The following is a 117168-nucleotide window of genomic DNA, read 5'->3' as shown; positions in this document are numbered from 1 at the left end:
CTAACAGTGCGCGGTGGATATGAGAATGTAATGGTCTACTCATAAACCCCCATAGGGTAGATGAGCGTATAGACCTTGTTAGGCATGATTCTGATGTAGCCAGGATCAAAATCCGTTGAGTCTATGAATACCAAGCAAGGAATAGATCCAGGTAGCTTCAAATTGCTAACCTGGGATTTGGCTGAATTTGGCTTACCTATGATTAAATTCTTGCATAAGTGCACTCAGGATCATCTGCTGTATTATGTGCATACATATTTTTGCTGTGTTGAGAATTGATTTTTTTCAAGGAATAATGATCAGACTCTAAATCCATTGAAACTAATATTGAATGTGTATTGGAAGTCTATTTTTATTGAAATGGACGAATTATATCTTGAAGTAACTAGTACTGTATATCTCATCATGCTGGCTTGTGGGCACTTTGCTTGATTTACATGCACCTTGATTTGCCTTTTTAATTTCGTGTTGCATTATACATTTCTTTTCCTGGCAGGTTTTTATTCGAATTCAAATCCATTTTTGTTCAAGAGAAATCTGTAAAGAGAAAAAGAGAGCTGAACATTATCAGAATATTATAGTCAACAATGTTCCAGGTACAGAAATGTAAAGTATTGAAATGCAGAAAAGCGTCTCAAGTGATTTAACGAATTGTCAACTTGTCAACTTGTTTTGCAGGGAACCGTTATTTGCCCTCCGGTCCAATTTATTATTTGCTCAAACCTGTGAAGTCAAATATACTTATGAATGCATTGTGGTGGAAAATATTTGCCAAATACTTAACTGTCATAACTGACGGGCTGACGTTACCATGACAATGCCAATGGAAATATGATATGGATGGGTTCAATAATGCATGTAACTGCTTTCCTTTGTAGTTTATTTAAAATAAAAAAAAAGACAATCGTATATTTGTGTAATTGCCTTATATAGATTTGTGACGTCTTTGATTACCAATGTACTTTTTTTGCAGAATTATTTGAAATTTAAGTTATTTGCTTTGATTCTGTTCTCTGCCAACGAGCCATTGTTTGAGGTTTACAGACCTTGTCGTCGTTTTTTGCTTGCTATTTAATGCTGTTTTGAGCTGTTCTGAAAAAAAATTATCACGGAACTGAAATGTTAAAAAAAGAACTCGTACAAAATATCCGGCAAATCAGTGTTTATGTATCGAAGGATAAACTTTGAAAGATTTAAGTATAATTACATTATCATATACACTGCACGTCATTTTGCTCCTGCTGTTTTAAAGTAACAGTATTGTCCTTCATTTAACCATCCTGCAGAAGTGCAATAACTGGCAGTTTTTATTTCAAATCAGCTTGGTTTGAAATACATCTGGAAACTGCTCTTTAACCTCGTTTATTCACGGCAAATCTTACCCCAACAATAATCTTAACTTGTTTACTGGCAGCTTTCGTGTAAATGCTTCCGCAGAGGTTCACTGTAAATACATACACAACCTAACTGTTGGTATATAATTGGAGCGGTCATGCTTTTCATTGTATATAAAATAAATTTCGGGGAAAAAATGGTTTCTTTTTCAAATTTGTTTTCGTTTTGTGTTTCATCATTCTGTGAATAACGATCGGTTGGGTCGCCACTTCATATAGCACACAGGGGGGAAATATTTTCTTTTCCACGGTCACATTTTGTTTTGCAAGGGAGCCTGCAGCTAACTTCGCGTTGTGTTCTAATTTAATACATGATCATCACAAATCAAATCAGATCAAATTTCTGCAGGGGTAATTTTAAAAATTCCCCTTGCTACCCACTTCGTGTTTTTGTAGCATGTGAAAGTATTCTGACGTCTAATGGAAGAGTATTATAGGCCATAGGGGAAACATCAGTCTTGCACACACACACACAAAAATAGACACTCGTTTGTAATGGTAGAAAATGGATTTGTCTCTGCCGCTTATAAGCCGTTAGGAGCATTGTTTTCGAGGAGCAAGACCTATATAGGAATATTTATGAGTACATTTCAGTATCAATAATTATCTTGTTATTGCCTAACTGCTCAGTCTACGTCAGTGGTTCGCAACTTGATACATGTTTGTCTGCTGAGGGACCCAAAGCGTGTTTTCTTTCCTGAGATCGAGTTTCCTTCGGTTGCTCTTGGCACAACGTGAAGTGGAAAACAAACTGTCAGAATCATTAACGAAAGCGTCAAGTTGTTTATAGTCCTTACATTTTTTGTCTATGCTGTGCAGTCAAATTTAATAAATCCGATGTGAAATATGTTGTAATACATTGAAGGGGCATGCAGATTTTGTGATGGGCATGTCGTTGACCCACGGTTCGATGATGTCTTCAATATTAAGTCAAGAAATTTAAATCAAAGTGCAGCTCAGGTTAGACCACCTTTGGAAATCGAAAACGATGTGGGGGCTATTTGACTCTAGGGGGCGCTGTTCAATTGCATGCATGCACGGCTCTGATATTATGTACGCATTTTTAAAAGGCCGGTGTGGCAGGTAATTCTCCCCCCTGGTAAATGTGTCCCCCCGGACAGATCTACCGGGTCGTGACCCGGTAAATCTGTCCGGGGGGACACTTTTACCTAGGTAAACCTGTCCCCCTCTAGGTAAATCTGTCCCCCTGCACGACGTTAAATGTGTCCCCCCTGGTAAATGTGTCCCCGTGCAACGTCACAAGTCTAGCACCCAGACTGTATATTAGTGAAGTTATTAACTGTTTTTGCGCGGCGCCTTGCTAAATTTGGGAATGGTGCTTACGTCAAAGCACAACTCCCGTTTTGATGACGACTTCGGGAGCGAACGATTTGCATGGTGGGCGTGCGCGTGATACCGCACCTACGGGCCGCGCCAGGGCCGCGGCCGGGGACGGGGACAACATTGCACCAGCAGCAGGCCTGCGGCGCGGTGACCCGTACCCGTCCGTGTCGCGTATAATTTTGCCAATTCTCCTCATTGAAGTCCGCCATGACAGTCACACGCGTATCGGCGGCTGATGCGCGTGCGCGCTAGCGATAGGTTGAGTATATTACTACGCGTGCCTTCTTGCAGAAACATAGATCGGTTGATTAACATCGAAATGTTAATTTCATTTTGATAATTATTGATGAAGGGTGGAAAAATCTAAAAATGTATACCTGTGCGCTGAATTTATTATAATAACATCAATATAACAACTTATGCGTGCAAAACCAGGGGGGACAGAATTAACTGGAGGGGACAGAATTACCTGGAGGGGGACACAATTAACGGGACAGGGGGGACACTTTTACCTAGGTAATTCTGTCCCCCCGGACACTTTTACCGGGGGACAGAATTACCGTCCACACCGGATCATTTGCATTTATCCAAAAGTAACCCTAACGAATTATTATCCAAAAAAGAACTTAATTGGATTAAAGATCGTATCGTTGCTACTTAAACAGCCCTTGAAATCGTTCCGTCTGGCTTGTTGTCATTGAAGACACCAAGAAACGGTGATTTCCAGCGATCAGTCGGTTGACTGATTTTTTGGAATAATCTATTGACGAAATAGCGTTTCGTGACTACCAAGGGTGTGCATGGTATTACACCATTTGGGAAAAACTCGGCGCAAATTAGGCTCACTCTTTCTAAATATAACGTTATGCGCACTTCGATAAATTATTTGGGATGGGTAGTTGATGACATCAATCAGACAAATTTGCTTTTGGCTGTTAAAAAGAAAACCAAGTTTGACTTTGTATGCAGCGCTGACCATAAAAGTGCAAGGCTGAAAAGGGGGGGGGGGTGGCTGTTCAGGTAGATGCCTATAACTGCAAATGAATATACTTGAAATTCAACAACCAACACGCGACTTGCTGTTTATTGAGGGTCCGGGTGTGGACACCGCCAAAATGGGGGCGCTGTAATGCAACAAGGGCACTTGCAAACAATGAGGGCGTGATCTTGTTTCCGTGTATTGTCAACGATACTACAGCCATAGAGCAAGGACCTCGTCTTGTTTGGACAGCCTCCCACACGCAATGTATTATTCACAACCGAATAGAATAATGAAATCGTATAGTTTTGTTGACAAACGAAGACAAACGAACTCGTACTCCTTTTCCTTTATCACTGAGCTGAGCTCTGCAATTCAAACACGTTCTTGCAGTCAACTCTTACAGGGCTAAAAATAAACACCGTCTATTTGTTCAGGAAAGCTGTCTTGCCTTGTGAAAACTATCCATTAAATTAAAGAGCAACTTCTATCAATCGATCGTCTGCGCAAGGAGACAACAAATCTTAAGTTACATTTGCACCTTGCGTTTGACTCGAGCAAACCTTTGTTGACCAATTCGGGACGACAGTTTGTTGAGTCCAACTTGCTCTTTCGATTTATTGCAGTCTGTTTAATAATGTAATGTAAACAATGGTAAAAGACCCAAGGCTGTAAACCAACTTACCAACCGTATTTGATACCACCATGGGTTTACAACTCACTATTGGGAATGGAGGCAAGAAACAATGAACCAGTAAACTTTTTGAGGATGAATAAATGTCGTGACTGGAAAGTCTGGCCGGGGTTTTCCCAAGGACACGCGAATCGTGATGTCCTCTTTAAATACTGCAAGCAAATAAAAAAAAATCCCTGAAACACGACAATAATAGATCTCCGTGTATGGATTAATGAACTTGTAAAATTAGCGGTGGATAACGAAAGAAATTCCGCGACTCGTGAACAATAAATGTATACGGAGAGCAAAGAGAGGTTAATTACAGGCGGCATCATTTCAAGTGAACCACTAAAATATTTAAAATGTATAACTTTGTTTTTAATTAAAGACGTTTGACGTTACCGCAGCCACGCTGCACTCACGACGAGCGTCTACTATACAAAGTATTCAGCTATATATCATTATGTAATTACAAGTTTCGTGTCGGAAATTTTGGAAATTTCATGTACAATAAAGACAATCATGAAGCAGAGGATTATCATCGGAATTACATTTATTTACAAGTTGGAAAACCAGAAAATAACAGTAAAGATGTCTAATGAATGTGACGGTACGTTCAAATAATATTGAACATGATGAACAATTAAAAAAAGAAATCACGTTCGTTTGTTCGTATGGCTGAATTCGGACTACTGGAAAGTCTACTAATGATCTGTTGTGCTTCAGTAAAAGGGTTTATCAGGCAGCAAACTGCAGGTCTGGTTTCAAAAGAACAAAAACACCGTCATAGGCTACATAAACATTAACTTGATATCAAAGTTCAACTGAAACACAGATTGTCCAAATGTTTAGATAATTAATCAATATCGGGTCTTCATTTTCTTTGGAAGATATCGTGATAAAGTCACAGTGGGGGATATTCCATCCGTCAGAAAATTGGGAGACTTTGCTCAGAGTAAGATATTTCTTCCAGAATTATTAATTTGAAGGTGAAACTTACAGTTGGTTCTTAAATAAATATAGCACAACAGAGTTTGTTATGGTATAACTTTGATAATAATTCTGTGTCGTTACTTCACGTGTGTGTGTCCATCTAAATGGTCACATTATGAATTGTATATTGTACGAAATCAAAGCAGTATCTCCGTATTGATTGTCAAATATAGAGTGTAACAAAAAACTGAAAACGCAAAATGCTGCAGTCTACTTTGTGAGTATTTACAAATTATATATGTTGAAGGTGAAATTAACCTAAACAAAATGTCCGTTCTTTCTTTAGTGTATATCTGTTGAAAAGAGTGTACTAAAAATTTGTAAAAGCAAAATTAATGCTGTAGTTTACTTGGCAGTAATTGCAAAATATACCAATAGGGTTTTAACAATGAAAATTAGCCAAACAACACAAACAAAATGATTTTATGCGTGCAAGGTTTGTTGTTCGCTGTTTACTTGATATCTCCACGTGACCAAATTTGTAAGTAAAAAGTGCTGTAGTTTATATTTTGTGAATATTTACATATAATATGAGTGTTTTAACAGTGAAAATAAACCAAATTAAACCCCAAAAATGTGATTTTTTAATGCAATGTTATTTGGTGTTCTCCGTTTACTTGACGTAGTATCTCCACTTGACCAGGTCTGCTGACGGAATGCCGTGCCGTCGTTTCTTGTGGTCCGTACCCCGAGAGAAGAACCAGCCACAGGTGGGCTTGGCCAGGGTGGCGAACGGGGCCACCGAATTGGACTTGATCCCCCCTTGAACGAAGAGGCAGTTGGACCGTGCGATGGGGGCTTCATATGGAACCTGGTATGGAAGTATAGAATTTGAAACAAATGGAGGATGAAAACCCTGTAACTGTCCAGAAAATTTGGTGTGTTTTTTCAAACAGGACTTGTGATGACTATTGGTTATCTGACGCGGACGTCAAGGCAAGCCTTGGAAAGGTGGTCTTACTATAATGCACACAATAATTCTATTTGATTGAATCAGAATGGCTCTTCAATGAAAATGTTTCCGTGCACCTGGTCTAAACAATGGGCCGGATTTAGGTCAATCATTGGCGTGACGTGGTACCCCTATACGATAGCACTCCCGGCTCACAAATGACAGTCGGTGAGTGAGTCAGTTAGGAAGTCAGTCAATCAGTCAGGTATACATAAGACTGACTATAATTATATAGGCTGGCACTCTGGTACCAGCAAAAACACTAACTCGAATGCTTAATCCAGTAAAAATGTACCTCTGAACTCAGCGACCCCTTCATGCTGGAGTGAAGTTCGCCACCAACTGGCGACGCCGGAAGCCCAACCCCCGACAGCGGGTCACTCAAGTTGAGGTGACGGGAGTACTTGTTGCGTGAACCGCCACCGTGACGCGCAGATGGCCCGCTGCCCCCGATGTACGCGTGCCAGAAAGCCGGGCACGGCAAGTTGGTCTGCCCGTACTTCTCCCCCGGAGGGAAGACGTCCGCCTTGTTCTCGCCGTAGAAGTGCTGGTTGATGAGGCCCTGGTAGCCGGAGTTAGGCATGGTTGATGGTCGGTTTGTTGTTTTTGCTGAATGCAAAAGATGCCTCAAAGCGATGTACGGTACGGTACGGCACGGCTGTAGGTTTTTCCACCTCACTGCACACGCACGCAGGTCTGCACACACATACAGCCTTACCAAATCTGGCAATGAAGTCAACCAGGGTGGATTGAGTCTGAAAAGTCAACTTTTTCAGGAACTTGGTTGAAGTCTTGTGTGCTAGTCCCGTCCTGCCCTCATTTCCGGTGGAAGATGTCAGATTTGACCGGCAAAAACCGTCCAGTGCGGCAGCGAAGGTGGTGTAACTTCGCTCTCCACACGTAGTCCTCTACCGTTTCGTTGACAGTAAGGGGGGTCTAGTTGCTAGCCGTGATGTAATGACAAGACAACTTATTGTACAAATATTGATCCCCAATAAAAACTCGCGGGAGGCCGACCTTGTACAGTGTACATCAAGTTGTTTTGTGAAGAACCAACAAGCGAAACGCATTGAATAAACCAACGCTGGCCGATTGTTGTCCGGTCTCTGCGCGTCCTCATTACGCATGCAAGCGTGGTAACCGCTGGCAACGTTTCAGAAAGTTCAGAAGTTTCTAGTGTGCAGTGTGCTGCGCTCGTTCAAACATACTGAGGTTGGATATCTCAATTTTATTTCACGCCTAAACGATCGAGACAATAAAATTAAGGGCTGTTAATTGGATTAGCTTTATCATACAATTGTTTTCTTATTATTAATTTAAACAATACTAGAATAAAATTTTGTTTACGTCACTAATATTTTTTTTATAAGTCGTTCACATTAATTGTTACGCACGTAATGCGTAAAACAATAGAATGCAAATGAAATGTGACGTCATAATCATTCCAGAGAACACACGCACGCAGAAATTCTCGAGACAACAGAAACGGTTTTGACCATGAACGCAGTGCACGTGTATGCAGTGTGCGCTGGATTCTTGAGGCGTGCGCACGTGAATTCTTGAAGCTTTTCAGTGTAGCTTCCTTGTACGAAAGAATTGGAATTTTTGAATTGCAAAATCGGAACCTTTGGGGTTCTGATGGGGGGTTGGGCAAGATGGGCCCAGTCAGCGAGGATAACATTCCATCCTCAACCCAGACTATAAATGTCTCACGAACCGTGCAGTCAACCGATCTGTTCACTCCATACAGAGAGCCAAGAGTTACATTGCCAACTATTGGGTTTGTACAAGAACACATACGCCACTCTCCCCCACAAATAGATAAGATAAATATTCGAAATTTTTAATACTTGTTGTTTGCTAACGTAACTGACGCCATATTAAAAATGTTGTTGTATTTTTTAGCAAGCTCAAGTTTATTGTAGACTACATCAAATGAACGGCCTTCATGTTGTGCAAGTTTAATTAGGCGTGAATTGTTAAGTCTGAGAATTCGTTTTACATGCACCCGCTATTGAAACTTTTGGGAAAGGAAATTTGAATTTGTATTCTATAAATTACTGTCAGTTTAAATTCTCATTGTAAGGACAAAATATAGGTCTCATTGGTCTGAAGACGTAGACCAAGGCTATACCATGGAGCCATAGTGGCAACTTTTGAGATTTAGGATTTCAGTAACTTTCTCATAAACGTCTTCGGTTCAGTTATACCTCTCGATCATGGTTCGCTCTGTGAATTATCGCCCCTTGCCTGTATTCAGGACATTCCAGCAAGACGCGCTACCGTTTGGCGGGAAGTACTGGGGCGGACCCTTGACGGAGTATGGCGGGATCGGAGACTTGGCTTTCATTGGTCGGCAGCGAGTGAGAGATTTGGAAGTTACCAGAAGTCATAGACATTACCGGAGTGGATTCAGCAAATAGTACGTGAGAACGTTTGTTTAATTTATGAAAATCTTATAAAAAATATATTTTTATCATTTTGATTCTTGTGCCGATTGTGCATTATGGACATTGTTTGCTAAACTTTAGGTAATTGCTTTTAATTATGAAGTTAATATAGACATTTGAAATTAGAGTCAAAATGAAGCTCTCAGATAGAGGCCATAATACGAGGGCTTTATTTTTTTCACTCCTCGTCACAAGAGGGAGAACTAAGGACCTCTGTGTCGATGTTAATTTGAAATAGTCTGTTGGGGGTTCCGGTTACGGTTTAAATCTTCCCCTTACCTCCCCCTCCCTACCCTCGGTCTGCCTGAGATATTCAGTGTTCCGTAGCCGAAATTTGTTTCTCCGGAGCAGTTTATCGTCAGTTTTGTTTCGAGAAAAAAAGTTTGATTAAATTAAAACCAATTTCACTGTCCGATCCATAATTTTATACTTTTCTCTTCAGTTTGGCCGAAATTCAACCGTATCGACTGACACAACTTCACCTCAGCGAGTGCCGAATCAATGATCAGATGTAAGCATATGCGGAGAAAATACGAAGTTTTCGTTAGCACATTTTATAAACATTGTGCATGTATCACCAACCAATTCTAAGAAATTTCGATTTGTACTTATTTTGCTAGACTGCCTTTAACATTCTTTTAGGCCGGTCCATCCCAACCAAATTCAACGCCCTTGCAATTGTGAATAAGTCTATCAGTTGCTGCAACAGATAATGTGTGAAACATGAAAGTCGTCAGTCTAACATTTCTTTCAGTTCGTTTTTTTTCTGTTCTTTTTATCCATAGACTTCCACCTCCACTTCAAACAGACATCAGCGGGTAAGTACTTACGCCATCATTGAAAACATCTTGAAGTGAACAATTTGTCTCATGAACCTTTATTATATCAAGTGTATTGAACATAAAATTGGTTAAACATTCTTAATTTACCCAGGACTTTTTGGTTGTAAATGTTGGGTTGTTGTTTCCTCCAAGGCTTAATTGGCAGCGAGAGGACCCCTGGCCCAACAGCCAAGCTTACGGGACTCACCGCTCAATATTCGAGGTCTTCCCTTCTATCAAACCAGAACCATCGCAGCAAGACCGAGGTACATTCTTATATACCCCTTTAATTAACCAAGGTCCTGCAATTTATTTTTTTTCTTTTAATTTCACCACTATACCAATCCAGCCAAGTTGGCTGACTTACGAATTAGTTGGCTTTGCACTGTGGTACTTTGCTCGCCTTCCTTGCACCTCCTCAATACAGATTGAATCTCTCTCAGGCCGACAAAGTTTTCAGTCCTTGTGAGATTTCGTAAACTTTATTAAACTTTATATATCCTATATACCGACCTTTAAAACTGAACACGTTCTTCATCATCGTCCGTCTATGGGCTTCTTAAGCCTTCTGAGCTGGAGTCCCTTTGTATTTCACGAGGAACCCTTGGTGACGATACAAGAATGATTTAAAAGAATTTAAATACACAAAAGAAATTGAACCAGCGAAAAAAAATGTCCAAACCCGCTACCATCCTCTTTATATCTTTCCACTTACTTTACTAGCCCTTCGTAACCGAAAGCCGAAGTCGTACGGGGCATTGAGAGGAGACTTCACAGTGCATTGCTGATGACGAAAATAATCATGAAGCCTTTTGAAATTGGATTTCACTGGGTCGTTGTTCAATTGTCATAAAGAGTAATGTCTTATACGCGGAAATCAAAACGTGGCGCCTGGCCAACTGGATTTTTATGAGTCGAATCCCATCATGCTCTTTGTATGGAAAATTTAAGCATACTTATTTCAGCTGCATGCTTTAATATCAGAGGCGGCTAGGACACTGTTTCTTTACTCTTTATGAAGACTAGGCTACTATATTTTGTATAATTCATCCTTCTTTTTTTGCAGAGTCAGCGTGTAATTTCAGGAGCTTCAAAGCACAGGTGAGCGTGTTGTACATAACTTCTCAAAACTTTATAAAAGAAAGTTGGCTGACGTCCATTGCAGCCGGACGTTCCTGTGTTGTGCCGAACGAAAAGTACCGGGCGACTCGGATCTTTTGGGGTTCAGACATGTGAACTATTATTAACTATACGCTAGAACCTTTCGGAACAACTCTAGTAACAGTCGGTCTTTTGACGACTTGCGCGGCTAAAGCCGCTCCATTTTTTTCGGTTTATAAGTTGAACTTAATTCAAATCTTGGGAATTATTTGTCATATTGGCTCGGCCCGAGAACGCCAGTCTGAAACGGGTGTTAGCAGCAAAAAAAAAATTCGCAAGGAAATACGTGTATGACATCGTTCTTCAACCATCACAGTATTTCAATATTATTAATAGATACAAATGAGGTGTTTCATGTTCTATCTTGGATTTCTCTTCCTATTCATTTATAAAGCCGCTTGGAAAGGCGACCCAGAAGGCACTTCTTGATCTCAACAAGAAACTCTATCAGACGACACGTTACGTGGATTCATACCGCAACTACTGTTCCTGCCAAAAACTCGACCAGCCGATGCCAGACGTGCCTGATTCAGAAGACGGCACTGATGCAGGACAGACAAATGACGCAGATGATGAAGACGATACTGAGGACAGTGAAGATGAGGAGAAAGAAAACGAAGAAGTATCAGATGAAGAAACAAGGGATGGTGTCAAAGATGCTCCTGACAAGTCAGAATCTAATTCGAGTCTCCTCAAGAAAACTTCCACCAAGAGCGTTACCTTCAATGACGCCCCACAGATCATGGACGAAACTTTTCATCAAATGAAGGTCATACCGAATAAACCAATGGCAGGCGTCGGTCCACGCTGGCCTCCTGGTGACAGTTACGTCATCGATAGCATCAATGGTTGTCAGTTGGTCGAACGAGCCGATATTACCCAATCACAGCCTGCGTACTATGGCGTTACGGGACCAACCGCAGAAACGAAACCACCGCGACTTCTGTCTGCCAGAGCTAGACTTGCCAAACAATTCAAGGGCAACCTTGCTCATGGTCAGGGCAGAGGGCGCGCTCCTACCTTAGTTGCCTCCCTGAAATCACAAGATGCGTTTTTGAAAGAGAGAATGCCAAAGTTACATCATGCAGACGGGCAGCATTATTCAACCAATCAGAGACAAGATGGCACTGCGTCGGCCAATGGGATTGCATCTTGTTGCCGAGCAACTGACGTAGTGAAGAATTCAGGCATCAAACTTCCCGTGGTTCGGACCAATCAGACCATTGACCAACCCTTTCTTATACCACCGAGCTTCCGTAAACCATCGCTGGTACTGCCACCAGCTCCATTGGCTGATTGCCTACCAACCACTGGTTCCCGTACTCCACATAAACTTGGCCTCCGATACAAGTCAGAAGCACACAAACGGTATTTCTTCTTTCTTTTTTTTTTTTTTTAACTGAAGTAAACTTTAAAGGAAAATCTTCATCTAAAATTTAAAAAAAAAGTGTAATGTTTTTGTTTTCAATTAATTTTTGGATAAGTTAAATTTCTCCAAGATGTCCTCCGACACAACACTGATTTCTAAACTTTTTCATTTCTCTTGCAGGTACCATTTAATGTATCCCGACAACATACCTGACCTCAGAACCAACCGAAAAGAAGGGAAGAAGTATTTTTTCTGTAACTTTCACTCCTCAGTTTTTAGAGGATAATTTTCATCAATGCGCGCTCTGGAACATAAAAAACAGTTATGAGTCCTTAATACAAACAGTTAATTTTGGTAAGAATCTATAATTATTATTGATAAATCAAAACCAAGAGCGCTGGGCGTTATTCAAAGCATCCCCATCCTTTTAAAACGGCATCGGATAGAGGGCGCCATACTGAACAACCACAACATTTAAGAAGACTTATCAAACAACAGAGGGCGCAATTCCTAATGCAAAAAATCGCTCTCTGCAAGAGTAGAGGGCGCCATACTGAACGACCACAAATTTTAAGAAGAATTATCAATCAACAGAGGGCGCCATTAATATTGTAAAAATAATACGCTCTGGCTCTGCTATACAAGTCTAATTAAACTAGTTTAAAAATATATATAATAAATTGCAGTTTCAAAGAGCCCTGTGATATTGTTCATAATTGAGTACTTTTTACTTTTTGCGGTTTTTGTAATCTTGGTATGGTGTATATTGAGAGAACATTTAAATTTGATACAGTATAAAATATACCAGCTTCATCCCAAAACTTATCACGCACTTTGGGCAATTTTATTTATTTATTTTGAACAATATTATGTCCCTAAGTACATTCTGCTTCTTTTAGGACCAGACCTTTGAAACACAATTACCGTCATCATTTGAAAAACAGCATCTTCAAAATTTAGGATTAAATCAAGATGAATTATTTTTTAAAGTTTTAATCAATTTATATAGTCTTTTTATGTGTACAGATACTTATTGTTCGATCTACTTGTCAATTGTCTTATCTGTTGCCATGAATGTAGGCATTGTAAATTTGATATTCCAGTCATGCATTGCCTTGGTCTTAATAATGGGGGTGGTTTGTTTGGTTTTCTAAGAGCAATATTTTTTTCGATGGGATTGGGTATTTTCTTTATGAACATGCATATGTTTCTGTTTTCTTTGTACTTGATTGCATTTTAGGGAGAGCCCCCAGAAAGTGATTAAGTTCGCTTTTGGCAATCCTTCAGGGATGTTATCAATATTTTTATTAATTTTTTTTTGTTCTTTGTATTTTTGTTACACTGGCTTGTTACCTTAAATGTTTGTATTGTATTCTGTGTTTACGTGTGTGTTCTTACCTGAGAAATAATAAATGAAATGAATGAAAATCTCACGGGGCCAAAAATACGGGTAGATGTAACAACGGTACAGAGGGGCAATAAAACTTTTAGTTTTGGAAGGGATCCGGATCCTCTAAATTGTTTTCATGCAAGTTAATATTTTCCGTCCCATCAGGCCATCACGAGTACCGTACCTATATGCATATCAAGACCAGCAGCTGAGCGCTGATCCCTAAATTTCCTGACCACCTGTAGATCGATAATGTTGGTTGCCCCACTGGCAAAGTAACAGCCATCTAAATCCAAAATGTACACAATCGTTTACGTTACCCATGCACGTAGTGCAGTGCCTTAGGCCTGCGTGCAAGGCCTTTTTTCATATTGAGCGATTTAACGTCAACGCAATGATGCGTGACGAGCTTTGTTGCACGCTTTGTGCGGTTTGACCCTTTTCAAAAACATGTCACATTTTTCGTCGGCCTGTACGGTAAATTCGTCGGTCAGAACTCTCTTCTGAGGTGGTTTAAACTTGAGGAAATTAGCGAATTCTACAAAATCAAAGGTAAGTCAGTGTTTAATCGGTGTAATCGAAATGTGAACTGTGTAGTGACTGTGTACGTGAACGCGGCATCCATGGTGTGTGGTGGTTGAAGAATTTTTTGGCAAGGAGTAGGCCTATATTGTACAAAACTTAGTGCAATTTTACAAGTTGAAAAGAAACAAACGTAAGGTTTTAATGCCAGCTCTAGGTTGGTTCATATAATACGAATGATAATTTATTTACATGTAGGCCCTACTGTATGTAATTTATCATCATACATTGTTGTATTACATGTATTACTTGGTACGTAGCCTACTACAGAGACGAAGAAAAATTACCATGATTACAGTAGAACCTTATAGTTTAATACTATTACTAGTTATAAAAATCTGGACAAATTAGTTTGAGTATACTATAAACTCCAGCTGTCAATGTGACATGCTCGTCAGAAATTCACATGTAACTTCCTGATGAGCATTGGAGCTGGAGTTAAAGCTACGGACAGATCACCTTTGTATTGTAAACATTTGATCCTGAGGTCTACAATAGAAAGGCTATTGTGCAGTGTAGGGCCCCTGTTTTGTTACGATCAAATTAGAATCAAGATTTTTTTATTAGGTAGTGGATATTTTGCCGGAGGTAATGACGGCAAACTAACGATTACAAAAGGTTTGCCGGCGGTAATCCATATCAACAGAGGGCGCTGTACTCTTTAAAATAGGGCTGAATTATAATATGTATTAAATTCCCACCAAAAGTGTGTAGCACGTATGGTGTAGTGGTTAAGCAAAGGCTCTAGTAAACGGAATGACTCGCGTTCGATTCCGACCGCACCACATTTTTAAGTTTCTTTTTTCTCATCCCCAAATAAATAAGAATATTCTTCTTTTATTATTTTAACATGTCTCAAACATTTTTGCAGAGTATTACATTTTCTTTTTCAAATTTGTGGCTCTGGAGGATTTTTTTTAAAAGGGAAATAAAGTCCGAAATTATAAAATGGTCTGAATCCCATCTTGTGAATACGAGGTAACAACGATAATTTTGGCATGGAGCCAGACTAAAACTTGTCACCGGAAAATGTTGTAAGTACAAAAAAACAGTAACTGCGCATGTTCAGTGCACATCCGGCAAACTAACGTTTACTAAAGGTTTGCCGTCTCCGGCAAAATATACACTGCCTTTTTATTACTAAAAAAATTACATTGCCAACCTAAAGCAGACTTCTCTCAATGTAATGACACCTTTTTGGTAATTTTTGAACAGTTTCTTGGGGTAGAAATCACGATTTTCCTATACGGTTTTCGGGTCGGTTGGCATGGTTGGTGCCCTGCAGCACGACTTGCGCGTTTAGGGTACATCGCGCGGTGTCATCGCAACCTTTTATATTTTCGTGAATTGCGTTTTGTTGTCATCGTCATTTTACTCCCAAATTTCCCTAAAAAAATCAAAACCCTGCCCTTAAATTCATGGTTCCTCTCCTTCCCAATTTATTAAAAAAGATGCCATGTCATTGTCAGTGTTGGAGGCATTTGCTTGAAATCTTAATTCTGATTGGCCAATATTTATAGAATACATTCATATTTAAATGAAGAAGAGATTCACCAAATCGTTCTTCATTCCGATAAGCTTTATCCGGTAAGAGTCACATTTCTGATGTAAAATAGAAATTGAAATAGTTTGACACACACAAAGCGGCCTTGAATGACCTCCACAGTTCTTTCACACACACAAAAATGTTTTTGTGTGAGGAGAACGTGGGAAAAAAGCATTCCTCGCTGATTTCCTTAGAAAAATTCAGTGGTCTGTGACGAGTATGCGTAGGCATTGTCCGATGCGTTGGCACTGTAGGCCTACGTCAGACTGTCGAAACCCTTGAATAATGGCCTGTTTTGTACTGGAGAGTGTGGGCAAGCAAATGAAATTTTTACCCTTCAAGGAATATTACTGAATATCTAGTTAATTCTCTCCATGAGGTTAGCTTGTCATTCATTTGTGAACTCAAAGCAAAAATACTGGAAAATGTATGAAAGAAAAGACATGTATGTATTTAGCCATACACTACATGTGAACACATTAATTAACACACTAAATAAAAAAGGATGATGTTTTGTATATCATGTACATTTTTTAACCCTCCTCCTGTTTTAAAAGTTTCCTTCCATTTCCCCTGATATACTTTTAACAAACCAGTGGGTCAGGTCACTTGGCCAATATTGACGCAAGTACCGGTAACTAGACTAACAGCGTGGCTCAGAATGCAAGTTTCCATAGGAGGGTTTTTCTGTCATGACAGAAATTTTGAAAGTACTTATTAAAATAAATGTGTGTAATTTACGCATACATGCTAACATTTTGAACATTCTTAGTCTGTGTAGAGTGATACGTGTCTAGTTTGTCATTTCAAATCTTGGCATGTGCCGGTACATTGTGTCATTGTGTGTGTGAGTTTAATCATTTTATCATTAAAGTGTACAAAGAGGCCTCTATTCTATGGGACAATTTGTTTTACATGTTTACTTACCACTGTATGGAGGCGTTAACAGTTTGTTTACAGTGAATTTGATTTGAAGACACTTGCATTGTATTCTGCCAATGATGACTCACACTGCAGGTCAATTGTACATTGTACGGTAGTTGTTGAAAACACCCCAATTGTAAATCACACAGCCTGCCCGTTTGAGAAATATCTGGACCTTGGCATGTTTCTTCCAACTTTGATTTGTCATATCTGCCTCAATCAGGTCAGTCGTTTATCGCTGAATTGTTTGAAGTGCAACAATTGTGACTTCAGAAGGAGGTTTATCTTTATTGTAGGTGATTTATGGTTGGATTATGACCCTTATATAGTGCAGTGAAGGTTAAAAAACAATTGTCTAAAAGTACGAAGTTCCAATGTTATCAACCCTAGGCGAGAAATCCCCGAAAATTTTAAGTCTTGGATTGGTTACTTATATCCTATTTCAAAGGTCTGGTTAAAAGAAAACTAACCCACATACCGGTACATGTAATGCATACCATTCCCATGAAAAAAATATAAAACAAAACCTCGTTTTTTTTACATTAGACGCGGCGGACATTTTGTGGTATACACATACCTACAATTGTATTTCCAGCCACCTAAGTGTGTATTTGCCTGCAATCGGGGACCTCCTATTGTCCCTCTTTTGTTTGTACACTAAATTTTTAGGAAGACTTCCCATATGTTTTGTACACGAATCCAAATTGGGGACCTCTCGGGAATTGGGGACTCTGTTAAATGCAGAGACAAACTCATCAATGTATGCTACACATTTTGAGTTTGTCTTACATACGCAGTGTGGACTTCCGAACAAAAGACGTCCACATAATGTAGGTAGCACCGACGTTGTGTGGACTTACCCCACGTCCACACAGTGTTTCCCCATTTCTGGAAAACAGGTTTAGAGGCATTTTTGGGTTAGGTTTATCTGTAGCAGAATGAAGAGAAACACTAAAGGGAATCATAGAAAAAAAATTGGGTTGAAAGAGTTTTCACAGTTTGAGAAAAATGAGTTTTTTCACTGGTTTTTCTTAACTACACGAAAGCAATGGAAAGTCCACACTAGTCATGTGAAACAAGTATGGGTGTGTGTGTGTGTGTGTCACATAATACACACGGGACGTCTTTATAGTCCGAAATCCCATTGGTCCGAAGTCCCATTGGTCCGAAGTCCCTTTCGTCCGACATCCCATTAGTCCGATGTCCCATTGGTCCGAAGGCCCATTGCTCGTTCCATTGGTAGTATTAACGTCCCATTGGTCTGACGTCCCAATGGTCCGAAGTACCATTGAACCGAAGTTCCATTGGTCCAAAGTCCCATTAGTCCAAAGTAATTGGTCCTAAATGGTCCGACGCCCCATAGGATTAGTGTTAGGGTAAGGGTTAGGGTTAGGGTCAGTCAACCTGAACAAGTGGCAATAGTATAATGTTTCGGACCAATGGGACTGCGGACCAATGGGACGTCGGACCATTGGGCCGTCGGACCAATGGGCCGTCGGACCAATGGGACGTCGGAACAATGGGACGTCGGACCAATGGGACGTCGGACCAATGGGACGTCGGACCAATGGGACGTCGGACCAATGGGACGTCGGACCAATGGGACGTCGGACCAATGGGACGTCGGACCAATGGGACGTCGGACCAATGGGACTTCGGACCAATGGGACTTCGGACCAATGGTACTTCGGACTATCGAGACGTAACCAATACACACAGCACTATCACACAAATAATGTTTCTCACACGTCCGCAGAATGCAATGCACTGGTATGTGGCAGAATTTACAACTAGTACTCAACAGCTCAATTTTTTTTTTGACCCCCGAAATTCATTCTCACATGGTTCTCGCAAGAATAACACAAAAACACCCAGATTTTAAAGGATGGCTGTGTGGACGTTTAAATGCTCTTTTTTTTCCCCGAATAATATTGTTTCGTTTAAAACTGTCATATCTGTGCCATGATAAGTTTGTAGCGTGTATGACAGTTTTGTAATGGATTTCTCCCTGTCAAAATTATTGAAGACAACTACATGTATGTTGCATTATATCGGAGCAGGTAGACACACAAAAAATCATGTGCTCTAAGATGTTACAATATGTACATGTATGACTACAATAATGTATGCTCTCATCATAATAGCCCTTTTCAAAGGGTTGAAAACATGCATCGGTTCACACTTGAAGAATTTCAACCCTGCGTCAACCCCAAGATTGATTTCGCCCGGGGTTGAGCTCAACCCTGCTCCAGACCAGGGTTGAGATTTTCAACCCAGGCTGAAAATCTTGCCAGGGTCCAAAACAGTAGTAACTGAGCATGATAAGCTTGATTTGCATGAAACAAGTGTGAAACGATGCAGGGTTGAAAAATAAAAAACTCAACTCGGGCGGCACTGGGTTCACCCAGGGTTGAGTTCAACCCGGGTTGAGAGGCTCTAGTGTGAAAAGGGCTATAGAGCAAGGCTCTATGCTTTCATAATCCCACTATTCCCATTAGCCCTCAAAGTGCCTACAACTATCCTGCCATGTTTTATGGTGGAGTAAATACAATGTAATTTCATACAAGTGCTAAAGGGTAAACCCCATCAGTTCCTTGTATTTAGCACCCAAAACCACCTGGTGCACTCAATGGTTTTATGGTTTCATCTGGAAATAAATACAGTGTACAACACAAAATGTAGTACATGTGTTATTTGGGTACTACATTGTACATGCATACTGGTCAGTACCAGTCACTCTGTGTGGGTTAATTGTGTTTGATGGCTTGTTGGAAAGCAGATAACCTCGGCTCTGCAAGAGCATAATTAGCAATTCACTTTTTTGATTGCCACACCCAAAATATAACCTGGACAGTATAGTATACGGTTGATGTACAGAGACCTATTCATAGCAAACCATTTCCTATTGTGTACCTATACGGGTACATGTGCAGTACGTACAATATATGTTTTCACATTGTACGCCTCCCAATGAATTACATGTACCGTATATTGTTTTAATAAAACCTAGAAGTGTCTTTTTCTTCAAACAAGTTTGTCCTTCAAGCACTTGTCGCTTTTTGTCAATGGTTTCCTAACCATCATGACCGTTTGCATTGGCATCAACACTAAAAATTGATTTTGGGGCTTGCCATTGTCTGACACATGTAGTCTATGGCATAATCCCCTTGCCCAGCAAGGGTCTATGATGTGAGCAGATTCTGCGATTAATTATGCAAAACCTGCGTCTTGACCTTGAGATTCTAACCATTCAGTGGGCGCCTTCTATTGGGCCTTTCATAACCCGTTGTATTTACATGTAAAACATGGCAGCCAAGTTAAAGGGAATATAATTACATCATTTGCTTTTGCTGTAATTTTCAGAAATGGATGGAATTGGGGGGTTGGAAATATATAGCAAATATAGTTACACTGACTTTTTTGAGGTTTTGGTTTCGAAAATGCTATAAAAACCAAGAAAAACAATCAGTTTCCTGTAGTCTGGTTCCCTGACTCAATATAAGAAGAAACAGAGCAGTTTACATACATTGGGGAATTGTAAGGTCAGGGAACCAGTCTAGCTGGCTTGTACCTGTTCATAGGTGTGTAATCGATTGCAAACAAGTGCGATGGTCAATTGGGGCCAGTATTTGAAAAAAAGCCAGTTTTTTCCAATGCTGGTCGGCCGACCAGCGTTGGAAATTGATACAAAAATACCACTTTTCTTGAAAATGACAGTATACCAGGTGCCATGATTTTACAGGATGCTTTACACTGTCATTCACTAACAGTCCAGCAAGGTATTTCAAAATGATTTGGTAGTTTTATTTTTTGATGTTTGCAAATGTTGTATTTTCCCTTTAACCAATCAACAGCTTAGTCCACATTTCTGATCGAAATGATGTCACAAGTTCTAAAGTCGGCTCCGAATGGCTGGTGCGCAGGGTTGCATAAAATTTGCATTGCAGAGGGCTCCGTTGGGTGATCCTCAGACTACCGGTACTGGTATACATGTCTGATAGGTTAACTGTTTGAAACATTATGTATACGGTACGTACACAGTATTGCATGTTGTAAATAAGGAATGTAGTATCAGACATTTCTTTGAGTCTTAACAAAAGATGGTACAAATGTGTTTGTAATGGTAGTCTCTTACTCCCTGTAGTCCATAATGATCAATACACGTTTGATTTTGTGAATGGATTCACTGCATCATTGTCCTTGAGGAAAGAACCATTCCTCAACCATTTGAGAATGCCATAACATTAAGCAACTGACAAAATCGCAAAGACCACAATGCACCTTTTGGAAAGTGTTTTGCAAACAAAAAGTACATTCAGTGTGCGTACATTTACACATTGTCCTGCCAGAAAATTTGTTGGCACCCTTTTTTCGTGAAGAATTTCTAACCCCACCCTCCAAAAAAATCTGGCTACATGAGAACGAGATACATTGTACGTACAGTGTACATTGACATACAAAAATGCACATTCCAGGCATGCATCCAGAAATCATTTGCACGAAGGGGGTTGTACTTCTAAATGAAATGTGCCGGGGGGGGGGGGGGGGGGGTTATGGTACCTTACATCTTGTTCAACAAATACGCTTCCCCCCCCAAAAAAAAAAAAAAAATCAACAACCACCATATAAACCCTGTAGAACCACTATTTAATATAGTGTGAATTTATTACAGATACATGCATAAGAATGTAAATGAATAATTTCAAGGTCTACCGTCTTTAATATCAGGACTCATTCCAAGATCCATGACCGACTTATGCAAGAATTTAACCTGTTGCAATTCCTCTGATGTTGACAGTCCCACATCTCGGTGTTTACTCAGCTTGAAGAGTGATGCATTCTTGCTAGAGTCAAGAGTGTTTACTTGACACATAACTCTATCACCATGATCACTGAAGAGCCTGTCATGCCGTTGGTGTCAGTGCAGACACTGTTTAATCTGCTTTCGATTTGTTTATTTTGTAAATCAAAGGCCAATTTACAATGTTATCAGAATGTATGGCCTGTCATATCACAAGTTCTGTGCAGTTTGTATTGTCCGCAGTGGCACATGTACCCACATTTTGCAAAGTGGTTACTGATCAAGTTCCAAGGTTTGACCGAGTTCTGCTCGAGCTAAAAATATATTTTGGGGAAAATGATAACCGATAAAAGCAAAGTACACGATAATTTTATTGATGGTTTAAAAACCTTTTGGAAAAGTTCTTGATAACTGTTGTGTTTACAAAGTGAAATCTTGATCTCGTAAATAATTATTTTCTCGAGAGTAATGTTTGTTTTATGGTGCACATATTAATGGGGAACACAGGTATTTAGGTCTTTCCACTTCCCATTAATTAAAAGTCTGATCATAGTGTGGTTGGAAATAATTTTTAAAAAAGATTGGGGTTGGGGGTGGATCATTAAAAAAATTATGTACAAATATGTATGTTAGGTATAGTGATGTAGCATTTACATGTACCTGTATGGTAATTTCTAGTGTAAAATGTGTTAAAAAAGCTTGGCTTGGCTGTGTTCTCTGTTGAAGTTATGGTTGAATGGTGAACATCACACTTTTTAATTTTTTTTCACAGGGGATTAACCCTCCTGTGGAAAAATACATTCTATGCCAAGTTGTCCTTTCAGCCAACATTAATCAAGCGACTGTTTTCAACAGTTAAGAGAGCCCCCAGCCTACATACATGTACATAAAGCAGGCTTGACTGGCTGTGACTGTTTATGCTTTGACTGTAGGTGATTGATATACAGTATGTAAGCCAGCTGTGCCTACCACTTGTCTGCTTTTGTCTGTTGACTGAATTTGACTAGTGACAATGCTTGCTTGAAATATGATCTGACTGTTGCTATTAGTTTCTAGCATGTGTAAAAAGCATGTCAGGGCAAGAGGATTGATTTTTTGACTGTCTGTGACTGTTCAGATAGCAGGAGGGTTAATGAAGAAAATCTGACTTCATTACAAAGACACAATACTAAGTTACAATTTACACACAGTATAAAAAAAACTGATGCAGTTGATTGCTTTCTGTAATCAGTTCTCAGCATCAGCTTTCAACTTGGCACTTACGATTATTCAGCGGTTATCAATACTTTATCAGTTTGCCCTCGCGAAGTCGTTGCTAGCATGCGTCCACATGGCAACCACACTTTGGAGAGGGTTCTACAGGAAGCGATATGTGACAGCGTTACCGTAGCAACAGACAGTTCTTCTGTGAGTGGGCGGTTTCAGACGTTGGTTTCTTCTTGATTTGGGAAGGAAAGGTTTTAATAAGGTGATGTTGATGCCCCCATCGACTGGCCTTGTTTCCTGGGAGGAAGGAAGTTAGTAAAAGGCTTTGGTGGGCTGTCTGGAAAGAAAACGTGACAAGTGGAAAATGTGAGCAAGTATTAAGGTGACTGACTGCAGTGGCGCACCCAAGGGGGGCTTGGGGGCTTGAGCCCCCCCCCCCCAAGAGGTTGTCAATTTTTTTTTTTTTTAGTCCCACGATTTGGCCTTGGTGATATGAATGTGGCCTGTTTTCGAGTAGTATAATAGAGGTGTAAGTGGCGCCACCAACGTCAAAATAGGCCGCCCCTCAAAAAAAAAACCATATTTTTTTCTGCGGCCAAAAATTTAGGGCAAAATTTTTTGAACAAAAATCAACTTTTAACAAATTTGTAAAAAAAATGTTTTGAGCCCCCCCCCCCCCCAAAAAAACAAATCCTGGGTGCGCCACTGACTGACTGGGAGTTTGTTGCACTATGGCACAGCTGTGGTAGACTGTGGTTATTCTGTAGTGTGGTTTCAGTTGGACTTGGCGTATGCTATTAACCCTACCCTTCCAAAATCCTCTTTGCAAATTGGAGGCTTTTGCAGGATTGAGGCTACATACATGTATGGCAAGAATGTGTGGCAGATTTTGGAGGATGCACTGTGTCAAGGTCTTTGGCCGGCCCTTGTGTTGTTTATGATCAGCTGGCATAAATTTAGGCATAGATTATGCATGTACTTGAAATCCTCCGCACTAGCTGCTCCAGAACACCACTGGCTGTGCCTACTACGCAACACATTGACGATGACTGCCAGAGAATCTTGAAGGATTGAGGCAGTGGTCACCCCCTCCAAGGACCATGTTAAGAAATAATGGAGGGTATTGCAGAATTGAGGCTGTATGCAATTTTTACATGGAGGCAATTTGAGGATTTTACAGGATTTATCATTGAGGTTTCATCATAGCCAAAATGCCTCTAGGGAGTTAGAGTTAATTTGGAGGGAGTCTTCGGTCAACTCTGTGCTGTTGTTCTATTAAGTCAGGAATGTACCATAGGTTGGATTTTTCTTACAGAAGATCCTTAGAAGCTAAGTAGCCAAACTACGAAAAAGGGGCCAATAAAGTAAACTTCTTTTTTTAATCGCTTTAACATATTAATTTATCAGTAACTCATTGCAATAATAATAACGAGCCGGATGGGAATTGTCCCGTTTTTTTCTCCCAAAAGGGTTTTCACAAGTTTTTCGCCCCTCCCATAATCAGCGAATGTATCGAAATACACTGCATATTTTACTGATGTCTCAAGAATTTCCAAATTCCTCGTGTAAACTTAAATCACCTAATAGCAATGTCGTTTCAAACTGTATTATATTTCTTTGTAATGTTGTATACTATTTATAATAGTTGCTTTACGATCATAATATGAACGTTTCTCTCTGCTTTAAAGCAAAAACTCACAAGAACACTTATATTTTGCATGTAGAAACAAGGTGCCAAAAGGACGACCTCAAATCAATAAGCTTAGCCCAAAAAAACCCCAGTGTCTTGACAACAACTTAGCTCAGTACCCACAAATGTTACATTAATTAATTACAAAGCTCTTGTTCAGCAGATTCCAGAAATAAAAATATCTCAGTTCTTGAAAAGTCTGACTCTATGCTCATTTTGTGGTAAGTAACGGGTCACATACATACATGTACTAAGTGCAAAATAACAAGGCCAAAGGCGTTACCATTATTTTTCCAATTTAAAGCACCGGTTAAGCCTTCTATTTATTCATGCGTGATTGGGCCAAGGCTATCCCGTTGATTGTCATTTAAAATACATGGCCAGTGATGCTTAATTAAGTCCTGTGTAAAGTCCTGTATAAATGAAACCTGTTGCTACATCGTGTTGGTTCTATTCTGATCTCAAGGGCAGTTCATTGTACGTGGACATGTGAACTATAGCGTTAATAGGAACAATGAAAGTTTGAAAAATGAAAAATGAAAGCCACAGTATTGTAATGCAAGTGAAAATGAATGAAATGACCATTGAAATTTTGAACTTGAAGGGATTTGCACTTTGAACTACGGTATTTCCATACACAGTACTTTAAACTTAGCCAAGTTTACATGTATATTCAGGACATATTTGACATAGTTTCTGTTTTGAATAATAATTAATAATAATTTAAAAAATTTGTAATGCGCCTCTAGCATAACTGATCAAAGCTCATTACAGAATCGACATTTAATGTATAAACAAACACAGTATGTAAAGTCATGTCAACGTGCCCAAACCACAGTATGGGAATATGTAAGAGATACGTGACAGAGAAAGAGATATCACAATCTAAATCAAATGAATTGTTCATGTTCTTTGTTTTACATTGACAGCCCCCAGTTTTTATTCTCATTTAAACATACATTGTACATGAAGTAGAAATTCATTCACATGTAAGTTGAAACGTTTCTCTGTACAGGTGTACGAGTACTGTGATCCGCCCACCAAAATTATAAGCCTGCTGTCCATTTGAAGTGCGCCCTCTATTGGGTTCCAAGCCAACTAATACAAAATTGCCATTTAACCCACTGGATTTAGAAGAGCAAATAACTTCATGAAACTTTTTGGTTTGCTGCCAAAATAATTGCACATGTAGTGTACTGACCTTTCATGCAGGAGACTTGCATTGATATTGACTGTTTTCAATGGATGGGATACTGTGCAAGATCGATTTTATAAAAAGGTCAAATATTTACTTCAGAGTCAAAATATTGAAAAAGCAATTTCAAGCTGAAACTTCAACAAGTTACACGTAGGTTTTCAACATTCTTCTTTGGATTTTGAGTGACCGGTGTTATTATTGGAAACAATCGAACGTAATGCATGAAAGGCAAATTGTGCTATTTTTTTGAGCAATTTGGACGGGTTGGGAAAAATAAAGTGGAACATCTGACATGCATGCTGCATCAATACATACATTTGCCAGTTTTTTATTACATGTAAAATGTTCGTATAATTTTCAGCATTTTCCTAGTATTGTTTACATACCGTACATTGTGACATGCATTTTGTTAATCTACATCTATCATACATCCTAGTCACAATGAAAATGAAACTAGTACATTGTACTTACATGTGTACATGTAAGTATACGGAAATATCCGACTTTGTTTATGTTCGGTATTATTTTTATCAGGTATAAAATGTTTTAATGACCCTTTTATCTAAACAAACTGGAATAAGGAAATGAAACCTTAAATTGCAAAGATTGTTTTACATAACTGGTTTATATGGTTCTAAAGCTAGATCTGAAAGGATGACACCTCAATTTTTCTCACGGTATTTTGAATTCCAGAGAGAAGCGCTGAACATGAATTGGGATAGACAGTATTAGACTCTGATAGTCTTGGCAGATTCTACACAAAAGATAAAAAGGTAAGACTTTTAAGCATTTCCTCTGAATATTGTCAAGTAAATATCTGTAGAGTAATTGGAGAATTTTTTTTTCAGGTTCCCAAGTTGGAGCATAATGACATACAGTTTCATTCTTTGCAGGGGTGTGAAATCTCAGCTTTAAAGCTGATTTTAGCTTTTTTTTGTTTTGGATTTCAGCTTTTTTCCCTCGCTTGCTGTGTACAAAAGCATAGGAGATTTCCAAATTTCAGCTTTTTTGCACCTTTTCCAGCTGTTTTCAGCTATTTATATCAGTGGTCACTCACACCCCTGTTCTTTGGGTGAAGTTGTGTTTGGAATATTGCTTGTCCTTTATCCTTTTAAACACAAGACAGGACTTGCCTGCTTGAGATATTAGACGCAAGAGTCTCAGTGACTCAGAGGACAATATGCTGAAAAACCCCCAAACATTCAAGAAACCCAAGTGGTACTGTTTAAGGTAGAGTAGATCATTTGCAGCTACCCAAAAAGTATCTTGACCAAATTATTACTTGGTTTAAGCATGGAGGAATGAAACCCGTCTGGTTTAAAGGTAGTAATGACACTAAACTCCCTGTGAAATTATTCCTTAGCTGGCAAGCTGTAACAGAAGGTCCTTTCCAAAGACGCATCTAGTGACACATTTTTGGAAATTTCCGTTAGTAGTTGGTTTGTAATCCACCTATTGCCATTTGCGAGTTAGCCACGCCCCTTAGACAACCCTCTGGAGTTGTGTACGTTAAGTTTTGTTTGTCTCAGATTCTGCTTGTTTCGCGTCCATTTGTCTATCATGTAATTGGACAATATTTCACAAGCTGCGTTGACGCAATTCTGCCGCGATGGGTTAATTCAGTGAATCCGTAAATGGGTGTGCGCAAGCGTTGACAGGATGCACATGTGCGCACTGTTGCTGTTATTCCTCGGTTCAGTGCGCGACATAGCATAGCTGCAATTGGCTGAATGAGAACGTGTTGAGGAATCTGGATGTTGATTTCGGGCGTAATTCAAAATATGACTCGGCCACGTTTGAATTGAAATCAAAATCCTAGAATATGTTTTCTCGGAATATACAGCAGTCGAGTCACAGAGCTAAAAATTCATCAGGTTAGTTGTTAAGCACCCGTCTTTAGATTTTGAGAACTTTTGTTTCTTCAGATGAAACTACCGTAATGCACAAATGACTAAAGATCTACTCCATCTTTAACTTGTAAATGTCCATGCACTTGTTTTCATATTGACGACACTCTTCCTTCGCCACACGATGAAAAGAGAGTTCATCCCGATCCTAGTTGAGGACAACATGTTTGCAATTTGCATAACTCTCAGACATTCCAGTATGGGTCACCTATTCAGTCAATGAAGAGGAGTCTCCCAGATGTTTTCTCCCAAGTGAGAGGATTAGTAACAATGCAGGAATCCTACTGAATGGACTTTGGTGGGCTTGAAAGTCAACCAACCATAGTCATGAAATCTGGTTAAATGTTCAGCCAGCCATAGATTAGAGATACTGGTAGGCCCCCTTTTGTTGAGTGAATTCATTTGAAAGCAATGTCAGCCATGTGTAGCAGTATGCGGAGCCATATATCCTCCATGATCCACCCTTTATAACAATGGCTGTCCTGTCTGGCCCCACTTCATGGCTATTTTACAGAATTATGCACTTTTGATTGTGATTCTGTGCTTAAAATACAAGTTAGAGCGCTACATGTACACACTGTAGTCATTTGTAGTCGTCATACATGTAACAGGACCTCTGTGTACATGTTTGCGTGCATACATGTACATGTAAGACAAAATTCCTTTCCAACCCATGAAATATACTTTTAAACTAGTTCAGAATTTCCTGCAGAAGTCATGAAACAACTCATGCTTTGATGTAAGGAGAACCATGGACGCTGTTGTCATGGAATTCTCACAAAAATCATGAATAAATACTGATAAACGCCGAGTTCATACATGTACATGTACATGTACGTGTACACCGATTGTATGTTTATTGTTCCCTTTCAGTCATACACATAACCTGAAGCTTCTACATTTTCTCAAGTTTATTTTTTTCACCAAGTAAAACCACAGAAACCCAAGCTTGTACATATGTAACTGGTGCTTTCTATATTTTTGTGCACAGCATTGTCCCAAGTGTTTCGGCTTGTCAGTGCCTGTAACATGTCTTCATGTGAATAAGCCTGACAATGTTAGACCATTATAGAGTGCAGTGAATTAATTCAAGTGAGAATATCTACGCGAGCTGATTAGCGTAAAAAGTAACCCCACAGTTTCTCTTGAAAACGGAGACCGTTTGGCTTTAAAAACGGTGGAATTGTGTAAATGTAGCCAAGGATCAACTCTTATAAGATTGAATTTTTGCGTCGGGGTGATATAAATCAAAGGATCAACTCCCTGGTTTTTGGGCTTCCATCTGAGGGCAGGCTTGATAAAATTACGGTTGAAAAATGGGTCCTATTTGCCTGAGAAAGTGGAAGGATGCCACTTGTAAAGCGGCTACCGGTACATGCAGGCTTGGGAACTATCACTTTTCGGGAGGTGATTTTGTTTTGGTGTGAACATTTAAAAATGTAATCGGCTAGTCTACCCAAAATTGAAAAAAGAAATGAAAAGATGAAGTACAAGACAATAATTTAATTTTTGTTTGAGAAACCCCAGTGATGTCGGCTTGCATGTTATTTGGCCCTGAACATAGTTGATTTTACACTGTTTTCAATGGGGCTTGAATTGGTTCAGTGCACCCTATAGAGCAAGCTATCGGTAGCACCCACCTACATCTGTACATGTAACGAGTCAGTGCTTGTTAAGCACAATCCGGAAACAATTTGTGGTTTGAATGCAGCATTTCTGCATGACTTATAAAGTAAATGTGTCCTTGGTTAGGGTCTGCATTTGAATAGGGACATGTTTTTACATGAATGAACGTGTATAATAGGATGCTCCTGTGCCAGACTTTTCCTTGAATGTTTGTGATTTAGAGATAAAAATAGTTTATAGCGGTAGTTTACGTGTACATGTACATGACGCACAGGTAGCTCTTGTATTTTGTAATCTTACTTGGGTAAATTTGGCTGATGGTTTTCTTTACTCCCCCCTCCCCCCCAAAAAAATGTCAAATGAATTTGGTTTACAGTCATAATGGTTAACCACAGCATTTTAGATATGTACTTAAGTTTACGTGTGCATTGTGTTTTCAACCGAACTTCCTTTTTTCTTTGAAAGTCAACAAACGTATCTATAGGTCTGAAGGTTATAAAACTGCTATAGAACATGAGAACAACTAGTTTTTAATAGTTCTTTTAACTAATGCAACGATCCAAGTCTGTGTAGCTTCTGGCTAGCCATGCTCTGAGAGTTATAAAAGGCCCGGTATCCCTACCGCAAACAGCCCCAACAATTGGCAGGCACTGCCCCATTCTCATGCGTGATGACACAAGTGGTTGGGAGCGCTGCTTGCAGAGTGCATTGCTTTTATGGGGGCCCCCAATCAGTGAGGGCGGATTTATGACAAAAGAACCTACGCAGAGATCTCCAATGAAGCATAACTTAAGAGTGCGCTGGTGCACAGTATGAAAGAGTGTCACATGTAGGAAGTATGGTATACCACGCACATTCCTTGGACCTTTGAAAATCAGAATTTGAACCAACGAGTTGGGTTTGGATTACGTACAGTAGTGGACTGGTCAATAGTACTGGCCAGCGGTCATTCTTTGGACTTTATTCGCAAGTTTTTCAACTTTGTAGAACCTGATCCGATCACCATACATACACATTTGTACCATATGTTGGCCAGTGGTTTGATGATTTATGAGTGTTTGGTACAGTTGTTGCTTCACAAACCAATTCAAACAAGACAGTGTAAACTCAAGGACGTCTTGTTTTTACTTCTTGGTGACTTGGTGGTCTGCGGAGTAGTTTGTCATTGTTGGTGATGAACTGAAATACATCCATAACACCATTTATCCTGCTTCATTGAGTTGCCATTTGTCACTGCAATATCATCCTTCTTTTCGGAGTGATAACTGTGTCCATAAATCACAGAGAGTCACTTGGGAGCACCTACTGACAGACTCGTCAAGAGACCAGATAATAGGTAAGTTAAGATTTGATAATTATAAGATGAAATTTGTTGAGATGGAAAGATGGAAAGATTTGACTTCAAGGGAATACAACATTTGCAAACATCGAAAAACAAAACTACATGCACCAAATTATTATGAAATACCTTCGTTACTGGACTGTTACTGTTAGTGAGTGACAGTCTAAAGCATCCTGTAAAATCGTGGCACCTGTTGCGCTGTCATTTTCAAGAAAAGTGGTATTTTTGTATCAATTTCCAACGCTGGTCAGCAGACCAGCATTGATAAAAACTGGTTTTTTTTCCTTCAAAAACTGCCCCCAATTTACCGTATTTAGTTAGTCTGCATTTTGTTTTCGGTCAATTACACCTACCTGTTCGAACAGGTACAAGACAGCTAGACTGATTCTTTGACCATACAATTCCCCGACGTCTAAATGGTTCTGTTTCATGTTAAGTGGGGCCAGGGAACCAGACTTCAGGAACATGATTGTTTTTCTTGGTTTTTCTAGCATCCATATATACACAACATTTCAAACAAGTCAAGTGTAACAATATTTGCTATCAAATACTAACGCCCCAAATCCACCCATTTCTGAAAATTACAGAAAAAGCAAATGTTGTATGTTCCCTTTCAGTATCTTTGAATATTTAAGGGGTGTAGCAGTCCTTCTGATTTGAAAATCACAGACGTGTGGAAAAAGGTACACAAATTTTTTTCTAGGCGTGTGATGGTGTGGTCCAAGCGGGGAATGACCATTCTGGTATATTTTTTTAAAATAATGTTCATCTTGGTTTACAGTAAAGCCATTTTCTCTTCACTGATGTACTTTTTTTCACAAACTACATGTATGTATTTAATTAAGTACATATTATGGCATGATGAGGTGTGCGGTACACAGGGATTCAGGCGTGCGATTATTAGCACTTCTCAGGAAGCTTATAGTCATGTGATGGCGTCCCCAAGGATGCAATCGCATGCCTCAATTCAGAAGGACTAGTGCAGGCTAATAATGTAACATTGTAAAGTAAAATGTAAACTGGAAAAATACACGTTCATACCGGTATTAAACTTGCTAAATCCAGCACTACAACAACAGGATTTCTTTTGATTTCTGTTGATTTACAACATGTAAGCTATTTCTTAGAATACAATGTATGTACATGTACATGTACTGGGTAGTTGATTTCAATTTGAGCAAATTATAGCAAATATGAAGACAAAACATGAACGAATTTGATCTGACATTTACATGCTCAAACTTGTCCCTTCAATTTTTATGCAGCAGTTTTAGTGGAGTAGGCCTACATGTAAGTGATCAAGGGTAATGTGATTTCTATACTCTGTGTGTCTTTGCCAATTACGTGTAAATGTCCTACAATGTTGAACACCAAACTTTGCTCGGTTAGGTACCGGTACGGTACACCAACATGTACATTTAGATTGAATCTGCTGTCAGAAAAAGGAACAATTTTCTCTGGATGAAAACAGTGAACTCTGGCATTAAAACGAAAATCGAAAATCTTGGAAAGTGACCTTCAGTCAACTATTACGCATTTAGAGAAGGACAAAGGACATGTCACCAATGCAGGCACAATTTACAATGTACATTGTACATGTACCATGCATTCGTCAAACAATAAGGGAAGTTCCTCAGGAATGCCAACTATTTTGAAGCCCTTAAGGGTCCCCAAAAACTGTTTTGTCCAGTTTAGCCTTTCATACAAACTGTCCAAGCCACAAGCCATACACTAGGCATCCAAACAAAATAATCTGACAAAAGGCCGAATGGGTAGGGCTATTTGAATTTGAGCCCCTCAGGGATATGTACAAACCAAATGTCTAATCAACAGTCATTGAAATTCTGTTATTAGTCAAAATACAGTATCTTCTGTGAGAGATATGTGCTTTTCGCATTTATTTCTTTGTAAATATGTTATATTGGTGTTATGCTTACTGATAAGGGACACACAGAGTTTTTGAAAACAGTTTGAGTTGATTAATCTTGTAGTTGTACAAGTATGCAAGTTCTGCACTTATATTTGAATGTATGTCATTTTATATGTAATTTAAATCCAGTAATTACAATGATTTTGTTGTACCGTTATCCTCTGTCAATGATGTTTTGTGTTTTCTTTCCTTCAGGCTGTGATGTGATAAGGCAAGATCAAATCTCAAAAGAAGTTGGAGCACTTCATCTGATCAGCAGAAGCATGTGACTTCACAAGACTGCACTGAGAAATTATTTGTTAAAAAGCCAACAAAGTTGGTCTCAACGATGAAACACGCGAACAAGATTTCAGCAATCGAGTGGAAATAAAATCCACAGTGAGGAACCGTAACAAAATAAATCCACCAAAATAAACCCAAAAACCCCTCAAAAATGCACACTTGTTTTTTAGATTTCAAAGAAAACAAGGAAATGTTACAGAATACGTCCACTGACAGCTGTGGCAATTGATTGTATCAGCTCAGAGCATCGTCTGAGCCTGCGGCAAGTCGCCTTTGGCTAGGATCAATTAGACGAAGCCCATCACTTGGAACATCTCCAGGAAATATCAAGCTGAAGCAGCTGAGCTTTTCAACATTGTCATTCCTTTGGGGATATTCAGCGCTCAAAAACAAGGAAGTTTCATCAGTGTGTGCATGACTTCCAATATAATTTACAAGTGGTTGTGATCCTTGAATGATGTCAAATTTAACTTTATGCTATTGTACCAAGGACTTGTTAAATTTTGATAATTTTTTTCCGCAAATTGTCGTGAGACATTCCAGTAATTTTTACCCCACTTTTTGATTGAAGAAAAAAGTGTGCGTGTCTCTGAACAAAACTACTGACTAGTTGTCGGGAAAAAAGAACAAGAAACTTTGGGGTCAAAAGGTCTTGAACTTAAGTCTGAAGTTCAAGACAAATCCAAGACATCCCGTCTGTCTCTTGTGTGTTTCATGCTGATGACAAAAGGAACCAACGGAGCCAGCAAATTGAATCCCTGCTGAGAATCAGAAAACTTCTCCAAAAAGCTCCAGATTTATTCAAGATGGATAAAAGCCCCAGGAACCTGGCCATTAATCAGCATCAACGCAGGTTGTCAGCAGACATCCAGCATTGTTAGCTGAAAAAAAGGAAGAGTTTATTTTTAGACTCCAACCACAATTAAAGTCATCCCATCAGATTGGCCTTTGCGGTTCAGTTAATTCCCCCCAACAGTAAGGATTTGACTACTGATTGTGTTGCTGTGCCAGACTTTGTTGGTTTAGACACATCCATTCTAAACTCTGCAAGTGCCAGTCTTCAGAGCAGTGTGCAATCAGTTGAAGAAGGGGAACAAATGCTGCTGTAAAACTTCAACCAAGAATACCTTTAAAGAAATCAGAAGCTCAGCCGATTCCCTTGGAAGTTTTTTTTTTTCAAAATTGGAACAGACATTAGGGAGTAGCCTTCATTTTTGCATCCCTGATAAGATGAGAATCAGCCATTTGTTAAGGGGACCTCTTACTTCTTCAAGTCCTGCTTGACTCAGTTCCAATGAGGAAGGAATAAGTTTTTTTGTTGGTATTTATTTTGAAAGAGTGCTGAATTCTCATTTCTGGTCAGCAGTCATTCCTGTACAGTTCAATATTCGTCCCCAAGACCAGACAAAAATCATCTTCAACTGGTAGAAAACCGCCTAAGAAAATGGAAGGACAAAACAAGGAAAGCACTCCCTCATGTGCTGGCAGTGCTCCAACTCCCGAAAATTCAAAAACAAGTTCTACAACTTTGACAGGAAATTCAATCTCACCCCTTGAAAGCCAAGAAACAAGTTCAAAAACTGTAGCAAGAAATTCACCTTCTATCCTTGAAAGTTCAGAAACAAGTTCTACAACTCTGACGAAAAGTTTACCTTCAAACGCAGAGCCCAAACAGAGCAACACACGTGTAAAAGCGTCCCTTCAAAATTATTACAAGAACAAGCTGCGGTCGGCTGTTTTCTTCCGCAATCAACGCGATCCAAGCCACATTCAGCTGCTGGGATTGGTGAACGTTCTCAGTCACCGATTAGCTTACTTGGAGGACAAATTAAACTGTCGCGATGAAATGCCAACTATGGTTCTCTTTCCCGAGGAAATTGGAGTCTCTTCGACGGACGAGTTTGACTTACCCATTTATGCGGGTATACCGCACCTCAAGGAAAATGTAAGTGTTCCGAATTTCTTAATTTAAAAATAGACATTGCTGAGAGATGTGAATGCCAAAAGTGAAAATGATTTACTATTTTGTGGAATTTCGATATATTTTCAAAATTGAAACAAAAAGCAGGATGGGATGAATACAATCATCAATCTGAACATTTAATACAATATTTTGTATAAATTTTGTAATTTTGGGGGGGACCACGTTGTAATAGAAAATTTTGAACTTGAAGTAAATTGTACAATGTTCATGTACCCGGTACATGTACATATTTATTCCAAGTTTACATACATGATCCACTTCTAGAGGGGAAGAATAATTTTGGAAAATGTAAACATTCTGCCTAACCCCCCCCCCCCCAATTCACAAATATTCCTTTACAAAAATTGAATTGAGATTGCCTGTATTAGCTAGATTGTTGATTTTCATCTTTTGCCCCCACGTTTTTAAAAAATGTGGCCCTGCCTCCAGAAGAGGCAAATTCTTGAACAGTTGTTTGCTCATGATGTACATGTAGCAAATGGATGATCTGTTGAAATGCAAAGTCAAGAAGTAGAATCGAATAATCGATATATGTATTTTTTTCACGCTATGACACCCCCCCCCCAACTTTTTAAATCATGGCCTCGCCCTTCAGGCAAAAGAAAAGAAAAGAAGTTAAGTGTCCCCACCCGCTTCCTTTTTGGAGGCCGCTTCTTTTTTTTCCCCCGAAAAAATGATACACTTTCAACAGTGACATCATTTTGGCATATTTGTCTGTCCTGATCCTGAGTCCAGTGGCGGCCATTTGGAAAAAAAAAATGGCGGCCATTTTTAAAAATAGCCAGGTCGGGCGGCCATTTTGGAGGGGGAACAAAAAGCCTGCTTCCTTTTTTTTTCAAAAAGGCAGGATGCTAAACACGTTTTTTTTTATGTGGCCTGATTGGGGGGGGGGGGGGGGGGAAATGGCATTAAGTGGTTGCACTTGTTCAGGATAGGCAAAAAGTGCATATAGGCCCCCACAAAACCCACTGACTACATGGGCCATCCGCATACCACAGAGCTTTGTCTGGGTTTCCTCCTAGGTGTATGTTTGAACTTTGTGCCAACTATATGATAAATAACACTGTTAATTCTCCCTTGTGTGTAGTTGCTGACAGTTTTTATGTACAGTCATTCATTATTAGCCTCACCTTCCATTGCCCCTGGAGAACCACTTAATGACCCCATCAACTGCCTTCCATGAAACCTTTAATAGTTTGGAGCACCTTTGAAAAAAAGTTTCAAACAACCCAGAATTTTTACAATACCTGTAATTTCTTCAGACTCATAAATCAGTCTGACTTTTGACAGTGTTGGCTTGTCTAGGTTCAATACTTGATGAATAGCAAATTGACTGGTGACTTTGGATAATGTTCATGTATTGGTAAAGTTTCAGTGAATCTGGTCACTTGCTATTCTCTACACAGGCTAAACACGAAAACTCCTCAATGAAATTGGAAAGGTTGCAACAAAATTGTGTGTAAGCATGTGTGTACACTTTCCATCTATCATCGTGGCCAAGAATATAAACTTCGGTAACAAACGCCCCTATCCACAGTCCAGCTAAACAGACCCGCGGTGCATTCTGCTGAGAAAAAGTTGCGTGCACTCTGCTGTTATAAGTGGTCACACAGCGCCCTCTACCTTTTATGCTCAGAGTCCATTAGAATTAACAGCTGGTTATCTTGAGACCTTGTAAAACACATTGCGTGCAGAACCTGTTAAGTGATATCTATGGTGATATTATTGGCAGGAAGAAGGAAATTACTAAAACATTTGTCTGACAAGTTTTTATCTCAGGCCAAACAAAAATATTATGTGTTTACGGTAACCAGACCTACCTAGAATTTTTGTGGCCAAATTGTCGACCTCAAACTTTTTATTGTCATTTTCCAAAAAAAATAGTACACATACATATATACATGGTTAATGAGTTTCAAACAATGCAAAAGAACATGCAAATGCATGAACTGGGATGGGAAAAAAAACACCACAAAATAATTTTGTTTTAATAAGATTTTTTTTTTTCAGGCTGTTACTGTAAACACACTATTTAGTTTGTTTGGCCTCAAGTACAGGATGTGATGATATGAAAACAATGTTGCATAAAATAAAAGAACCCAAAGGGTAATTTTTGAAATAATACAGATCTTGCTTTGGATACAGTAGGGACTATTTCCTTAGTAACAGACCTCTGAGTAGCAATGGTCATGGCCAACAACAATTGATTCATATCAGTAACCGATGGTGATTGAATCAGTTTTCTCACATAGGATTTAATCTTAACAGTATATCACAGATTGTTTCGAAATAAGATTAAGAAAGAGAAAAATAGACAGGTGTATATAAGGAATTCGTTATGGATAAGCAGTATGATTTCTTGTATGTTTTCTGAATTTTTATGGCAGGCAGGCCATGTCAAGGAAAGTCAGACTTTTGCTGAGTAAGTGAGATTACTTCTAAGGCTGAGCTCAAGATCAAGAGGTCTTCGAGTTTATTTATTATTATTTGCATAAAACAAGTCAGACACCAGCTGTGCTGATGTGCAGTTTACCATTGGGCAATGATCCACGGACCAAACCACAAGACTTTCCTCACATGACCTTTGGCACTGGTTGGGTGACCTTGCTTGCTGTTACCATGGTAATGTGATACCTCTGCGGGAGAGCAAGAGGGTGGATACCGGGCACCCACACAAGCTGGTATAGTCAGTGTGTGGTTACCTGTTGTGTGGAGTGTGAGAAAAAGTGCCACCCTTCATTACTTGGATCTTGCTGTTATTCTCTGCTGCGTCTATCAATTTAAATCTCAGTAAGTGGTGCATCTTCCCTGTGTCGCCATGCTGATCATTAGACTATCTTGACAAGTGCAAGGTCATTACATGTATAACTTGCCCCAAGGTACCGAGATTGATTTCCCAGCGCAACGCGCCTGATGAGCTGTATCTTATCTGCATGGACCGGGAAGGCATATTATTGTCAACACTTCTCTGAAACTTTCAACCCTGTTGTACTTGTTACTTGGAATCATCTGGAAAACTGATATTTGTCTGTTGGTATTAGGTAACTGCGGAGCTGACTGTGCAATGCCTTGATACGCTGTGGGGAATCACTGCCCATTTATAGGTCATGGACAGCGGTGATCAGCAGTGATCAGCAGGAATGGGTTGGTAGTGGTGGTACTGGTATGTGGAGGTTGAATTCGTCTGGAGGTTTTCTCATAACCATACAGCATGTACTGGTAGTAGTGCAGTGGGACATCTCAGATTGGTCCTGTGATGTAGACACAGTTTATGATAACTGTGGCTGGATATGCTTGGTAGCAGTCTGGAGTCGATTGGAACTGGTAGACGTCAGGACATAAAGTTCATGAGGAATATGGAGCACTGAAGCCGAGCATAGATTATTGAATAGTTTTGAGCAGGATTGGTCATGTACACATACAATGAACATGTACCCTTATCTTTGTATTGTCTTCAGTCACTGAACTGTAATTACCATCAAGGGTAGTAGTTGGAGTGGCGCTACAATATTCATACTGATTGCTTTGCAAGGGAAGATTCATTCTGTGAATATTTTTCTAGCAGTTGTTCGAGAAGTTCGAGGCAGTATTTATCATCATTGAGATACTGATGTGCCTGTCTCTCCACCATACATAGACGGAGATAATCAAACTCAACTTTTTCTTTGTTTTTGTATTGAACCTGCTGACATCCATCCGAGGAATCTGCAGCATTTGCCTGGACTCAAAATAGCTCCGGCATGCAACTCAAGGAATGAGCATTGGGATTGGTGCACGGCTTGCGTAATTTGTAAAGCTGCGGGAAGCATTTGGCCGAGACATTCAGTTGCTAGGCCAGACTTGGAAAGAGAAGGTTCATAAGACTGGAGGCTGTGATTCTTGAGTCTACACCTGCCTTTTGCAAAAAATTGAAATCCGTCTTCAACCCTGCAAACATCAAATTTCTTCATCTACTCACTGAATTTGTCTGGCAAGGCCATAAAATTGTTGCTTTTTAAATTGTGGAATCATTCAGCTGATTAATTTTTATTCATCCGTCCTGCAAGTAATACTGAACGTTCGCATGTACCAGTACATCTGAAACTCTCGCATGGTAATCATATTGAATTAGCATATTGTTTTTTTTTGGAAAACCTAAAGCAACAAGCTGACTAGTTTTTTGGAAAACATCTGCAACTGTCAAAGGAGCTAAACATTGACACCAAACTTGAAGTGACCAGGAATGCCTGCCTGAGACTCGTTCAAGCTAAAGCTGTCAAAATCCATTCTTGCTAAAACCGGACGGCTTTTCAAGTTGGCGCCGTAATCATAATGACGACTCATCCGTGGAGTTACACAAAGGACATGACCGAGAGAGAGCTTTACAAAGTGGTTCTGGTAGGTCAAAATTTCCCCCATTTTTTTTGGTGTTTCCTCCGCTTGTTGTCCTTCATTTTGTGATTTTGTGAGGAGTTTCAAATTTTTTTTGCATGGTTTGAGGTTATTGCTACAATTGTAGGTAGTTGTTGGCGTAACAACCATTGTGTCTGAAAGAATGTAAGCCGGCACAGTGGGTAAGAATCGCCATTTGAATTTAGGGCCCTTGGGCACTGGGATCCTGCCTACTGACCTGCTTTCAAAGGGGTCGAGCTAGTGGAATGCTTTATACAAGTTTTGGTTTAAGAACTGTTTTCACTGCTTTTGTCCGGCAGCCATTTTCTAGCCTCACTCATGTAAACCCTTGTTGGTGTACAGTACATGTACACTTGAACATGAAAACTTGGCATTGACTGGTTTATTTCTACTGGTAGTGGTACGATAGAAAGCACTACATGTACATTTATATTGTACACTTAGATGAAATGTACATGTATACGTACATGTATTAAACAGCCTTGAAATTATTTGACCATGGACTAGGGGAGCCATTAAACTTGATGGCATGCAAATTAGGTCTGTATATATCAAGGCTATATGAACACGCTGCACTGCAGTCCTGTTGAATTTGCATGTACAAATTTTCACAAGGAAGATATGTACCGTATTTGTGTACATATGTTTACAAATATAATTTTAGTGCAGGCTACTTACGGTACAAATGTATCACTTGTAAAATGTCATACAGTTTACATGTAATGGGCAATTATAACGCTGGTCAGGTCGGCCAACCAGCATTGGAAAAAAATGGCTTTTTTTTCTTCAAATATTGCCCCCAATAATTTAGTCAGTCCGCATTTTGTTTGCAATCGATTACACACGGTAACACACCTATGAGTGGGTACAAGCCAGCTAGACCGGGTCCCTGACCTTACAATTTCCCGAAGTTTATAAATTTTTTAGGTGGGGTCAGGGAACCAGACTACAGGAACATGATTGTTTTTCTTGGTTTTTCCAGCATCTACGAATACAAAACTTCAAACAATTCAGTGTAACGATATTTGCTATAAAATACTAACCCAACCCCATATTCATCCATTTCAGAAAATTACAGTGCAAGCAAATGTTGAAAAAGTGGTATATATAATCCCTTTAAAGGGCCCATGTAAAGAATTTTTTTAAGGCAATCCTTGAAAATGCACCTTTGTATCCAATTTAGCCTTACTTTCAATTTTTGTTTTGCCATTTTCAAAGGTATTTTGGTGCCTTCTCTGTTTTTGTGCTAATGAAAATGTCCATGTTCTATGATGTCATTCTGGGCAGAAACCTCAATGTTACAGCTATTTTAGCACCAAAAGTTGCTAGAATTTTGGATGTTTACCGGTAACTGTCGTAACTTTTCTTTTCTTTGGTGATTTATTTTTGTGTCAGTACATAGCAGTAAGCCAGTGAGCAAAACTTTTCTCACAAATGTTTTCAGTGAGCAAATTTTGGGTTCACAGTTTGAACAGAAAACCCCCTGCTGAACCAGTGTCGTCCTGAAATCACACCACAGCAACAGCGCCCTCTGTTGTCCGGAAAAGCATGGACAACTTTTAAACGTTTAAACTTAAAGAAGTGCACTTTTCAATAAAATGAACCAAAAAAGGGGTGTCAAATAGTTTTTAGACATTGAAGAGGAGTAGAAAGTTGCACAAAATGTGTTCCTAGTATCCTACATGTAAGAACAATTCATTGCACGGACCCTTTCAACCATGTTTCTGGGAAGTTTGGCTACGACCAGCATTAACATGTCTGTCTATGAGAAGTACCGGTAGCTGCTGCTGATTCCATGTGTGTATGTGTGTTATTGCAAACCATCTTTAGGCAGTAAAGTCATTGGACGTGGCGTCACTGCTCAACTGTACATGTACTGGTACATTGTACTTGAACTTTTAAAACAAAGATCAAGTAGCTGTTTATTGGAATAATTCATTTTTTACAGGTAGGCCTGTATGAAGGACTGTTTACTTTTTGTTTATCAAGGAATTTGTGTACTGGAAGTAACCCACACTGGAATTAAATTGACTGAAAAAAGTTTTGTAAACTTCGACATCCTAAACTGCAGTAGGTTTGTTGACATACCGGTTTCACAATTTGTCATCATATTTTGGTCTTTCCATCATTTTTTTTCTAGATTGTGTATAAACCAAAGTAAAAATATAAATGATGTGTTTGTTTAATGTCTGGTTGAATTCCAATTCGTTTAGATCACTTTACCACATTTCACCATAGATGACACACATTTGCTATACAATTTGTATTTTTCTACGTGATGCAGCCCCAACTTAGTAAAACCACATACATAAAAGTAGAGCATGACTCACACACCAGAACAGTTGGTGTCTGTGTTCAAACCACTGTTAAGTTTTATTCGGCTTGCTTTGTGATCGGAATAGATCGTTGAACTTTCAGACCACTCACATGGGGAAGTTTTCAATAATAATCTGGACTGAGTCATTGGGACTTTGGAGTGACCCGTCAATGTTTGATCCCACAAAACTCACATGTATGTAAACAACTGGTTTGTGGTTACTATTATGTTTGATCAATTTTTTCACGTCGGGGCAATGTACATTTAATTTCGGGTTTTACCCTTCACCAAGGTATTTTCATCAATACTTTATACTCATTGTTGTCTTAGGGATCTACGCCCAAATGATACACAATGCATTATTTTTACCTGATTTTTTTGCATCTAAAGAATGGTGATGATGAATAATGTGTACTAAAGCAAAATCATGTCTCTAACCTCAAGAGTATAAATTGTAGCCCATTTATATCTGAAATTACGTTATTTCACATTATGTTTATGCAAAAATTTACCTATAAACCAGTCCTGCAGGTCGGTAACAAGGCTAATCAAGTGCAAACTTCCATGTTTGTATTTAAACTCCCTTGGAGGATTATATTTGTTTGAATGGGTGTTCCCTCGATGCGCGGTTAAAGTCCACTGTTCCATTCAATGAACTGTCGTTAATATTCATCAAACTGCTGTTGGCATAGTATTGCCTGCCTGTTTCATAAAAGAATGTCATACATATTCAGTCCTCACGTTGAATATTCATGATTTGAGTCTAATGAATATTCATCGCTTTGGCGTGGCACCCTTCTGTGTTTGACTAATGAAGTGAGTCATTGGGAATCTATGTGGGATGCCCCACTGCAACATGTGTTGATGCTGGTACTACTGCCATTGCTTTGTGCACATGCTGCGGTCAGCCACTGGTTTATTGTTGTAATGCTCCTTTATAATATCCATTCCTTGTCTCATGGAAAGAGGTTGCCAGTGTGTGTGCGCCAGACTGCTGTGGTACAGGCACTTGATAGATTCACATATTGGACCGGTGTACATTGTACACAGCTTTATTTTTGACAAGTTGAACATAATTTGCAGTCTGCTAAAATCATCAACTCACCATTAGAACTAGGTGCATGACATAAATTTGCTGCCATGGCAGCGTAAACGTGATTGAACTCACAATTACAAATGTACTGTACTTCTCAGAAAATTACCTTTACAAATGCATCAATGGCTCCCAATTCTCTGAGGATCGTAGCTGATTTGTAATTTGTGGGTGGAGACTAATTGCAGTATTTTGCATGCGCATGTACATGTACGTACGCTGGATGTGCGAGTGTGTAGGCCGAAACTGTATCGAAAACCTTGAAGACTACATGTGAATTATTAACCTCGACCGTGGGATAAATTAAATTAATGGTTTTATCCACGTAGTGATCCTTGTCTTGCTGCATGTACAGCTATACTTCGTTTAATTATCAAGATGCTCGCATGGGATTCTATTGATGTTGTTTTCAAGGTTCCGGTAAGTAAGCATTTTAAGGTGGAAATTCTGTGAAATGTGAATTCATTCGCTGAATGAAAGTGCTCGTATCGAACATTCACCGTGTCCGTTGATTTTTTTACTGAAGAAGTGATTGCAAGTGTAAAGTGGGACCGAAATGGAATTATCCTGGTGTCTAGTACAGGGTGGCTGCGTTTTACATTCTATTTTTCATGTAGTGCTTAACTCTTTATTTTTAGGCGAGTGAAACATCATGTGTGACCTTCACATTGACCTCCGTATCTAATCAAAAGTTTCCTTTTCTCGGACCCAGGGGCCATTTTTAAAGAGCTGCTGAACACCGACATTTTTGGGGAGAATGCATAATCCTGACACCATTTTTTCTACCGTATAGGGCGGCACGGCATTACGTAAGCCCATGAAGACATCTTTCCATCGGCCGATGAAGCTTGAAGACATCTTTCCATCAGCACGCGTGTTTTCATCGATTGCTATGTGTTTGTACATTCAGCACTCAAGAACCAAAATGGGTCTTGGAACAAGTTAACATTTCAGAAGTTTCTGGATGTCCGCACCAACCAAACATGTCTCGCCTCAATGATAGTCGGTCGTTGCACGTCCGAAACTACTCAGATTTTGTCACGATGCCCCATAGACTTTGTACACAACTATCAAAGTGCTGTCAGGGTACAGAAAATTGCAAAGCTCAAATTTTACCTTCAGCAAAAAACGTGCTACCACTACCAAACCTTTTTTTACTGCACATTTGCTCGGCAGTATTTCTGCTCTATAAAATTGGGCCTTGGTCATGAAATCTTATTATTTTCTGTATTTTATTTCTTTCTTGCAGGTCAGGGCAGCACAGACAACTGCCCAGTCTGTCAACATGGATCTTCCATTTTCCAACGGCAGTGTCGGGTCGGCCGAATCTCTCCACTCCGGCGGGTCGACAGACTCTGGCGGAGATTTCTTCCACATCCGCGTCAGGATACCAGAAATAGAAATGCAGGTACGTCAACTATGTGATGTGTAATTAACGGCTAGCTTTTGTGTTTATATGTTTAGATTTGGGAAAAGTGAAATATTTCCTAATTAATTTGTAGTTGCGTGTTTGAATGTTTAGTGCATTGCTAATGATCCATGTTGTCGTGTTGTAATTCGCTGTTGGGAAGTTGTGTTATGTTTAGTTTTTAGGCCAGGGAATTTTTTTAAAATGTTGTAGGAGTTGTGTTGGCATGTTGTAAGTCTGAGTATTTTTGGATTTGTTTTTGTCTGAGTTACATGCGTACGTGTATGGTACATTTATATTATGTTTATTTATAAGTTGAATGTTTAATCCAGAATCAGTCAGACATTTTCTATTACGTCAAATGTGCCAGCTCACATGTAATATAGTGCATGGTTACATACTATGTGAGGCATTTTGCAATTTTACCTTAATTAAAAGTAAATGATCCAAAAGAATTCATTCCGGCACCTAATTAAGATTTAGTGGCAAGATATGTGTACATGTCCTTACACATGTAGCTATTGAAGAGGTATGTATCCTCTTCAACATGTTGAAGAGGATACATGTACATTTACATGAAGAGGATACATGTACATGTACATGTACAATGTACATGCATACATGTGACCTGTTCTGTCAAAATCAGACTTTTCTGGGCATAAGGTCAAAAATGAGATTTTTGCATATTGTTAAAATATGTACGTTTTCCTTTAAAAAGGTGGTTAAATTTTTGAAACCAGTTATTCCTGGGCAAAGTTATGCTATTTTGAATTTCATCGTGTCGAAAAGTACAAAACGTGGAAAATGGCTATCAAATCATCAAAAATACTATATTTAGAGTTCAAATTACGGTTTCAAACTTTTATAGTATATTTTAGACATGTTCAGGATTACAAATATGCAAAAATTAGAATATCGGAAAAAAATCACCCCCACAGCATTTTTTGGCCCTTTCTCAATATCAACCTCTGCCCAGAAGCGTCTGCTTTTGACAGAACAGGTCACACATGGTAGATGTACGCGAAAGAAAAGACTTAAGCTTTAATTGTCAAGAAATCTCCTGTATCATACACGTGTGCATACATGTACTGATGTACAATGGACATACAAATATGCAATATGTTCCACCAGACATCTGCAGTCACATGCAAAATATTACTGCAAGCGATCCATTCAATCTTCCCTAATTGGAGAGGAGATGTGTAATCTTTTAGCATGAGGCACATTGATCAGGATTTTGTCTGACTTTGTCAGTTTTTTGTAGTGGATTTCTACCCTCACATTGTAGAGCTGTGAGTCATAGTTTTGTCCAGGGTTTCAGATGAGTGTATGAGTGCAGTTTGGATGGGTGGGGTTGCAACTGTGCATCAGTGATAATTACTTATTAACATGTGCATACACATGTGTGTATGAAGATATACATGTAAATGCACTTTTTGGTCAATGATTTGATGAAATACAGTCGAGTCTCGTTAATACAAACTTGTTCGAACCTAGCCAAATTGTTTGTTATATCAGAATTTTGTATTAAGAGGAACATCAGTCCCATTTATTGTGCACATAAATGCACAGTCGGGACTAAGGTTTTATGTTTGTTATAACCAGAATTTTGTATTAACAGAGTTTGTACTAACGAGTTACGACTGTACATGTACAACAAACATGTAGGTTGGAGTACTTTGTTTGAACATTTTCTACATTGTATAACATTTCCAAAATGAAAGGTGTCATACAAACTCCAAGCCCCTACAACAATACATTTGTTTTGTCAAAGCGTCTGCATTATAAGTCTGGTTCATGTTGATTATTCATCATTTTGAATCTTTGCTGAAATTCTTGTGGGATGACAATTTTATTTTCACCATGAATCATTAACCTTTCCACAGACAGATGCTGTGTAGACTAGAATTAATAGTATTGACACCCACTTCGTCATCTATATGATGTTAAGCAAATCACAGTGTAATACTGTACACGTAGTTGATGATTTCATCTGTTAAAATGAATACTTTCTTCAGGGGCATTGACACCCTCATCGCCATCTGCATAAAAATATTAAGCTGATCATGGTGTACTTTACATGTAGTTGGTGACTGTTTGTTTCCAGTGAATTCATAATTCAGGAATACCGACACCCCACGTCCACCTGCATGATAATAAACTGATCACAGTTAATACTGTACATGTAGTTGGTGACGGCATCAGTTTCCTATGGTAACTAACAACAGGTGTCGGCAGTCAATAGTCGTGAATGGGTGTGTGCATTCACACCTCGTAGCCTAGCAAAGGGGAAAACATCATCGATTTTAGTTACAGTTTCATGGCAGTGATTGTCACCTGACGCAAATCTGTTCTGTTCCCAATTGTGGAAGACACTGTTTGTTTTATATTTGAATACATGTACCTGATGTCAGTGTTCTTTCTTGTGATAAATTGGAATGAAAGTGAAACAGTGCTCAATAAAATAATTATTTATGTTTGGTTTTTATTTATATCTCTTGAAACTCTGACATGTATTTTGGCTTGACATGACTCAGTTTCGTCGATCATGTGATTTGTGTGTGCATTATATTGCATTATTGTTAAAGCAGTTGGTTCAGTTTTTTATCAAACTGATTGAATTTTGTGTAACTTAATTGAACTTTTAATGTGAACCCCATCCCAATTCATCCTATGAGAACCAGTATCAGGAAATCGATCTTGATAAAAAAGGTTGTTCATATGAAACTTTTATCAGGTGGATGTGTAGGTTTAGTCTTTGTAATCCGATATCATTGTCTATCTGATAAGAAAAGCTGTTGACAGGTCACTCACATCCTCAATTATCTGAACCACAGAAAACATTCGTCTGGAGATAACACAATCACTCTTAATAAGTCTGTATAGTAACAAGCTAGTACAATGTATTCTTTTTTAGCAGTTAAATCATGCCACGGGCTCGGCACATGCGAACAAGATAGGGTGCCTTTTAATACCACTTTCGAGAGCGTAGTTGGCGGGACGCACCACGTGCACTAACAGGTTCACGAGCGTAAAGCACGAAGTATGCACAACTTGTTTTATACTGAATGTGCACAAAGCCAGAGTGTCCCTGCATGAGCGTCAGGTGGCATCGGCAATGCGGTCCTACATGTACATCACCCAGTGGTCTCCCTCAACTCTCCCTTTCTTACCAATGAGGGGGTACTGTACTTGGGGTCTACCCGATGTTCCCCAGTACCGATGTTCCCCACTAGTTACCAATGTTCCCCGAAATCCTTAGGGTTAGGGTTAGGGCTAGGGTTAGGGTTAGGGTTAGGGTTATAGGGTAGGGATTTCGGGGAACATCGGTATTGGGGAACATAGGTATGCACCCCCGTACTTGGGCACGGTGCCCATAGTGAAGTAGTGAACCAAGAACAACATCATTCAATACTTGTAACCACAGAGATGAGATCATTGTGGTTTGGTTGCAAGCAAATCTATTGCATGATTTACTGTGCAAGTTGCTTTGGTTTGGGTGGAGTCCTCAACCAGAACAAGTTACATGGTATTTATATTACAAGAAGTGTGAACACTGAGTATATTGCAAATGCGTATTTTTTGCATAATACTAGACAATGTTCAACATGTACAGTACTCTTGGGATACGCCTACATACCGGTAGAGGCTCAGTTATAATGATACATTGTATATTGCCAAGACACATTTATATTTTAAGGACATCTGTAGCTTACATTTACACAACATGTAAATTGTAATCATAGATCGTTTGTGGCAGTTAAACCCAAGTCAGTCTTTCGTCAGTATTGCTTGATTTCTTAGAGTCGCCCACATTTTTTTATTGATTTCTTAGAGTCGCCCACATTTCTTTCTCTGTGGGTTGCCGAGGAATGAATAAACAAAACCTCAGTAATTGACCACATGTAAGATCACACATGGGTTGGGTTTCAACCACATGTGAGGAGCAAATAAATATGGCCGTCCTTGCCCTGGTATTGGGAAAAAAGTGAAATGCAAATAAATCATCTCCATCAGGGAAATATTGATCAGTTAGCACCACACTAGAGTGTGCCTGCCAATGACAAAGGTACCGGTACGTCAGTACAGTAGTATATTAGTTTTTTTAGTACAAACATTTGATGAAAAATTGTACGCTAAATATTTGAACGCAAGGGAACTATTCAAAAGTACAATTATATCTGTTTAAGCCATTAACTAGGAGAAAGTACCAAGGTACTGAACATTTTCTTCGCAAAGTGATCTTGAACCCTGTGAATATATACTTTTGTGTGAAATGATCTTTTACTCCAGTGCTTGTCAAAAGCTTAAAAACTCTTTTAGTTTCAGTATGATCTCAGCACAAGTTCTGCAAACCTTCCATTCTTTGTTCATGTCCACCATGCAAACCTACGGTATGATGTACGCTTGTACAAATGTAAGCTTGTACCTGCACACAAATTAAATTTACATGTACATGGTGAGTTACAAACAAAAAAGCGAAACCCAAATTTCGGGACTCTGAAGTTCTGCATGTAACACTTTCAAAATCTAGTACATGTATATGAAAGCCCAATTTATAAGCTTTCTAATAGAGACAAGAATCATTCAAATCACTCGTACTTTTCAAGTTACGGAATTTTAAACACAACCACTGTTTTAAGGTTCTGTTCACGGATCACAGAAAAGGTGTGCATTCTTTCAATTCACACACATCCCTATGTGATTTGTTTTCGTTTTGCTGAAAAGTGAAAGAACACTTCCCTTGTTGTTATCCGTGGACAGAACCTTAAAACGGTGGTTGTGTTTAAAGTTACGTAACTTGAAAAGTACGGTACATTTGAATGATTCTTGTACTAAAAGAAAGCTTATGAAATGGGCTTTCATCCTAGATTTCGAAAGTGCTACAGAACTTCCCTAAAACAGTGGTCTCAACATTTTTTTTTTTTTTTTTTTTGACTCGCCCTGTACACGTAAGTAAGTAAAAGCTTCCCAGGAAGGATGTATGTACCGTAGATTGATAATTTCATTAATTAATTAAGTGATTAAAGAAGAGATTTGCCTGATGGCTGAGGGGATTTGACTGACAAGTCTAATCAGGTAGTGGCAGTAGTTGCAGGTGGTTCATGCACCTGATAACGATGCTGCAAGACGCTCACGTCCATAATTGGATCTGCCATTGCTTTGACCTGTCCATGAGGTCAAGCACCCCTGGCAGACATTACTGACATTCCTTACTTTATTAGCATAGCAAATATGCCTCATTAACACAGCAGACATAACATTGCCCTTGGGCGTCTAGCCTAGTCTTGGAAAAATGAAGTTGTTCAAAGATGTTGAGTAGGCACATATGATGGTAAAATTTACATGTAAGTGTTTAAAAGTAAACAGTACCAGTAATTAGTTCAAATATTTCAGTGCTTTGTTATGGTAATTGAAGGAATACATACATGTACCAAGAATGTCAATAAATACAGTCAGTGTACATGTACTGTACTGCATGTCACCTTTCCTTTTTTTTTTTCTTGATGTATTGTCTTAATGTGTTCGCTATGCACTGTTGTTAATTACAAAGAGTTCCCAGTAGAGTTTAAAAACCACTACTCACTTGGTTTCCATTTTGAAACCCCGGCTTTCTCAAGATTGATTCATGGTTTCTGTTACTTGCTCATAGTGTCTGTTTTGCTTCTCGCCGGGGGTCACATGACCCTCTTGCGTGTTCCTCAGCAGGTTGCCACATGTACCTCCGGGCCTGCCGCTAAATATAATTTTGTACAAAATACGTACATGTACATGTACAAATCTACATGCACATGTACAAACATGTACCTTGGGGTGTGTTCAGAAGAAAAAAAATGACCGCATAGTTTCAGAATGTCGTCATCCAGTAAATTGGAAAAGTGATCCAATGTCAGTCTTCTTTACTTTAAATGTAAGAATTGAAATACACGCACAAGGGGGAGCAGAAAAACAAGGTTTGGCCTTGAGACCCCTGGCCTGGTGGCCAATAATATGTTGGTTTTTGTTTTGATGACGTCAAAAATCACGTCATCATGTTGAGAGTATATAAGATGTGTATCTATTCTGGAGTGATCAGAGTGTTTTAGGCAGTGAGAGAGATTAGTGACTATTTCAGTCCTTTGTAGATGTACCGGTATATTTGTACATTTGTGTAATTCTCATCAAGTCTCCAAACGAATAAGTGATCCATATGAAACAACATTGAAAGATTTCCCGTGTTTCTCTCCCTTGCAGAATCACTTGTGTTTCAAACGAGATAAGACAGTATGGTTCGCCAAAATGCAACTGCTGAAAAGCCTCAGCAAGGTAAGCACTCATATGTCCTGTTGTCTTCATTGAAGCATCCTCATGATGTTCTGCCTTTTATCCTATTAGACACACACTGTCAATCTTATCCTTGGCGAACATTGGGTGTGTCTGTTGATCCATCTGTACACACTGTCACACAGTGCTTCTTATTATTTATCAAGACATACAAATCTCATCTGTGTCAAGTATTGGGTGTGCCTGTGTTGATCTGTCCAACCATATCATCTCGCATTGGTTCTTATTAGTGAGCCGTAAATCTTATCTTTGCTAGATATTGGGTGTGCCTGTTGATCCATAAGTCCACACCATCTCATGTTTCTTTTTATTATTGAGACTTATTTTATCTTTGTTTCGATCCATATTTCCACACATCTTGCACTGTGTCCTGTAATTGACATGTGCATGCATGTATGTACAGTCGAGTCTCGTTAATACAAACTCGTTCGGACCTAGCGAAATTGTTTGTTAGAGGAACATCAGTCCCATTCATTGTGCACATACATGCACAGTCGGGACCAAGGCTTTATGTTTGTCATAACCAGAATTTGTATTAACAGAGTTTGTACTAAACGAGAGTCGACTGTACCGGTACTTCATAAATCAAAAAGCCAGTTCATGCTTAGCCCAAAAAGCAAAAGGGAACTCAAATTTGTGATTTGGTGGCAGTTATCTGTGATAAATTGGCGAAGTTGAACACCTGTCAACACTGCGAATGTTACCGTGACGTCAAACTCATTTTATAGGGTTTTGTGTCAAGTATGAGCCGGATTTAGCAGATATTTTATGTGTGTGTTGATCATGATTCATCCATCCACACCCCTTCAGTCTCACAGCTTCTTATTATGAGTTCATACAAATTGAAGCACGCAGCACTGATTGCATTCCTCTCTGAGTTTGGGCGTTGTCCAGTCTTGACCCATTTACATTATACATGCAGATGCAAGGCTGTTATCGCCCTCATGTACATGTGGGCAGTTCTCCATGGGAGAGCAAAAAATGTCAAAAATAAATATTTACATATTAAACCTTTTTTGTACTTTTTCCAGACCTCAATTAAATGGGGAATTCAGTTCAAAAAACGAAATTGAAAAAAAATACATATTTCTGGTAAAAACAGTGATTTTTGCAATTTATGATTAAAAACGTTCAGATTTGGTAAAAAAATACAATTTTGTGTATGTATTACTTTCTGAATTATAGGGAAAAGATTTGATTTATTTTATGATGTTACAAGTTACTAACATTACTCAGGGTCATTAAAAAATTTTAAAAATATAAATATATATTTATATATATAGTGTAGGCCTTCATTTAAAAATGTCAAAATTAGCACGTAATTCCGTTACCGAAAAAATGGCAAAAGTTACTTATTTCACAAATTTTCTTGTTTTTTTTCTTCAAATCATGTATGTTGAGAAAAGACCCTACTACAAACATAAATGAAAAATAAAAACTTTAAAATAGTAATTTCTTGGCATTTTTCCAAGTGGTAACGGAATTACGAAACGGTAACGGAATTACGGTAACGGAATTACGCATGCACAAAGTATGCACATTTCCTCCAGATTATGTACATGTACATGACATATTAAATAGGAGATTTGCATGTAACCGTGGACAATAATTTTAAATACTAAATTACTTGTTAAATCATTTCCCTCTTTAAAGGGAATATACATCATTTGCTTTTGCTGTAATTTTCAGAAATGGATGGAATTGGGGGGTTGGAAATATATAGCAAATATAGTTACACTGACTTTTTTGAGGTTTTGGGTTCGAAAATGCTATAAAAACCAAGAAAAACAATCATTTTCCTGTAGTCTGGTTCCCTGACTCCATATAAGAAGAAACAGAGCAGTTTACATACATTGGGGAATTGTAAGGCCAGGGAACCAGTCTAGCTGGCTTGTACCCGTTCATAGGTGTGTAATCGATTGCAAACAAGTGCGATGGTCAATTGGAGCCAGTATTTGAAAAAAAGCCAGTGTTTTCCAACGCTGGTCGGCCGACCAGCGTTGGAAATTGATACAAAAATACCACTTTTCTTGAAAATGACAGTATACCAGGTGCCATGATTTTACAGGATGCTTTACACTGTCATTCACTAACAGTCCAGCAAGGTATTTCAAAATGATTTGGTAGTTTTATTTTTTGATGTTTGCAAATGTTGTATTTTCCCTTTAATTAATTTGCTATTATACAATTAAAAATAATCAGGTGTTCCATTGATATTTTTTACTTTTACTTTTTCTTTTTTACTATTTAAAAAATCTTAATAGTTGTTTGGATGCTTAAAGGGAATATACATCATTTGCAAACATCAGAAAATAAAACTACTAAGTTTTTACGAAATACCTTACTAGGATGTTGGTAAATGACAGTCTTAAGCATCCTGTAAGATTATGGCACCTGGTATGAAGTAATTTTCAAGAAATTGATATTTTTGTATACATTTCCAACGGTGGTCGGCCGACCACTGTTGGAAAAACCTCACTATTTTTCAACTACTGCTCCAACTTTACAATTTTGTTTGCTACCGGGTATTTGTTATTTTGTTACATGTTCATGAACGGGTGCAGGCCAGCTAGTCTGGTTCCCATACCCTCCAATTTTCAGGCATTTATAAATTGACCAATTTTACCTTTAGTGGAGTCAAGGAACCAGACTACTTGAACAGTTTTGTTTTTCTTGATTTTTCCAGCATTTTCGAACACAAAACTTCAAACATGTCAGTGTAACAATATTTGATCTATTATACTCACCCCTCAAATAGTTCACTTCTGAAAATTACAGCAAAAGCCAATGATGTACATTCCCTTTAAATATGTGTTGCCAAAGCCATTGTCTGGTACCCACTGAAAATATATCCGACAACAAGTATATGAAAGTTGAGTACCAGACTGTACTTGTACTTCTACATGTTCTACTTGGCATAACTTAACATCTTCCCTTGCTCAGAGATGCCAACCAGTGCAGTTTTATTGTATTTTCCACGATAAACTAGTGAAATACGATAATACAAATGTTCATAGTAAAATTTGATTTTTGGTAAAAAAAAAAATACATTGCTAACAGGCAATGCAGCCATCACCAGACCGCTTTCATTTAACCTTGACCTTTGACCTAAAAAATGAAGCCCAGACATGTTTAGGCCTACATTTACATTTTGATCTGCTAATTTTCACTTAACTTTCCCCTTGTGGCATTTTATAAACTTCTAAAATTTGTATTGTGATGAGTTATGTTGAATTCAGTGTTAATGTATTGCATTTACCTATTACATGTAAACCTATGGCGTAATTCCGTTACCGCCCAGGCGTAATTCCGTTACCGTGATTAAAATGCAAATTATGAAAAGAGTGATTATTTTTTTCAACTTTGTTCTGCATTGTAGTTAACAACACCCCTGAACTCTACAAATAACAGGTAGTGTCCAATTTTAAAATTTCCAAACTTCAGAGAGTTTTATTAATTTATGCGAGAACTCAAATATGCTTGTCCTCTGTCCGTAATTCCGTTACCGATATTAAGCTCCGCCCCTTAAAGGGAAATCTTGTGGGATTTTTTTTTTTTTAGCGGTCAATCAATTCTACTGGGTCTTGGCTCCCTTTCCATGTTTAGATTAGTTGCCTAGCATAGAACATATTTTCTTGGGAAAGAATAATCCTTGACAAAGTGACAAAATTCCGTAATTCCGTTACCAAAGAATTGCCCACGTACAGTGTACAAGATATGAAAGATGAAGAATTCTACTAGATGCACACATGTACATCAACATTGGCATTTAGTGTGGATTAAAAATAGGTGCGATTTTATGGGCATCACTGGTCTTTTTCTTTTACGGATTAGTACTGAGACACCTATTGCCCTCTTATAACCAAAGGACGGGTAGGCTAAATATATCTGGTAACAGAAAAAAATTCAATATTTCAATTTTTCAGAAAAATGTGTGTTCTTACACTAGAAGCTAAAGTATCATTTTATAAAAAAAAATCGTAAACGGGTGTATTAATTAATTTGTTTAAATTACATGTACATATCAACCATGCACCTTTTTTTTTTTTACTGGTATCAATATTTTAACAATGTGAAGGAAACATTTGTTTTTAAATTGATTCATTATTTCTTCAGTTACAAATTAATTCCATGCTTGACTGAATTTACAAGGGGAGCAAATTCTGTTTATAAAAATGCAATTACATGTTTAGTTCCAGGTATTTCAGTTGTCTCTAGGGAAAACCTCTTAAATCAACCACTACCAGTGTCTTGTCTTGCCTGTGCATTGGAGCTTGAAGTGATGTTATTACATGTGTCATTGGCAGACCATGTAATAAGTGCCTGTCATTATGGTTGGACCATCTGTCGTCAGTTGAAATTGAATTTTCCCAGCATTTTCACTGCACAATGATTGTGGTTAATTAAGTTGACAGTTTGGTTGATTGTAACAGTATGCAAGTAACATTTGTACCATGAATGAATAATAAATTTATGAATTAAAGGGGAAAAAATTGCTCATTGACATCCTGTACAGTGTACATGTGCCTGCTTTATGTCCACTGTACTCTCAACAACAAGAATCCTTTGACCAGATTAACCCTAAACCTCCTCAATCCTCCAAAGTCCTCTGGGCAGTTTTGGAGGATCGAGGATGACTGAGGCTGAATGCAGCATACCATTTGGGATGATTGTGGCAGTTTGAGGGCACATGGTCATTCAATACCAGGTTGATTTTGGAGGCTTGAGGATGAATGCATGTTGAGAGGCAGGACTGTTGGAGGATTTTGAAAGATTGAGGCAGTGGGTATCCTTCATTTGAACATGAGTGCAAAATTTTGGAGGATTTTGGAGGATTGAGGATGGTTCCTAGCAGAAAGGGCCATGGGGTTTAGGCTTACACATGTACATGTAATTATTTGCAAATTCACACATAAAGAGATAGACACATGATATTGTTGTAAGAAAAAAAACTTGGTAATGTTGAACTGAGATGGGTGCAAAATACCAGTACCTCTCTGTATTGACATGTAGATAAAGATCACTTGCGGTATGCGATACTGCAATGTTCCGTCCCATTTTGACATTTCTCTGGCACTTTTTCAAGCCAGACAATTTCCTGTTATCAAGATTGTGAATCTATTCTCAGTCCATGTTGTTAATGTACACGTACCCCTGGAGCATCACTTACAAAAGTCCTGCAATTTAGTTTCTTCAGATGTTTATACATGTAGCCACTTGTACATGTATGTGATTTCCTAAGTTAGAAATTGTCTTCATTTTGGTTTTTATTTGGTGTATTAATGAAATTTAAGAGAATTGAGACATTTCGTGTGTAAAAAAAGTGGTGGAATTTGATCTCGGAAGTCTTTTGTTTTTATTGAAATTTTTCTGACTTTTCTGATTTTTTTTGACAGCCACTGACTGACAACTTAAACTTTGGACTGTACCTGCCACCGGCCCACGGCAAAGCCGGTAAATTCCTGGACGAAGAGAGACTATTTAGTGACTATCCCACCGATCCTGCAAGCATGCCGTTCTTAGAGGTAAGGCTTAAACCTTGAAAAGAATTGTGAAATTCATTGAACATGTAGGACGTATATGCATGTATTTACTGGGTTTTTATTAACACACTCCCGAATCCTTCAACATCCACCTGCCCTTGGCAGTTCTAAGAAAACCTTTCTAGTTGGAAGTGAATATTCAGAGCAATATGTAAAACCCTTTAAAGGGAAGATACAACATTTGCAAACATCAAAAAAACAAAATTATCAAATTATAACGAAATATCTTACTGGACTGTTAGTGAATGACAGTCTAAAGCATCCTGTAAAATCGTGGTTCCTGGTGTGCTTACGATTTCAAGAAAACTTGTATTGTTCCAACGCTGGTCGGCCGACCATCGTTGGAGAAAACTGTTTGTTTTTCTTCAAAAATTGCTCCTAATTGTTCATATTAAGTCATTCCGCATTTTCTTTGCAATTGATGACACATCTGTGAAGGGGTACAAGCCTGCTAGACTGATTCTCTTACCTTATAATCCCCAAAGTTTATAAATTACAACGTCTCATCTTAAGTTGAGTCAGGGAACCAGACTACAAGAACATGGTTGGTTTTCTTAGATTTTCCAGCATCTCTGAACCCAAAACGTGAAACAAGCTCGTTTAACAATATTTTCTAAAGCACACTTATCCTCCAAATCCATTTATTTCTGAAAATTGCAGCAAAAGCAAATGTTGTATATTCCCTTTGAAACCCTACAGGTCAGTTTCAGGTGAAGGGATAAAATGTAATGTGTCTTACACAGAGAGTCACTGCACCAAAAAGCAGCACTGTGAGAGCAGTCATGCATGACCGAATAAGCCTGATTACCCTGAGCTCAACCACACACAAGAATTGTGCAGGGATTTGAAGATTACCTCAAAGAAATTTGAACTCTGGTTGCTAACTCTGTGGGCAAAAGTGGTTTTGCAAAACTGGAAGTGTTCTAAAATGCAGAAGGCTAGGAGGGTTGGGCAACTCAAACCATGCTGAAAAAACACAGCAGTAGACAATTTCTGTTGAATTTTCAACCTGAATATTAACTAAAGATCTTTGGTTTTCCCTGTTTATTTCTGGTGGATTTACACTTTTTTAGTGTTTTAATTAGTTTGATTCAGTACGGTGCCTTAAGAAAACGTGTAAGGAAAACATTTTAGGAACACATCTTTCCAAGTTACCGGAAATTCCATTTCTCATTTTTCATGTTTATTTTTTTTAAATCCATTCTGTTCAGTTCAAATACAAGAGGCGTGTGTACAAGCAGATGAAGCTGGACATCAAGGAGGTCAAGAAGTATCACAACAAAACCAACATCAAGGCCTTCTTTGAGAGCGTACGGAGTAAAAACGTCGACAAGATTACCAAGATGACTGGGAAATGCATGGATCCTAATATCCAGGAAGAAAGCACAGGGGGTTGGTATTATTACAATAATCCATCTTTGCAAAACTAGCAGTGTGTTACCCTAACAGTCCACCCATTTTAAGGCTGGTTCTAATTCGGCAGAAATTTGAGAATCTGTGATGTCACAAGTATTGTTACCAAACACATGATTACACATCCCCTTCTCCCTACATATCTCAAAAGAATTTTGGAGATTCCAGTAACACAGTGACCAACACAAAAGGGGGGTCCCCCCCCCCCCCGCCCCAAGATCTCAGCTGTTCTCAGACGGCTTGTATTGCAAATCAGTATGCATTTCCTTACTTTTGCCACGTTACATTGACAAATTTGACACTTTATGAGGAACAATGTATGTCCAAATTTTGTAAAATTGGTATCAAGGCATGCGTAAAACAAACAAAAAAATCTCGAAGGTTTGGTGCAAAAGAACAAGTAGATGATTGATTTCAAGGAGATGATTTGAAACAAAGGGCGTTTTTTGTTCTCCAGAAACTCCCTTGACCATCGCTGCATCTTTGAAGGGTGCTGCAGCTGGTGTACTCATTCAGGCCCTGGTGGGCGGTGGAGCACATCTTGACTACAGAGCAAAGGACGGGAAAACGGTCCTTCACAAAGCTGTCAATGCAGGCAACCAGTCTGCCATAGAGGTAGGAGTGGACCAATTTTTCTGTCAATCGATCTGATTCAATTTAGGAGTCAAAATTGCTTTTTTGATCCAGCAAAAAGGTTGTGAGAAAATAGTCTGCATAATATCACGAATGAATCGAAGTGTTTAATTACTAACGCAAGGTACATGTCCCTCTCTTAAAAATGAGCATTTACTGTATAATTTAATTTTTTTAAGTGTCTGGGAATTTTTTTTCTTGGGAATTTTGTATTGGTACTCTGGGAATTGATTCCTCCTAAACGTGAGACCAAGATTTCAATTGGAGATTTGAGATCCGTTCTACTTCATTCTGAGCCTGAGGCACCCAAACCTACTTTGGAAAAAAAGTTGATGGATGATGATTAATTCCTATTATTTTTGCAAACTATCATAAAAAAAACTTCAAAAATCCAAAAATATTAAATGTGCAGTTTATCATACTTGTACTTGATCAGTACCGTTAACACCCTAATTTTTATCATTTTTTTCATTTTCACTTGAACCATTAAGTGAAATAAACCCTGTATTACCACTTCTTTAAATTATTGCATATTTCCGTTTTGACATTTTAATAAACATTGTTAATAAATCACCAGTAGAGGGCGCTCTTGCTAAAGTCTGACCACTAACATCTATTTTAATACATATTTCTCTATTTGACAGTTACTACTGAGTCTAGGAGCCTCCCCCAATTACAAGGATTCCAGAGGGCTCACTCCACTCTACTACAATGTGCAGAACGGCGGTGAGCCAATGATAGCCGAGCTTCTGCTGAAGGACCGAGCAGCTGTCAACATAGCTGATGAGCAGGGATGGACAGAAATTCATCATGTAAGCACATTTTTTGGGTTTTGGGGATGCATTTTTTTTTAAAGGTAGTTATTTGTCATTTGTGTAGTTTTTCGTTTGAAGCAACAGATGTACTCAAAATCAGAAGACGAGTGCTTGACAACTAACCTGACGAAGTTTTAGCTAAGTGATTGCTGTATAGTAAGAGAAAACAATATTCTAGGATCTCAATTTCAATTCAAAAGTTCCAGAGTCATGTTTTGAATTAGCCCGAAGTAAGCGTTCGGGACACGTTTGCAGCTACACAATGTCATGCACTGAACTGATGAATATTAGCAACCACGTGTGCATCGCGTTTACGCTTGCGCACGCGCACCCATGTACGGATTCGCCAACTATTAACGGAAATTTCCTAAAATGCGTCACTTGACACATCTTTGGAAATGTCCGCCTTTTATTGTTTTCTTCAAAATGACAGCATGCCAGAAACAATAATTTCACAGGTACTTTAGTGCCATTACTATCTTCAAACCAAGTAAGCTCTTCAACAATAAATTTGTCAGTTTCCTTTTTCGATAGCTGCAAATGATCTACTCTACTTTTAAGAGATGGTACCGGTGAATATTATTTATAAATGTTAATATAAATTTTCCAGAAGTCGTTATCAAGTGAATCATGTCCATGAAATGACATCCATTTAATGTCATTGACCATAGTATGCTTTGTGATTATATTCAAAGTTTGTGGTTGTGAAAGTTGTGATTGAGTTGTTTCACATATGTCACCTCGTATGTTTGTTGTAAACCATGGTCACACTGTCAAACAGTGCTTGACATCGATCATCTGGTGTTTTGACACTTTCGGGGTTGCTATTGACAGTCACAATGATTTCAAAAGGGAAACTGAACTTAGCGAGATATTAACCCCAAACCCCTGCTGGATGCAGCACTGTGCAACAGGTGTAACAGTCTGTTGGACCTTGCTGCATTGAGCCATCAAAGTGCCAGTGCATAAACTTGCAATGGGAGACTTTTGAGATTGATGGCAGCATACATAACGGTCCTTTTGTATTGTTTGCATCATGTTTAAACTATTTGCGCGCATGTTTAAACTATTTGCGCGCATGTTTAAACTATTTGCGCGCATGTTTAAACTATTTGCGCGCATGTTTAAACTATTTGCGCGCATGTTTAAACTATTTGCGCGCATGTTTATACTATTTGCGCGCATGTTTAGAAGTGACGCAAGTATGGAAAAGGAACCGGTGTGTTTGCTTTCACCAAGCATCCATAAAGTCTCCCCTTTTGAGGCAAATTGAGCTAGTTCCGTTGAGCAAGGCCACTTTTTGTCATCTGCAGTCTCTGGTCCACTGATCTGTTGGATTTTGTAACATTGCCAGGCATGCTTTCTAGCCCCCCCCCCCCCCCCAATAAACCCTGGAGAATTAGGGTCTGAGCTAAAAACTCAATTTTTTTTGTAATCATTAAATAACTTCCCATCTATCCTCAGGCTTGTCGTTACGGCCGAGCCCAACATCTACAGCTTCTTATTTACTACGGAGCAGACATCAACTGCCAGAACGAAGCCGGCAACACTCCCCTACACATCTGCGCTGCGTATGATCAGGAGACAGCCGCACGATTGGTGCTGTTCCGCGGAGGGGACAGAGCGTTAAAGAACAAGTCAAGCCAAACACCTTTCCAGGTGAGAATTGGACATAATCTTTACCTTAAATCCTAACATTCTCAGATCCTACAAAGTGCATTAGGATCTTTGAGAGGGTTTTGTAGGATTGAGGAAGGAACACCCAAGGTATAAATGACTGTGCAAGTATAGCCGTTGTTGCCCTACATGCAACTTGATGTGTAAATTTTGTTCAAAGTGCAAAGGGTGGGCCATGGGATTACAGCACATCAATTGCGAGATCAAGGTTTCTACAGCCTCGACTCCATGGGCGTTCCATCACTAACCCCTGGCCATGAGGAATATGTAAATGATGCTGACCAGCTATTCAGAGAGTACTGCGAGCATATTTTGAAGAATGCACAAATATATTCGCTTGCACGTTATCTCCTACACGTCATGTCATGTACAATTTTTTTTTTAAGACTGCGCGATGCCTGTATGATATGGATTCGGGAAGCCTTGTTTTTCAACCCCCCCCCCCTTAAAAACGTGTATTTTGTGTTGTAAAGGGACGACAGAGGTACAAAAAATGTACGGACATTTAATATAAATGCTAAATAACGCAACATCAAAATCTTACATGTATGTTTGAAAGGATTGTTTCTACAACAACAAAATTCAACGTTTTAAACACTGCGTCGCGCGTTAAACACATCGACTGCAATCCTTAAGTAAATGTGCCACTATTTGGCACATTTAAATTACACAATTCCAGGGGTTAAGATCGGGCAAAGCATGATGGGAAACAACATGGCGCAGCTAGATCGTATCCATGGAAACAAGGTTGAGGTTACCAAGCAGAGCACTGTGCCCAAGGACATCAAGTCATGTCTAAACCAAATTCAGAAACATTCTTTATGTGTCATGTAGAAATAAAACTGGAACTACGGTACATGTAATAGAAGGAACAATCATTTATTTGTATTATACAACCTGTGAAATAATATTTATGACAGGATGGACGAGAGCTATGATCATTGTATCGTGGTATTCATATTACACTTCCTTATTTAATTGAAATGACAGTGCACAATTTTACCTAGCTTTTTAGATTTTTTAAAGTTTTGTTCCTGCTAGTTTGGTTTATCTTTGGTGTTGTGATTCACCCATTCTTTTGGATTTTTGTCATCAGGTCGCTATTGTCTCCAATAACTTCAGCTTAGGGGAAACCATCAGGAATTACTCTGATGAAGATGTGGGTGAGTAAAAACATAAAACATTTATACATTTGCTTGGTAAAGTTCCCAGATCCTGTTTTCCTTTTTTTCTCTTTTTTTTGGGGGTCATTTTTGCTTCAGTCTTGTAAACTGATAAACTATACACTATCTATACCGCCCTTTCCTCAAATAATTGTGCAGCTCACATTCAGAATAACTTTATTATTGCTCTGGTTACGCGTTTTTAAAATTTGTTTTCTTGTAAAATCCAGTGAATAAAAAAGTTAAACTGTGGGATATACATGTACTGTGTTGCATGTCATGATATTATCACTGCTAAAACCAATTACTCACTGCAATTACCAAAACAAAAACAAACCAAAACAAACGAACAAATTCTAGAAATTGAGGTAATGTTATTTTAGCCCGTCACCAGTTATAACAGGCTGATGATGACATTTGTTGAAGTGGTTCCGCTGGTTGGGACCAGTTGGAAGCATGTAATGGGGACAGGATATACAGTCATATCCTAAGTTGGTGGTCCCTGAATGTTAAAGGGCTTGGTGGCAGTCAAAGTGTAGTAGTTGGGATTGCAATTTCACACTTCATCGATTTTGCATTTGGTACTTGTGTGTTTGCTTTCTTAGAGTTAACGGCACTCTCCTGAAGACGGTTAGAGCATACTGACCGGAACGTCGAGTTTATACCTCTGGTTCTTTTCAGAACCATTCTCTTAGTTTGAGAAATTATTCCCACATGGTGCTTCCACAAAGCTTTCATTCATTAGTATCTCCATCATGCAAACCCTCATATCTTAATTGGTTGGCATTAATTTTGTTGTGTCAGTTCTGGTGAGGGGTCGGGGGGGGGGGGGGGGGGGAGGAAAGGGGGGGGGGGATGTGGGCCCTACTGTGCTTCTTTCCCCTGATTCATCTAGTCTGTCCCATTGTCATGTTTGTTACTCGCCTTCGATCCACTCGACATTGCTAGTGTGTGCATGTACCGGGTACATCTAGCCTAAAATTTTATCAAAAGCAGTCAAATAATATGCATGGATATTAAGTGAGCAGTTTGTATTGAAAATGGTGTTTGAATAGGTTGAGTCTGCCAAGTACTTGCGTAAAAAATTGTTTCATTGGTAAATTGAGAACATAAAAATTTCATAAAATTGAACAATTGTTCCTAAAGATAAAGCACTTGTCTTGGACAAATGGAAATTTTAATGGAGCATTGTAGTTAATGTGTGCGAGATCAACACTGAAGCAGTGGATTGTGTTTCCCCTTTATAGCCAACTCCTCTTTCTTGTTGAGAGGTGCAGTTTGTTGAGTTAGGTTACCTTACTGTGCCTTAAATATGCGTCCAGCAAAGCTACAATTACATATACCAAGAAGACATGTGATTGTGGGTATGTTCATATTGGATTTCATTCTCATTCCTGCCACACCTTTAGTGCATGTATCCTGCTTAGGGTGAAGTATTTTCTATTGTCTTTTCATGGGATGGTGTTATTTGGTCATGAGAAACCGCATTCCTCCGAGTTCACAGAACTGGGAGTTCCAGCGTGTCATTGAAGTTGATTCATGCAGACGTGTATTGAACGTTATCACGCTTTATACAAGGGGAAGTGATCTGTATTACATCCTGTAAAATGAAACTATCAAAGCCAACTCAACAATGAGGGTTTCCTGTCCGTTTTTTTAAGGTATGATAGTTTCTAGTTGGGTGTTCACTTCCAGTTTAGAAACCTTGACTTGAGAGACACGATTTAGTCTTCAGAAAAGCTCAGAATTGAATCAATTGTTGGAACACATCATTGAGGAATTAGTTTCGATTGCGAAAAGCACTTTTGATCGCGTTGTGATATTGTTTCTCGTCAGTGATTCAACAAGAAGCGCCCTCGTACAACAAGCGTCGGCGATGCCCTTCGTTGTCGGTCAGCGGACCGGGTGTTTTGAGTCGGACAACCAGTGAACCATATCTCCCTGGAAATTTTGTGGGTCTAAACCGAGCTGGAAACAGAATGTCTGTGGCATCGGCGTCGAGCTTTACGGACGATGACTCCATTCCTGAAGGTATTGGAACATGTGGAAAATGTAGTAATGTATTAGGGTCATTCCATAAATTTGGGGTCCATAAGTGAGACAGTTGTTGTGTTGTGTGTAATTTGCCATGCAAGTATCGTTAAAATTGACTTCAAAATATTGGCTGGTACTCTTGGAGATAAAGTCATTATTAAAAGAATGTGTAGTGAATTTACAAAATCTTACGTCAGATGTACAATGTAACAGGGACACACACAAAAATTGAACCCCAGATTTATGGAATGACCTTTTAATGTTATCATGTTCTGCATCATTCCTTTCTTTACTGTTGTCATACTTTTACTATAATTAAGTGTTAAATAGGATGTACAATTTTCTATTGTATGCAGGCCCCTAATGGAAACCAGTTGTTATCTGTTGAGGCATACTTAGGCATAAGATTTTTCAGACTTCTGTCTGAAATCAGACTTTTTGAATCTGAGAGAAAGATATGATCACTATAGAAAGAAATGCATCTTTCAGACCATTCATCCAATTTTCAGACTTTTTTGGAAATTGACAATGTCATCCCTGGGCATACTTTAAACCCTGGATAAGTAAATACATCCCTGACATTTTGTAACTGTTGTTATTTCCCACTACGTTGAACAGAGCCCGGCACACCCCAGAGGTCTGGTTCTGTGGGTTCCATGGGCCGGTCTGCAGCTGTCGCACGCATGGTCCATCGGAAAATCAAGGATGCCAAGTCTAGCAAACAGTACATCTGTTTCAAGCCCTATACAGCGCAGGAGTTTGGAGAATTGACGCTTATGAAAGGGGATTATGTCAAAGGTAAGTTGACCGTAACAGTGAATGGACTCCTTGTGTAAGACGCCCTCAACGGTAAAACAGACAGAGTTGAAGGACACTTGAGGGGCAATACTGCCATACCCCCAAATTGTTCCAACAATACAAATTACAGGCATATTGGATCATTTGCATTAGTCCCAACAGTAACCCACCAGATTATTATCAAAAAGCTAATTTGGATTAAAGATCATACTGGTACTAAACACCCCGTGAAATTATTCTGTCTTGTTTGCTGTCATTAGAAGAAATCAAGCAATGTAGGTGATTTCCAGCGATTAGTCAGTTGACTGATTTTTGGAAATAAAGAGTGCTATAGATGAAATCGTTTTTTGTGATCAAAATTTTGTGCATGGTTTTTCATTGTTTTTTCGTAATGCTGTGCTGAGCTGAAACTTCAACAGGTTAGGTTTTGAACATTCTTATTTGGATTTTAGGTGGTGTTATTATTAAAAATGAACAAAATGTATGAAGCGTAAATGATTCTAGATGCCAATAATTACATGTAAAGTTTGATGTTTGAAACAGCTAGGACGTACTACATACATGTAGAAAGATCCACTGTTGGGGTCGTTTGGAATGACTCAAGTCTAGGCAATGGAAAAATTAATACATGAAGTTCCCCTGTCCGAAATCAAAATGTACAAAAATCTATTTGGTTCGACCCGAGTTGCTCCAATACTATTTGGTTTGAAGCCACTCTAGTACGGCTGTCTGAAGTAAGTGTTAAATCTAAAATCACACGTTTGCCAAAATTTAAATAACACGCCAAAAAGCGTTCTCAAAAAGTTCACTGATTTTAAAGTTGAGTTATATGCAAAATGATTCCTGTATTTGAAATTATTTTAAAAAAAAACCCAACTGTATACCCTTACTGTCTTAACAACACTTTGTTATTTTATCGTTTCAGTTCATGGCATCGGCGAGTTCAACTTCTGGGAGGGTGAAGTGGGTAACTCCAGGGGTTGGTTTCCCTCCAACTGCATCCGGGAGGTCACCGGCAAGGAGAGAGCTCAGACAATGAGGGAGAGAAAAGCCAACTATCCGGAGAGGTATGGTATAATTCTACATCTCAAAGGCCCCGTCAAATGTCCCTTTAATGATGATGTTTTGACCATTGTTTGACTAGAGACCTTCTCACATTGCTATTAGTGCGCAGGTGTAAGTTTCTAGTTGAACAGTAGTCCCGGTGTGCACTTGATGTAGTGCAAATGTCGTTTAGATTGGAAATGACTTTTAAAGTAAATGACACTGAGCAAATGAACAAAGAAAACCTCTTTTTTTTCATGAACAAAGAAAACCACTTGAACCTATGGTGATTTATTGATCTTGCAGGTGTCAGTATGTGTGATTATAATCATTATTCACAAGTCACAATTATTATTGGTCTTCAATGATTCGGATTGGTATTCACATTGTATTTTTTGTTGTATTTTGCATTCTAGTTCAACAGCAAAGTCAGAGGAAGCAGAACCAAGAGTTGTGTTTGTGGAGAGAAAGAAAAAAGGATTCGGCTTCATCCTACGGGGCGCAAAGAGTAAGTTGGGTTTTGAAATTAGAAACGTTCTCTCTTTTTGAAGGATGTAAACTGAAACAATAGACAGACAACAAGGGACACCAGTTCAAAGGCTTGTCACATAATGTGAGCCTTCCGTCACAAAATAAGAGTAAATTGTAGCAAGTGTCAAACTACTTTGAAACACAGATTTCTCTGGGAGAGAAATTCGGAAAGAATTATCTTCTATGAGTGATAACATGATCGCCTGGCAGTAAGGCCACATCAGAAATGCTAATCCACAGTAGACTGTCAAGTAAAAGCCTGGTTTTCTGCCATTCTCCACCATTCAAGTAAAAAAATCCAATTAAAGTAAAAAATTCAGTATTTCTTGGCTAGGTCTGGCAATTCCACGGCTATGGAAGCAGCTGAATCATCTGTGAAACTGCCTGCTGCATCCGAGTAATTGAGACGATATCTAAGGCAGACCTGCGTATACATGTAACTGGGAGCATAGATCTCCATTGCAATGTCCATGTACTCTGTAGAGTCTAAAACCTCTCAGTGCTAATAAAAAAGACCATAAGATGATGAGCAGATTTTTTTATGGAATAATAGTCTAGTGAGTTACATGTCCGTCACAAGTCTAGTCACAAGTAAATCACAAGTCCAGTCGCAAGTATCAGGGGATGAACAATAACTAAGGAATGATTTTGTCACATTTCATCTGAAATACTTGTGAATTGACTTGGATTAGTGGTCATTGGCTTGTGAGGACCTGTAATGCACTCAATGAAGGAACAAACGCATAAAAATTTTCATAGAAATTGATTATCGATGATTGTGATGTTTAATTCTCAGGTCCGCAAGGTGCTACGTCGGCTTTCAAACCAACCAAGGAGTTCCCAGCTCTTCAGTACCTAGAACATGTCGACAAGGGAAGCCCTGCCGATAAAGCTGGTCTCAAGAAAGGAGACTTTGTCTTGGAGGTACGGACTTTTATGTTTTCAAGAATTAATCAATTAATCAGAATCATTGGGTGATTTTATCTTAGTAAAAGCCTGATAATACTCCGCGTGAAGGTGAATTTGATGTCGCAAAACATTTGCATCAAATTGCACCCGATATGAACAATATTCAACTTCACAGTGTAGAAACTTGCAGAAAGTTACGTTCACTTTGGTGCCAAGAAAGAACCAACCTTAAGTCATGTTTTATCAGCATGTAAATCAGCTGAGTTAATATTGTTTGTGGAATGACATCTGATTTCATAGGAGACAGAAAATTAATGTCCAATTCAGTTATAACTTACAACCAAAACAGTCCAGAATCCTCTTATACTACTATGAATTTTCACACATCCCAGGGTGTTAGGGGCAGGGTTAAACAAACTTGCACTCATTGAAAAAACCAACAGGAAAACCTTAGAGAAAAAAAGACTCAGAAAAAATCTTTCTTGATAACCTTCTTATATTTTACCATTTAATTTCATTTTTGATGATGTCATTTCCTTCCTCAGATAAATAGCCAAAATGTAACAACTGCCCCTCACCAATACGTAGTCAGCCTGGTCATCAATTCACCAGATACTATCGTCATGAAGGTGGTCACGATGCCCAATTCCAAAGCTCTGGTGTGGCTCAACGAGGCCAAGAGTAATTCTCTCCGAAGAAAACGTGAGTATAAAAACTCCTACACTGAGGGATTAATTTCATGTCCGATATTTTCAACCAGACAAGGCATCCCTAGAAAAGATAGTCCCAGAACCTGCATGGCAATATTCACTGGAGGTCTTTCCATGTAACTGCATACACAATGGGCAGTATTTAGCCCCATCATAGGCATTACAGGGTAATCCTATTAGATAGCACTGCCCGGCTCACACTTAACCACTTTATATCGCACTGGCGCACCACTCAAATCAAAGGTCGTCTTGTCCCCTTTAATTTGATACCTCATTTGAGGTTATGATGCTGGTAGTTTTGAAGATTTTATACATTTTCCAGAATGGTCCATTGCAAATAATTCTACTGAAATACATGTATCTTGAGTTTGAGAGATTTTGTGTTTTTTTAAGAATTTGTTACTGAGTCAAAAATTGTTCATTGAAAATAACTGTTAAATTTTTATATTATTTTTGTAGCACCGACATCTCATGCATCCTTGACCAAAACGAAAGCAGAGAAGGTTCAGCAAGAGCTGCAAGCAATCAGTAAGGAGTCACTTTTCTTATCTTGCTCTTCCTTTTATCTCCCTTCCCCCTGGTCGTCTCCTTAATTGAATCTTCCTTTTTCAGCAACCCTTTTTTTGTGTATTGTAATCCTAACGGCCAAAGTGGGATTCGAATCTGCTTTGCAGAGATGGAAGCCAGGGAAAGTATGAATTAACCTAGCCCCAACTTAACTCCCTGTTCTTGTTTGGATTTCAGATGTATTAGATGAGGCCATTGCAAAAGCAGAGACACCAACTGAAGACCAGACGGAATCTCCATTTGCCTCCATCCGCAAGAGACCAGTCTCCCAGAAAATCAGCCCGGAGCATCTGAGTGGCGTCTTCCAGAGACAAGCAAGCGCTCCTACCACCAGCACTCCGGAGGAACATCGAACCAGCCTCAAGAAACCCGTCATTCCCCTGGCGCCCTCCGCATTCCGATTCAACACCGTCGCCAGGATGTCCTCGGTCAAAACCAATTTCCCCTCAGCGGCCTTGGCTGTGTCGCCAATGGATACGACCACCATGGAAACGCAGACGCAGTTTGATGATGACATGTACGAGAAGCAGAAGCGGAGGAATTCAGCCGGGTCGGATTCCGCTGTGTCATCGTTACGGTCTTCCCCGGCATCATCTTATTCCTACACGACAACGGTGTCCAACGATAGTGGAATATACACGAGGGCTGATCATACCTATTCAGACGTCACTTCCCCAATGGACCCTAATTTACTACCACCGGCACCAGATTACCCGGCCCCATCCATTCCACCTGCTCCCAATTATCCTGCGCCCCAGCATCCTAATATTAATCTCAGAGCTCGGTCCCAATCCCTGCACAATCTTAAAACTGAATTGTCCCTGAGTGAGAGACGGATGAGCACAGGTCAGAATCGACCCAACAAGCCCCCTCCGCCTGTCCCACGCAGAGATTCCTCAATCAGCGATGGAAACCTGTCGAGATCAAATTCATCCGAAGCGTCAAGACCCTCTTCCCTTGACATCTCACAATCTCTGCAGTTTCAAGCGTCCCCTGGTCCCGATACAGCAGATAATTCCCAGTTCACAAATGCCATTGCTGAAGCAGCTGCCAAAAGGGAGAAATTGAGAAAAGCCAACAGCTTTGATTCCTTGGAAGCTAAGTCACCACTGCAGCTTGCACTGGCAGCACGAGATCAGAGTCTAAGTGGAGAGAATCAGAACAGAAATCAGAATGCGGAAACCACGGCATCACAGGGCTCACCCCAGTTAGCACTGAATGAAGCTATAGCAAGACGCAAGGCACATCTGGATGCCACTAAAGGGCCTGGTGAGAACATTGAGAGTAAAATCCGCAAGTACAAGCAGGCGGATTCTGCCAAGGGAAGTTCTGCCAACCAAGCTCTCTTGACGGCCATCGCAAAGAGACGGTCAACCATTGAGAAGCAGATGTCGGAGGACAGTGACTCTCAGTCAACGAGCTCCGAGGGAAGTACTAAAATTGAATCTGAAAAGAAAGACTCTGTAGAACACAAAGTCCAATCGAGCATCAATGGAGCCGACATAGCTCAAGCAGCTGCTGTGATGCAGTATCGCTTGGCAAGCAAACCCCCGGTCAAAGAACAAGTAAATTCCTTCGCTGGTCACAAAAATGCCATCAAGATTGTTCCTCGCGGAGACAGCAGCAAACCAAGCAGTCCTGCTTCCCAGTCTCCCAGAGAGAAGGTTGCTGAGAGCACACCGGCAGCACAGGATACTGACATTTCCGTTCAAGCTCTCAAGCACAGCTTTGACAAGAACCCAAAACCAGATGTCTACAAGCACCCGTTGTCGCCGGTCAAAGAGAATGAAGGAGACTTCACCGACATCACAGCAGGGCTCCCAAACTCCGACAGTCATCAAGCAAATGGCCACGCTGATTCCGACTCCTCTCCACAATTACCTCCTCTTGGAGACCACCGCCGAGAGAGATCCTTCGACACAGCCAGCGTGGTCTCCTCCATGTCTTCCATGTCTACCATGTCCAGCTACAGCACCATGTCAACAGAGCCAAGCAGCGACATCTTTGAACAAGACGAGGACGACGCCAGGACCAACACCATGAAATCCACCTCATCATCCTCTTCCAACTCCACCTTGACCTTCAAAAACACCAAGCCATCCCCTAAAGTCTTGCCAAAACCGAAGAGAAAGCCTCAACCGTTGGAAGATGACACCTCACCCCCGTCTAGTGAGACCCTGGACAATGTAGGAAGCTTGATGATAAACAGCGCTCCGTCTTCAGAGGTTGATAACAAGCAGAGTATGCTGAGTGCGTGGACTGAACAAGGTAAGGAAAAAAAATAGTGTCTTTAAGAATGTGGTCCCGAAAATTGGCCGTCACTGCTGTATCAACTGCAGAAACATAATTGATGCTATTTTTGTTAAATATCCTACGTAACTAACACGAATCCTGTGAATCCTGCGAGAAAATGCCTGAGTCAATTGTAAATAAATTCCTTCAACAGAATATATTACAGTGTTGGAAGGATGCAAGTCCCAAACCAAACAATCCTTATTGAGAGTTATACAATAGAAAGGATTCTTTTCATTGGAAAAAACTGATTCTGTTTCCAAACTCTGAGATGGATGTGCTAGCAAAATTTTGCCTTAAACTCTTCAGTCACTTGTAGCTCCCGCAACCGCCCCGCCTATTACTGTAGAGCCAGAGACCACCTGAGCACTGTATGGCTTTACAGATTCTTCAGTGAATAAACACAATGTAATACAAATGTAATACAGGTGCTGATCAGTTATAAGCATAAAGAAATACAAAGAATTGTAATCAAATCAGTTACAAGTAACAGGGGCAGAACAATGCTAAAGGAATTCTTTTGACACAGCTGATTTTAATTGTCGACTCTTGATCTGAGAACAGAAGATCTGAGGCTGGAGACTCTTCATTGACTTGTAATTACTTGACTTAGTGGGACGATAGACCTAAAAACTAATGATGTCATGCTTTGTTTACATGTGCGCTTTCTCATGGGCGCCAGGTATGGATAAGAGCCCCGAGAGATATCTCGGGTTTATTAGAATTTGATAAGAAAAACACACGCATGTAATTATTGTTATTAATTATTTCTGGTGATGGAACCAAGGATTCCTCAAAAGCGCCCTAGGCACTGTAGCTCGAAAGCTTGAAGAAACCTGTAGAAAGAAGACAGTGAGAAGAAATCGCAGTTTCAGAGGTGTGAGGAAAAACCCGGAATTATATTCTAGGGAAAACCCACGGAATCAGGTAGGGACTGAAAACCCAATCCACATATTGGCTCAGACGGGAATCGAACCCGAGTCACAGCGATTGAAGGCGAGAAAAGTACCGTTGCACCAATCTGACTCCCCTATCATGTCTCTGCTTATTAGTATCTCTGAAGTACATTTTGGCATCCTCTTCAGCGTATAAAGGTAATACATCATGGTTACATCTTCCTTTCTGAAGGTACCAATGCCAATCAGAATGACGGGGCTGAAGGATGGAAGACCAAACCGCTCCTGGAGTGGACAGCGCAAGACGTTGGCCTCTGGCTGACCAGCCTGAATCTCAGCGAGCACCGGCCTAGCTTTGAAGAGAACGAAATTGCTGGGGAACACCTGTCCGCTCTGACCAAGGACGACCTGCAGGAGCTGGGCGTGGGTAGGATGGGCCATCGATTGACCATCAGTAAAGCTGTCCAACGACTCACAAGTTAGGATTTTGATCGATTTCATGGCACCTCTAGGCACACAATTTCTGCTAACAGAGCCTCTGTCTATTTCACAGAGACTGTAACCATTTATCACAGCAGAAGGCATGCTTACCTCAGAAGACAAGTTTTATAAGTGAATGACAAAATCGAAATCGTCATGCGTGTGCAACTGTTAGCACGCCCACACCGTGAAATAGTGCTTAAGGTTAGCAACATTTTCTTGTAAAGTTAGCAACACTTTTCTGCTAACTGTGAAGCAGCATTATGAACCTGGCTGCTGCCATGCTAAAATGAAGACAGGTATTGGATACAACTCACTAAATAATTTTGTTACAAGTGTATACTAGTGTATAAAATAAACATACATTTACTAACCCTAACTCCCTGAGGACTTTTTTGCTTGGAGCCTGTTGAATTTTTGACAGAATCTTTCATTTTGCTGGTCACCTCTGGACACTTCTTTGTATCTTTCAAGGTTGCAGGGTTTTAGTGGGCTCCATTGCAAGTCCATCACAAGTCCATTCATAAGTTAACCACAAGTCCTTTCACAGGTGAAGTCATAAGTAACAGGTGTTGAACAACAAAGAATTGCTTTTGTCACAGTTCATTTGAATAGCTTGTGTCCTGACTGGAGGACTTGTGATGGACTTGTGATGGGCTCGGGATGGGCTCGGGATGGGCTCGGAATGGGCTCGGGATGGGCTCGTGATGGGCCGGTGATGGGCCGGTGATGGGCTCGGGATGGGCTCGGGATGGGCTCGGGATGGGCTCGGGATGGGCTCGGGATGGGCTCGGGATGGGCTCGGGATGGGCTCGACTACATCCCTGCAAGGTTGTTCAATTTGCTGAGAGTAGCTCTGAAGAGCCACTTGCATGAAGCAGGGTGAAGGACTTTATAAAAGGGGTGCGCGTGAACCGATCTAAAAGAGTGTTGAATGAACTCGCTGATTGGCTCAGAATCATTGCATGCCAGAGAAGCGTTGAAAGTTGACTGCAGAGTTTTTTATATTTTCCACTGTATGGATTTCACAAGAAAGCGAACACAGGTGTATGAACAGGTGGATATAACACAAATGAAGATGTTCACCTGTATTAGGCTGGCGTTCCAGAATTGCTGGGAACAATATTGGTCCAAAGATTTGAATAAGCGCATGCAAAGTTCAACATTTGGAACAATTAGAAGCGACTAGAGTCCAGTCAATGGAAAATCAAGTACAAAAAATTCACCGGTCTGAAATCAAAATCTATTTCAGACAACCCAAGACTCTCATACTTCTGTTTGGTTTTGGCTGAGTCTGGAACGCTGGTTCATAACAGGTAAATAGTTTCATGGAGCTGCTAAGCACACAATTTTCTGCTAACACGGCCTCTGTCTATTTCATGGAGAAGTTGCTTAACTTAGTGACATAATAGAAATCTCCATACATGCGCATCCGTTAGCACATCCACGCCATGAAATAGTGCTGAAGGTTAGCACAATTTTCTGTTACAGTAGGCACAACTTTTCTGTAAACTGTTAAGCAGCGCCAAGAACTTTGGCCCATGTGTTATTTGCTTACTGTGAACAGTTAAGAGGCTGTTTTTATTACATGTATACATTGTAAAAAATTACAAGCTTCAGTATTTAAAGCAATATATAAAAAAAAAAGCATGTGAAGATATAATTGTATAAACTATGATAAGTCAAATGTGTACTTGAGATGCCGTCTTGAAATGTATGCTGCTCTGTCTAGTATTGTGAATGATTGGTTTGGATTATATAAATAATGAGTCGAAAGAAAAACTCTGAAGGGGAGGTTTTTGTGTAATATATAAATGAAGTTTAGAAGTGAGAACAGTTGAAAACATTTGGTACATGCTCATGACGGGCATCTTTCTTGTGTCTGGACAAATCTTAAAGAGTTCGTTGTTTCCTTTTATTCCTTTTGTAAGGGCATTGAATCCAGAAGAGAATTGATTCCAGGTATTACCATGCCTTATTTTGCTTTCTCAATTTAGGTACGTAAAGGCAGCATTTAAAAGTATAACATGAATAATTATTTTGTAAAAAGTACAAAGAGTAGGTAAATTTGTAAATAGTCTATGCTAAAAAAAAGAAGAAACAAACTGATAAAAGATTCAAAAGTCATTTTCAAAAATGTAAGTTTGATTTGATTGAGTTCCATTTTGATTAAAAAAGAAAGGTTGATTTCATAAGAGTTGTAAATTAATGCTGAAAATACCTTGGTTTGTGATAATATAATTGTGATTTGTATTTTTGATAGGCCAATAGAGTGTATAAAGAATTGCCAATGAAGAACAAAAGAAATATGAAAACGATATAAACTTAAAGTAGCTGTGTTGGACAGGGGAAAGAAATATTCTCAAACTTTGTAGTCTGGGAAACAACGTATTTACATTTGTAGTGCCAATGTTTATTTTTCTATATCATATTTTTTTGGTTACAGAGTACCAATACTTCCCTGGTTTCGTATGTTCTATATTTATTGCAACTGTTTTTTTTGTAGAAATGTCATATATAACTTGAGACACAATTTTTTGAGAGTGTGAGCAAACCTCACATGTGTAAAAGTGTTTCATTATGTAAATAGATAAACAAGGAACAGTGTTCAGAGGTTCTATTGCGTTCAGTGCATGGTGCCTCATTGTTTAAACATAGCTACATAAAGCAACACACCATCGGCTATTGTCCACAATTTACCTCTGTTTCGGTACATGGCAGTTTATGCAGATATTGATAAATTTAAGCTACTTCCAAAAAGAAAAAAAATGCGAAAGATTTTTTATTTTGATTATTTTGTTTTGAATGCTTTGAGTTTACCCAACATGATTCCCAAGAAATATATCTCCAACTATTTGAAATGAGATCCTATTGCAGATATAATTAACAATACTTTTCAAATTAATTGTAGCCAGCGTATAACATGTAATTCGTATTTGTGTATTTTCTTATTATGGCATGATAACATGGGATTAATTAAAGGATAACAGCAATTCCCATCTCTTAATGGACACTAAACGCTAGCAAGTATAACATGCAAGCTTGGCCGTGTATGAGACAGCAATGCTTTCATAAACTAAATGACCTCTATAACAGTTACATTGAAGTAATGCTTCCACACTGGGTTATGTGTCCTTTTTTATTCTGTTCAAGCATTAGTTTTACATACAGAATGCATCCCAATATCCGTGACTGATTTGATATTTGTAGATGACTGTTTCAATATAATAACTTGATTAACGGGCAAGATTGTTAAAGGTTTTCTGTTGGAATTATCAAGAAGTTTCTTGTAATTTTTTGTTTTGTTTATTTCTTTATAAAAATGTTTGCAACCCAGGTGATAGATACATAGACATTAAAAGGGAATAAACAACATTTGCGTTTGCTGTAATTTTCAGAAATGGATAGATTTGGGGGGGGGGGGTAGCATTTTATAGCAAATATTGTTACACTGACTTGTTTGAAGTTTTGTGTTCGTATATGCTGGAAAAAAAACAAGAAAAACAACCATGTTCCTGTAGTCTGGTTCCCTGACCCCACTTAAGATGAAACATAGCAATTTATAGACGTCAGGGAATTTTAAGGTTGGGGAAACAGTCTTCTGAGCTGGCTTGTACCCGTTCATAGGTGTGTAATCGATCGCAAACAAATGCAACCTAACTAAATAATGGTAATTTTGGGGCAGTATTTGAAAAAAGCCAGTTTTTTTTCCAACGTTGGTCGGCTGACCAGCATTGGAAATTGATACACAAATACCACTTTCCTTGAAAATGACGGCACATCAGGTGCCACGATTTTACAGAATGCTTTAGACCGTCATTCACTAAAGTCCAGTAAGGTATTTCACATTAGTTTGGTAGTTTTGTTTTTTGATGTTTGCAAATGCTGTATATTCCCTTGAAAGCAAAGTTATTATAACAAAGTCCTGTTATTGTTTAAGCAGTATCCTTTATTTTCAGAAGTGGCCAAGAAAAAGGTCAGATTTAAGTTGAAATTACTTTTCTTTGGAAATTGTCCTCTTCCTTTTTCACAGGTTTCAGACAAAGGCCTCTTTATAGCAGCCTTTTTTCCTGGCATGAAGTGTGATGTATTTATGTAAATAAAAAAATTACCATTTCCCCTAAGTGATTTATTCCCCCATAAGTTTTGTATGGAGTGCTAAAGATAAAATTATAATAGCACATAACTGTTATGTAACCGCTGGTAAATAAACGGAAAAGGAAAGTTTTGTATTTGATACCGAGATTTTGAGAGAAAATAAAACTATTTGACAAATAATTGCAATGTCAGTGTTTAATAATTACCACTTAAAGTAAAGCCACTATTTACTTGCGAGCCTTCACCACAGGTCTTGGAACATTTTTGATTACCCACATATCGTCTGCTTGGTGGATACTGTAATTTCATTGGTCTAGAACGGCCACGTGTCCAGTCTTTAAAAAGAACCGTTTACTTCATATACACACTGCGTTCCACATAAATGAACCTCATATACAGTTCGTATATATAAATGAACCTCATATACACTGCGCAGCATATAAATTGCGCGCGTTGCCCGCGCGTGTATGCCAGGGCGCTCGCGACCAGTGAACTGCAATTTAACCGCTCAGTCTCATATCATGTCCGTCAGGAGAGCTCTCAGTTATCAAAGGTTACACCTAATCTAATCTAATCTTGCACCATGTCCCAAAGGACGTTGGCTCCACGAATTTTCGCTCTCCACTCCTGTCTGCCTTGCGCTCTACGGTGTTTCAGGTAGAAGGTGCTGTTATTTTCCCAACTCTTCCTTGGCCTACCCCGTCTATTTTTCCCAGTCACTGTTTCCAGCAGGATACGCTATGAAAGTCTGTTGTTTTCCATCCTCACTATGTGGCCAAACCAGGTAAGCTGGGTTTTATATATGCGTACGGTGATTAACTCTGGTGGATTGCCGTCAGCCGAAATTCTCCTCCACACCTCGTCATTTCGTACCTTGTCTTGCCAAGAGATGTTCAGGGTTTTACGATAGCAGCGCATCTGGAAGGCTTCTAATTTCTTTTGTTCAGCCTTCTTGATGGTCCAGGCTGATAAGCCACCGCAGTGATTTAATTTATGTTGCAAGGAAGTTAAAACCATTTATCTTTTTGACTTATTGGCACGATTTAACAAAACAATTGTTGACTGCTGTGTCGTTTTTAAGCCCCTCGGGCCGGGGAGCATCGCCTTAAGTGCATGCTATGCATGCGCCCCTAGCCCTCGGCATATCCCAAATCACACTCAGTCAACAATTGTTAAATACATGTACATGTATAAATTATCCTTCATGTTTTTGAGGCGCGTTAGTTTTACAAATAAAAGTCCAATGCAAACATTGCTTTAAAGATGGGCACGGTGTGATTCTGCACTCAGATCTCACAGGTAATAAACTAGGATGTCAGTAATAACAACGGACGTTCAACATCGTCTGAAGTCCCAATTTGCAGATCCTCTTCCAAATTCACATCTGGGATCGATTCCTAACAGTCCCAAATCACAATCACTTTCTGCATCTGTCATGTGATTGTGAAATTCGTACCCTTCTATAACCCTGGCGGTTCCGAATCCAAAATCACTTCAAGTCTTGATAATTACACAAAGAGTCTATTATAGTTATGCTGGTGCTCCCCGTTTTGTATCGACTACCCCATTAGCAATAATAGAGGGCACTGTAGTGTTCATCTCAAGATGCAAACGGTCATCATAGACATCAGTGAAGCTCAGTAATTGCGTAAAGTCAAAAGCAAATAACTTACAATTTCCCAATAGCTGTTGCGCAAACAACGTAATTTGAAAGTGCAATTAACCCTTAATGAATGGTTAAGTATCAGATCAAAGTTGTTGCTGCACACATACACCGTCTAAACAATAAACTCATTACAATCATGTCCAAATAAAGCCTACTGTGACGTAGAACGTTAAGTAATCTCCTTGTTGGCAAACTGATCAAACGAAATTTAATTAGGCCTAAGCATAATTGGACCATGACATATGTATAATTAGACGGGGTTTTTTTTCGAATGAGTCTCACGGTGTTGAGCAGGTCGCAAAAACTCAGTGATACTCGATTGACCAACCAAAAAGTGCTTAATCAAGGACGCGGAGATCAATTTTATTGATGAGATGTATAATTACAAAACCGTCATGTGTGATTGGACTTAAACTTTGCAGATTTAGGCCTACAGAGCATCGTTGTTTGTTGATGTACATGTATTACGTTTAATAGTCTGTGATTGCACAGTACAGTCGGTGCGGAATCCGTTTTCCCGGCTTTGACATGGTATTAAATGTGTCGCGCTAAAATGTTGGAGTTTAGGCATGCAGAAAGAACACCGGATTTTTCCAGGAGAGCAGTACGGTGGGGGTGCAGGTGAGCCTGGGGTGCGGGTGCGATGGAGCCTGGTCTGAGCACCGTTCGTGTCGGACTCGCGTATCTACTCACCCACCGACTAGCAACGGTCAATTATCTTGACACGTACGGGCTCCAACCTGACCGCCGTTGTTGCGTCAAGTACCACTGAGGGTTTATTTGTTCTGCGTCGTTGGGGAAGTTGATTGATTTTTCAACAATCTGAATGCAAGAATGACCGCCGAATTTATGCTCAATGGCATATGGGACTGAGTTTCATGCAACCAGCTGGCACACTCTGACGTGTTTTTGAATGTTGGACTGAGTCTGTGCATTTTATAATTGGTCGTCAGAAGTAATATTTTTTCAGTCAAATAACTTGAAATTGTGATCTGATTTGATACTCAAACAAGGCGATGTTTTGACCAGAAAAAAAATCAAAGCTGTAAACTTGACAAAAGATCGAGATCGCCCTTCTATTTGAAGATCTAAAAAAAAGCCAGTCAAACAGAGTCTAACGACCATCTCAATAACCGTAACCTGAAAATGCAACAAAAAACATGTCAACAAATTTCCCATAAAAACATGAGCTTTGTACCGAAGAAACCAGACAACTAAATTTTACGACATTGCTTGCCACGCTTACAATATATTGCGGAATGCAAAAATTTTACGGTTCCCTGATCAAAAACCTTATCACATATTTGACCTGATAAAAGCAATAGTACGAGGACCTCATTGTGCCACAAAAAAATTACCATTTCACGAAATATATACACTCCTTGTTCAATCGGCCATGCAAGCTGCAACGCTGCGGAGGTGTTTGAGCGAATCACCCGGGCTTTCTTTCTCGAGCCACCAGCACAACTGCCCTGCCGATTTTCGTCTGCATGACACTGTTGCTTTGGGTGTGGAACTTAACATACTTTTTACCGCCTTTCTTGTTTTTACCCTTTCTCGAATCAAGTTTGTGGGTACATCCGAGTCTAAATCAAGTAGGGGCTGCTGCACTCGACGTTGTTAACGTTCGGAAGATTATATTAAGCGGGAATTGGAATTTGTCCATCCACAAACATACTTCGTTGAATCCTTACTGTACCTCTTTTTTTTGGGGTGGATATACACACAAGAAGTTGCGTCGCATCCCTCCATTTTCTCACGGAGGAACATTCACACGAGATGCCCGTTCTGAAGTAATTATAAGTGGTGGATTATCGAACTGAAAAGTCGGTAAGTACATATTACACTGCTTAATATCATTTTTTTGACATGAATGTTCTGTAAAGATACGATTTGTGGCTTCTTCTCTATAATTCACATGAAGTGACTAACTCTAAAAAAAAAAAACGATTCTGAGAAGACTCAAAGATTACGTGTTTATTACACAGTCCAAATCTGAGTGTCGGACCCTGTTAAATTAGGAACCATTTTAAAATTTGGTCCGACAAGTTGTTTGTCCCTTTCCCACGGTGTGTGGTTGGAATTCTTAGTAAGCGGGCCTCCTCCGCGCTGACCACGTCCTGTTCAGAAGGACATCTTAGACATTGCGTCACTCCACGGATCTAAGTTTTTCCTTCCAAAGTTCACAGCTTCCATTGTTTCAATTCAAGGAAGTTCGATCACGCTGACCATTGAGTCATAAAAGGAGGACCAGATTGGTCAATCTCAAGCTGGCCACGTTCCCTCAAGAATGTTAGCCCACTACTCCTTTTCTGATTGGCTTTTCCGAAGATGATATCATTATTTTAGCTTTTTGACCAATTGGAAAGTTTTCCCAAACCTGTCCGAGCGCGTGATCAGTAGGGGTTTTTAAACCCTTGCTCCACCTCAATTCTTCAGAAGCGAAGAAGACCTCGATGCGAGAATATCTTAGAGTGCTACCCTTTGCACTTTTGATAAGTTAGCCTAGGAACGAGTGCGGACTTCACTAAGTCATTTTCTCGTGAGAGACGTTCCTAACACTTTCCCTCGCATCATTTGCCACGTGTTCTTGTTGATACAGGTAAGCCGATGTTTTTCTTATTTCTGTATAATCCACTTGTATATAATTTTGATGATTGTGATAGCATAAGAATTGTCCCGCCTATGGATAATTTCGAGACAGCTTCACACCCAGCATGAGTTGCAGCCATTAATAATATGATTGCCAAATTTGATTCACTATGTATGCTGTATCTCTATTGTAGTGTAGATATTTGCTCTATAATCCTTTTATTCACTTTCCAATTCTTATCGTTACCGTTATACGATGTAGGTTTTTTATCACTGAATTGATCGTAAGGTTTTGACCAATTTTCATGTAACCCGAATCCTTGCCTGATTTCAGAATAACTGCCTCGGTCAGTTAGATAGTTGTATATAACTTGTACCTGATAATTCTGCATTTTAGCTTCAAGTGTTATTCGTGTATTCTATATTTCCTTGTAATCTTATGTTGAAGTGTTTTCAGTTCATGATTTTAAGTGAACTCTTGATGAGGCCGTTTATTGCCATCCCTCATTCATTGTGCCACATTGATTCTGTTCTGATCTTTACCATCTGTGCTATTTTCTTGCTAGTCTGTTACCACGGACACGGGATTGAGTGTCTTGTGTAATTGTACCCCTAGGTGACCTTGAGTAGGGTCAGTACCCACACGCACACCGTCTTTTTGGCTAAAACATTGAGTGCATGTCCAAGTGATCATGAGCAGTTGTGAAACTTTTATTTTCTCTGTGTACACACATGTACAAAATACGTGCGTGTAAGTCCCATTCGGATTAGGATTTGTTTTGAGTCCCTTTACACTATGTTGTCTTTAGTTCGAGATGATCACTGGTTTAAGTTTTTTTACGCATTTCATTCAGTTAAGTTAGTGTGTCTTACGACTGGTTGCGGTTGAGAATATGTGAGCAATCACCCTTTGCCCCCCACACGACCAATCTCATGTGTCAAGCGTGCACATGTACAAACCACTTCCTTGTTCCGAACTTGTTTCTGACTTAGAATAATGTTCTGGGTGAACACCATAAACTTTAGTTTTTATTAGTTGTTAGACTATTTTGGCTTACTTATACTATTTGTAATCTCAGTTTTTAATTTTTTTTGTAGTTAGTATTTTAACACAAAGTTGGTTCTAAATAAGAAGCGAAGAAGACCTCGATGCGAGAATATCTTAGAGTGCTACCCTTTGCACTTTTGATAAGTTAGCCTAGGAACGAGTGCGGACTTCACTAAGTCATTTTCTCGTGAGAGACGTTCCTAACACTTTCCCTCGCATCATTTGCCACGTGTTCTTGTTGATACAGAACACGGAGTCCCCAGGTCACGCTTTGAGGAGTCGACCCGGTTCGATTCTTCGCCCGGCCTGTTCCTGCTTCTCACCACCACCCTCTCTGTTTGGACCACCGTTCGCTGGACTTCGCCTGGACGCTGCTGCTCTACCTGGACCCCATCCGAGTAGGACACCGCATCGGCAAATCAAGACGAGTTCCAACGCGACGCTTTGGACCCAGCTAAGATCTTATAATTATACTATTGTATAAAATTCCTTGTTGTATTTTATTGATGTTTCAGTGGTTTGACTTCATTGCGCTTGTTGTATTATTCATGCTGAACCTATGCATACTGTTGACTTTTGACTTTCACCAAATTTGAAGTTGTTGACTTTGAGTACACTTGCAAATTCTTTTCCTTTGGATTCACATGATCTGAGATTTTGCCTATCGTTTTCACATTCTTTTCCAATTAACTGTTGTTTTACCACTGTTGGATTGCATTGTTGTTTTCGAACCGTTACACCACTGAAAAGTCACACGTATGATATTTCGGATTTGATGATTCTTTTAGAATTGATTCTTGACCAATCACTGTTGACATTGACGATTTATGATGTGTTGATGAAATAATAACAGAGTGAATTTCTAGAGGAAAGGACCAACTTTAATTTCTGCTATCTGTGTGATTTTTATTCTGAGCAAAGTTCCGTCATTTTAACAACGAACCGACATAGGTCCTCAGACAATGCTTGAGAATAACCTGTGACAAAATTGGAGGCACCACCCGGATTTGCTCAATTTTAACCATTGTTTCCCTTGCATACTTTTACCTTCTGATTGTTGTTTTGAAACAAACGTGTTGATTGTTTTTTCTCTCGAGGGAAACATCATTAATCTTTCACAGAAGCTCCTCATTGAAGTTGGTTTATTTCAATTATTGGTTCCTATATTGCTCATTCATTGCCAATGTATACATGTATATTTACTGACCATTTTTCCTTGCCTATACCCATATTGCTGATTATTGATCGTCATTTGTGTGTGAATTGTATTTTGTATATTCTATTTTCACTTGCTGTATTTTGCCATTGCTATTCCTTTGCCATTTTTTTTTATATACTGAGTTGTATAGTGTTGTTAATACCTGTATCAACAAAGCACGATGTCGGATTCGTTTTCTGAGGCCCTCAATGAATTTCTTTCTGGTCAGGGAAAGACTTTGGAAGATCTTAAGTCCCTTGGGTTAGGCGCAGAGGTAGAGGAAGGTGATGGCAACAAACCAATTGTCCATGTCATTGACAAGGGTTCCAGCAGGTCATATCGCCGTCTGAGGCTGTTTTCGGGGAAATCGCCCGTTCCATCTGGCGAGTTAGACTTTGAAAATTGGCGGCGGTTGGCTCACCAACTCCTGAAAGATGAGAACATCCCGGACGGCGAGAAGAAGAGCAGAATCACAGAGTCGCTGGTTCCACCCGCTCTTAACGTCGTCTGGGCTGTAGAAGACGGGAGCCCCGCTCATGAATACCTGACGTGCCTGTCCCGGGCGTATGGGTCTACGGCAGATGGGGATGAGCTTTTGACGAATTTCAGGTGCACTTATCAGAAAGCAGACGAAAAGGCTTCCGATTATCTCCTCCGGCTGCATACCCTTTTAACACAGGTCGTTGAAATGGACGGCATTAACCCCGAAGATTCCGACAAGACGCTGTGTAGCCAATTCCAGCGAGGCTGCTTGTATAATGACCCGCTGCTCAGCATGCTCCAGCTGAGAGCAAAGAAGGACAATCCCCCTGGTATGCTGCATCTCCTTCGGGAAGTGAGAGCTGCAGAGGCCTTGCTGGAAGAGAAATCTGACAGAAGGAAAAGCGAGTCCAAGCCATTGAAGAAGGTAACCACCATGGCCCAGACCGCGCAGGATGTCAAGACGGCCCCCAGCCCAGCAGCAAGAAACGGCGGAGAAGTGGCCGAGTTGCGGCAAACCGTTGATCGTTTGCACCGCCGACTTGACGGGTTTTTTAAGAACCAACCCAACACTCCCCGTCGTCCATCTCCTTCAGCCACAGCACCAGGTAGAAATTTCCGATCCATTTTTTGCTACCAGTGTGGTGAAGACAACCACCGAATGGATTCCTGCAGCAAGCCAAAGAACCCAGCCCTGGTACAAGAGAAGATGATGTTGCGTTTGTCCCGACCTAAGAGTGAGCAGAGTTCGGAAAACGACAGCGGACAGCTGTAGTTGCCCGAACAGCCGTCCCGAGCCCATCCAAGGGCCCAGTGCGTCACCCGACTGTGTCGACGCGGTGTCAGGGAGTTTCTCCTTCAGATATTCCTAGAGGTGTTGTTGGTAAACAGGCCGTTACCCCTGTTTTCATCGATGGACAACCCTCACAATGCCTCCTTGACACCGGATCGCAAGTCACGTGCGTAACTACTTCGTACCACGCTCGCCATCTCCCGCATCGCCAGCTACATCCCCTATCACACCTCGCGGTGATAGGCGCCGCTGGTCAGCCTGTCCCATATAAGGGATACATCGAGTTGAACCTTAAGTTTCCCGCTAATTCGGCCGGGTTACAAAGAGAAGTAACGACCCTTGCCCTTGTATGTCCGAATCGCCAAGGAGCCGACGATGTACCCCTGCTTGTTGGGACTAACACCAGTGTAGTACGAGATATGGTTCGAGTCTGTCGGCAGAAAGGCGGAAAGGATTTCATCCGAAAACATCCAGTTGATAACGCATGGGTAAAAGTTTACCAACACTATCACAGTTTGAATTCTGCCGGCAGTCTTGGACCAGTCAAGTCCTTAAAGGTTACAGCACTGAGACCAGGTGAACAGATTGAAATCACCACGCGAATTAATAATCGTTCGCGGTCCAAGCTGGAAGTTCTAATCGAGAAGGAGAACTCATCGCAGCTCCCAGATGGCGTTGAGCTGAAAACTTCCTTGGTTGAGTTACCCGCCCACAGGATGGCCAAAACGAAAGTCATCCTCACCAACAAGTCCTGCCAGAGTGTAGTAATTCCCGCCCGATGCCGTCTTGCCTCGGCGTTCATTATTGAGGAAGAGCTGCCACTCGATGCAGAAGGACCCCCTGTGTCTCCGTCCACCACCAGTAGTGAAGATTTTGATCTTGACTTTGATGGGTCTCCCCTCCCCGCAGAAGATGTAAGGCGAGTTACCGAGTTATTACGTAGCCGCCCTGATGTGTTCGCCAAGAGTGACCTAGATATTGGGTGCACTACTGCTGTAAAACACACCATCAACCTGTCGGATGAGAAACCATTCCGTGAGGGTTGTCGCCGTATCCCCCCTGCAGATTACGCTGATGCCCGGAAACACATCAAGGAACTGCAGGAGAAGGGTATCATCCGCGAGTCCTCAAGCCAATTCGCATCGCCGATTGTGCTAGTCCGGAAGAAGAATGGCGACCTCCGGCTCTGTATCGACTACCGAAAGTTGAACAGCCGCACCATACGTGACCAGTATTCCATCCCAAAGATCGAAGATACTTTGCACGCGATGAATGGTGCAAAGTGGTTCTCTTGTTTAGATTTGAAGTCAGGGTACTATCAGATCGAGATGGCAGAAGACGACAAGCACAAGACCGCTTTTTGGTGTCCTCTTGGGTTTTATGAATTCAATCGTATGCCCCAGGGCATAACCAACGCCCCTGCAACTTTCCAACGACTCATGGAAAGATGTTTGGGCGATCTCCATCATAACGGTGTTTTTGTGTACCTGGATGACATTATTGTGTTTGCAAAGACCGCTGAAGAGCACGAGGCTAAGCTGGTTCAAGTTCTTGACCGTCTACGTCAATTTGGGCTCAAACTTAGTCCTGCTAAGTGCAAGTTTTTCCAGTCTTCTGTGAAGTGCCTTGGTCATGTCATTTCAGCTGAAGGTGTGAGCACCGACCCCAGCAAGATTGATGCGGTGAAGTCGTGGCCCGTTCCCAACACAGCCAGGGAATTGAAATCATTCCTCGGATTTACAGGGTATTATCGCCGTTTTGTAGAAGGTTATTCTTCAATAGCGAGACCCCTCAATGAGTTGACTGCTGGTTGTGATTTGACGAAACGACGTTTTGGCCAGAAACAAAAGAAGAAACATCAACCAAAGCTTCGTAGTCCAACCGAGCCCTTTGGTGATCTTTGGAGTTCAGCGTGTCAGACTTCGTTTGAAACTATCGTACAAAAGCTAACTTCAGCCCCCGTGCTAGGCTTTGTAGATTACGACCAGCCATTTATCCTCCACACCGATGCAAGTGGGACTGGCCTCGGAGCTGCACTCTACCAAGAAGATGAAGATGGCCGATCGCGTGTCATCGCCTACGCTAGCCGCGGACTTTCAAAGTCCGAGCTGAACTACCCTGCCTATAAGTGGGAATTTCTGGCTTTGAAGTGGGCCGTTACAGAAAAGTTCCACGATTATTTGTATGGAGGAGAGTTCACCGTCCTTACAGATAACAACCCGCTAACGTACGTTTTGACTACAGCAAAACTTGATGCTACTGGACACCGCTGGTTGGCTGCATTGGCGAATTACAACTTCGTTATCAAGTACCGTCCCGGTAAAAGCAATGCAGATGCCGATGGGTTGTCTAGGAGACCCCAATCTACCCCGCAAGCAGATGACGAGTCACTTTCCAATGAAGAAAAGCTACGTCGTCTCCGTGAGCGACTTGGTGAAGTTGGCCAGAATGCCGTGTGTTCCAAAGAAGTTTTTCGGGCCGTTTGTCAACGACATAATGTGCAACGAGGAGTCTCCATCACTGAAGACAAGGATGACGGCCACACCCTAGTTGAGAGCATCACCGACTCTGAATATGTCGTGCCCTGCGAGTTAAACCAAATGACCGGCCAGACAGCCCTACCAACCATGGAGATCCGTGACTGGCGTCAACTCCAGCTAGAAGATGTTGCCATTGGTGAGATAATTCCGTACGTGAAGAGAGGACAGCGTCCTACTACAGAGCAGCGATCAGCACTGTCTGAAGAGGCCCAAATACTTCTTCGTCAGTGGGATAAGTTGTCCCTTGAAGATGATGTTCTCCATCGAAAGACTACCACCAATGATGGACGCGACACACTGCAACTAGTTCTCCCTAAGAGTCATCGAAACCAGGCCCTGCACGGTTTACACGATGATGTTGGCCACCTTGGATATGACAGAACCTTAGATCTCCTTCGTTCCCGTTTCTATTGGCCTAAGATGGCGATGGATGTAGAGAAGAAGTGCCAGACGTGTCAACGATGTGTGAGACGCAAGCGACGACCTCAGAAGTCTGCGCCCTTAGTCCCCATCAAAACTACCACACCCATGGAGTTAGTCTGTATCGATTTCCTTTGTTTAGAGCCTGATGATAGTGGTACGAAAAACATCCTGGTCATCACTGATCACTATACACGCTACGCTCAAGCTTTCCCCACCAAGGACCAAAAGTCTCGTACCGTTGCCAAGGTGTTATGGGAGTCCTATTTCATTCATTATGGTTTCCCTGAACGGCTACATTCCGATCAAGGTAGAGATTTTGAATCACAACTCATCAAGGAATTGTGTAACATAGCTGGCGTGAAGAAAACTCGTACTACCCCATACCATCCCCAAGGGAATGGCCAATGTGAAAGATTCAACCAGACCCTCCTAAGTATGCTTGGCACCCTTGATGATGATGAGAAGAAGAAGTGGAAGATGCATGTTGGCCCTCTTGTCCATGCTTACAACTGTACGAAACATACATCCACTGGGATGTCCCCCTACTTCCTAATGTTCGGCCGTGAGCCCCGCCTGCCGATTGACGTTCTGTTTGGATTGCCCTCTCAGTCTGGTGTCAAGAGCCGCGGCCAATATGCAACCGACCTGCAAGAGCGATTGAGACGAGCCCATGAGCTTGCGTCGGCCATGATGGAGAAAACTGCCCAGAAGAATAAGTCCCGTTACGACAAGAAGGTTCGGGAGAATGCACTTGAGGCAGGTGACAGAGTACTCATCAGAAATGTTGGTCTTAAGGGACCACACAAGCTTGCTGACCGTTGGAGTAAAACCATATACAGAGTGCATCGGAGGATGAGCCCTGACATGCCAGTCTACGTCGTGAGCCCAATTGATGGCGAAGGTCCAGATAAGACGCTTCACCGAAATATGCTCCTCCCCTGTGGTTTCCTCCCCTCTGATGAAGATGAACCTAAAGTTACAGAGCGACCTAAGCCAAAGCCTCGCCGTAAACGCCCGATTAGGCGACAGTTACCTGCATGCGCTGACGATATGGATGACGCACTGGACTCTGACTTATCGGATGAAAACTTCTATGCACTCCGCCCAATACCAGCCCCTAGAAGATCGGTCCGTCTCGACCCGAATGCACATGTCTTTCACCCGCAAGTAATCTCATCAGAGCCGACACCTCTCGCCGATGATTCTCCATCCCCCGCTGATAACTCAGTTGAAGGTGACTCCACCCAAGATTCACCCCATTCCCACTCAGATGAAATCATGCCGTCTGTCAGCAGCATTGATACCAGTTCTCCTTCTAACTCATCCAACTTGGATGAGCACAATTGTGACGAGGACGCGGAGTTGGATCCTTCTCTCACTACCAGCATCACTGACAGCAGTTCTCCCTCTGACCCATCCGCCCCGGATGATCAAGTTCATGATGAGGACACGCCTGAACCCCCCGTTCCAGAGCCCACTTGTGAGACCTCAGCTGACCCAGACACAGATGTGCCAAACGTTGTTTCTCGGCCTGTACGGAATAGAAGGCCGCCGAATTACTACGGATTTGAAGGACTGGAGGCCAAACTCCTTGAGCAACACCTTATGACGCAACAGCGCGCCTTGGAGGTGACCAATAACCTTGTCAATGTCATGTGTCAACGGTAAACCTTTCTACCTTTGTAGTACCATGTCGTGGACGCCACGGTTTTAGAAGGGGAGTATGTCGGACCCTGTTAAATTAGGAACCATTTTAAAATTTGGTCCGACAAGTTGTTTGTCCCTTTCCCACGGTGTGTGGTTGGAATTCTTAGTAAGCGGGCCTCCTCCGCGCTGACCACGTCCTGTTCAGAAGGACATCTTAGACATTGCGTCACTCCACGGATCTAAGTTTTTCCTTCCAAAGTTCACAGCTTCCATTGTTTCAATTCAAGGAAGTTCGATCACGCTGACCATTGAGTCATAAAAGGAGGACCAGATTGGTCAATCTCAAGCTGGCCACGTTCCCTCAAGAATGTTAGCCCACTACTCCTTTTCTGATTGGCTTTTCCGAAGATGATATCATTATTTTAGCTTTTTGACCAATTGGAAAGTTTTCCCAAACCTGTCCGAGCGCGTGATCAGTAGGGGTTTTTAAACCCTTGCTCCACCTCAATTCTTCAGAAGCGAAGAAGACCTCGATGCGAGAATATCTTAGAGTGCTACCCTTTGCACTTTTGATAAGTTAGCCTAGGAACGAGTGCGGACTTCACTAAGTCATTTTCTCGTGAGAGACGTTCCTAACACTTTCCCTCGCATCATTTGCCACGTGTTCTTGTTGATACAGGTAAGCCGATGTTTTTCTTATTTCTGTATAATCCACTTGTATATAATTTTGATGATTGTGATAGCATAAGAATTGTCCCGCCTATGGATAATTTCGAGACAGCTTCACACCCAGCATGAGTTGCAGCCATTAATAATATGATTGCCAAATTTGATTCACTATGTATGCTGTATCTCTATTGTAGTGTAGATATTTGCTCTATAATCCTTTTATTCACTTTCCAATTCTTATCGTTACCGTTATACGATGTAGGTTTTTTATCACTGAATTGATCGTAAGGTTTTGACCAATTTTCATGTAACCCGAATCCTTGCCTGATTTCAGAATAACTGCCTCGGTCAGTTAGATAGTTGTATATAACTTGTACCTGATAATTCTGCATTTTAGCTTCAAGTGTTATTCGTGTATTCTATATTTCCTTGTAATCTTATGTTGAAGTGTTTTCAGTTCATGATTTTAAGTGAACTCTTGATGAGGCCGTTTATTGCCATCCCTCATTCATTGTGCCACATTGATTCTGTTCTGATCTTTACCATCTGTGCTATTTTCTTGCTAGTCTGTTACCACGGACACGGGATTGAGTGTCTTGTGTAATTGTACCCCTAGGTGACCTTGAGTAGGGTCAGTACCCACACGCACACCGTCTTTTTGGCTAAAACATTGAGTGCATGTCCAAGTGATCATGAGCAGTTGTGAAACTTTTATTTTCTCTGTGTACACACATGTACAAAATACGTGCGTGTAAGTCCCATTCGGATTAGGATTTGTTTTGAGTCCCTTTACACTATGTTGTCTTTAGTTCGAGATGATCACTGGTTTAAGTTTTTTTACGCATTTCATTCAGTTAAGTTAGTGTGTCTTACGACTGGTTGCGGTTGAGAATATGTGAGCAATCACCCTTTGCCCCCCACACGACCAATCTCATGTGTCAAGCGTGCACATGTACAAACCACTTCCTTGTTCCGAACTTGTTTCTGACTTAGAATAATGTTCTGGGTGAACACCATAAACTTTAGTTTTTATTAGTTGTTAGACTATTTTGGCTTACTTATACTATTTGTAATCTCAGTTTTTAATTTTTTTTGTAGTTAGTATTTTAACACAAAGTTGGTTCTAAATAAGAAGCGAAGAAGACCTCGATGCGAGAATATCTTAGAGTGCTACCCTTTGCACTTTTGATAAGTTAGCCTAGGAACGAGTGCGGACTTCACTAAGTCATTTTCTCGTGAGAGACGTTCCTAACACTTTCCCTCGCATCATTTGCCACGTGTTCTTGTTGATACAGAACACGGAGTCCCCAGGTCACGCTTTGAGGAGTCGACCCGGTTCGATTCTTCGCCCGGCCTGTTCCTGCTTCTCACCACCACCCTCTCTGTTTGGACCACCGTTCGCTGGACTTCGCCTGGACGCTGCTGCTCTACCTGGACCCCATCCGAGTAGGACACCGCATCGGCAAATCAAGACGAGTTCCAACGCGACGCTTTGGACCCAGCTAAGATCTTATAATTATACTATTGTATAAAATTCCTTGTTGTATTTTATTGATGTTTCAGTGGTTTGACTTCATTGCGCTTGTTGTATTATTCATGCTGAACCTATGCATACTGTTGACTTTTGACTTTCACCAAATTTGAAGTTGTTGACTTTGAGTACACTTGCAAATTCTTTTCCTTTGGATTCACATGATCTGAGATTTTGCCTATCGTTTTCACATTCTTTTCCAATTAACTGTTGTTTTACCACTGTTGGATTGCATTGTTGTTTTCGAACCGTTACACCACTGAAAAGTCACACGTATGATATTTCGGATTTGATGATTCTTTTAGAATTGATTCTTGACCAATCACTGTTGACATTGACGATTTATGATGTGTTGATGAAATAATAACAGAGTGAATTTCTAGAGGAAAGGACCAACTTTAATTTCTGCTATCTGTGTGATTTTTATTCTGAGCAAAGTTCCGTCATTTTAACAACGAACCGACATAGGTCCTCAGACAATGCTTGAGAATAACCTGTGACATGAGTAAGATGTCTGATAAAACAAGTATGACTCGGTGAAGCATTCCATGGCGGACTGAGAAAGAACTGTTCGTGAGAGTGTTTCCTCGACGTTTCGGACGGTATAACTATATACATGTATGTCCGTCCTCGGGAGAATATTGTCATTCTTCATTCTTTGTCCTAATTTCGTATCTTTGAAGTGTTATTGGTTAGTATTTCGAGGGCAATTTTTGAACGAATGATTTAGTTTGAAAAGGAATGAAAAATAATTTACCAGTCAGAAAATGCTGGAATAGAAAATGTCTCGAAGCATTCATCGGAGACAATTCACTGATCCAAACGGTACATTCTTGTACATTTTCTGCTCGACGAAAATAATCCACAGTGGATATAAATTTAAACTACAGCACATTTTTTTGGAGCTTTCTTTGTTTTTGTGTCTGGTTCATTTCTTTTAATAAGTCGTTTTATATGACAGAAGTACTAAAGGCTGATGATGTAACAGTTGTTTTCATATGATGCACTTTTTTGGAACTGTATTACCATAGAGATCTATGGTGCTTCGGACTACCAGGAACTAAATCCTATACAAATTCAATGAGTACATTCTGCATGTCATTTGGAGTGCCATTCCAGGAACCTCAAAAATGGAAAGATGTTTGAACAGTCCCAAAGCAATGTTTAGAAAGGCCTCTGTAAGTACTCCACATGACAGGCAGAATGCAATTGTAGTTAGTATGTTTGCTTATTCGTCAACTTGCTTCCAAATCACTTGTCATCATCATGTTGCAGTTGTTGCTGTGGTAGCGAAAATCAGTCAACTTAGACAAAGAAAAAAATTACCATGTGAGATAAAACAAAATCACCACGAACGGAAACATAGTGACGATGAAATTGACTTATTTTAAATAAGTTTAGTGAAATAAATGTTGAGGATTAGGGCCTGTACCTTCAAAGAAGACAAAAATTGATAATAAAGGAGATAATTTATAGCATAATTAACTGCTGTGACCCTAACGTTTGTTTTGTGGAAAATTGACGAATCAGTTAATTTTTTTTTCGATTGCACCTAAACGTGTATTTCATTGCATGTATTCATTGTGTATTCGATTGATTCGACGTTTCAAACAGTGTTATCTTTGAACGAAGTTGTGTTTGAAAGCAATTCATTCACAAAGTCATCACAGACCTTCGGACAATAATGCTATTGAAAGTGACCAACTGACCATAGCCGGTCATTGCCAGGCCACGGGAAACTCTGCGGGAGTATCGGTCAGCACGGTCAGGGTCGTAAAAAATGAAAAGAGTTTGAGGATAAACGTGCTGGTGATCTGAACTAAGAAATAATTTCACACCCGTTATTTGGAAATATATTTCAGAAAAAAAAGTCAATATTTCCATTGCAAATGGAAATGGGTCAACAGAATATCACTCCTTCCAAAAAAAAAGAGGCAAAATAAAATATTCAGGTAACTTTTGTTTTTATAATTGAGTAGAATTTCTATTTCCTTTTTTTTTTACAGATAGGCCCTATGTAATTTTCCTTTATGGGATATTAAAATGTTGTCATTAAAAATAAAGCAACAGTGGCTTAATTTGTGTTGAAAAATGAAGGCACATTATTTTGGCGAGTTGAAATCATTAAATTCGGCAAGGAATTGTGTGAGCAACGCCGCAAATCAATGTGTTATTTCTTTGACAAGTTACGATTGAACTTTATTCAGAAGTTTACTTTAAGAACTTGAAAAGCTTCCACGCTGCTGCCCCAAAACTCTGGAACAACTTACCCTACATCATCCGCCACTCTAGCTCACTAGCAACATTAAAAAAAATCCCTGAAAACCCATCTGTTTAATTGATCTGTTTAGTTGATATGTTATTGCTTACTCATGTATTTTGCATGTGGTTTATTTCTTGTTCTGTTTTCTGGTTTTTGGTTTTTCGCCCATTTTTGTGTAAAGCGCTGTGGTACTTTCTATGACAGTTAGAGCGCTATATAAATGTTCAGTATTATTCCTACAAATGTAGTAGTATTAGGGAGACACGTTAGCGTAGAAATTTCGATAGCAGGGAGACACGGGCTTAATAGGGAGACACCTAGGTGTCTCCCTATTGGCGCAGCCCCCCTTTAGAGGAAAAATTTTGCTGTCGAAATTAGGTTACATTTGTTGCTCGTGGTCTAATTAGTAAAAATTCCGAAATTCGTGGAAAAAGGACAAGGGAATATTGGGTTAGGGCACATTTAATTCGGAAAAATTTTGTGCACAAGTCTATGGGAAAGTCTCCCTATTACCCCATTGCCGGTAATTATTATTATTATTATTATTAAGAACTCCTACCAAAAAAACCAAACACTTCAACTGGAACAGGAGCGCGCATCACCCACAGCATCGAAAGCCACGGGCCCGTCATAAAACCGCACTTCGGCCGTAAAACCGCCCGAGACAACCGCTAAGCCCCGTCCTTTTGTGACTCCAAGCTTCGCCTGAATAATTCACGTCCGTACCTGCCCCACACCAGCCCAGCTTAAATTCCTCATAACAACCACCCCCGTCTGTATGTCCTTTCATTGTGACGTGCCCCTTTCATGGCCGCTAAGGTACCAGTCGTTAATCCTGATTCACTGTACACTTATCGATACTTCTTGAGGAACCGTGTCCGGAGATTAATTCTGGGAGAAAGAAACCAAGAAGACACGAGACTTTATTGAAACTGGAGTGGACGATCAAACTTGGAATACAGCAGGTGACCAAATTATTACATGTACGTTGTTAGTCAGTCAACCCATGGAGAAATAAAACACACCTTGGAACAAATATGTGAACGATGATGTGAAGTCCTAACATCGTCTACATGTATGGGAACCATTCCCGTACACTCTCTGGGAAAAGGATGTGCTGATTGTCTGATGTGTGACAAGTTGCAGCGGGTCGGCTACAACTGTTGTCATCTAGTGGAGGAGTGATGTGGATTATAACGCCTGAAACCGTTAGAGAAAACTAGACGTATCCCTGAGTTCTTCATACTGCGCTTATGAGAAGAATTATGACCAATGTTTTCAGAAGGTTTGCGGTGTGTTTGAACGGAAATCTGCCAGAATGTTTGGGCTGGATGTTATCACATTGACTCTATATTGAACCAGGTATGGAGGATTACAGATGACCGTACAGATGATTGTACGTCACTCAATACTTTGAAAATACCGGGGAAGTTATTATTCTAGTGGAAAGGATTTTAATTTTCCGTTGCAAAACGAATGGCCGCAAACAAAATAGTTTTCACATTTAGAGCTTATCTTAAAGGAAACCACGGTGTCATTTTCAAATCCTATGTTTAAAATACTTTTAAACGTTTATTCCGGAACAGCATGTTTTATAAAATGTGGAAGACGTTTTTGTTCACATGATTTTTTGTGTTACCACTTTCGATAATTGAATTCCTACATTTGTAAGCCCTTAAAAAGACGTCGATGCTTGTGTTTATCGTGTGTTTCATTTTAAATGAACGTCCTCCGACGTTGTATAACGTAAAAACTGTACATTACTTCAAGGACCGTCCAGTCCAGTATGTCCGTTGTCCTACCCGAGATTTTATATGTTGCTGTTTATGGTGAAATAATGGTGGCTTGCTAAAGTGCATTCCATCTCAAGGCTGACATTATAATTAAATGCTTGCCACAGACTGAAAAAAAAATCGAAAGTATGTGCATGTGTTTTTAAATTAAAGTTAAGCCCCACGGTGTAGGAATTTCTTATTATTTACCCACGGTTGAGCGCAATTTGTTTGTAGGTTTTAACATCCAACAAATCTTTACCATTTTTTTTTTATTTGCGTGACAGGCTCCGGGTTCGGGCGCTAAATAGACTCACATGCGCTCTTTATCGCCTGGAATAATGGGCAACCGTGGCAACTGGTATCAACAAAATCTGTCCATGGTGGCACCGGGAACCAAAAGAATGCACGAGAAAACAGCCCCAACAACAGCCACGAGTGGTTCCAATTGTCAACGGGAGTCCAGTGGCCTCATCACTGCGGCGTATCAGGACAACAGAGCTTTCACGCATCACGGGCGACCGTCTAAGGACGGCCCGGGCTGGGATGGCCCCCCAGCCGGGAACCGCTGTTGTTGGAGTGTGAACGGTATTCATCGCAACACCCCACAAAGAAGGTGAGGTACTCTTTTAATAAAAAAAAGTACATGTACTATGCACGTGATGTATTGCAAATTGGTTGTTCAGAAGTAACTTCTGATATTAAATGCACCAACGTGGAGAAGGGTTAATGACACAAACCGACCGGAATTATTTTGGGACAGGTAAAGAAAGGTTTCGAGGGTGATTCAGTCCCGAAGATTAATTGTTTTCAGTTTGAAAAAAAAAGTAACCTGTATTTTCTTGTAAATTTCACAGGGTCGGGTGTACTATAAAGTTTACCTGATAGTTAAAAAAATGTATCAATGTTAACAGAAGGAGTTGGAAACCACACAAATAGAAGACATTGATTCACAGAGATTTTTTCGTAATTTGTCACAGAAACACTGAATGTAAGTGTACAACTAAAAGAGAGTGAAAGATTAACACTTTTTAGGGAATTGCGGCTTTTGGCATCAAGCTTTTTTTGTTTTGTTAGCAAAGTATACAGTTTTTGAAATCCAACTACTTACCCTGTTTTTTTAGCAAATAGAAAAATACACCAGTTTCAGTGACAGATATCTCATTACACGGATACATCAAAGGAGATTGCTCTTGCTTTGTTGTCTCAGTTGATCTTATGTAGAGCGGTTTCATCAAGAACATATCAGCAGTCTGTCTGTAGGTCAAAATCTGATGATGGAACATTCATCGGACATTGCCCTACTCAGAACTATTGCCTCTCGAGTATAGCTGGTGAAGATAAAAGAGACAGTTTGAATCCTGTTTGTTATATCTGAGGTGCTTTCGAAATTTCTTTACTAGCTCGGTTTAAGATGTCCTTTAACAACACAGGGTATCCGTGTTATCACGTGTTGTTCTAATGGGAGTGTGGCCTATAGTGCAGTGGAGGGTTCGTGACACAAGATCAGGGGGTAGGGGGTTCGAATTCAACTGCTGGCCATATGTTGTGTCCTTGGGCAAGCCACTTAACCCCACTTGCCTCTCTTCACCCAGGAGTAGAATTCGGTACCGACATTAGCTGTTATATGGGGCGTATATCTACGATGGACTGGCATCCCATCCATTCCAGGGGGAAAAGACATATTCTCAGTCGTTTCAAACACCTGCCTAAGGGGCCATATTGGCTCATGACAGACTTTCCTTTCCCCCTTTTTCTTTTAATTAACAACACAGTCACACTTTTGCAACTATGGGAATGTTTACTAGATGACAACTTATATTGTAAAACAAATTCGTCTACATATTTGGTTTCAACGTTGATCTGTTAAAAGATTAGTATTTTAAAAAATTAGCGGTCATTCTGACAGGAATACAGCCTGAAAGTTCACCCCTGGTGGCGCGCTTCCGGAACCCTTGAATAGGAAAACTAACATGCAAAAATTCTAAAATTTTCAAGTATTTTTGGTACATGTACATTGATTTCTTAAGAAAATCACCATCGAGAAAGGCCTTTGTAAAATTGTTACTTGAAACTCAATTCATGGAAACTGAAAAATCGTCCGAAGTGAATTAGAAATATCGTGCCAAAAACTGACCTCCCACTTCCGAAAATCTAAAATACATGTGGACTAGCAGAACTCAGTGTGGGTCGTAGAAAGATAAAAATTTATAAAAAATAATTTTGTGGCGGTTATCGGGTAAAAACTGAAAGTTAAATAGGAGACTAAGATGTATTTTAGGATATTTTTGCAGAATAAACTTGCAGGATTCATGGCTAGGCCATAAACGACGTCCATAAATTTGCAGGAATCATGGCTAGGCCTAGTAGTACATGACGGCCATCTCTGTTTCTGTTTGATATATATCTTATGGCGCCCTCTACGAGTAACTGTATAGTGTTATGATTGTTATCTCGACAGAACTCGCACAGATCATGAATATTCATTGGATGTTGTTGACACCCGATCTTTAAGACCCCCTTTCAACAATCCATGTTCTTCTTTGTGGAGTACTCAGAGTATGTATTGATTGGCGCTTGGCAGATGCAACTGCATGGCGGGCAAGATGATAGGAGAGGTCACCCGATCATTATAACATCACTGAATATGTTAGATGGCACCAAAAGGAAAGAATTGTCCCAACACTCCTGTTGAAAAAAAAAACAGCCCCAAAAACCAACGCAACTATAGTCCATAACCGTAGTTTTTACGAACTTAATGTTAATTTGGCAACACAAACTAATTGTGTGTTTTTTTAACAATTCAAACATACAAATTACACAGGCCCAATTCACATCTTTAAGATGAAGTATTGAGATTTGTCCATCACAAACGTTATTTAAGAGCACTGTATATACAGTGATGTCCTAGAACTTAGTGAGAACATTATTCACAAGCTCGCGGTGGGACTCGAACCCACGACTACGGTGCAGATGATGTACCACTCGACCACCAAACTTGCCGGGGTCGTCTGGCCGGTTCGAATCTCATATGAGCAGCGACTACCTGGTATGATGAGAATTCCACCAATTCTATATAACATTGACATTACTGTATCTCATTGTAAACCACTTTCGTTGGTGAAATGTGTGTAATACGTGTATCACTGTTATTTGACATCAACTTTAGAGTGCCTATGTAATACATACATTACATGACAGTTAACAAACTTGTTAATTAAGAGATCACTGCAGTTAATAACAAAAAAAGTTTAATTGGAAAGTGATACTTCAACAAACTGCTGCTTAGTTTCATCAGAGCTAAAAGTGCAGCGCTCATCTGGTTATTGATTTCCCTCGCGACAATATCGACTTCTGCCGTCGGCTGTGATTGTTGGCAACAAAACGGCTACATGTTCTGAAGAATGAATGGTGGTTCTCCACATTGTTCACCCAACTGCAGCCGTGTTTTCGCCAGTCACCGGAGATTAGAACAGTTGATTTTTTGTGTGTGCCATTTTCTCCTCTGAACTTTGTCAAATTGCTTGTTTCAAATGGTATATCCGGAGTAGAAATTAGCTTGGAAACAGGTGGATTCATTAATTAAAGCAATCATCATTGAGTGGATAATGTGGCTAATTGAATCGAAGAGTTAATTTTGCGGTAGTCTATACTTCGGCATTTTGTTTGTGTTACTATGGCGCAACCACACGTCTTCATTTTTGCTCATTGGACTGGTCGTAACACAAGCCTGCCATGGACCCAAGGCTAACCGAAACGCAACGTACTTTCGGGACCAAATTAAAATTGATTTTTTAACTAATGCTGCGGAAATTTGGATAAAAGCGATTCTAAAATTACATGGGTGTATGCGGCCATTCGGTAGATAGCCAATCTTGTGACGTCATGACCACGTGACACGAGAGGAATGATACGGAGGACTTTGTCGATGCTGGGAACAGAGCTACTGGTTTCGTCGCGGTCAAATCGACCAACCCATCGAGACATGACAACACACTTATGTAACGAGGATGCGATAGCCTATAGATGCGATATTTGCCAATCTGCCAAAAGTGGGAGTTATTTTCGGATCGTACATTTACGATGGTCTTTTCAGATTTTAACCACTATCAACTATTATCATGGGCCGGCCATGGACAATAATGTCTATCCATTACTGTGGTAAAACTGCAATTACGACAACATTCTGACAGCGAACGAGATTTTAAGTGTTGATCACGATGCGAGAGCAGTGTGCCGAAGTCTAAAGAGCGTTCACGCCGACGCACTCCAAGTGTTCAAAGAGTGATTTCTGACGAAGAAATGGGCCACGGAAACACGGCAGATTTGTATCCGAGCGATCTGAAGTGGCGACGGTAGAACAATGGAACCCTGGGTTTATCAAGAATTGATGAGATTTTAAGAGGGGCTAACGAGCTGCCTACCCACAATGCCCGCCGTCAAATACGCATTTATTATCGGGGATCTATTTTAGAAAATCATGCGGGATCAGCAGGAAATCCCATGGTTACCGCCATTGGTTGGGCAGTCGTACGGTGCGGGGAGATCCGTCTGTGAGGAGGTTTCCGCGGCAGGCAGGGACGGGGGCGAGTCAGCCAGGGGCCCGGTGAACTTGGAGGAGGAGAGGCAGGGTGATTTGGAGTTTGTGACTTGTGTGACCTGTGGTCTGCCATTTATCCTGAGATGTGGGCCGTCTGAAGAGGTTATGGCAGGGGATTGGTTCACTCGGTAAGCACTCATGAAGGAAATGGGCTGATTGGTAGTCGTGTGCTGTGATGACTACTTTTAGAAATATTTTGGACATGGTAGATTGGATCAGGTCCTTGCATGCCGTAATTAGCTCATCGGATTCAAGAATATAATGATCCTAAAAATCTGAAAATCTAAGGTCCGACTGTGAACGTCCTAGTTTAACCGTGCAATTTTGATTTATTACGTGGTAGATGTTCTTCTAAAAATTATATTGAGCCTTTTGGTGATTTGATTGTGAACAGTTTTTCTGGCGGTATCTTCCAAAAAGATAAGTCCTAAACTGAACTCCAAAAACACGATCTTGACATTTGTAATTTTTTTTTTAAATTTTAGTTAGTACAAAACGATGGATACTTTTTCTTTTGATGATAACAGTTTCTAGCTGAATAGATAATTATCCATTTCTTAGCCAATAAAAGTCACATCCACATTAGATCGTGGCAAAATTTGTTTCTTTAAAAAATATGACATGTCAACCACCGGTTTTTAAGCTCAAAATCTTAGAGCACCGGTATGGTATTTTGGCGGTTTCGTGCACGTACTCGTGCACCAGTTATCTTGTTCAACCCAGAACGTACATGTACATGTATGTAATTTATGTGTAAACATTTGGATTTGTGGTCATAATTTTCTTGTAACACTTTTCGACTCAGGTTACTCGGAACGATTTTCTGATGCTTTTATACCTGGATGATTCAGAAATACACTTTTTCGTTCACATTTAGCCTGGACATTAATACACAAAGCAGTGTCTATATACCATGGTTTCTGAAACTTCTAAACGCGCATATTGTTTAGTTAACCTCTCGGCAATATCGATGTCGTATTTAGTGACTTTGAGGATTATGGGTACTAGATCTATTTACATGAATATGGCTGCATATATACATACAGATATCTGTCAATATAAACCTCGTAGTGTAAACACGAATCGGGTAGCGTTACAGATGGCCCCTGACATTTACATCTTGGTATTGCTTTTATATGGGGATTTATATCAGTTCATATGTTAGCGTTGTCATTGCTACAGATTACATGAATTTACCAGACATTGTGTTTACGTAAAAGCTGAGTGATGTTCCTGTAGGAGCTCATCAGCTATATCATGATCAAGTAAAATTGTGGTTGATTGTTTAGCCAGAACAAAAGAACGATGAAGGTTAAAATATGGATGCATTAAAGTTTCATTTAAAGAAACAAGATATTGAGGTTAAAAAGCAACTGTCGTGCCGCTCGAGTATCGAAGTTCCAGTGCGAACCAGGGGTGGCGATTTTTTGGCCATATTTGTGTAAAACTTGCCAATAATGAACTTCAATGCGGGCCCAAAGGAAAGGCTGATGCCGACGTGAGCTAAAAATCACACAACAGCGTCGACTACACTTTGAACTCGTTTACTGAAGAGCTTGAGAAAATGTTACCCTGAGAATCAAACACAATGAGCTCATTTCACTTGGGAAAACCTTGAGAGAGAACAGACATTGCAAAACCTGTGTAGGCTTACAGGGTCCCCCCCCCAAAAAAAAAAACTGTGCAAGCAGATATCCTTTAATTTTTCAAAAACTACTTAACCGATGAGTATTTCATCTTGATGGATCATATTAATTATACTCTTGAGTATATTCAGTACAAATGCCATGGGAATCCGTTCATGCTAACAGATTATAAAAGGTTATGGGGTCCAATGGGATGGGATCTACACAGTTAACTTAATTTACACCAGATTGAAAAGGCCCATGACAATCTGATGCACTGATATCACCATTAGTAAACCCATAGCCTTTTACAATCTGTTAGATCTCTGGTTTGCATGAACGGATTTCCATTGCATTTTCACTGATTATACACAAGAGTATTTTCCATCACGATGAAATACTGATGTTAAGTAGTTTTTGAGAAGGATATCTGCTTGCACAACTTTTTTTTTTTAAGACACCCTGTATTGTAAAGTTTCTATCAAACAATTTGTCATGAAATCCCTTCCTCTCCCAATTATTTGACACAGGAGTTGGCCTGGCCAATCACGACAGTCAACCACAACACCAGGCGTTTGGCAGCAGACGACACACCACCGAAACAACAGAAATCACACCTCCTACTCCCGCCAGGTCCAGTCACAGACCACTCACCGCCACCGTGACGTCAGCTCGCTGGGCCTGCGCAGATCCAAGACATGCGCAGACTTTGCCTACGCTGGACGAACCGGCCAATCACATCGAGGCTCTGGTGACGTATCATTTGGCAGCCTGCCAAAAGTACACGGAACTGCTCGGGAATCTGGGACTGCCTTTATCGGGTCTAGCAACGGACTCGCTGACAGGGCTTCGGCATTCAAGAGTCTGGCCAACAATCCCCGTCTTCAGGTGGAAACTGTGAACGGAACCACGAGGATTTTCAGAGCTTCCGATCGGCGCCCGAGGTCGCTTCCAGCGAAGTTTTCAGATTCACCCGTCAGTGAAAACACTTTACCCCCGGACATTCCCGAGCCGAAGAAAGTGCTCTACGTTTCCAAACACGGCTTTCATCCACGGAGTAAGTCGCCGACCTATCCCGTTTTGATTGGGACAAAAGACACGCTGAACCTGGCACTGTGTAAGAAATTATGGGGGATCAGGCGAGATTTAGAGGGTCGAAAGGCCCGTGAGAACTCGGTAGTTTTTAGCGAAATCTCGCAGGCACTGGTTGACGAGAAAGAGACGGATCGGTGGTACGAGAAGATGTTTGATGAACACGAACAGGACGATGTCGAGGACCAGGACATGGCAGCCATTGAGAGCCTCCGATTGGCCAATCCAGACGGCGAGTTTGCGCAGTCGGACGAATCCATCAGCACTGTTCAACCTCGTCCTCAAGTGGATCTTCTCTTCGACAAGAAGTACCTGAAGGAACACATTAACGACTGGACGATTCTTGGAATCGACATCGAGGAAGAGGAAATGAAAACAGAGCAGAGGTCGAAGCCGGCCTCCTCAGCGAGACCAACGTCCGCCAGTAGGAAACCTCGCGTACCCATTCAAACGACAACAGTGAAGGCGGAAGTTTCCCACAGACAGACCAGTTTTGCAAACAAAGAATCAAAACCTGTCAGGACTAAACGCGAGCACAGAGCTACGAGGCTTCCTGCCGTGCCCACCAATGGCCGCGTGTTTCACGCCAGAGACAATCGAAAGAAGAGAGGTAATAAGATTACTAAGAAGCCAATCCTTGCCCAACAGAGTGATGAAGAACTCTTACCTGATCTCACTAATGGAGGCAGGGACACAAGAACCCCCTCACCGACGTTTGAGTTCTCTCCCAATGAACCAGAAAACTCAGACGACTTGGTACTGGATGACATGGACCGACGCAAGAGCTTAATTTCCAAGTATCTCCGTTCTCCAAAACCAAGTGAAAGTCCCCCAGTTTCGGAAGAGCTAGAGGACACACCAGCTGAAAACCCCGAAAAGGCGGATTCTCCTGAGCAGGAAAATGAAGAGGAGAAACCAAAGGAACTGACGGAGAAGGAGAAATTTGTCTTGATGCGGAAGAGGATGGACGAACGAAAAGCCAAAATGCAGAAGCGCAGAGAGGATTTCCTGGAATACTCCATGCCCGGGATGAGGTCACAGAGACGGCGCGGTGCCGGCGACCCAGGGGCGCCCTCGTCGAGCAAAAACAGTCTGGGCAGCCTCATGTCGACGAGGTTGGAGTCCATGGCGACGTTCAAGACGCGAAAGTATCAGGGGGAAGAAGTGGATGAAGAAGACGAGGGAGATGAGGATGAGGACGAAGACGAGAATGCAGAGGATGAAGGAGATTCTGAGGAAGACGACAGCTGATTGAAAACTGAAATCTAGATGAAGATATGAGATTGGGGACCTCTATAAACTCGAAAGGTTTTGCACGTTGAATCAACTTTGTTTTTTTTAGAGAGATACCTTGATTTATTTCTGTTTTAACGCTGTGTTTTAGTCGAGTACAGTTTGAATGACCCTGTTTGGAGAGCCGAGTTAAATTGCCGAATCGTTAACCATAGTAAAGCACACGAAATAATCAATAAAATCTAGGCCTACTTTTTTTGTTCTTTGACTTTTTGTCGAATACAAAAAAAAGAGGAAACACTGCAAATGTAGAATTAGTTCCGGAAATATCCAGTACTTTTCGAAACGAAGCAGATAAACTGATATAAAGCAGCTACTGATGCACGTCTTACAAATTGAATAGGCCAGTCCTTGGTTATTTGTGAAGCACAATGTCATGTTGGCAGGTCCTTATTGCTTTCAGTATACGACCATTATAAATCATGCATTGATCATCAGCGACGTAACTACAACCTAACTTGGGGGGGGGACACCCAGTGTTGTACAGCGTACATGATAGCACTTGTATACCAGTGCTCGTACGCGCATGACCAAGTACTCGTACTTTTGCAAATGTTCTCCCGTAAGAACGTTGTTAAATTAAAGAACTACCGTATGCGGAAAAGAGCCTTTTTTTTTTACTGTTTGGGATGTTTCTTCATGTGTTTCATGCCATTTGATACTAAAAACCCTTGAAAGTACGTGACACATTAAAAACTTCTCCTACAAGCTACTCATATCCGAGTACATACATTTGTTTGTACTCGTACTCTTGGAGAAAAAAAATTCTTGTTCTCGTACTCATGAAAATGTACCCGACTACAACGCTGGGCCTACCTGAGGGTGCACTGAAGACAAATAAAACGCATCATTGCAAAATAAGGATTTTTATCAATTCAAGATTTCGAAAGGGGTAGGACACCCGGGAAGGGGGAGGGGCACGGACATCCGCTTGGGGCACGTTTGGGGCACACTTCCCCCACCCCCGTAGTTACGCCACTGTTGATCATTCGTTTGTAATTTAAGAAGTGCACTTTTCGTCACTTTTTATGTCTCGCATGTTCTGTCCCTGGAGTATTTTCGAGTTTCATCCAGAAATACAAAATGTATACGTACTTTACTTTTTTTCAATTGATTGTTTATAGCAATCCAAAATTAATTACTTTTAAATGAGACATTGAGCGAGCACTGTACATGTATTTGTGGCCCGACAATATTTCAGTCGTTTCTTTTTGTGCATGACAGGCCCACTAACAGCTCGAAATATAAGACTTTTTTCGGGAGATTGCAGACGCACACAATGTAGTATGCAGTAAAAAAAAATATACAAATGTATATTGAAGACAAAATGATGAAGACCCTGAACAGTAAAATAATCCCTAATGTGCTTTTCAAAACCGAGTATGATTCACTCTCTAAATTCTAAAGAGTGAAATTAGGGACTAGACGTTTTAGAGTGAAAATCACTCTCATTTTCAATTGAAAAAGTCTGACTATAAAAGAACACCTCAGTCGAAGCTCGAGAGAAAACTCGAGTGTTACGATTGAAAGAATTTCACTCTAAAACGTCTAGTCCCTAGTTTCCGACTGTGGGAGTAAATCTTCACTCGAATGGAGTGAATATTCACTCCTTGGAATTTAGAGAGCAATTACCCATTACGTGAATGCAGTAACTGACCTGTTTAATGGCCTTATGCGTGGCAGACACAGGTTCGCCCCCTTTACATTTTTACCTAGGCCATTGTCGGAAATAAGCCTCTGTACTGATGACGTCACACTTTGTTTACATATGTGCTTTCTTATGGGAGCCTGGTGGGAACCACGGTTTCGTAGCCCCATAGAAAAGCGCACACGTAAACAAAGTGTGACGTCATTAGTACAGAGGCGTATTACTTAAAAGAATACACTGGCCATAAATGCACTAAAACAAATAAATGCCCCCTTTATTTTCCTAGGCGGTGCATGCACGCATCAACTTTCAAGCTTTGACTTAAAGGAAAAGTAGGTAATGTAAATTTTACCATACGAATCAGTTTTAGCAAATATCTCAGCTTGCCTAAAATATTTGTTCAGCGATTTTGGAATGCTGCGAGTCTATAATTCACACAGTGGTTTATTTTTGTTGTCACCCCGACACTGCTATTTTGTTTTGTATTTTATCATTTAAAAAAAAATGTTATTGAGATGTTTGAATGGAATTTGTTTTGTGTAGAAGCTGAATAAAAATGTTTTTAATGAATCTGTTTATTTTTCAAACAATATAAGAGTTTGTAAATAAATAAAGAGAAAAACAACAACCGATATACATGTACATGGTGGTGCAAAAAGAAGGAAGCCCGCTTTGACAGGAGTGTTAACCTACTTAACTTATTTCAACTTTTTTGTATAATGTAGTGAAGTATAGCTTTTCAACCATACATGGTGAAAATATCTTTAATTTAATAAACAAATCACAAGAACAATGTTTTTGTGCTAATTGGAATACAAGTCACTAAACTCACTGTTGTCCACGTGTAAGTCTAGTGTAGTGTTGTTTTGTCTTCAAATCAAGCTCCAGAGCTCAGTCAAGCGGGTGAAAAAAAAGCCGTCTGTGGACAAACAGGTTTGGCACATGAACTTTTTCCATATCTGAGATACAAAATATACATTTGCAATCATTTTTCGTCACTTACGTTTTAATGATCAATTTTGTAATACCATTAAATTGAATTTTTCAAATATGCTCAATAAGTAGGTGAAAATTGCTGTCAAAAGTGGGAGTCCTTTTTTTTTGCACGACCCTGTTCTTGTATTGACCAATCCGGGCAAGGTATCAGTTCTATGACCGAGGCCCCCTTCAATGGCGAATGCATTGTGCTAGCTATAGTTCAGATAATCCGTCATGGGGCAGTTGCTTTGTACAATAGCCTGCACAATGGTTTCTCCATTGAAGGGGGCCTTGTGAGTGTACAGTCATCACGTGTTCGGATTCGTCTAAAAAGGACAACCACTGGTTCGCAGAGGTTTGGAAAAACGCCATCTGTTGGCGATGTTTGTACACAGATAATGGTGTTGGGTTTGGCCACTGGCGGCGCCAGACTCTACTTTTTTCGGGGGGGGGGGAGGGCAGTGTGGGGCAAAGAAATAACGGGGAGGGGGGACATAGAAAAATCACCGACAAAATACTTAATTTGTTCCTCATATACAAAATACAAAATCTGACAGGATGTTTCAATCTTGACTCAATTATCAAAGGGCATACGATGAATTATTCTAGCAACACATTCTGTGCAACTTCCTAATCATCTTAAATGTGTGATGACTATTTGACATCCCTTTTTGGATAATTTGATTGAAAACTGCAATTCTTTAAAAGCATTTAAAATAAATTGGTCAAAATCTTTATGCAAATTATCAAATGCAAGGGGTTAGCCTTGCATTTTTATCAAAACTGGGCATTATTTGACTTTTTCTCTAAATTACAAAATGTAAGGGGTTAGCCTTGCATTGTTATCAAAATTTGGCACAATTTTCTTTTTATGGAAATTAACAAATGTAAGGTGTAAGCCTTGCACTTTTATCAAATTTGGCTTTTTTATCAAAATTCAGTAAAATTTGACTTTTGGGGGAAATTTACAAATGTAAGGGGTTAACCTTGCACTTTTATCAAAATTGGGCAAAGTTTGACTTTTTCTCGAAATTACAAAATGTAAGGGGTTAGCCTTGCATTGTTATCAAAATTGCTTAATTTGTGACTTTTTGCGGAAAGTACAAAATGTAAGGGGTTAGCTTTGCATTTTTATCAAAATTGGGTAAAATTTGACTTTTTCTAGAAACTCCGTTTGCCTTGCATTTGTATCAAAATTTGTTTTGGGGGGGAAATTTACAAATGTAAGAGGTAAGCCTTGCACTTTTATCAAAATTTTGCAAAATTCAAATTTTTCTAGAAATTACAAAATGTAAGAGGTTAGCCTTGCATGTTTTATCAAAATTGGGCAAAATTCGACTTTTTCTAGAAATTACATATTGTAAGGGGTTAGCCTTGCAATTTTATCAAAATTGGGCAAAATTTGACTTTTTCTAGAAATTCCGTATGTAAGGGACTAGCCTTGCATTTGTATCAAAATTTGACTTTGGGGGGACATTTACAAATGTAAGGGGTAAGCCTTGCACTTTTATCAAAATTGGGCAAAATTTCAAATTTTTCTAGACATTCCAAATGTAAAAGGTTAGCCTTTCACTTTTATCAAAATTGGGCAAAATTCGACTTTTTCTAGAAATTACCGAATGTAAGGGGTTAACCTTGCATTTTTATCAAAATTGGGCAAAATTTGACATTTTATGGAAATTAACATATGTAAGGGACTAGCCTTGCATTTGTATCAAAATTTGACTTTTGGGGGGAAATTTACAAATGTAAGGGGTAAGCCTTGCACTCTTATCAAAATTTGGCAAAATTTTTCTAGAAATTCCAAGTGTAAGAGGTTAGCCTTTCACTTTTATCAAAATTGGGCAAAATTGTACTTTTTCTATAAATTACCAAATGTAAGGGGTTAACCTTGTATTTTGATCAAAATTGGGAAAAATTTCACTTTTTGGGGAAATTAACATATTTAAGGGTTTAGCCTTGCATTTTTATCAAAATTGGGTAAAATTTGACATTTTATGAAAATTAACATATGTAAGGGGTTAGCCTTGCACTTTCATCAAAATTTGGCAAAATTTGACTTTTCTAGAAATTCCATATGTAAGGGGTTAGCCTTGCGGTTTTATCAAAATTGGACAAAATTCTACTTTTTCTAGAAATTACAAAATGTAAGGGGTTAGCCTTGCACTTTTATCAAAATTGGGCAAAATTCGACTGTTGGGAAATTAACATGTAAGGGGTTAACCTTGTATTTTGATCACAATTGGGAAAAATTTGACTTTTTGCGGAAATTACAAAATGCAAGGGGTTAACCTTGCATTTTTATCAAAATTGGGCAAAGTTTGACATTTTTATCAAAATTAACAGATGTAAGGGGTTAGCCTTGCACTTTCAAAATTAGGAATTTTTATCAAAATTCGGTAAAATTTGACTTTTTCTAGAAATTCCCGTATGTAAGGGGTTAGCCTTGCATTTGTATCAAAATTTGACTTTTTGGGGAAATTTACAAATGTAAGGGATAAGCCTTGCACTTTTATCAAAATTGTGCAAAATTTCAATTTTTATCTAGAAATTACAAAATGTAAGAGGTTAGCCTTGCATTTTTATCAAAAGTGGACAAAATTCGACTTTTTCTAGAAATTACATATTGTAAGGGGTTAGCCTTGCACTTTTATCAAAATTGGGCAAAATTTGACTTTTTCTAGAAATTCCGTATATAAGGGACTAGCCTTGCATTTTTTATCAAAATTTGACTTTTGGGGGGAAATTTACAAATGTAAGGGGTAAGCCTTGCACTTTTATCAAAATTGGGCAAAATTTCAAATTTTTCTAGAAATTCCAAATGTAAGGGGTTAACCTTGTATTTTGATCAAAATGGGGAAAAAACCGGACTTTTTGCGGAAATTAACAAATATAAAGGGTTAACCTTGCATTTTTATCAAAATTTGGCAAAATTGGACTTTACTAGTAATTCCGTATGTAAGGGGTTAGCCTTGCATTTTTAGGGAAATTAACATGTGAGGGGTTAACCTTGTATTTTGATCAAAATTGGGGGGAAAAATTGACTTTTTGCGGAAATTACAAAATGCAAGGGGTTAACCTTGCATTTTTATCAAAATTTGGTAAAATTTGACTTTTTGCGGAAATTAACAAATGTAAGGGGTAAACCTTGCACTTTTATCAAAATTGGGCATTTGTATCAAAATTCGGTAAAATTTGACTTTTTTTGGAAAATCAAAAATGTAAGGGTTTGGCAAAATTGGACTTTTCTAGAAATTCCGTATGTAAGGGGTTTGCCTTGCGGTTTTATTAAAAAGGGGTCAAAATTCTACTTTTTCTAGAAATTACAAAATGTAAGGGGTTAGCTCTGCACTTTTATCAAAATTGGGCAAAATTAGACTGTTGGGAAATTAACATGTAAGGGGTTAACCTTGTATTTTGATCACAATTGGGATAAATTTGACTTTTTGCGAAAATTACAAAATGCAAGGGGTTAACCTTGCATTTTTATCAAAATTGGGCAAAGTTTGACATTTTTCTGAAAATTAACAGATGTAAGGGGTTAGCCTTGCACTTTTATCAAAATTAGGCACTTTTATCAAAATTTAGCAAAATTTGACTTTTTTTGGAAATCAAAAATGTAAGGGGTTAGCCTTGCATTTTTTATCGAAATTGGGCAAAATTTGACATTTTATGGCAATTAACATATGTAAGGGGTTAACCTTGTATTTTGATCAAAATTCGGAAATATTGACTTTTTGCAGAAATTACAAAACGTAAGGGGTTAACCTTGCCAATTTTTCAAAATTGGAAAAAACTAACTTTTGGGGAAATAAACATATGTAAGGGGTTAGCCTTGCATTTTTATCAAAATTTGACTTTTCTAGAAATTCCGTATGTAAGGGGTTAGCCTTGCATTTTAATCAAAATTTGAGTTTTTTGGGAAAATTGACAAATGTAAGGGTTTAGCCTTGCTTTTTATCAACATTTGGGCAAAATGAGACTTTTGGGAAATTAACATGTAAGGGGTTAACCTTGCACTTTTATCAAAATTGGGCATTTTTATCAAAATTCGGTAAAATTTGACTTTTTTTGGAAATTAGAAAAGGGTTAGCCTTGCACTTTTATCAAAATTTGGTAAAATTATACTTTTTTGGAAATCAAAAATATAAGGGGTTAGCCTTGCATTTTTATCAAAATTTGAGTTTTTTTGGGAAAATTGACAAATGTAAGGGTTTAGCCTTGCACTTTTATCAAAATTTGTCTTTTTTATCAAAATTCGGTAAAATTTGACTTTTTTTGGAAATTAGCAAAGGGTTAGCTTTGCACTTTTATCAAAATTTGGTAAAATTTGACTTTTTTGGGAATCAAAAATAATAAGGGGTTAGCCTTGCATTTTAATCGAAATTAGGCAAAATTTGACTTTTGGGAAATTAACATGTAAGGGGTTAACCTTGTATTTTGATCAAAATTGGGTAAAATTTGACTTTTTGCGGATATTACAAAATTTAAGGAATTAACCTTGCATTTTCATCAAAATTTGGTAAAATAAGACTTTTTTGGGGAAATTAACAAATGTAAGGGGTTAACCTTGCACTTTTATCAAAATTGGGTAAAATTTGACGTTTTAGGGAAATTAACAGCAGATTTAAGAGGTTCACCTTGCATTTTTATCAAAATTAGGTAAAATTTGACTTTGTATGGAAATTAAGAAATGTCAGCTGGTTAACTTTGCATTTTTATCAAAATTGGGCATTTTTATCACTGAAATTCGGTAAAATTAGCCTTGCATTTTCATCAAAATTGGGTAAAATTTGACATTCTCTAGAAATTACAAAATGTAAGGGGTTAGCCTTGCATGAAATCTCTGGTTCTCAATCAGCTGATTTATGTAGCTTTAGAGCATTTAGCTTTCCATGGACAGCTGATGAAAGAAAACGGTTGTTTTTGTAAAAACACGCATAAAGTCTGATAGCATGGCTACATTTCAGCATTTTTTTTTTATTTTCATGTGTGGAAGAACATGCTCGTTTAATACATGCCTTAATGATTAATTTAGTTGCTTTGTAAGGGAAAAATATTTCACCCGGGTCACTTTCATTCACCCGGGTCACTTTCATTTCTTGTATAAGCCCTATTATTCCTTGCATAATAATTCTTCACTGCGTTATTTAAAAAAAATTTTTATTTCAAAGTGAAGTAAATATTATTCACGGCTGTGTTGGCTCAGCTCACACATGCAAAAGGAAGTGTTCGATAGATTTTTAACAACACTATTTGCAGCAATTTGTGCGAATCTCCTACGTTTGGGAAGAAAATGTGAAGATTTTTGGTACGTGCTAAGGGATAAACATTCAATATAAAGTGACAAATACACAATCACTTTTGAAAATAAACATTATTTTTTCAGGAGCTTCTTTTAATTGAAATGCACAGTGTTAAGGTTGGAATTGCATAAGTTCTTTCATACGATTCGTATAAATGGGTAAAGAAGAACACTAACATTGCTTTAGCTAAGGGCCTCACACTGAACACAGCTCAGCACACAATCTCTGTTGTCAACCAAGGCAATTATTATTTTTTTTAATTAGAAGTTATTTTCTGAAACGCACGTATCATATGCTAAAATTCATGTAACTCAAATTTCAAAAATAAAATTGTAAGTTAAGTTCACCAACTAAGGTGCAGATTATTGTCGTGCAAACCCTCCACCGTTCGACAAAGTGTTAACACTGCAATTACATGTATGCATATTACCGTTAGTGCCATTTCAAAGTCTATCCATCCGCTCTATACAAAGGTTAACTCATCCATGGTGCCAAACATAATGTTAGTCAAATGTATACTGTGAATTAAAGATGTGTACCCGGTGCTCTCCAAACAATGGAATTTGTTCTAACGCATATTTTATTTGTATGTTTTGTTTGGACGAAAACTCTATTTTATTCTGATTTTGGGCGTCTGCAACCCTTTAAGAAAGGGCTTTCATTCTGTAGAACCCGTGCGAGAGCCGAATTATTGTCTGGCAGCCAATTATTCAGATTCTGTGAATAACTAATATTATTCAATAACTAAACGTCGGTGATTTTGTTTTTCGTTCAATTTCTCATGCAAAAGCAATGGGGAAACGCGCGTGGCAAGTTATTCTTTTCCTTTACCAAAAAGTCCAAAACATTTTGTTACAAAAATATATAAATCAAAACCGTTAATATGTTAATTTGATATTCATGCAGTTCGCCATTGTTGAATAGATTTTCAAATGTTTCGTATTAATTCGTTCAAATGCAATTTAGCTTTTATAGACGAATACAATAAAGGTCTAAGAATTGACAGTTTTGTCATGTTCCTGTTGGCTTGTTTCTTCGCTTCCACATGGGTCTGCGGATGCTGTATTTTCTTCATCCTCAATTGCACCATGCTCGTCCACACAAGTACCACCGTCTACTGCCGACTTCACTTCAATACCGCCCTCCTCGTTGGCCATGGTTTCAGCCTCAGAAGCGCCCTCGTCGGCATGCTCGTCTTCTGACATCACTTCGACAACGCCCTCACCGATCGCCATGGTGTCAGCCTCTGGAGCGCCCTCATCGCCAGGGACTGTCACAATCAGTGATGTGCTGGACAATGGCGTGCTGTTTTCTTGTGTTTCGTCATTTTGCCCGGTAATTTCAGAGTCAGCGGCGTTTTCATTTATCGAGCAGTCAGACGTTTCAGGGAGATCTTCACTTGGTTTGCTTTGGTTGTTTTCACTGATTTTGTCATTAGTTTTTGTATCGTCTGATTCATTGTCATTTGTGGCAGAGTCATTTTCGGGTGCAGGTTTTTGCACGATACACTCATCAGCCTTTTCTGTCTCATTTTCTTGGTTAGATTGAACGTTAGTCTTATCTCGTTTGGCGGATTTTGTCTTGTGAGTATTTTCCGATTCACCATTGTGTGATGTCATTGCTGTCAATGGTCTGACGGTGGTCGCGAATGACGCGGACTGGAAGACTGTGTATTCCGACGCTGGAGGGGTGACAGGGCGGCCGATTCTCAGCTGAGTCCAAGATTCCCCCTCCTTGCGCCTCTGCTGTGCCTCCGGAAGAAACCTCTCCCGAGAGAGTTTGGAGAGCGGAGGAGACTTGACTCGCCGGGGCGGTTTCTCGATGGCTTTGATCGGTCCACGTTTGCTCCGCTCCTGGTCGTAGAGATTGGTCGAGATACCGTCCTTGAGTGACATCTCACCAGGAGTAAGACGTCTCTCAGTTTGGTTCTGAAGTCTCGGTGCATCAGTTCTCCCAGGGATATAGTTTGGTATGCCCGGGAGGGTGGCAGGTCGACTTCTCCGATGTTTCTCCAGGTTGCTGGATACCTCCATGGCAACTTTGTACTCCACACTCATCACGCCGAGCTTCTTCCCTTCAGATTGATTACTCGGATGACCTTCCTGGTGTCTACCCATGGATTCGTGGAGGTTAGCCACTCTCTCATTGGTGTACTTGTGCAGTTGAGTCGGCACTGATTTTGTCTGCTCCTCTACCTTCCGGGCCTGTTTTGGCGGCGGTTTGCGCAGTGTCCCGTATGGCGTGCGCTTGACGTTGATCGCAAGCAAATCCAGATTATCGTAGAACCTCTGGAATTTGATCTTGATCGATCCGCGAGATGTACCCTGTATGACATCCGGCCGATGCTTGTTCAGGTACCTCTCGCGATACCGACCGGCTGCGCTGTTTAGAGGTCCACCGAAGGGGCTAATAGCGAGCCTTTCACATTGTTTAGTCACTGTGTAGACGCTGTAAGGTCGGCAGACCCTGTCGTCATTCAGGGTGGTTCTCGTGTTTCCCCTAATGCCTTCGAACGTCACCCGGGTACGGTCATGCATGGTGGCAAACGCCCTGTCTAGCTCCGTCGTACATTGCAGTTTCCCCGGTGCGGTCCGCAGGCGCAGTCGGCGTTTCACCCCGTTGGTGGTCTTGTGCGACACGGTACTTGTCGCCCGCGTTGGTGGCGGGTCGCGCGGCACACTGGATGCAAGGCCGTGCACTCGAAGCGGACTCTCTTGTCTTGACACGGGATCTGCCTCAAGAATAGAAACCCTAGACTTGTTCCTTAAAGAGAACACCGCTTTGCCTTCCTCCTCGTTCACATCGGGGTTCTCTGGCTCGCTGGAATCCGTCGTCAGACCATTTCGGCTGATGGAACTCATGGGTCTCCACTGACCATCCCCCACCGAACTCATGACCATGTTCGCATTGTAGACGATGTCCATTGGTTCGGGCGTTGGGGGAGGGCTTTCTTGACCAGTTTGAATCCGAATGGCGGCCATATTTTATCTTAGTTTGAGTTGCTTATCTGGTGTCTACGATGTCATTTTGAAAGCTGGTGGTCTGCACAAGGTCCCATATCCCTTTGAATAAAAAAGAAGAAATAGAAGAGATCCTGTTTACTGGAACTGAGAGCAAGACATATACAATGTCACACAGGCCTATAATCCAGTTCGATACTGTATCAATGTCGACAATGTCGACAAGGATAGATCTTTTGATGATTTATGTAAAGTTACTTCAATAATTCCAACCATAATATAATCAAACTGCAAATAGCTGCTGTGTATATGAACCATGTCATATTTCGATTACACTTAATCACAAAATAAACGATTAACATCACATGCATATACTGCAACTGTCAGAAACGCACGTGCATTTGCGGACTCAAAAAATAATGTATAATCCCGTCCTATGCACAATGTGATAATACTGAGGATAAAAACAATTCCAGTGAATGTTGTATAAATAATAATAATGGTAACTATATGTTCAGACCCATATTCCAAGCTAAAAGAATGAAACCTGCTTTTACCTTCTTAGTCAACCATTTTGGCCACGGAAGCATACTCGTGTTTAGTCATCCATGTCGACTGCCAACATTTCGCAGAGTGCCGCACATAGTGTCGCGGTGCGACGGTAAACAACAGTCATCATGGCGGGCAAAGTTTCTCGCTCACATTCTAAAGTACGATCAAAGAGTACATGTCATGACCCGACCACTTTTCAAGTGGCACTTGTCCCAGATGTTCAAGTTGTGATATAAACCCGAATCACAATTACTCCACACACCAATGTGCTGGGCATGCGCTGAAACCTGCCGTGTATCTCCAGTGCTGTTCTAAACCCTGTGGGAAGTTTTCAATCAGTTTTTAAAACACCGGTAGCCATTTTGCACGCGGGTATCCACACTACACATAAGTTGTGCTGTTATGGGATTTTTCTTTTTCTTCGAGTGAACAATACAACCCGTTTACTACAATGACACGGACTTGTCAACGAGTCAACTATTGAATTAGATTACAATTCATGCTCCACGTAGCTCGTTGGAATAACAATGGCGGACCGGTTGTCATGGGCGACGCCATACACGATCGATGGCATAGTAGTGACACTAGGGCCACGGCGCCATAGTTTGAGGGCTACCACGGTGGAACATGACCTGTTTACAAGATGGAAGCGAAGTATAGATGAATGGTGATCGATTTGAATTACAAATCTTGCCGAGGTCAGAGTTACAATCACTATATCGCCGAATAAGTCAACGGGTCACCGAACTGAGTGACATGGATTGATTTTCCAATTTCTTCACTTAATAATGGCATTATGAGTTTCATTGACGAAGAATTCGAATCGAAAATTCGACGATCGAATAAACATAGACAGATAATATTGTTAAGAAATCAACAAGCGAAAGATTCACCCGGATAGGCCTACCGCAAATCACGGATCATTAACTTGTGTTATACAATTCTCGGCTTTTGTTATTTTGAAAAAAAGAGAGACTGTTTCAAGTTATCACACAATGCCACATAAGTTGCCTCAGCATTGTAGATGTACATCACTTCAGAGGATGTCAATTTTGCTCAAATTTACAATTGAGTCGAACAATTTCGTGGCCTCTTAATTTTCCTTCATTGGATTTTTAGGGAAATATTCAATGATTCTTTCTTGAACTGTCCATACATTTGTAACTCATGTAACTTCATAATGTCTCTTTTAATTATTAACGTTATTAATAATAAGTAATTCAACTATTAAATAGCCGACTAAACAAGACAGTTGCTGAATATTGAACAATTTGTTTTAGTCCCACGACTCCCACACGACACTGTTATGTGCACTCTATTGAAATTCATAACATCGGCAAAATTATTCGCTATACCAGTGATTTCCGTAGCAAAGGTTCGACATTTATGCCCACAGTTTGTATATATTTCTTGCACATGAAGTCATTAATCATTTTGCAGGCGGGAACACAGTGTCACGCACGTGCACTTATTACGATAAATTGAGTAAATATATTTCGTTTTAGCCACGGTGTGTGTTGTTTATGATTGAATATTAAAGTGTGCAGCTGGTTGATATTTGCTCTCAGTGGTGTTCACGAGTATGCAGTGAACCTGGTATTGTCGACACTGACAAGAAAACATGGGCTTTGGGTTGGGTAAAACTCGATTGTATCTGTCAGCAGGAATTATTATGTGACGGTTTTTCTTTAGTTCCAGTCCTTTGTTTTGCGCATTGTTTTGCTACAATACGAAATCGTTCGACATCAGGTTCATTAACAAACAAATCTCAGAAAGAATCCTGGAAATGAGCACTAATACGTCGTGTCATAATTTTGTCAGAGGAACCAAACGTGTGCGAAGAGGTGGACAGTAACATAGCTAAAGTTAAAGTAATGTGTAGCTAAAAGCTAAAGCTAGAGTTAAAGGCATGTAGGTTCAGTTGCATTTACCCCAAAAGTAACCACCAAAATATTATCAAAAGCTTGTACACTTGGATTAAAGTTCGTACTGGTACTAAACACCACGTGAAATTATTCCGTCTGGCTTGCTGTAGGCCCCTAATTTTGGAAGAAATCAAGAAATGTTTTCAACGATCAGTCGTTTGACTGATTTTTGAAAATATAGTGCTAAGGACAAATTCTGGTTTCGTGATCCATGGTTTTTTCTCGAAAGTGTAATATCCCTTGGGATGGAATTTCAACAGGCTAGGTTTTGAACAGGCTTTGGATTTTGAGTAGTGTTATTGGTGGAAACGAGCAATGTTGTACAATATTGATAATAGCTGCTTTGCAATTATGCTGTAATCTCGTATGCTTTCATTTTGCACGTGTGTATAATCAATAATAGTGTATGCAGGGCCGTCAATGGAAACCGGTTTTAAACTGTTTGGGCATACCCTGGGTAAAGAAATGTAATGAATAAATTAATAAATAACAAAATGCATGAAAAGCAATGATCATATATGCCTTTGATGTGTACAAGGTATAATACCAGTCATACTGCAAACAAAATAGGATAATGGAGGATTGCTGGAAGTTCTTATTTACATTCTTTAAACGCATGCAGCCTCCGTTGTACGTCACATTTTTGTGGGGTTCTTCCTTGTTATTTGAAACATCAGCTATAAAGTGGGTCAATCAAAAGGCAAAGGAATAAATGACGTCCACATCTCTTAAGGCTTATTAACCTTTGACTTTAAGGACAGTGATACAAATTATGTTTATAATTTGCCATGAGGTAAAGTGCTCCGGGGGAAAAAACCCTTAGTATACCTTGATGTTGTAAGAATTACGTGTAAGCACATGGATATTAGTAATTAATGATCAT

General features: G+C 39.8%; 6 protein-coding genes across 12 annotated transcripts; 4 read left to right on the top strand and 2 right to left on the bottom strand.

Annotated features, from left to right (window-relative positions):
- Nucleotides 1–4928: 4928 nt before the first annotated feature.
- LOC119741482 lies at nt 4929–7452 on the bottom strand. Its single transcript, XM_038217243.1, has 2 exons — nt 6634–7452; nt 4929–6197 (listed from the first exon to the last, which is right to left on the bottom strand). The coding sequence occupies exons 1-2, from the start codon at nt 6919–6921 to the stop codon at nt 6000–6002; spliced, it is 486 nt and encodes a 161-aa protein (XP_038073171.1). The 5' UTR covers nt 6922–7452; the 3' UTR covers nt 4929–5999.
- Nucleotides 7453–7806: 354 nt separating this feature from the next.
- LOC119741483 lies at nt 7807–13572 on the top strand. The gene is made up of 8 exons (XM_038217244.1): nt 7807–8118; nt 8599–8760; nt 9231–9299; nt 9574–9606; nt 9763–9875; nt 10676–10710; nt 11165–12138; nt 12320–13572. Exons 1-8 carry the CDS (start codon nt 7994–7996, stop codon nt 12423–12425), a joined length of 1617 nt encoding a protein of 538 aa, XP_038073172.1. The 5' UTR covers nt 7807–7993; the 3' UTR covers nt 12426–13572.
- A 327-nt stretch (nt 13573–13899) lies between these two features.
- On the top strand, nt 13900–75864 carry LOC119741819 (protein shank-like). 4 transcript variants are annotated; one of them, XM_038217724.1, is made up of 19 exons: nt 13900–14081; nt 26170–26249; nt 43599–43757; nt 49992–50063; nt 55478–55606; nt 56836–57016; nt 57495–57652; nt 58315–58482; nt 59950–60144; nt 61259–61325; nt 63162–63356; nt 63978–64157; nt 65083–65224; nt 65618–65709; nt 66529–66656; nt 67187–67343; nt 67811–67879; nt 68096–70186; nt 71339–75864. In XM_038217724.1, exons 3-19 carry the CDS (start codon nt 43635–43637, stop codon nt 71587–71589), a joined length of 4398 nt encoding a protein of 1465 aa, XP_038073652.1. In that variant the 5' UTR covers nt 13900–14081; nt 26170–26249; nt 43599–43634; the 3' UTR covers nt 71590–75864. The 4 variants fall into 4 exon arrangements, with proteins under 4 accessions (XP_038073652.1, XP_038073649.1, XP_038073650.1 ...); XM_038217721.1 differs by lacking the exons at nt 13900–14081; nt 26170–26249 and adding exons at nt 29701–30345; nt 32477–34508; XM_038217722.1 differs by lacking the exons at nt 13900–14081; nt 26170–26249 and adding an exon at nt 37796–38924.
- A 3023-nt stretch (nt 75865–78887) lies between these two features.
- Nucleotides 78888–105382, top strand: LOC119740590. Of its 4 annotated transcripts, none has more exons than XM_038215942.1 (3): nt 78888–79180; nt 94594–94922; nt 101062–105382. In XM_038215942.1, exons 2-3 carry the CDS (start codon nt 94624–94626, stop codon nt 102872–102874), a joined length of 2112 nt encoding a protein of 703 aa, XP_038071870.1. In that variant the 5' UTR covers nt 78888–79180; nt 94594–94623; the 3' UTR covers nt 102875–105382. The 4 variants fall into 4 exon arrangements, with proteins under 4 accessions (XP_038071870.1, XP_038071869.1, XP_038071868.1 ...); XM_038215941.1 differs by lacking the exon at nt 78888–79180 and adding an exon at nt 93307–93499; XM_038215940.1 differs by lacking the exon at nt 78888–79180 and adding an exon at nt 93307–93896.
- On the top strand, nt 82370–83443 carry LOC119740613 (paraneoplastic antigen Ma3 homolog). Its single transcript, XM_038215975.1, has one exon. The coding sequence runs from the start codon at nt 82370–82372 to the stop codon at nt 83441–83443; it is 1074 nt and encodes a 357-aa protein (XP_038071903.1).
- Nucleotides 105383–110702: 5320 nt separating the features above from the next.
- LOC119740589 (protein SPT2 homolog) lies at nt 110703–114854 on the bottom strand. The gene is made up of 2 exons (XM_038215939.1): nt 114366–114854; nt 110703–113910 (listed from the first exon to the last, which is right to left on the bottom strand). Exon 2 carries the CDS (start codon nt 113827–113829, stop codon nt 111841–111843), a length of 1989 nt encoding a protein of 662 aa, XP_038071867.1. The 5' UTR covers nt 113830–113910; nt 114366–114854; the 3' UTR covers nt 110703–111840.
- Between the last annotated feature and the right edge of the window lie 2314 nt (nt 114855–117168).

This window comes from Patiria miniata, unplaced genomic scaffold (assembly GCF_015706575.1).
Source record: "Patiria miniata isolate m_02_andy unplaced genomic scaffold, ASM1570657v1 HiC_scaffold_5, whole genome shotgun sequence".
Lineage (NCBI taxonomy): Eukaryota > Metazoa > Echinodermata > Asteroidea > Valvatida > Asterinidae > Patiria > Patiria miniata.
Note: the sequence above shows the minus strand (reverse complement) of the source record. Positions and strands in the feature narration are given on the sequence as shown.

Excerpts from the sequence above, each read along its gene's own strand:
- LOC119740589 (XM_038215939.1), bottom strand. The coding sequence starts at position 113,829 with ATGGCCGCCATTCGGATTCAAACTGGTCAAGAAAGCCCTCCCCCAACG.
- LOC119740590 (XM_038215942.1), top strand. The coding sequence starts at position 94,624 with ATGCGCTCTTTATCGCCTGGAATAATGGGCAACCGTGGCAACTGGTAT. Across the intron at positions 94,923-101,061 it reads CGCAACACCCCACAAAGAAG|GAGTTGGCCTGGCCAATCAC; the intron begins GTGAGGTACTCT and ends TATTTGACACAG.
- LOC119741483 (XM_038217244.1), top strand. The coding sequence starts at position 7,994 with ATGGGCCCAGTCAGCGAGGATAACATTCCATCCTCAACCCAGACTATA. Across the intron at positions 8,119-8,598 it reads GTTACATTGCCAACTATTGG|GACATTCCAGCAAGACGCGC; the intron begins GTTTGTACAAGA and ends GCCTGTATTCAG. Across the intron at positions 10,711-11,164 it reads TCAGGAGCTTCAAAGCACAG|CCGCTTGGAAAGGCGACCCA; the intron begins GTGAGCGTGTTG and ends TCATTTATAAAG.
- LOC119741819 (XM_038217721.1), top strand. The coding sequence starts at position 34,008 with ATGGAAGGACAAAACAAGGAAAGCACTCCCTCATGTGCTGGCAGTGCT. Across the intron at positions 34,509-43,598 it reads TACCGCACCTCAAGGAAAAT|GTCAGGGCAGCACAGACAAC; the intron begins GTAAGTGTTCCG and ends TCTTTCTTGCAG. Across the intron at positions 65,710-66,528 it reads CATCCTACGGGGCGCAAAGA|GTCCGCAAGGTGCTACGTCG; the intron begins GTAAGTTGGGTT and ends TTTAATTCTCAG.
- LOC119741482 (XM_038217243.1), bottom strand. The coding sequence starts at position 6,921 with ATGCCTAACTCCGGCTACCAGGGCCTCATCAACCAGCACTTCTACGGC. Across the intron at positions 6,198-6,633 it reads AGGGGTCGCTGAGTTCAGAG|GTTCCATATGAAGCCCCCAT; the intron begins GTACATTTTTAC and ends CTTCCATACCAG.
- LOC119740613 (XM_038215975.1), top strand. The coding sequence starts at position 82,370 with ATGTCGGATTCGTTTTCTGAGGCCCTCAATGAATTTCTTTCTGGTCAG.